Source organism: Podarcis pityusensis (genome assembly GCF_964106645.2).
Source record: "Podarcis pityusensis genome assembly, chromosome: 10".
NCBI classification, from domain to species: Eukaryota; Metazoa; Chordata; class Lepidosauria; order Squamata; family Lacertidae; genus Podarcis; species Podarcis pityusensis.
This window is the reverse complement of record NC_138035.1, coordinates 4,939,574-5,079,590: the sequence shown is the minus strand read 5'-3', so window position 1 is coordinate 5,079,590 and position 140,017 is coordinate 4,939,574. Positions and strand designations below refer to the sequence as shown.

Sequence of the window (140,017 nt, the reverse complement as noted above, 5' to 3'; positions counted from 1 at the left end):
GAGGGGGCGAGCCCACTTTGTAACCACCCAGGAATGGCCCTGCAGGGGAGATGGCTAGTGTGCCCACAGAGAGGCCTCTGAGTGCCCACTCTGGCATGCGTGCCATAGGTTGGCCACCACTTAGCTAGACTGAGCTTGGAGCAACTAGGCTGGTGTGGAAGGAATTTTGTTGTTGCTGGAGTGCCTCTTTTCCTCCGACTGAAGTGCTCTCAAACCCTGAATCTTAGGAGGGTATGTTTGATAATAATTATAATTTATTGTTTGTACCCCGCCCATCTGGCTGGGTTTCCCCAGCCACTCTGGGCGGCTTCCAACAAAGATTAAGAATACACTGGTACCTCGGGTTACATATGCTTCAGGTTACATACGCTTCTGGTTACATACTCCGCTAACCCAGAAATATTGCTTCAGGTTAAGAACTTTGCTTCAGGATGACAACAGAAAACATGCTCCGGCAGCGGGGCAGCAGCAGGAGGCCCCATTAGCTAAAGTGGTGCTTCAGGTTCAGAACAATTTCAGGTTAAGAACAGACCTCCGGAATGAATTAAGTACTTAACCCGAGGTACCACTGTACATTAAAATGTATTGATGGCTGGTTGGGGATCCCTACAGAAGTAGCAAAGGCCGGACTCAGAGCTTGCAGGGCAGCAGCTGAAGAAGGAGCAAAAAGGGTTTTCTTGTGTGTGTGTTTCTTTGTGGCTGATTAGCTGCTCTCCCTGTGCAAAGGTCAGAGGGGGCAGGGTTTCTGTTGAGGCAGGTGATTAGCTGTGGGAGGAGCTTATCAGAGCTTGCAGGGCAGCGGCGCACGCCTAGCGGCGCACGCAGTTTGATCCATCTTTTAGATTTAGGGGAGCTAGTCTCAAACGTTTGTTGGGGGAGACCTAGGTTTTTTGGGGGGGGGAGTTATTTGTGCTGTCTTCACACTTTTTATGATGGAGGACCGCTGTAGCCACCCCCAATGACACGTTCTCAAGATGGAGGGGGAGGGAACAGCTGCAGTCGCCTGCGGTTCCTGCGCAATGTTTGCCATCTTGCCAAAGGTTGCAGGCAGCTTTACCTGTAGCAATTGCATGTTGATTGCCCTCTTAGAAGACAAAGTCCAGCAACTGGAGGAACATGTAGCTACGCACCAAAGAATTAGAGAGCTGGAGCTCTTCTTGGAAGCAACAGAGCACACCGTCTCCACCAAGGAGGAGACAGGGGACTCCCCTGAGAAGGAGGCTAGTTCACCAACACAGGAGCCAGATATATGGAGAAACGTGACTCAAAGAAGTAGGAGGCCCAGGGTTCGCTCTGATTGTTTAGAAACACACAATCGCTTTGAAGTCCTCTCCCCTAGCATGGAAGACGAAGAGCAGACTCCATTTGAGGATCTCTCCCTCATTACATTCGATCAGGTATATGAAGACGAGCAGCAAAGTCAGTCCTCAGGGAATGTGCAGGCAACCTTGGAACAGACAGCTCACGGAAGAACCCCGACCAAACCTAAGAGGAGGCGTGTAGTGGTGATAGGGGATTCCCTACTGAGGGGAACAGAAGCAGTGATCTGTGGGCCTGACAAGATGTCTCAGGAAGTGTGCTGTCTCCCTGGGGCTAAGATCCAAGATGTAACTAAACGACTGCAAGGAATCATAAAACCCACTGACAAATACCCCTTCCTCTTGGTTCATGTGGGAACCAATGACACTGCAAGCAATAGCCTCCAGAAGATCAAAAGAGACTACGAGGCTCTGGGCAGGAAATTGAAGCAATTAAATGCACAAATTGTCATCTCATCTGTCCTCCCAGTTGAACGATGTGGCCCAGGGAGAGAGGGAAAAATAGTGGAAGTGAACAGCTGGCTTCGCAAATGGTGTAAACTGGAACGGTTTGGATTCTTAGATCACAGACTGCAGTTTCTTGAAGATGGACTTCTGGCAAGTGATGGGCTGCACCTCACAACGGTTGGGAGGAATGTTTTTGCCAAAAATCTCAGAAACCTCATCAGGAGGGCTTTAAACTGACTAATGTGGGGGAGGGAGACAGTGCTCCTGAAGGTAGGAGTCTATCAATTGATGAAGATGATCATCCAAATGTCATAGACCAAATGGAGCAAACAGCACGCAGACCTAGTGGTGGGAGGACAAAATCCTTAAATAAGAGACAGGGGGGAATGATTAATGGACTTCAATGTCTGTACACTAATGTGCAAAGCATGGGAAATAAACAAGATGAGCTTGAGCTCTTGGTACAGCAAACTAAATATGACATAATAGGCATCACTGAAACCTGGTGGGATAAATCCCACGATTGGAATGTAATAATGGAGGGATACAATCTATTTCAGAGAAACAGACCAGACAAGAAAGGAGGAGGAGTGGCGTTATATGTCAGGGATGTGTATACCTGTGAAGAGATCCAAGATTTAGAACCTCAAAGCCAAAGTGAGAGCATTTGGGTCAAAATTAAGGGAGAGAAGAATAACAGTGACCTCATTGTGGGAGTTTACTATAGATCCCCAAGCTAAACTGAGGACATAGATGATGCCTTCCTGGAACAGATGGCCAAGCATGCAAAAGGAAGGGCGATAGTAGTAATGGGGGACTTCAATTACCCGGATATTTGTTGGATGTCAAACTCAGCCAAGAGCATAAGGTCAAACAGATTCCTCACTGGCCTTGCAGACAACTTCATTGTCCAGAAAGTGGGAGAAGCAACAAGAGCAACAGCCATTTTAGATCTGGTCCTAACCAATGTTGATGACCTAGTTAGTGGGGTAGAAGTGGAAGGATCATTAGGCGCGAGTGATCATGCTCTTCTAAAGTTTATTATACAGAGGAAAGGAGCAGCCAAGCATACTAGGACTCAATTTCTTGACTTTAAGAAAGCCGACTACATAAAACTTAGGGAAGTGCTGGGTGAGATCCCATGGACAGTAATACTAAAAGGAAAGGGAGTTCATGATGGCTGGAAGTTTGTTAAGAGGGAGATAGTAAAAGCACAACTTCAGGCAATACCAATGAGACGGAAACATGGAAGGTGCCTAAAGAAGCCAAGGTGGCTATCTAAAGAACTTTTAACTGAGTTAAGATTAAAAAAGGATGTGTACAAAAAATGGAAAAGGGGGGAAACCACCAAAGAGGAATTCAAACAAATAGCCAGCACGTGTAGACATAAAGTCAGAAAAGCTAAAGCACAGAATGAACTCAGGCTTCCTAGAGAGGTTAAAAGCAAGAAAAAAGGCTTCTATGGGTATGTTCGTAGCAAAAGGAAGAACAAAGAAACAGTGGGGTCACTCAGAGGAGAAGATGGTGAAATGCAAACAGGGGACACAGAAAGGGCTGAACTCCTCAATGCCTTCTTTGCCTCAGTCTTCTCCGATAAAGAAAACAATGCCCGACCTGAAGAATTTGGAGCAAATGATTCAGCAGAGGAAACACAGCCCAGAATAACTAAGGAGATAGTACAAGAATACTTGGCTAGTTTAGATGTATTCAAGTCTCCAGGGCCAGATGAACTGCATCCAAGAGTATTAAAAGAACTGGCAGATGTGATCTCAGAACCACTGGCAGTCATCTTTGAGAATTCCTGGAGAACAGGCAAAGTCCCGGCAGACTGGAGGAGGGCAAATGTCATCCCTATTTTCAAAAAGGGGAAAAGAGAGGACCCAAATAATTACCGCCCAGTCAGTCTGACATCAATACCAGGGAAGATTCTGGAGCAGATCATTAAGCAAACAGTCTGTGAGCACCTAGAAAGGAATGCTGTGATCACCAATAGTCAGCATGGATTTCTGAAAAATAAGTCATGTCAGACTAACCTGATCTCGTTTTTTGACAGAATTACAAGCCTGGTAGATGAAGGAAACGCAGTGGATGTAGCCTACCTTGATTTCAGCAAGGCATTTGACAAGGTGCCCCATGATATTCTTGTAGAGATGCTGGTAAAATGTGGTCTTGACTATGCTGCCACTCAGTGGATTTGTAACTGGCTGACTGACCGAACCCAAAGGGTGCTCATCAATGGTTCCTCTTCATCCTGGAGAAGAGTGACTAGTGGGGTGCCACAGGGTTCTGTCTTGGGCCCGGTCTTATTCAACATCTTTATCAACGACTTGGATGATGGACTCAAGGGCATCCTGATCAAATTTGCAGATGACACCAAACTGGGAGGGGTGGCTAACACCCCAGAGGACAGGATCACACTTCAAAACGACCTTGACAGATTAGAGAACTGGGCCAAAACAAACAAGATGAATTTTAACAGGGAGAAATGTAAAGTATTGCACTTGGGCAAAAAAATGAGAGGCACAAATACAAGATGGGTGACACCTGGCTTGAGAGCAGTACATGTGAAAAGGATCTAGGAGTCTTGGTTGACCACAAACTTGACATGAGCCAACAGTGTGACGCGGCAGCTAAAAAAGCCAATGCAATTCTGGGCTGCATCAATAGGAGTATAGCATCTAGATCAAGGGAAGTAATAGTGCCACTGTATTCTGCTCTGGTCAGACCTCACCTGGAGTACTGTGTCCAGTTCTGGGCACTTCAGTTCAAGAAGGACACTGACAAACTGGAACGTGTCCAGAGGAGGGCAACCAAAATGATCAAAGGCCTGGAAACGATGCCTTATGAGGAATGGCTAAGGGAGCTGGGCATGTTTAGCCTGGAGAAGAGGAGGTTAAGGGGTGATATGATAGCCATGTTCAAATATATAAAAGGATGTCACATAGAGGAGGGAGAAAGGTTCTTTTCTGCTGCTCCAGAGAAGCGGACACGGAGCAATGGATCCAAACTACAAGAAAGAAGATTCCACCTAAACATTAGGAAGAACTCCCTGACAGTAAGAGCTGTTTGACAGTGGAATTTGCTGCCAAGGAGTGTGGTGGAGTCTCCTTCTTTGGAGGTCTTTAAGCAGAGGCTTGACAACCATATGTCAGGAGTGCTCTGATGGTGTTTCCTGCTTGGCAGGGGGTTGGACTCGATGGCCCTTGTGGTCTCTGCCAACTCTATGATTCTATGATTCTATGATTCTATGATTCTATGATTCTATGATTCTATGATTCTATGATTCTATGATTCTATGATTCTATGATTCTATACAACGCCTTCCCCAGATAAATGGAATTAAAGAAAAGTTCAGCTGTAATCTGCCTGGAGCCCCTGTCAGGGAAAAAGGCAGAATTAATTTTAAGATGTATTTTAATTAATTGATGTCTGTTTTTATGCAATTTGTGTTGTTTTTATGATGTTAGTTGCTCTGAGCCCGGCCTTGGCCGGGGAGGGCAGGCTACAAATAAAAATTTACTATTATTACCACAACAACAGCAATGAAAATGCTCAGGAACATATCAAAGAGCAAATCCTATTGAACTCAGTCAGACTTACTTCTGAGTAAGAATGCTCAGGACTGCAGTGTAAGGCTGGCCAGTCTTTACCCAGTTACCTGGGAGTAAGCTCCATTGAACATAGTGGGACTTACTTCTGAGTAGATAGTGTAAGACTCCCTGTACAATTGAACAGTCCCTGCATTTTTGCTAAGAAATGTCTGGCTGTGGAAGCATTGCAATATAAGAATTTAAAATGGATTGCTTACATTCTCTTCAGAATTATAGGAAGGGCTTTTTATGACAGCTTCAGAACGTCCTTCATTTGGTGGAGGTATTTTCTTTTCAGTAGAAATGGGACTCTGTTTTTGCACCCACACACCACTTTGTTTCTGTTGATCTTTTTCCAGCTCTGATTTTATGTTCTCCACATTTCCACGTCAGTCTGCATTATTTTTAAGTCCTCGTGAAAATTTGTTGATATTTTGGTGTGAATTTCTCCCAAAGAACACATTCCCCCCCCCTGTGCAATTTTGCCTAATATACTCCCCCCCGTAAACCAATTTTCCCTGATAGAAAGAATAATATACACATTTTTTTTTGCATACTTTACCCCAGTGTTTGCATTTCTGCCCATATCGTGCGGCTGGAGTATCGCATTCCAAAACTCAGACAACTCTGGATTTTGAAGGACGGCTGTGTTTTGGTTTGTGGGTTGTTTAGGAAAGTGCAAATGAGTGTGATGTAGTAGTCAGAATGCCTGGCCAGGACTTGAGAGAGACCCGAGTTCAAATCCCACACTCGCCCATGAAGCTCACTGCCTCTCAACCTAACCTACCTCTGAGGGTTGTTGCAGGGATCAAATGAGAACTCTGCACACCACCTTTAGCTTGGTGGAGAAAAAGGTGGGATATAAATGTGGTAAACAAACAAACCAACCAGGTAGGTTCATCTTTAATTTCAAACTGAACAGAGTCTCTCCGCTCCCCTAGCTGCAGGGGACTGAAACAGCTTGCTATCTTGAAAAGTACAGCCATCAATCGATTCCATCTGCCAAGTCCCATTTCTCTGTCTTCTTGGTACCTAGCTCACTGCTCAACCATGACAGCATGGAAATGTACATTATCCGACTTTGATTTGGTGTTGAAACACAGCGGTCGCTTCCAACATTGGCACCAGAGGCAAACAAGAGCACCCACCTTCACCTCGAACCCGTGCAAGAAAGATTGAGTTCCCTAAGGAAGGGAAGTTGTCATCATTTCTAACAGACACAGGGATGTTGAGTACACTGCAAAATGGGGGGGGGGGGAGGGAATGGGGATATTTTCCAAAGCTATCCCACTGATGATGACTCAGATGTAGAATCTGACGTTGACAGTGACATGGAGAATACTGAGGTGAGTTCCACTGATACACTGTAGGGCATGTGCCTGATACGCAGATCAGAAGGAGCTATGAAGGGTGAGAGACTCACCAGGTATGCGCACAAGTATGCTAACACAGCTGTTGCAGATTTAGCTGCGGCTAGTAGCTTGACGCAGGTCTTGGAACCCAAAGTCTTGAAAGAGGTACAAGGTTTGTCCTCAAAGGACGGGAAACCATGCCCAAAGGCTGTAAGGGTAGACACTGCTTCCTCAGAGAGGAACAGAGCTAGAGCTCTAGTCCCATGGAAGGAGGGTAACCAGAAGTGCAAGATGGTAAGGCCCAAGGCTAGTCCTGTTGCAGGTAGTTCCAAGGGTGGAACGGGTGATACAGGGGTATACTATGTGCATGACATCTGTGGGAGGGGAATCAGAGCTTACAGGGATAACAGCTCAGAGTCCAGTGACAACAGAGACCATGGCAACAGAAACCAGCTGCGACCAGAGCAACGTGCTGAACTGGGTGATTGACAGTGGAGCTTCACATCACCTGGTGCCATCTGGTGGTTTGCTGCAGAACTGCAAGGCTTTGAAAACTGGACACACTGTTTCTCTTGCAGATGGATACAAACGTGAACTAATCATGTCTGGCTCTCTGTATTGTTCTTTGTTACAGGAGGATATTCAAGCTTACGTCGTTCCAGAGATGACTTGTTGTCTGTTTTCTGTTCCTGCTCTGGTTGCTGACGGTTTCAGAGTGTGTTTTGAAAATAACATGTGCTATTTTCACATGTTAGCCAGTCTGGGCGGGGCCAAGTTCATTCTTTTGCTAGTAGATGATTTTTTACAAAATGGCTGGGTTTTCATACTTAAGCACAAGGGAGAAGCTGCAGCTCTGGTGAAAGACTGGATAACTGCGGTTGAGTTACAGTTCTTACTGCGTGTTAAGATCTTTCAGTCAGATCACGGTGGAGAGTTCACCGGGTCTGCGCTGCAGAGCATCTTCCACCAGAAAGGGATACGTCACAGGCTGACTGTTCCGAATTCTCCCCAGGAGAATGGAATTGCGGAATGCTGGAACAGAACGCTGCAGGAGGCAGTTGAGGTGCAGCTTTTTTTATATATATATAATTTTTTATTAAAGTTTTAAACAACAAAAGAAAAAAAAACAACACACACAAAAAACAGTACAAAACTCAACAATAAAAAACACAAAACATAACAATTAAAAACAAACTCTCTTTTCCATTTCCAATTTTAAAATACTTATTTTCTGGACTTCCTCATACCTCCCTCTTTTGTATTCCAATCCACATTATTTGTCCAGCAGTTTCTTTTCCACTTTTTTAATCCCAATTTTTAACTTAATAAAATGTTAAAATATATACCTTCAACTTTTTTAAACCTAATCCTTGATCTTAATATCATATAACTTTAAAATTTTCCCTTTTAATATCAAATTTCCATTTCTTTAAACATCTTTAATCTTGATCTTTAATCTTAATCTATCCTTTAATCTTAATCTATCTTGAGGTGCAGCTTTTTGTTGCAGGTTTGCCTCAGCAGTTTTGGGGAGAAGCATGGAAATCCGCAACATTAACTCTTAACCGCTATTATTGTTCTGTTGTAGGGGACACACCCTATTTTCTGCTGCACGGGAAGAAGCCAAGGTGCATTTCTTCTGTGTATTTGGCTGTGAGCCTTGGGTCCTTGTGCCAAAGGCCAAGCACAGAAAAGGTGGACCTAGGATGATCTTCTGTGGGTATAAGGCAGGAACCAATGGGGGGAGGTTTGCCTATCCAGAAGGCAATCAGTTCAGGGTTATAGTCAGCAGGAGTGCTGAGTTCTGTGAGCAGAGTGGGTGGAAATGCATACATGGGAATCCTGATGTTCTTTCAGAGAGGCTGCTTGCCTCTGCTGATGAGGGAGAGCTAGAAACTGATCCTGCTGCTGACGCGCAGAGTCCAGACCCAGAGCAGGAACAGCCAAGGGCATCTCCTAAAGTTGTCAAGTTAGAGGAAAAGAGTGCACCTTCCTCACCCACAAGTCCAGTTGAGAAGGTCAGGAGGCACAGAAAGTCAGAGGGGGAGTTCTCTGAAGCCAAGGACACTCTAGCTGGCCCTAGTGGGTTAGAGGGGGTACCTGAAGTTGTGCTGAGGTGTTCAACTTGTGCCACTAAGGGTAAACCACCCTACAGGTTTGAGGTCACTAGTGTGTAGGTTGGTGTAGCTCACTGTGAACCTGAGAGTTATGTGGAAGTTCTGAAATTGCCTGAAGCAGAACCCAGGAAATGGCAAGAGGCAATGCGGAAGGAGATGAACTCAATGGAGTCTCTAGGTGAATTCTCCATCACGACACTGCCAGCAGGTAAACAGGCTGTGAGCAGCTGTTGGGTTTACCATTTTAAACCCACAGCAACTGGAGAACTACAGTACAAGGCTAGGCTGGTAGCCAGAGGCTGCATTACACCGAGGTGTATGCTCCTACTTCCCGGAGTGAAACAGCGCATGCTCTTAGCCATTGCTGCACAGAGAGGTCATCAAGTGCATCACTTTGATGTGGATGTAGCCTACTTGAACTCAGACCTCAAGGAGGATCTGTACATGCTTCCTCCTCCAGGGTTTGAGGCCAATAGGCCAGATGCAATGTGGAAACTTCACAAGTCCATTTACGGACTGAAACAGGTGGCCAAGAACTGCAACTTGTGTCTGAATGAAGCCTTAGAGAGTTTAGGTTTCAAGAGGAGACTTGCTGACAGCTGCCTGTACCTGAAAGGGTCAGGAGAGTCACAAGAACTGGTCTTGAACTTTGTGGATGATATAGTTTATGTGGCAAGGACAGAGAAGCAGGTTCAAGGCTTTGCCACAAGGCTTGGAAAAGGGTTGCAACTCAAGAACCTAGGTTCAGTGAAAGTTCACCTAGGAGTCCAGATAGAGAGGTCTGAAGACGGAAGCTTCTTGCTCAGTCAAAAAGGCAAGATTGAGCAGTTGCTTGAGAAGTTCAGAATGTCTGAATGTGCAGGGGTCAGAACACCCATGGAGACAAGCTACGTGGAAAACAGTCAGCAAGTAGAATGCGCTGAGTTCAAAAATGCTGAGATCTTTCAGTCAGCTCTGGGTAGTCTGTTGTATCTGTCCCAGTGGAGCAGACCTGACATAGCTTTTGCTACGAATCCGCTCAGCATGGAAGCTAAAAACCCAAGTGTGCAGGCCTGCAATGGTATCAAGAGGGTGCTGCGTTACCTACAGGATACCAAGGATTTCTGTCTCAAGCTGTCAGCTAAGGGTGAAGCCAAGCTGATGTGCTGGACAGATAGCGATTGGGCAAATCTGGACGACAGGAAGTCCATGACTGGGATGGTAATAAAGTTTGGGGACTCTTTAGTTGGGTGGAAGTCCCGGAACCAAAGTCTCATTGTGCTTTCCTCTACTGAAGCTGTATTCAGCGCACTGTCTGAGCTTTGCCGGGAAGTGGAATTCTATGTCTGTTTGGTTCAAGAACTCTGCGGGGATCGTTGTTTGCCAGTCACTGTGTGAGAGGACAATCACCCCTGCTTGAAGTTGGCAGAGACTGGGCAGTTTAAGGCCAGAACCATACACCTAGACATCCGTTTTATCTAGTTAGGCTTGGTGCAGCTGCAGTACTGTCTAAGCCAGAAGAATTTGGCAGTTGAGTTTACTAAACCTTTGAATTTCCAGAGGCACAGTGAATTCATAGTCCCACTTTATTCTGGCTTGGTCGGATAACACCTGGAATACTGTGTACAGTTCTGGGCACCATGCGCTGCCAAATACAGCAGTTCTTTCCAAGGATATCAGGACAAAAGGAATGAGGAGGTAGAAGGGGAACCAAAACAGTTTTATTAACAAATAAACAGCAGGCATACAAAGCATAAGATAAGACATACCGGACAGGGGCTACCCAATCTCCCCTTCAGCTGCCCGGAGTCCCAGGTAGAGCAGCAGGAGAAAGACCCCGACCGTCGGTCTCCCAGCATCAGGTCCTTTGATCTGGGCAGAAGCTCACCGGGCCCCTCCCACCTATGGCTTTTATAGCCTGCCTTGATGTAATCAAGTGCACGACATTACTCATGATTAATGCAGAGCGGCTGAGAGTCTCCCACTACCTACAGCCGGCATCCAGCCAGCACTTGCAACACAGAAGAACCCAATAAACTCCCGACAGGTGTGTGAAACACAAGAATCCAGCAGACCTCAAACTGGGGATGTTAAAGGGAAAGGGACATGCCACCTAACTCCTCGAAATACAATTGTCTTCCGCATTTCCACTACATACCACAATTTAAGAAGGATGTTGACAAGCTGGATCGTGTTCACCGGAGAATGACCAGGATGATCAGGGGCCTGGAAATGGTTATGAAGAACAGTTAAGGCAGTGATGGCCAAACTCAGCCCTCCAGATGTTTTGGGACTACAACTCCCATCGCCCCTAGCTAACAGGATCATTGGTCAGGGATGATGGGAATTGTAGTCCCAAAACAGCTGGAGAGCCAAGTTTGGCCATCACTGCGTTGAGGGAACTGGGCATGTTTAGCCTGGAGAAGAGGAGAGCCATAGGAGAAATCTGAAGAGCTGTCACAAGGAAGATGGAGCAAGCTTGTTTTCTCCTGTTCTGGAGGGCAGCACTCGGATTCAAATTGCAAGAAAGAAAATTCCGAATAAACATCAGGAAGAACTTTCTGACAGTAAGAGCTGCTCAGCAGTGGAACTGTCTCCCTCTGGAGGTGGTGGGCTCTCCTCCTTCCTTGGAGGTTTTTAAGCAGAGGTTGCATGGCCATCTGTCATGGATGCTCTAGTTGAGATTCCTGCATTGTGGGGGGTTGTACTAGATGACCCCTGGGGTCCCTTCCAACACTACAATTTTATGATTCTATGTTTCTATACTTGGTGGGTAGGGCTGCTTGTTTCTATGCATCATCTTCATGATTACTTAGGGTTTTCCCATTATTTCTGTGCATCCACTAGTAGTAGCAGGACTGTTTATAGTCAAATTAAAAACATAAGAAGAGTATGCAGGATCAGGCCAATGGCCCATCTAGTCCAAGGTTACCAGACGTCCCCGTTTCCCGGAGACAGTCCCTGGATTTACAAATCAGTCCCCATACAAAATCCATTGAAGTCCCCGGATTCATTGAAAAAAATCTGGTAACCTTAATCTACCCCAGCATCCTGTTCTCAGAGGGGCCAACCAGATGTCCCAGTGGGAAGCCCGTGAGCAGGATCCGAGCACAAGAGGCCTCTCCCCTCCTGTCGTTTCTACCAGCTGGGATTCAGAAACATTAATGCCCCTGGCTGTTGAGCCTGAGCACAGCCATCCTGGCTGCTAACCCTCTCCTCCGCGAATCTGTCTCATCCCCTTTTAAAGCCAACTAAGTTGGTGACCTTCATGGCCTCCGGTGTTATACCATTGGGGGAGTGGTGCAGGAAAAACAACTTACTCCTTAACTTAAAGAAAACAAAATAGATTATTGTGGTCTTTAGGAAATGTAAATTGAATATTCAGCCACTCATTATTGAGGGGAAGTGTGTGGAACAGGTCTCGGTGTTTCGATTTCTGGGAATGGAGTTGAGAGATGATCTAACCTGGGGAGAAAACAGTGAAGACCTGATGAAGAGAGCACAGCGGAGGTTATATTTTCTGAGCATCCTCCTGGAAAACAATCTCTCAAAGGACCTGTTGATGACATTTTACCATTGTACTGTTGAGAGTGTATTAACTTATGGTCAGTGTGTGTGGTTTGGGAGCTGCACGGTCAGGCAAAAAACAATGCTGTCCAGGGTTGTGAAGACTGCGGAGAGAATAACTGGGTGCCCTCTTCCCACCTTGGATCAAATCTACACTTCCAGGTGTCATAAGAAAGCTGCAGGGATAGCGCAGGAAAGTGCACACCCTGGAAATGATCTCTTTCAGCTTCTGCGTTCTGGAAAAAGGTCCAGGGTTATAAAGACTTGGACTAGACGCCTGAGAAACAATTTCTATCCAAATGCGATTTTGGTTTTAAACACAGTGTAAGGTAGTCTCTATGGGAGTATATTGCATTTAAAAATGGGGCATCAGAGTTTTTAGGGGGCTAACCAGGTTGGGATAGTTGGGATAGCAGGCTTGTTGGTTTTTGAATGTCTTATGTAGATTTTTTCAATTTCGTTGTTCTGCATGGGACAATGACAATAAAGATTATTGCACTGTATTGTATCATAATATAAGCCTCACTTCCCCCCCAAATTCTGAACATGAAAAGTTAAAGTGCGGCTTATATTCGCGACCTTACTGTATGAAGCCAGGAGCACGGGGTAAACAGCACCAGGAGCGTGGCAAAACGGTGCCCACCCTGTGCATAGGCCGCCGTCTGGAAAGGGAGAGAGTGAGGAAGGGGAAAGGCCGCCAGCAACGCAGCCCGGCTCCCCCCCCCCGCACCCAGTATGCAGCCAGGAACAGCGAGGAAGAGAGCGACTAATATTCAGGTATATTTTTTTTCTCCCCACCCCCTCCAATTTTAAAGGTGCAGCTTATATTCAGGTGCGGCTTATATTCGGGCCAATACGTATGTGTTTTGTTTGTGGTGGTGTAATTTCTCTCCACCCCAAAAATGTTACGAGTCCTCTGGTATCCCCATGGACGTTTTGAAGGAGACAGAGGCAGATGTGCAGGAGGATCTCTTTATTGATGTCTCGATACAGAGAAGAGCAAGTCTGGCTCATGAGCGATCTCAAAAGCTGCGACGGCTGGGCAGGCAGGTGAACATGGGCAACGCGGAAGACAAGGACCTACAACTTGGTCCCGTTCTCCAAAGCGCTGAAATTGCCGAAGCCCATTCCTACAGCGGGATTTTGCAGATGTAGTAATTCTCAGCACTGCAATAATTATCATTCCAGTTCATCAAGTCTAGAAAGATGAGGAAGAAGAAACATCAGTTGGAGGAAGCAGTGTTTCTGAACAACAGCTGCTGGAAGCCAGAGGAAGAGAGAGGACTCAGAGTCCTATTTGTGGTTTGAAATTACAATTGCTCTAGGAAACATTTTTTTAAAGGGAGCCTAGTATTACTCATGCTAGCCAGTTTCATCCAGTATAGGGCTAGAGCTACATGCACACTGGTTTGTAAGGAGAAGGGCCTTCTCGGTGGTGGCGCCCGCCCTGTGGAACACCCTCCCATCAGATGTCAAGGAAATAAACAACTATCTGACATTTAGAAGAATGCAGGCTTCCTCAACCTTGGCCCTCCAGACATTTTGGAATACAATTCCCATCATCCCTGACCACTGGTCCTGCTAGCTAGGGATCATGGGAGTTGTAGGCCAAAAACAACTGGAGGGCTGAGGTTGAGGGAGTCTGTTTTAATGTATTTTTAGTCTTTTGTTGGAAGCTGCCCAGAGTGTCTGGGGAAACCCAGCCAGATGAGCAGGGTATAAATAATAAATTATGATTATGATTATTAGCCCTGTTTCAGCTCTTAAAAAGGGGGCGGGTGTAGCTTTGGAGACAAGCAACAGTGATTTCAGGAAGGAGTTCTGACGGGAGGAGATTCCTATATCCCCAGATCTCTGCACCGTACAATAATTATGGCACTATCTTCTTTTGAAATACCTCAACTGTGGGGGCTACTAAACTCCCCCCCCGCCCCGAACTCTGGAAAACCGTGGTAAAGAGTGGATAGAGAGAGAGGATTTCAATTTAGCTGCGAGTAGGTGTGACTTCCAGGATAGTTTTGGAATTAAAACCCAAGCTCAGGTACTTATAATAGCATTGTTGTTCAATAGGTTTACAGTGGTACCTACGGTTAGGAACTTAATTCGTTCTGGAGGTCCATTCTTATCCTGAAACTGTTCTTAACATGAGGTGCCATTAGCGAAAGTGCACCTCCCGCTGCGTGCAGGCCTCCAGTGCGCGATTTCCGCTCACACCCTGGGGCAAAGTTTGCATACGGGAGCAAATACTTCCGGGTTAGCGCAGCTCGTAATCCAACGCATGCGCTACCAGAAGCGTTCATATCTAGAGGTATTTGTGAGGTTTTCTCCTCTTCCCCAAAATCACCACTTTAGGTTTAGAATGATTGACTGTCAACTGCTCTTTTGTGCAAAAGACATTCAACTTCCCCAAAAGTCTCCACATCCCAATTAAGGTAGCAGAAATCAAAACAGTACCGTCGGCATACAAAAGAACTGTGAGTTTGACATCCTCAACAGAAACAGGAAAATATTCTAGACCTCTTAGTTCTTGAACAATATCATTTATATCAAAATTGGGCGGACAGGGTGCTAGGAGACATCCCTGTCGGACTCCCCTGTCCTTGTGGATTTGACTAGATAGGCCATTGGCATGACCCATTCGCCTCTTCTTATGTACTGAACTTTTCCTCCATAGGGTCGCTGCTTCTATGCTAGTAGCCAAGAACCTTTCACTTATCTTTAAGGAAACTTTAATCTTTGTTTCATACAAACCTCATGGTGTCCCTTCCAGTGGTGTCCAAACTTTTTTCAAAGAGGGCCAGATTTGATGAAGTGAAGGGCCGTGAGGGCCGACCAAAGGGCCAACCAAAGGTACTGACCTTTTTTTAAAGTTTTTTTTAAAGATTGATGTTGTTGAGTTTTCTTAGAGTTGAAATTCTTGAGCACTTTTTAGGATGGAAGTTGTTGAGGTGTTTTTTAGATTTTACACCAGGAAACAAACCGCCACAGCGGCCAGATTAAACTGACCAGTGGGCTGAATTAGGCCCCCAAAACGGACTTTGGACATGCCTGTGAGTTGTTCTAGAGGAGAGAGAAAACATCTTGGAAACCCTGGTTGCCATATATCTGGGAAACCCAGGACATGTCCTCTTTTGGGGGGGAAACATGCCCATCCGGGCAGATTTTCCCATTTTAAAGGAAATGGTTTTGTTTTGTTTGTTTGTTTCTTGGGGGGCGGGTTAGAGATTTTTGGGGGGGCCACACACATGCTTGGGAGGGCCCTGTGCCCCAGAAGTGGAAGCGCCACAGCAGAGTGAGGCTGTTGCAGCAAAGATCAGGTAGGAGCTGGGGTTCTTCCTCTGCTTGGGTCACCAGCAGCTTGGGCTTGGGCTGACTTGCACGCCGCCGCCTCTGCCAGCCCAAGCTGGCTGTTTTGGTGAAAGGCAGCCTGGGGGTGGGGGTGGGCTTGAATACTTTTCACCCAGTGACAGGAGAAAGGGTGAAGATTCCCCACCCCACAGAGGACAATATACTGCTGTCCTGCACTGATGTACAACCCTGTCAAATGTTGGGTCATGGAGGGGTGAGGTGAAGTGAGAATCTCATCCTCAGGTCTGAGCCAATTCCCCACCTCTGACCAAAGGGCCCCATATAATAATAATAATAATAATAATAATAATACAGTGGTACCTTGGTTTAAGAACAGTACGGTTTAAGAACGATTCCGTTTACAAACTCCGCAAAACAGGAAATAGTGTCTTGGTTTGAGAACTTTACCTCGGTCTGAGAACGGAATCCAAATGGTGGAAGGGCATCGGTGGTGGGAGGCCTCGTTAGGGAAAACATGCCTTGGTTTAAGAACGGGTTTGGTTGAAGAATGGACTTCTGGAACGGATTACGTTCATAAACCGAGGTACCACTGTAATATATTTATATGCCACTCATCTGACTGGGTTGCCCCAGCCATTCTGGGTGGCTTCCAACAAATTAAACCCATTAAGCACAATCTTTACAACCTGTGAAACCCCCCTCCTCACCTACACCATACATCTCGACACAGTGTTGGTTATTTTTGCAGTTGGAGGGTTGTCCAGGTCCCCAAGGCACGTAGCCGAACGAGGCAATATCGGTCCATTTCCACTGTACATTCTGTAAAGGTAAAGGTAAAGGGACCCCTGACCATTAGGTTCAGTCATGGCTGACTCTGGGGTTGTGGCGCTCATCTCACTTTACTGGCCAAGGGAGGCGGCGTACAGCTTCCGGGTCATGTGGCCAGCATGACTAAGCTGCTTCTGGCGAACCAGAGCAGAGCATGGAAACGACGTTTACCTTCCTGCCGGAGCAGTACCTATTTATCTACTTCCACTTTGACATGCTTTTGAACTGCTAGGTTGGCAGGAGCTGGGACCGAGCAACGGGAGCTCACCACGTCACGGGGATTCGAACCGCTGACCTTCTGATTGGCAAGTCCTAGGCTCTGTGGTTTAACCCACAGCACCACAGCAATAAGAGTTGGGGTCTTGACTGAGGAAGGGATGTCCCAACGTGAGGTCAGTCTCCCTTCTGCAGTAAGCGGCTCATGAAAATACAGTGTCTGGTTTTCAGCTGGAGGGATGGGAATAAATCCCAAGGAAGATGAGGCGGTTGGACCTCTCAGACTTGTACTGCTTGGGGGAGATCTAGCCAGGATCAGCTGTTCTCCATCACCCTTCCTACGCCCCTGCCCCCACCCTTCAGCTCTTCTCCCCAGTGTGATTTTACAGCAAGGCTGTCAATGAATTGATTTTCAGCTGGTGGGATCAAATCCCAAGGACTTGTACTGCTTGGGGGAAATCTAGCCAGGATCAACTGTTCTCCATCACCCAGCACAAGAAATGCACCTGCTACATCCCTCTACTCTACAGAAGTGTTAAAGGAAGAAAAGACGGTATGTCCTCCTTTCCAACTGGATAGTCAAATACAGTGGAACCTTGGGTTACATACGCTTCAGGTTACAGACTCCGCTAACCCAGAAATAGTACCTCGGGTTAAGAACTCTGCTTCAGGTTGAGAACAGAAATCGGGCTCCTGCGGGCGGCAGCAGCAGGAGGCACCATTAGCTAAAGTGGTGCTTCAGGTTAAGAACGGACCTCCAGTACGAATTAAGTGCTTAACCTGAGGTACCACTGTATTGCTCCAAGGCTAAGGGGCATATCAACTTTGCTGATTTAAAACCTTATTAAAGTAACATTGTGAGAGTTCTAAATGGGACCTGTGTTGCATCCCATTTGTTTGTTTTTGTTTTTGTTTCAAACATTGCAAATTGTGGACAAAATGGACTGTTTCAAGAGGTGGCAGAGAGATATTTCTAGATTTGTCTGGCAGGGCAAGAAGCCCAGAATAAAATTTAAAATACTAACAGATGCAAAGGAACGAGTTGGATTTGCCCTGCCAGACCTTAAACTTTATTATGAATCAGCAGCTTTTTGCTGGTTGAAAGAATGGCTGCTTCTTGAAAACACTGACATTTTGGATCTAGAAGGTTTTAACAATGTATTTGGATGGCATGCATATCTGTGGTATGATAAGGTCAAAGCGCATAAAGCATTTAAAAATCATATTGTTAGGAAAGCTTTGTTTAATGTTTGGATAAGATATAAGGACTTATTGGAAAATAAAACCCCAAGGTGGCTGTCACCGATGGAAGCGAAAGCCCTGAAAAGGCTCAATATGGAGGTCAAATGGCCGAAATATTGGGAAATTTTAGAACAAGATGGAGATAGATTGAAACTGCAGAGTTTTGAAAAACTAAAAAATAAAGTGCGAGACTGGCTTCATTATTATCAGATAATGGAGGCATACAATTTGGACAAGAAAATTGGCTTCCAGGTGGAAAAATCAAAATTAGAAACAGAACTGTTAGAACCCAAAACTAAGAATTTGTCAAGAATGTATAACTTGCTGCTGAAATGGAATACTCAGGATGAAACGGTGAAATCTGCTATGATTAAATGGGCACAAGATGTTGGACATAATATTATGTTTGCTGACTGGGAACAGTTACGGACCACAGGTATGAAGTTTACGGCATGTAATGCCCTAAGAGAGAATATTATGAAAATGATATACAGGTGGTACATAACCCCAGTCAAGCTTGCAAAAATCTACCATTTGCCCGATAATAAATGTTGGAAATGTAAAGAAACTGAAGGTACATTCTTTCACCTTTGGTGGACGTGCCCAAGGATTAAGGTTTTCTGGGAGATGATTTATAATGAATTAAAAAAGGTATTTAAATATACCTTCTTGAAGAAACCAGAGGCCTTTCTCCTGGGCATAGTCGACCAAACGGTGTTAAAGAAGGACAGAACTTTCTTTATGTATGCTACAACAGCAGCAAGAATACTTATTGCAAAGTATTGGAAGACACAAGATCTACCCACACTGGAGGAATGGCAGATGAAAATGATGGACTATATGGAATTGGCGGAAATGACTGGCAGAATCCGAGACCAGGGAGAAGAGTCGGTGGAAGAAGATTGGAAGAAATTTAAAGACTACTTACAGAAATATTGTAAAATTAATGAATGTTAGAATGATGACGGATTGAAGTTAAGCAGTTTCTAGTGGTAATGGTATAAAAGAATATGGAAAAATTGGTTTTTAATATCTAAAAATTTAATGTTATAATATATCAGGATTAAAGATCAGGATTAAAAAGGAGGGAAAGGAATCGCTGGACTAATAAATTGAATTGGAATACAAAAGAGGGAGGTATGAGGAGGTCTGGGAAACAAGTAAATGTAAGAGAAGTGATGAAAAGATGGAATTGTTTTTAATTGGTTTTTCTTTTTTGTATTTTGTATTTTGTATTTTTATTGTTAATTTCTTTTTAATGTAATCTTTTCCTTTTGAAATTTTAACAAATATCATTTTAAAAAAAACACCTAAATGGGACCTGTGTTGCATCCTGGGGATGCAGGCAGATAGCTACTCTTTGAATTAAGAGCTTCACCAGAGCCCCAGATCCTCCCTTACAGAGATGGGAAGACTAGACCATTTCATTACAGAGGGGGCAGGTTTAGTTGTTGTCTGAGGACTATTCCTGCCTCTGGGTCTGGTCCTGACCGGATGGATACTAGAATCAGCAAGGGATACCCACGTGACCTGAAGGTGCTGCTGTGCAATGCCACGTCAATGATTCATAAGACCACTGCCATCCATGACTTGATCATGGATGGAGGACTTGACCTGGCATGTGTAACACAGACTTGGTTGGATGAAGCAGATGGGCCTGTCCTTGCAGCTGCTTGTCCACTAGGTTTCTCTTACGCACAGCAACCCAGGTCATGTGGGCAGGGAGGAGGTTTTGCAGTGATTTTTAGGAAGTCATTAGTTTGCACCAGGCGTCCTATTGGGAAGACCCAGTTTTCCGAGTGCATGTTCTGGAAGTTGGGCAATAGGGGCAGTACAGGATTCCTTTTGGTGTACCGACCTCCCCGCTGCACCAAGGATTCCCTGCCCGAGCTGCTTCAAGTCATGGTGGATGTTCTCCTGGAGACACCTAGTTTGGTTGTCCTAGGGGATTTTAACATCCATGCCGACGCGACCTTACAAGGGGCCGCTCGGGACTTCGTGGAAAGCATGGCCTCCATGGGGCTGTCCCTGAATAAGTCTGGCCCAACCCATAGCCGCGGACATGCCTTGGACCTGGTGTTTACCTCTATGGATGTTGGTGATCTGACACTAAGTAAAAGCGAAACGAAAGAAGTGCCATGGTCAGATCACTTCCTGGTGCAACTGGACTTCTCTGTGACCCATCCCCTCTGCAGGGAGGTGGGACCAATTTGGATGGTCCGCCCCCGCCACTTAATGGATCCAAATGGTTTCCAGAGAGTGGTAGGGGATGCTTTATCCCATGTTGATGGCCTTTCAGCTGATTCCCTGGTGGCCCACTGGAATGTGGAGTTAACCAGGGCTATTGACTGTTTGGCTCCGAAGCGCCTTCTCCGATTGCATGGAGCCCGGACAGCCCCGTGGTTTTCCACGGATCTGAGGGCAATGAAACAATCGTTGAGACGGCTAGAGCGCCAGTGGTGGATAACTCATTCCGAATCTGACCGGACACAGGTTAGAGCTCAACGTCGAGCCTACCAAGTGGCGATAGCGACGGCGAAGAAGAATTTCTTCACCGCCTCTATTGCATCTGCAGAAAACAGCAGCAGGAGACTTTTTCAGGTGGTTCACAATTTAGTGGAACCACCTGCAACATCGGGGCCCAGTACGGGCCACATGTTCTCCTGCAATGATTTTGCAAAGATTCGGGAAGAAGTAGACTCCACCGTGGGAGCAGGGCCGGGGCGGGAGAGTGCTAGAGTTTTGTCTAGTCAAGTTGAGTGGGATCAATTCCAATCTGTTACCTCCGAGGATGTGGACAGGCTGCTTGGACGAGTGAAACCAATCACCTGTCTCCTGGATCCTTGCCCATCCTGGCTTATAAAAGCTAGCCGGGAAGGACTGGGCGATGGGCTTCGTGGGGTGGTGAATGCTTCCCTCCGTGAGGGAGCCTTCCCAGACCCGCTGAAAGAGGCAGTTATTAAACAGCTTCTTAAAAAACCATCTTTAGATGCGGCCACGATGGCCAACTATCACCCAGTCTCAAATCTTCCATTCTTGGGCAAGGTGATTGAGCGAGTGGTTGCTGAACAACTCCAGGCACGCCTGGAAGAAGCGGACCATTTGGATCCCTTCCAGTCGGGATTCAGGCCTCATCATGGGACTGAAACTGCCTTGGTCGCACTGGTTGATGATCTCCGGCGGGCTAGGGACAAAGGTGAGAGCTGTTTCCTAGTTCTGCTGGATCTCTCAGCGGCGTTTGATACCATCGACCATAACATCCTTCTGGACCGTCTTGAGGGGCTGGGAGCTGGGGGCACTGTCATACAGTGGTTCCGCTCCTTCCCCCTGGTTCATGTTCAGAAAGTGGTGGTGGGGGATGAGTGTTCAGACCCCTGGGCTCTCACTTGTGGGGTGCCTCAGGGTTCTGTCCTCTCCCCCATGCGTTTCAACATTTACATGCAGCTGCTGGGAGAGATCATCAGGAGGTTTGGGCTGGGTGTTCATCAGTATGTGGATGATACCCAGCTGTACCTCTCTTTCAAATCAGAACCAGTGAAGGCAGTGAAGGTCCTGTGTGAGTGTCTGGAGGCGGTTGGAGGATGGATGGCGGCTAACAGATTGAGGTTGAATCCTGACAAGACAGAAGTACTGTTTTTGGGGGACAGGAGGTGGGCAGGTGTGGAGGATTCCCTGGTCCTTAATGGGGTAACTGTGCCCCTGAAGGACCAGGTGCGCAGCCTGGGAGTCATTTTGGACTCACAACTGTCCATGGAGGCACAGGTTAAATCTGTGTCCAGGGCAGCTGTTTACCAGCTCCATCTGGTACGTAGGCTGAGACCCTATCTGCCTGCGGACTGTCTTGCCAGAGTGGTACATGCTCCGGTTATCTCCTGCTTGGACTACTGCAATGCACTCTACGTGGGGCTACCTTTGAAAGTGACTCGGAAACTACAACTAATCCAGAATGCAGCAGCTAGACTGGTGACTGGGGGCGGCCGCCGAGACAATATAACACCGGTCTTGAAAGACCTACATTGGCTCCCAGTACGTTTCCGAGCACAATTCAAAGTGTTGGTGCTGACCTTTAAAGCCCTAAATGGCCTCAGTCCAGTATACCTGAAGGAGCGTCTCCACCCCCATCGTTCTGCCCGGACGCTGAGGTCCAGCACCGAGGGCCTTCTGGCGGTTCCCTCATTGCGAGAAGCAAAGCTACAGGGAACCAGGCAGAGGGCCTTCTCGGTAGTGGCACCCGCCCTGTGGAACGCCCTTCCAGCAGATGTCAAAGCGATAAACAACTACCTGACATTCAGAAGACATCTTAAGGCAGCCCTGTTCAGGGAAGTTTTTAACGTGTGATATTTTACTGTATTTTTGGTTTCTATGGAAGCCGCCCAGAGTGGCTGGGGAGGCCCAGCCAGATGGGCGGGGTATAAATAATAAATTATTATTATTATTATATTAATATCCCTTCCCTGCAGGGAGCTCTCGTCTTCTGAACTGCTCCTCTGTGCCCTTGCCGGCTGCTGTTCCTACTGAGAGGCAAATGAAAAAGAGAGTTTGCCCCCTTTACTTACCTTCCCGCCCCGTTTCTTTCTGAACAGTCCAATCCAGATGGGGCCTTTGATGTCATATGCCGCTGTTATCGCAGAGGCTATACGTCTGTGCTCTTCCTCGCTAAGGATGGAGGCCAGGTGGCTTTTTTGCCCAAACGTTTGGCAGTCCGCCTGGGAGAGAAAAAGAATAAGGGGTTTTGCCCTGGAGGTGAGGGCAGAGAACCCTGGGAAATGTAGTTTGTTAAGAGTGCTGATGTCACGGAGCTCCAATTCCCAGCATCCTTATCAAACCACAGTTCCCAGGATTATCTAGAATTGTCAATATGAAGGAGTGTTTTAAATGTGGTGCGGATGTGAGCCTTATCTTCCGATTCAGAAGGAAAATAATCAACTGGTTTCTACTCTTCATTGAGAAACCAGTTTTATATATTCCTTTTGTTATGTTGGGTGTAGTGAAGGGTTAACCCTCTGTGTCCCGAGACTGAGAGGAGGCGCTTACAAGGGAAGTAAGCCAGGACGTGACGAAAGCAGCTTGGAATGCTGTGCACTGAGTGAAAATTGAAAGCAGTTTGTTGCATCACTGCAAGCAGAGGGAGAAGATGCAGCTTGAATCAGATGGAAGTTGGAGTTTGTAAATACGCTACTTTTGTGCCAATAAAGAGATATTAGGACAGAAGAAACGTTTGGGACTCTTTTACTGCTCTTTCAACACACGCTGCTGTGTAACTCTGCTAATTGCTTCACGATCTACAGAGGCTCCCAGGGGAAGCGTCGCTGGGCGCCGAATAATAAAGCAATAAATCTTTCAAACAGGTTATGGACGGTCAACGCGAAGCATGTAAGAAAGGGCTTTGAAGCTTTATTTGCTGAACGTCAGTTTGATCGACTGCCAAGACTTCAAAGGGCAGATCGGAGGAGGCTGACGGAGAGGGAGCTGAGAGCCACGTTGTCCGGAGTGCCCGGTTTGGCTGCAGAGTGAGTATTATCAGCTGCTCTTGCAAAAGGCCAACAGAAGGGAAGGGAGGCAATGGCTCAGCCCCATGGACATGGCTTTGAGTTTAAACTACCATGTCAGAAACTGGATAGCCAAAATTGGCTGCAGTGGAGCTTTCAAGTGGAGCTGTTGCTGGTGGGGGAGCAGCTTTGGGACGTAGTACAGCCCCCACAGAATGCAGCTGGGAAAGCAGAAGCTGAAAGGGCTGCAGAGCAAAGTGAAGTTGAGAAGCGTGTGCTTGCTTTTTTGGCAGAGAATGTGGATGCTCATCTAGTGCCAGTAGTCCTGGGTGCAAGAAGGCCAGAGGCTGCTTGGCTAGCACTCCGAGAGGCTTGTGGAGCTGGGGTGGGAAGCAAGGGCCGAGACGTGGCTGCCCCAAGGAAAGAGAGGCAAGATGGCGCCGGCCACATTCTTGAGAGCCGATACACAGCTGGGAGGAGCTGGGAGCCCCCACAGGGGGGGCGAAGGGACTGTTGCTGTTGCTGGCAATGCCGCTGGTGTTTTTGCTGAGCCTAGGAGCTGTATGGATGCTGCAACGTGTCTGTGTGAGAAGCCAGGAGAGAGGCCAAGTGTTGAGAGCCCTTTACCCACCAGAGGGGGTGCAGGAAAATGTCCTGGGAGCCTCGTGAGTAGTGGGGGGGCAGTGAGCAGTGAAAGCTCAGAGACGCCTCTTTCTCCAAAAGCTGCCAAGAGTTGTTTACGCCAAGAGCTGAAGCCTAGCCGTGCTGGAGGCTTCAAGGCCGGCCACCTGCAGCAAGTAGAGATAAGAGCTGTGGAGTTGTGTGGGAACACTGAGACAAGTCTGGTCTCCAAGTCAACTGAGAGAGTTGCATCTACGGAAGCTGTGAAGGTCATGGGCAAGTCTGCCGGGGGGAGTCTGTTACCATGACAACCAGAGAGAACATCTGCAGAAGCCCCAAGGAGGGGGGTAGCGAGGAGATTGTTGCCCTGGCGACCCAGGAATGTCAACAGACAGACTTTCTTACTGTCATCATCGACTCTGGTGCGACAAATACGCTAGTGCCATCTAGTGGTCCTTTAAGAAATTGCAGGGCAGTAAAAACTGATAAATTTGTAACGATCGCGGATGGAAGCAGAAAAAGACTAACAGAGACAGGCTTTTTCTTCTGTCCCTTTCTTAAGCATGAAGTCAAAGCTTTTGTGGCACCCGGTTTAACTAACTGTTTATTAAGTGTGCATGATCTACTTGCTGATGGTTTTCATGTGTCTTTTGCAGGTACCAAATGTGAATTTTCCAAGGATGGGAAACACGTGTACACAGTACAGTCTAAAGGCAATTTGTTTGCTGTAAATGTGCCTTTTTCTACAGGAGAGGATGACACCGAAGATGCGAAGGGGCAATGTGTGAATGTGGCGCCCCACCATGGTTGTTCGCATATTTGGCACAGACGCTTCACCCATTTGAATTGGGGATATCTTCAGAAAGCAACAGAGCTGACACAAGGGTGCAAATTTAATGTTTGTGACAAATTTTTAGATTGCAATGCATGTAAACAGGCGAAAATTGTGACATGCTCCTATCCAAAGTCAGAGAGGCAGACCACACAACCCTTTGAGTTAATTCATGCAGATTTGTGTGGACCCATGTCAGTTGAGTCACTGGGAGGATCAAAGTATTCTCTGCTTCTGGTTGATGATTTTTCGAGGTCTGCTTGGACCTTCCCTCTGAAAAAGAAAGGGGAGGCGGCTAAAATGATCAGGGATTGGATCACCGCAGTTGAGGTAACCTTTTCCACCAAAGTTCGTGGCTTTCAAAGTGACAGAGGTTCTGAATTCACTGGTTCTGCTTTACAGGATTTCTTTAGGGAGAAGGGGATTACCCACAGATTGCCCGCTCCTTACTCTCCGCAACAGAATGGAGTCGCAGAGAGAAAGAACAGGACGGTGGAGGAAGCTGTGTCTGCGATCCTGTGGGACGCAGGGCTACCTCAGAAATATTGGTCTGAAGCCTGGAGATTTGTGGTTCATACGCAGAATAGAGTGCACAACTCAAGTGTAGGAAATACGCCGTATTTCTTACTGCATGGAAAGAAGCCTAAGGTACACTACCTTCGTGTGTTTGGTTGTGAGGCTTGGGTGCTTATTCCAAAGGCTCTACGCAAGAAAGGTGAGCCAAGATCTAAAAGAATGATCTTTGTAGGGTATGAGCCTGGCTCAAAGGCCTGGCGGTTTGCGTACCCAAGTGGAAACCAGTCTGGGTTGGTTATCAGCAATAGCGCTGAATTCTGTGAGCAAGCCGGGTGGAGACGTCTGCATGCTAATCCAGACGTGATTCCACAGCCGTTCTATGACTCAGACATTGAGGAGGAAGAGGAACTTGTTGCTGGGGACCACGGTCCAGAGCAACAGGATCCACCACAGGGACAGAGTCCAAGGCAGGGACAGCTCAGGATCCCTCAGAGGGGAGAACCTAGATCACCTCCTCAGGCAAGTGTCAAGTTTGAGCCAAAGAGTGAGCCTTCTTCACCTGCTGGACCAGCTGTAAGGCCCAAGAGGTGCAGCAGGTCAGAGGGGGAAGACACTGAAGTTGAGGATGATTTAGCTGGACCCAGTGAAGCAGCAGGGTCACCAAGATTCACACTGAGGAGATCAGCAAGGACAAGGAGGCCTCCTGATCGGTACGACGCTTCAGGCGTCTGGGTAGGTTCAGCCAGATGTGAACCTGAATCCTTCGAGGATATTCAGAGTTTACCTGAGGAAGAAGCCGGTAAGTGGCACAGGGCAATGGACAAAGAGATGAAGTCCATGAAAGATCTAGGTGTGTTCTCACTCACAGAGTTGCCACCGGGCATGCAGGCTGTGAGTTGCAGGTGGGTTTACCGCTTGAAACCCATTAACACTGGAGAGCCACAGTATAAAGCTAGGTTAGTTGTTCGAGGATTCCCTCAGAGAAAGGGAATACACTTCACGGAGGTGTATTCGCCAACGTCACGAGTGGAGACTCTGAGAACGCTTTTAGCTTGTGCAGCACAGAGAGGCTGGAAGGTAAACCACTTTGATGTGGATGTTGCCTACCTTAACTCAGATCTCCAGGAGGAGCTGTACATGATTCCTCCTCCAGGGTTTGAGAACTTGAGACAGGGTGTTGTGTGGAGATTGCACAAATCCATCTATGGATTAGGTCAATCTGCTAGAAACTGGAACATGTGCCTGAATGAAGCCTTAGAAGAATTAGGTTTCAGAAGAAGCATTGCTGATAGTTGCTTTTATTTGAGAGGATCAGGGGCAACACAAGAGTATTTGCAGATTTGGGTTGATGATTTGTTGTTCTTCTCAGAGACAGATGAACAGGCAGAGAAGTTTGGCAAAGAGCTAGGTAAACGGTTCAAGCTTAAGCAGCTTGGTGCTGTCAAAACCTACGTAGGTGTCAATGTTGAGCGTGCACAGGATGGAAGCTTCTTGCTCAGCCAGAGAGGTAAAATTGAGCAACTGCTTCAGAAATTCAGGATGAGTGATTGTGCAGGAGTGAGAAGTCCTATGGAGACTAGTTTTGTGAAGGACAGCCAGCAAGTAGAACGCGCTGCGTTCGAAAATACTGAAGTGTTTCAGTCAGCCCTAGGGAGTTTGTTGTATTTGTCCCAGTGGAGCAGACCTGATATAGCGTTTGCTGTCAGTCTGCTCAGCAGGGAAGCTTCAAACCCTAGTGTGCAAGCCTGGAATGGCATCAAGAGAGTTCTGAGGTATTTGCAGGAAAACAAAGACTTTTGTCTTAGGTTACCAGCACAAGGAGAAGTCAAAGTGACTTGTTTTGTGGACCCGGATTGGGCTAATCTTGAGGATCGCAAGTCTGTGTCTGGCCTAGTGGTGAAGTTTGGGAACTCAGTAGTTGGATGGAGGTCCAAGAAGCAAAGTCTTATAGCGCTCTCATCCACTGAGGCTGAGTTTAGTGCTCTTTCAGAGGTATGCAGAGAAGTAGAGTTCTATGCTTGCTTAGTGCAGGAACTCTGTGAAGTGGATTGTCAACTGATACGTGTTTTCGAGGACAATCAACCATGCCTGCGTTTGGCAGAGTCAGGTCAGTTCAAGGCTGGAACTAAACACCTAGACATTCGCTTTCGGAATGTGTGTCAGAGTGTTCAGGAGGGATTAGTTGCGCTGACGTATTGTCCCTCTGCCAAGAACCTAGCTGATGGGTTCACGAAGCCACTCTCCTTCCAAAGACATGGGGAGTTTTGCGAAGGTCTGGATTTGGGACGACCAAGGGTCGATTCTCCCCTCAGGCGCGAGACAAGAGGGGGTGTTGGGTGTAGTGAAGGGTTAACCTTCTGTGTCCTGAGACTGAGAGGAGGCGCTTACAAGGGAAGTAAGCCAGGACGTGACGAAAGCAGCTTGGAATGCTGTGTACTGCCACCCTGTGGTGGTTGTGCGAGCCTATTAGAAAATTTTGGGAATCTATTTGCAGTGAACTAAAAAAAATCTTTAAATATACCTTTATAAAAAGACCCGAAGCCTTTTTGCTGGGGATAATTGGAGAGGAAATCAAGAAGGAAGATCAAACACTCTTTCAGTACGCGACAGTGGCCGCTAGAACTCTAATAGCGCAGAATTGGAAGACATCAAGAATCCCAACCATAAACGAATGGCAATCGAAACTACTCGACTATCTAGAATTGGCAAAAATGACACAGAAAATAAGAAATCAAAAAGACACAAAGTTTAATAAAGATTGGAATAAATTCATGGCATACATGGAAGCAGAGGTAAAAAAAACTAAAAAACACAGTAGGTGTGATATAACACTTGTGATGTAAAGATTTATTTATTTTTTGAGGAAAAGAAACTGCAGATAGAAAAAATTTATAACACATTCCGAAACCGAGATGAAGGGAAGTCAGTCAGTGTTGTGTGCTATGTAGTTAATGTAGTTAATTTGTTGTTGTCTTATGTCAGGAGTATATATATATTATATATATATATATATATATATATATATATATATATATATATATTCTTTATTTAGTTTTTTTTGGTGTGAATGTGTTGTGTTTGTCTTCTTTGTTTGTATGGTGTTATAAAATAAATAAATAAATAAATAAATAAATAAATAAATAAATAAATAATAAAAAAAGGAATGCTGTGTACTGAGTGAAAATTGAAAGCAGTTTGTTGCGTCGCTGCAAGCAGAGGGAGAAGATGCAGCTTGAATCAGATGGAAGTTGGAGTTTGTAAATACGCTACTTTTGTGCCAATAAAGAGATATTAGGACAGAAGAAACGTTTGGGACTCTTTTACTGCTCTTTCGACACACGCCGCTGTGTAACTCTGCTAATTGCTTTACGATCTACAGAGGCTCCCAGGGGAAGCATGGCTGGGCGCCGAACAATAAAGCAATAAATCTACCGAACATGTTATGTACTGAGTTGAATAGGATTCAGAATGCAGCAGTCTGATTGGTTCTAGAACAATAGGGTTCAGAATGCAGCAGTCTGATTGGTCCTAGAACAATAGGATTCAGAATGCAGCAGTCTGACTGGTTCTAGAACAATAGGATCTAGAATGCAGCAATCTGATTGGTCCACAGGAGCCACCCAATCCAGCTCCAGGTGGAAGTGAATCCGCAACCTGATTGCCCTACAGGAGAATCCCAGAATTAGCCAATCATGTGGGGCCCAGTGTGTAAATAATGTATATAAAGCAGACATTTCGGGGGAACTCCCATTCCTCACTACTATGAGCCGAATAAAGAGCATGAAATCCACACTCGACTCTGAGTATCTTTCACCTTTATAGCAGCAGCAGCATCTTCCTTTCATTTTTTTTTTAACCTGCCATGTGACATATGCAGGGATAACTTTGTATTCCAAGACTATGCTTCATTTGCTGTGAGTTGCTTGCCAGGGAGTAGAGGAAGGGTGGGTGGGAAACATGGTGTCTGGAGGAATTTGCTACACAGGGCTTCCAAGAATCTTTCCTTACCTCCGCATCATTCCAATTCCGTGCAGTTTGCCTATATGAATAGCAATGCCTCTGAAAGTTGATCCAGTTCTGGGGGCAGCTAAGTGCTTCCGTGCCTGTCGGAGGAGAGGGAACACAATGTCAAGGTTGTGGAGGAGGTGGCTGGGTCAGAATCCGGACTATTTGCAGGAAGTGGAGAGGGGCCTCACCCAGGACCTAGGGGTGAGACCTGAAAGGCTGTGTGGCCGGCACAATCTCAAGGATGCTGAGGACCTGTGGGAATGGGGATCTAATATCTGCTGTGATTGAGAAGCAAGGATTTGAGCAAAATGGCACTTAGGGAAGAAGATGCAGGAGAGAGGTTGATACAACACCCACGGGAGGTAAGCTGGGTGAGGGGGAAGATAAAAGAGCTTTTCCCATATTGTCCAGAAATGAAAATAAAGAGGGCATAGAATTTCTCTCTATTCCCAACCCCTCTGAAATTCAGTTAAGGATCTCTCCAAACAAATGGACAATAGGTTAAAGATAAGTTTGGTTCCTCCTTTGATGAACTAAGAACAAATTTTTCAATTTAAGTCCTATGAGCTTAGGACAATAAAGCTTACATCAGTATGTTACATTGGTCACAAAAAAATATAATGCCCCTGTTTCGTCCTCTGATTGATGTTTCAAATCTATATTACTAGGATTTGCCACATGAGCCATGCCTTTTCTCCTAAGGATTGCTATCTGCTTGGCTTCTCCCAGTCCAGGTTTGTGGAGCCCAGTTGGGATGTACCTTGCAGAAAGGAGCAGGCAATCAGGAAGCCCCAAATGGAGAGGTGGAAGAAAGTGATGCGTCCCATTGGCATCTGAGGAGAGAGAAGAAAAGAAGAAGAGACTCCTGAGATCTGTGAAATGGGATTGTGCATTTTATAGAATCCTCTGTTGATAGAAAGGTTACGGGTGGCAGGCCAAAAGAAGAAAACACCTAATGGAGTTAATGGACAACAGGTCTTTAGCAGACAAAAGGCAGTCCTTGTTCACACAACTCGTCATGAAAACCCTCTACTTCAAGATATAAGGAAGGCTACTGGCACTGTGGGTTAAACCACAGAGCCTAGGACTTGCTGATCAGAAGGTTGGCGGTTCGAATCCCCGCAACGTGGTGAGCTCCCGTTGCTCGGTCCCTGCTCATGCCAACCTAGCAGTTCAAAAGCAAGTCAAAGTGCAAGTAGATAAATAGGTGGGAAGGAAACTGTGTTTCTGTGCGCTGCTCTGGTTCGCCAGAAGCGGCTTAGTCATGCTGGCCACATGACCTGCAAGCTGTACGCCGGCTCCCTCAGCCAATAAAGCGAGATGAGCACCGCAACCCCGGAGTCGGCCATGACAGGACCTAATGGTCAGGGGTCCCTTTACCTTTACTTACTAACTGAGGAGCAGCTCCCCAGCTGTGAGAGATGGGATGGCAGCTGTTGGGAAGACCACCTGCTTATTATTAAGGCATGGAGAAAGTGGACAGGGACAGCTTTTTCTCATCACATTGGAACTCGTGGGCATTAAATGGATCTGAATGTTGGAAGAGTCAGGACAGGGAAAAGAAAGAACTTTCTCATGCAGTTCATCATTAAACTATGGAATTCGCTCCTCCAATAGGATTAGACAAATTCACAGAGGCCAAGGCTTTTGATGGCTATTTACTCTGATGTTCTACCTCCCCTGTCTAATGCCACAGTATGGCATTGAATACCGGTTGCCAGAAACAGCAGGAGGGAATGTGCTGAATAAATTCAGTTTAGGATTTTATTTTATTTTCAATTTTTTTTATTAATTTTCCAAAAATTTAAAACAAACAAACAAATACACACACATCATATTTATAATTAAACCAATCTTTGTAACATTATTAAGTGACTTCCTCAGATCCCCTTGGCTGAATTTCATTATATATCATTTTAACAGATTTCCAAAATCAATTTTCTCAAAAAATTAACTTGATCACTTAACATCTTCCACTCTTTCTAAATTAGCTTTAAACATCTTGAATCCTATCCTTACATATTTAAATCCTAAGCCTATCTAATATTTGCAAGCTTTTCCAATTAAGTTATCTTAACCTATTTAGCTAAATAGTCTTTAAATTTCATCCATTCTCAGTTTAGAATTTATTGCACTCCACTACACTTGCTTAGAAAGGGACTGTCTACAACAACACACTGTTGGAGGATGTATTAAGGAAAATGCTTCTTTGAAACATATGTTTACATCATGGGCAACACTCACACATTTTTGGAGAAAAAAACTAAGATGTATAAATACTAGTTGGGGGGAGGGAAATAACATTATCAGATGATGATATTATTTTAAACTATATGCCAACTATATGGGGTTTGACAAAGGGTCACCGCAAATGGATTCTACATGCCCTTATTTCTGCTAAAAGGCTGATTTTAATTCCTTGAAAAGATAATACCATGCCCCCTTTGATTAATGGATAGAAGATATGTCAGTTCTAGCAACATATGAATGGATTGCTTTTAGCTGCAGATTTTGTATGGATAAATAAAACCATATGTGAAATCTATTAATAAAGCATATAATGTCTTGATAATAATTTTACATTTATTGGATTAATTGTATTCCTTATATACATATATACTCTATTGTATTGTTTCCAGAATACGGGTTGGTGCCTCCGGTAATGGCGGAATTCCTCTGATCGGGAGGAATTTGCCCCGTGGGAATTTGGGTCTGGCTGCCACGGTGAAGGCGGAGACCCGTAAAAAATCACAGGAGGGAGAAGCCTGTGAGCGTGGGATTCGGCGGGCAGCCTTTGCGCCTCCCCTACTCGCGGGGAACCCGGTTTCGGGGGTCTGGAGCGACGTGGGGTGAGCGGCGCGGTGCTTCGAATCGTCTGTTTCTTCCAAGGAGCGAAGCCGCATAGCTGTTGTCGGAGAGCGCTGACTTTTTCCTGTGGACAATTTGACTTCAAAGTAATTACTCGTGAGTTGAGCTGAAGCGGGAGAATTGGATTTTTAAACGTTTAATTTGGTACTGTAACGGGGAGGCTTAATACAGGAAGTCCGCCTTCCCCCTTTTGTAAATAGACTGAAGCAATGAGGCTGCAAGCCTCATTGGAAAGCCTTTTGTAAAAGACTAAATTTCCATCTGTAAAGAACATTAAACCCCCCCTTGGAGGCAGGAGAAGGGGGGGGAGTTGTGGACTGAGTATGCCTGCAGGAGAGAGAGAAGAGAGCTAAAATACCGCCGCTCTGACCCTGGAAACGGGCTGCTAGCAGGACTGACGTCTTTTGGAATGTTCATTGACAGTGTTCAGAACGTTCATTGACAGCTAGCTAAACAAGAGAAATACATTGTTTGTACTGTCTCCGGCTGCTTTTAAAAAGGAGTAAAGTAACTGAAAATTGAAACTAACTTTGGATTGTTTGAACTGTGTTTAAAAGAGGACATTATTGATTAATACAAAATAACATAAATAGAAACTGTTTCCCCCTAGTGGAAGCCTTTGAAACTGGTTGCTTTACAAGAGTTGGGCTAGGGGAATTTCCAGCTGCAAGATAAAAAACTGTGAGACTCTGGGACTGACCTTGAATCTTTTAAGTGTTATGGCAAATGGAAAGGAAAAAACAGATCAGCCAACTGCTGAAAAAACATTAAGGTCTGGGAGGACTTGGCAGCAACCCAGGAGAGGCTCAACACCAGGCCTCCCTGCTTCCTCTGCTGCTGCTTCTGCATCAGTACAATCAAAACCAAGAGGAATGTCGACAGAAGAGGTTTTAGTGGCTGCATTAGGTAAGATAAACGATTCATTGGAACAGCTTAATAAGAAAGTGGATGTTGCAACGGAAAGTATAAACAATCTGGGACAAAAGGTGAATACCAATACAGAAACTATCCAGAAATTGATACAGGAATCTACTCTGATACGGCAGACTGCGGAGGAAGCCAGGGAGAAAGCCGTTGCTGCTGAATGTAAAGTAACACAACTGGAGAGAGAGAGAGTCGCAGCCCTACAGAGGCAACTTAATGAAGTTGACGCTTGCTATGACTGAACTTAAAGAAAAACAGATGAATCTGAGGATTAGAGCTCTACCTGAATTGGAGAAGGAAAGCTTAATAGACTTTCTCACACAGGAATTTGCTGACTTTTGGGACTTGGACTTGGGCCAAGAAGAGTTTAGAATTGTGAGGGCCTTCAGACTTGGAAGAGGAGGGAAAAAAGAGAAGAATAGAATAAGAGACTGCTTGATCACCCTTCGAACTAAAGAAGAGAGAGATAGAATCTTGGGTTGGCACTACAAGAGGAACCTAGAAGTACAACAGTCAAGAGTGGAAATTTTTAAAGACGTCCCGAAATATCTTTTGGATCTTAGGCCCAACTACGGAGATATTGTTGCCCTGCTGAGAAGGAATAAAATCATCTTTAGGTGGGAGTTTCCCCAAGGTCTATCTTTCAGTTTCAAAGGAAGGAAAATAAAAATAAGATCAGTAGAAGATAGAGCGAAGCTTTTGTACAAATACGAAGAAGATCTGCAGAAGGGACTTGGAAAAGAGCCAAGAGCATCGGATAGAAGATCACCAGATAGAGGACTAGAGCAGAGAGCATCGGATAGAAGATCACCAAACAGGGGAATATTGGATATATCAGCATTATCCTTTGGATTGGATCTCCCAGTAAACGTGTCACCATTACTACCAACAGAAGAAGAGCAAGCATTGGGTGCAGTTGGAGGAACATCAGCGTAACTACATGATGGCGTTGCAGGTTTCGAGCTGGAATGTGAATGGATTAAACTCCCCAGAAAAAAGGCGGAGAGTCTTTCATTTATTGAAAAAAGAACATTTGGACTTGATTTGTTTACAAGAAACACATGTGATAAGGCTACACAGGAAGATACTGAGTAATAAAAGATTGGGCCAAGAATTTATCTCATCAGATAAAGTAAAAAAAAGAGGAGTGGTCCTTTATGCAAAGGAGAGCCTATCACCGAAATTCATATTCAAAGATGACCAAGGAAGATTTGTTGCAATTGAAATTCAGTCACAAGGAGAGAAATTCTTGATTGTAGGTATTTATGCACCAAATGAAGGAAAATCAGAATTCTTTAAGAAGCTACATGAGACTCTGATGGATTACCTAGACTATAATATGATCTTGATGGGAGATATGAATGGAGTGGTGTCTACAAATATGGACAAGGCACAGAGACAGGTAGTCACCAAAGATGGTAGACTACCAAAAATCTTTTTTGACATGACTGAAAATATGGACTTAGTTGACATTTGGAGAATGAAGAACCCACTGGGAAGAGAGGGAACTTTCTTCTCTGAGGCTAAAATGACATGGACAAGAATTGACCAAATCTGGGTAACCAGGGGATTGGCTCCGAAGATCAGCAAAGTGGAGATTTGCCCCAAAACTTGTTCTGACCATAATGCGGTGAAGATGGAAATGAAATTGACGCCAATTGGTTCCTTTAGATGGAGGATGACCGATACTTTGTTCAAGAATGAAGAGGTGACCAAGAAGGCCCAAAAAACTCTAAGAGACTATTTCGAGATAAACATGAATACTACAGTGGAAAAAAGAGTAATTTGGGACGCAAGCAAAGCGGTTATGAGAGGATTCCTAATACAACAGAATGCAGTTAAGAAGAGAACTCAGAATGAAAAAAAGGATAAAATCCTGGGGAAGATAAAGGAAGGAGAGAAGAAACTCAGAACAAAACCAAAGTCACAGGAGATTCTGAAAGAGATAAAGTTACCGTATTTTTCGCTCTATAGGACGCACTTTTTTCCCTTCAAAAATGAAGGGAAAATGTGTGTGCGTCCTATGGAGCGAAGACGCCATAGCCCCGCGACCCTCTCCCGGCTGGAGAGGTGACGGGCGGCTATGGCAAGAGCCTCAATAGCCGCCCGTCACCTCTCCAGCCGGGAGATGGTCGTGGGGGGCTGCTTTAGCCCTGCGCGCGCTCTCCCGGCTGGAGAGGTGACGGGCGGCTATGGCAGGAGCTTCTATAGCCGCCCGTCACCTCTCCAGCCGGGAGAGCGCGCGCGGGCACCCCGCGACCCTCTCCCGGCTGGAGAGGTGACGGGCGACTATTGAGGCTCTTGCCATAGCTGCCCGTCACCTCTCCAGCCGGGAGAGGGTCGCAGGGCTGCTGGAGAGGTGATGGGCGGCTATAGAAGCTCCTGCCATAGCCGCCCGTCACCTCTCCAGCCGGGAGAGGGTCGCGGGGGGCTGCTTTAGCCCTGCGCGCGCTCTCCCGGCTGGAGAGGTGACGGGCGGCTATGGCAGGAGCTTCTATAGCCGCCCGTCACCTCTCCAGCCGGGAGAGCGCGCGCGGCCCCCCCCGCGACCCTCTCCCGGCTGGAGAGGTGACGCGCGGCTATTGAGGCTCTTGCCATAGCCGCCCGTCACCTCTCCAGCCGGGAGAGGGTCGCGGGGCTGCTGGAGAGGTGATGGGCGGCTATAGAAGCTTCTGCCATAGCCGCCCGTCACCTCTCCAGCCGGGAGAGGGTCGTGGGGGGCTGCTTTAGCCCCGCGCACGCTCTCCCGGCGGGAGAGGTGACGGGCGGCTATGGCAAGAGCCTCAATAGCCGCCCGTCACCTCTCCAGCCAGGAGAGGGTCGCGGGGGGCTGCTTTAGCCCCGAGCGCGCTCTCCCGGCTGGAGAGGTGACGGGCGGCTATGGCAGGAGCTTCTATAGCCGCCCGTCACCTCTCCAGCCGGGAGAGCGCGCGCAGGGCACCCCGCGACCCTCTCCCGGCTGGAGAGGTGACGCGCGGCTATTGAGGCTCTTGCCATAGCCGCCCGTCACCTCTCCAGCCAGGAGAGCGCGCGCGGGGCTGCTGGAGAGGTGACCGGCGGCTATAGAAGCTCCTGCCATAGCCGCCCGTCACCTCTCCAGCCGGGAGAGCGCGCGTGGGGCTGCTGGAGAGGTGACGGGCGGCTATAGAAGCTCCTGCCATAGCCGCCCGTCACCTCTCCAGCCGGGAGAGGGTCGCGGGGGGCTGCTTTAGCCCCGCGCGCGCTCTCCCGGCTGGAGAGGTGACGGGCGGCTATGGCAAGAGCCTCAATAGCCGCCCGTCACCTCTCCAGCCAGGAGAGGGTCACAGGGGGCTGCTTTAGCCCCGCGCGCGCTCTCCCGGCTGGAGAGGTGACGGGCGGCTATGGCAGGAGCCTCTCTGCTGCGCCTTTCCGCTGCTCCCTGACCTGCTCTTTGGGGCTGGTGGTGGGCTTCCCCCCGCCAGCCCCAAAGAGTAGGTCGAAATGAACCTGAAGCCTGGAGAGCGAGAGGGGTCAGTGCACACCGCCCCCTCTCGCTCTCCAGGCTTCCAAGGTAGCCGCCTGAACGCACCTTAAACGGCACCTTGTTTTAGAGCGGGAAAACAAGAGGGGGAAAGTTCTCCCCCTCTCTACGCAGCGCCTCCTGCCACTTCGCTGAAGGGGCGCTGGGCAGAGAGGGGGAGAAATTTTTTTTCTTGTTCTCCCCCCTCTAAAACAAAGTGCGTCCTATTGTCCGGTGCGTCCTATGGTGCGAAAAATACGGTATATCAAGTACAATATATGAAGCTGATGAATCAGGAAATAGAATGGAAGATTAAACAGATGAGGCAAAAGACATTTGAATCGGCAAATAAGTGTGGAAAATTGTTGGCCTGGCAAATGAAAAAAAGACAAAAACTCAATACTATTACGAATTTGGAAGTGGAAGGAAAGAATATACAGAACCCAGTGGAGATCAGGAAGTGTTTCCAGAGGTATTTCAAACAACTTTATACACAGGAGAAGCAGAAAGAAATGGACATTGATTGATTTTTGAAAATAAATGGACTACACAAAATCTCTCAGGAAAAACAGCTAATGTTGAATTACAAAATAATGGATCAGGAGGTGGAAGGGGCCATCCAGAACATGAAATTAGGTAAATCTCCAGGACCAGATGGTTTGACTTCAAGATATTACAGATCCTTGAAAGAATGGTTAATACAACCATTGAAGGAAGTCTGCAATGAAATATTGGAAGGGAGAAAGGCACCAGAGTCGTGGAAGGAAGCTTACATTACACTTATACCGAAAACAGAGACTGAAAAGACACAGCTCAAGAACTACTGCCCCATATCGCTGCTTAATGTGGATTACAATTTTTTTGCAGATATTTTGGCTAAAAGATTAAAAAAGGTGTTAGTAGAAGAAATTCATAAAGACCAAGCGGGCTTTCTCCCGGGCAGACATTTGTCTGACAACATGAGGAATATAATTAATATTCTAGAAAAACTTCAAGTGAATATCAATACTAAGGCAGTCTTGATATTTGTGGATGCAGAGAAAGCCTTTGACAACATTTCTTGGAGCTTTATGAAGAAGAATCTACAGGGGATGGGGGTAGGTCAAGGTTTTGAAAATGGTATGGGTGCAATTTATTCAGAACAAAAGGCAAAATTAATTGTGAACAATGTAGTGACAGAAGAGTTTAAGATTGAGAAAGGGACACGACAAAGTTGCCCAATTTCTCCATTGCTCTTTATATCGGTCCTTGAGGTTTTGTTAAATATGATCAGAAAGGACCAAGAGGTTAAAGGTATACAAGTGGGAGCTAAACAGTACAAACTGAAAGCATTTGCTGATGACTTAGTATTGACTTTACAGGAGCCAGAATCTAGTACTAAAAGGGTATTGGAACTGATTCAAGAATTCGGACAGGTAGCAGGTTTTAAGTTGAACAAGATGAAAACTAAGGTTTCAGAGAAAAACTTAACTGTGAATGAGAGAGAGAAGTTTCAGGAGGAGACAGGACTAACATTGGTTCAGAAAGTGAAATATTTAGGGGTTAACATGACTGCTAAAAATGTGAATTTATTTAAGGATAATTATGAAAAACGTTGGATTGAAGTGAAAAAGGATTTAGAAATATGGACAAATTTGAAGTTATCATTGTTAGGCCGAATTGCTGTGATAAAAATGAATGTGCTGCCAAGGATGTTGTTTTTGTTTCAAACATTGCAAATTTCAGTGTCTTACGGGGGGGAACGTCTTTAATAATTAGTTAACTTAAGTTGACATACAAAATGAAAAAGGCGGTGGGAACGCCAGCAGAAAAGAGGCCATCTAGACAAGAAGACGGGAAGGAGGGAAAAGAGATCAAGGACTACGATAGTTTGATGGCTGAAATAAGGAAAGAATTTAAACATAATGAGCAATATATAGAGAAAAAGCTATTGGAAGTGCAGGATACATTAGATAAGAGATTAGAGGGGGTGGTGGGAGAACTGACAGGAAAAGTCAAAGACCTATCGGTAAGAGCCAAAGTACTTGAGGATTCTATGAAAAGGGTGCAAAACGATACAAAAGATAGTAAGAAGGATTTGGACAGAATTAAAATAGAAGTTAAGGAGATAGGTAAGGTACAGGAAGGATTGCTGGACAGTATGGCTATGATTCAGATGAGACAGAACCAACTAAATTTAAAATTTAGAGGGATCCCAGAGGACCCAAACGAGAATATAAGATCTAAAATGGTGAAAGAGTTGGCAATTTGGTTAGATAGGAAGGAGGAAGAGATAAGCTTCTCCCTAGCAAATATATTTCGGATAAAAACAAAATCGGCTAAAGCTACGGGGAAAAAATTGCCAGGAGATGTAATAGCCATGTTTAACTCGTTGGATATGAGGAACGAAGTATTGAAACAGAATTATAGTAAAAGGTTATATATTGAAGGAAACCCAATTATTGTATTTAAAGAGATCCCTTCAAGATTTCTTCGAAGGAGGGATGTGTATAAAAAATTAACTAACCAACTGAAGAAAAATGGGATCCTATATAGATGGGAGTTTCCGGAAGGAATTTCATTTTACTTTAAGGATAAAAGATTCAAACTGTCCAGCCCCTTAGAACTTGAAAAATTTGCAAGAAGATACGAGAAGGAACTTGGAAGGGTTGCGGGGTGGGGGGAGGGAGGGGAGCGGCCGGGGGAGGGGGGCGGGGGCGGGGGGAGTGAAGAGGAAGAGAGAGAGATAAACTTAACAGAAGCGAGGGAAGAGGAAGAGAAAGAAGACAAAGAACAGCAGCTTTAAGCCAGATTTGATAATTTACTAATTGTACATAATAGATGGCTTTAAAAATACTGTCTTGGAACGTGAACGGACTTAACAATAAAAATAAAAGGAACCAGATTACACATATTTTATTAAAAAAGAACCTTGACATAATCTGTCTACAAGAGACTCATGTAATAAGAAAACATAAGAGAATTCTGAATAATAAGAAACTAGGGTTGGATTTTGTGGCATCGGATAAGGTTAAGAAAAGAGGTGTGGTACTATATATAAAGGAAAAATTCAACCCAAAAATACTGTATAAAGATGAGCAAGGGAGAATGATAGTAGTACAGATTGTATTCCAAGGAATAAAAATAATTGTCGCCGGAATATACGCACCTAACGATAAAAAATCGGCTTTCTTCTTAGAATTAGGTAATAAGTTACTAGAATGGATCGATCAAAAAATGATATTGATGGGCGATTTTAACGGAGTGGTGTCACCAAATTTGGATAGGTCAACAAAAAAGCAAGAGACAAAGGAAGGCAAGCTACCTCGAACGTTTTTTGATTTGGTTGATAATATGGGACTAATTGACGCCTGGAGATTTAAAAACCCCACTATAAAACAATATACCTTTTTCTCAAACCCAAATCAGAGTTTGGGGAGAATAGATAATATTTGGATCTCGAAGGAGCTGACACAGAACTTAGCTAAATCTGAAATACTCCCACAAACTATATCTGACCATAATCCGGTATTTATGGAGATAAAGGGTAAAGATACTAGAGTATTTAGATGGAGAATGAATGAAGGTATATTTAATAATCAAAAGATAGTAAGTGAGGCGAAAGAAACAATCGAAGAATACTTCAAGTGGAACTTACACAAAGAAACAGCAATAGAAACGGTCTGGGATGCAGGAAAAGCCGTTATGAGGGGCTTCCTAATTCAGAAAAACAGCCATTTAAGAAAAGAAAAAGAGGGAAAAAAAGAAGAGATTCTAACACAGCTTATGGAGCATGAAAGACAACTAGCTACTAAACCAGGGGACGAGACAATAAAGCAAAATTTAAAAATATTACAAGCCCAATTTTCTATGATAGTTAACCAGGAAATTGAGTGGAAAATTAAAATGATGAAACAAAAGAACTTTGAATCAGCTAATAAAATAGGAAAATTCTTGGCGTGGCAAATAAGAGAAAGGAAAAAACAAAATACGATCTGCAAGATAAGGGATGGAGAAAGGATAGTGGAAGAGCCAAAAGAAATAAAAAGGATATTTCAGACGTATTATAAGGAATTGTATAAAAGAGGAAAGGAAATAGATTATGAAATAGACCGATACCTGGAAGATCACCATTTACAACAGATTTCCATAGAAGAGAAAGAGTTATTAGACCAGAGGATTACAGAAGATGAGATAAGGAAGGCAATAAAAAAGATGAAAATTGGGAAAGCGCCGGGGCCGGATGGCCTACCAGCCAAGTACTATAAAACATTAAGTGAGCAATTATGCCCAATTCTATGTGAAGTGATGAATAATATTTTAAAAGAGGGAAGGATTCCGAATACCTGGAAGGAAGCATATATTACTTTAATACCTAAAAAAGATATGGATGCCTTAGAGGTGAAGAACTATAGGCCGATTTCGTTATTAAATAACGATTATAAACTGTTTGCGGATATAATGGCAGAAAGACTAAAAAGGGTATTAAAAAATAGAATTCATAAAGATCAAACGGGCTTCCTACCAGGAAGACAACTAAAGGATAACGTAAGAAATGTGATAGATATTATTGAATACCTGGAAACTAGAATAGATAAACAGGCGGCCTTGATATTTATCGATGCGGAGAAGGCATTTGATAATGTCTCTTGGCGCTTTCTGATGGAAAATTTGAAAAGGATGGGGATGGGAGAAAGATTCAGAAAAGGTATAGAGGCTATCTATCATGAGCAAAAGGCAAAACTTATAATAAATAATACTACATCAGAATTTTTTGATATTTCTAAAGGGACGAGGCAAGGCTGCCCTCTGTCCCCCCTATTATTTATCTTAGTATTGGAAGTACTTACTAAGAGGCTGAGGGATACAGCAGAGGTTAAAGGAGTCAGGGTAGGAACTAAGGAACACAAAATTAAAGCTTTTGCGGATGACATTGCTCTAACATTAGAAGATCCAAAGCACAGTGTAAAAGAAGCCCTACAAAAAATTGAAGAGTTTGGTGCTGTGGCAGGCTTTAAGGTCAATAAGAATAAGACTAAAATACTGACTAAAAATGTATCTAAAGAAGATATAGTAGACCTAGAACAAAAAAACGGAATTATGACAGCAAAGAAGGTGAAGTACCTTGGAGTCTGGATTACAGCTAAGAACATCAATCTATATAAGGATAACTATGAGGTCACCTGGAAGAACATTAAGAAAGACTTAGAAATCTGGGAGAGAATGAGATTATCTTTTTTGGGGAGGATAGCGGTTATTAAAATGAACGTTTTGCCTAGAATGTTATTTTTATTTCAAACCATCCTGGTACTTAAAGGTTTAAAGCAATGTAAAGAATGGCAAAGAGCCTTGGTGAGATACATCTGGCAGGGAAAAAGACCGCGAATAAAAATGAAAATACTGGTAGATAAAAAAGAAAGAGGGGGTTTCTCCCTTCCGGACTTATGTTTATACTATGAGGCGGCGTATTTATCGTGGTTGAAAGACTGGATAACGCTAGAAAACAGAGACATCTTGAATCTTGAAGGCTTCGATAACAGGTACGGGTGGCACTCGTACCTGTGGTATGAAAAGGTGAAAGTACATAGAGGCTTTTTAAACCATATTTTTAGAGGGCCAATATTCCAAGTATGGGAAAGAAATAAAAACCTATTGGAAAGGAAGACACCCTGGTGGATCTCACCAACAGAGGTGTTAACGGTCAAAAAAGTGAATATGGAAGGGAAGAATCCTACCTATGAAGAACTGACTAGGAAAACGGATCAAGGTATAAAACTTAGACCCTATGAAGAGATTAAAAACTCATTTACTGGGTGGCTGCAATACCACCAAGTAAATGACCTGTTAAAAGAAGATAAAAAGAAAATAGGATTCGAAGATAAAAAATCCAAATTCAATGTGGAAGTTGTTGAAGGAAAGAACAAAATACTGTCTAGAATATGCGATATTTTATTGGAGTGGTATACAAAGGATGAGGAGGTGAAGGAGGTTATGACTAAGTGGGCAATAGACATCGGCTATAACATCGATTTTGAGAGATGGCTAGAATTATGGAATATTAACATGAAGTTCACGGCATGTATGGCATTAAGGGAAAATATGTGGAAAATGATATTTAGGTGGTACCTCACACCAGTGAAACTGGCTAAGATCTATAGGTTAAAGCACAAAAGATGTTGGAAATGTGGAGAAGTAGATGGTGACTTCTACCATATGTGGTGGTTATGCAGCAAAGTGAAAGGCTTTTGGGAATCGATTTATAACGAGCTTAAATTTTTTTTTAAATACACGTTTCCCAAAAAACCCGAAGCCTTTGTGCTAGGAATGACAGGTAAAGAAATTAAAAAAAAGATAAGGTACTATTTTTATATGCCACAACAGCCGCAAGAATCATGTTAGCACAAAATTGGAAAACGGACGCCATACCTAATATAAGTGATTGGCAGATTAAATTAACAAATTATGCCGAGCTCGCTAGAATAACAGGAAGAATAAGAGATCAAGATGAACAGAAATTTCATGATAACTGGATTAAATATTGGATATATATTGGGACTAAACTTTAAACGACACTGGCGGGATTGGAATAACTCTAACAGTAAAAGGTTATTATGTAAAAGAGATAAAATACGTGAATATAAAATCTATTTGATACTTACCAAAGGAGTGGAAGGAAGTTCAAGGCTTGGCAGAGCCTAAAATAAATGTATTTATGATTTATGGAATGAATATATTATGTGTAATTTAAGTATTGGACTTTGTATAAGTTTATATGTATATATGTATATTACCAATAAAAATTTATCAGTCAAAAAAAAAAATAAAGGTATACAAGTGGGAGCTAAACAGTACAAACTGAAAGCATTTGCTGATGACTTAGTATTGACTTTACAGGAGCCAGAATCTAGTACTAAAAGGGTATTGGAACTGATTCAAGAATTCGGACAGGTAGCAGGTTTTAAGTTGAACAAGATGAAAACTAAGGTTTCAGAGAAAAACTTAACTGTGAATGAGAGAGAGAAGTTTCAGGAGGAGACAGGACTAACATTGGTTCAGAAAGTGAAATATTTAGGGGTTAACATGACTGCTAAAAATGTGAATTTATTTAAGGATAATTATGAAAAACGTTGGATTGAAGTGAAAAAGGATTTAGAAATATGGACAAATTTGAAGTTATCATTGTTAGGCCGAATTGCTGTGATAAAAATGAATGTGCTGCCAAGGATGTTGTTTTTGTTTCAAACATTGCAAATTTTGGATAAGATGGACTGTTTCAAGAAGTGGCAGAAAGATATTTTCAGATTTGTTTGGCAGGGCAAGAAGCCTCGAATAAAATTTAAGATACTAACTGATGCCAAAGAAAGAGGTGGATTTGCCCTGCCAGACCTTAAACTTTATTATGAATCAGCTGCTTTTTGCTGGCTGAGAGAATGGCTGCTTCTTGAAAGCACTGACGTGTTGGATCTAGAAGGTTTCAATAATGTATTCGGTTGGCATGCATACTTGTGGTACGATAAGGTAAAAGCACATAAAGCGTTTAAAAATCATATTGTTAGAAAAGCATTTTTAATGTCTGGATAAGATATAAGGATTTGTTAGAAAAGAAAACCCCAAGATGGTGGTCACCAATGGAAGCTAAGGCACAGAAAAAACTCAATATGGAGGCCAAATGGCCAAAATATTGGGAAATTCTGGAACAAGATGGAGACAGATTAAAATTGCAGAGCTTTGAAAAATTGAAAAACAGAGTGCGAGATTGGCTCCATTATTATCAAATAATGGAGGCATACAATCTGGACAAAAAAGTTGGTTTCCAGGTGGAAAAACATAACATAATGATGGCTGACTGGGAACAGTTATGGACCACAGGTATGAAATTCACGGCATGTAATGTCCTAAGAGAAAATTTAATGAAAATGATTTATAGGTGGTACATGACACCAGTCAAGCTTGCAAAAAATTATCATTTGCCCGACAATAAATGTTGGAAATGTAATGAGACTGAAGGTACATTCTTTCACCTTTGGTGGACATGCCCAAAGATTAAGACATTCTGGGAGATGATCTATAACGAAATGAAAAAGGTATTTAAATATACCTTTCTGAAGAAACCAGAGGCCTTTCTCCTGGGCATGATTGGCCAATTGGTGTCAAAGAACGATAGAACTTTTTTTATGTATGCAACAACAGCAGCAAGAATACTCATCGCGAAGTATTGGAAGATACAAGATTTACCCACCCGGGAAGAATGGCAGATGAAGTTGATGGACTATATGGAATTGGCGGAAATGACTGGCAGAATCCGAGACCAGGGAGAAGGGTCGGTGGAAGAAGACTGGAAAAGGTTTAAAGACTATTTACAGAAATACTGTAAAATTAATGAATGTAAAATTAATGAATGTTAGAAAAATGTTGGAATGAAGTTATATGGCTTTAGTAGAAATGTTAAGTATAAATAGATTAATAGAGTATTAAAGGGAAAAATAAGGTTAGAATGTGTTAAGATAATTAAAGGATAGAAAGCAGAGGAAGATGGAAAGGAATTGCTGAAACAATTAACAGAAGTGGAATACAAAAAGGGAGGTGTGAGGAGGTCATTGAAATAAGTGAATGAAAGATAAGATATTGAAACTTTTTGATGTGTTTTAAACTGTTTTTGTTTTGTTTTGTTAGTTTAACGTGTTAGTGTTATGTACTGTTTTTGTATTGTATTGTATTGTTTATTTTTTTGTAGTGTTTAAATTGTTGGAAAAGTAATAAATATTATTTAAAAATAAATAAATAAAACCATATGTGAAATCCATTAATAAAGCATATGATGTCTTGATAATAATTTTAAATTTATTGGATTAATTGTATTCCTTATATACATATATACTCTATTGTATTGTTTATGGTTATTTTATCTCCCCCCTTTCACATTATTCATGTTTCCTTTTTTATATTATTTTTTCACTGAACGCTTATAATAGAATGTAAATATTAAAAATTGTATACATTTATTCTCATTATCATATCACATTCTCCCCTGCTCTGAGATTGAAAATATTCAGTTAATAGAAGGTTAGAAAGGAATCAAAAGGAACAAATGATGATGATGATGATGATATAAAGTAAATTATGAAGAATTACAGACAAACAACAGGCCAAGGCATCACATTCCTACCCTGCTGAGGGGCTTTCCGAAGGCATCTAAGTGGCTGTTGCTGGCTATTTCTATGAACGTTACTCACCTTGTGGCCTATTAGACTCTCTTTGTTTGGCAGGTCTGGAGAGATGGGAAGCTGGTCTCTTCTGCAACTGCTATTATACAGTCCTGAAGCTTCCTTAGGCGAACTGGTCGGAGTGGTGTGTGCATGTGGCCCCGTCATCAGGAAGAACTACTGAACCCAAAAGCACATCTCGGCCATTTGGGAGTTTCATGGCTGAGCAGTGATCCATAAGGAATCACAGCAGTAAAACGATCAGGAAACTCTCTCCTTCAGTACAACAGCGGGAGATTATTGAGTCGAGTAGCACATCACAGCAAACGTGGCGCCACTGCTCCCATCATCCTTGACCATTGGTCTTGCTGGTTGGGACTGATGGGAGTTTGTAGCCCACCAACATGCAGAGGGCACCACCTTGGCTTGGTGTGATGAAAAGTGGTCTTTCCAGGAGAGCGGCTCTGCTGTTCTGCTAGGGAATTCAGAACCCTGGACAGCTCCCAGTGGACTCTTCCAGCACAGCTCGGTTTGGGGAGGTGCAGCAAAATGCTAACAGTCTTTTAAAACAGGCTGGCAGGCCTTGACCTTCTGCTGGTCTCCCTCTTCTGGGACAGCTGTTCACAGTGTTTGAAGTTCTGGTTGTCTGTTTGGCAATCTTCCTCTCCAAGATGGTGTAACTGATTCCCCCCCCCCCATTTAACCCCCACAACAACCCTGTGAGGTAGGCTAGGCTGAGAGATTATTATCATCCGTATTTTTCCGTCTATAAGACGCCCCCATGTATAAGACGCCCCCTATTCTGGGGGACTCCAAATTAAGAAAACAGCCCTCAGCACTACCAGTGTATAAGACGAGCCCCAATTTTAAACCTATTTTTTTGGTTAAAAAACCACCCTATTTTTATACAAGGAAAAATACGGTATTTATTACATTTGTAGGTTGTCCTATACCCGCAGGTCTCAGGGTGTTTACAACGTAAAATCACAATATAAAAACACAAAAGACAAAACAAAAACAACCCAATACACCCCCCCTTCAACAGTGACCAAGGTTGAAGGCCGAATGGGGATTCAAACCCTGGTCTCTCCCAGGTGCTTGTTCGACACTCTAACCACTACACTGCACTGCCTCCCTGTCCCCACCATGAGTGTTTGGCTCCCAACAGCTCCATATTTGCCCCCCTTCCTCGCCTTCCACCCTTCTTCCTCTCTGGCGATCCGTCGTAGCCGAGTAAGATGGTCTTCCGTGAATATGGTCTTAACAGTGAGTCTGTAAGTGACTGTGGAGGCCAATTCTGGACCCACACGTCCTTCCACAGTGGGGACAGAGGTTGCTGGGCAGGAGTTGAACACGGCGAGGGTTTGCCAAGCATGCTTTCCTCTTAGCACGTTTCTCCCTTGAATCCTGAGTTTGAGTGTCTTCAAAGCCCACGACACCTTTGATAAAGGCTGTTCTCCAATCGGAGCGCTCGCAGGCCAGTTTTTCCCACTTGTCGGTGTTTATACTACTTTTTGGGGATGCGGGTGGCACTGTGGGTTAAACCACAGAGCCTAGGACTTGCCGATCAGAAGGTCGGCGGTTTGAATCCCCGCGACGGGGTGAGCTCCCGTTGCTCGGTCCCTGCTCCTGCCATCCTAGCAGTTTGAACGCATGTCAAAATGCAAGTAGATAAATAGGGACTGCTCTGGCAGGAATGTAAACGGCGTTTCCGTGCGCTGCTCTGGTTCACCACAAGCGGCTTAGTCATGCTGGCCACATGACCCGGAAGCTGTACGCCGGCTCCCTTGGCCAATAAAGCGAGATGAGCGCCGCAACCCTTGAGTCGGTCATGACTGGACCTTACGGTCAGGGGTCCCTTTACCTTTATACTACTTTTTAATATATAGATTTGCCTTGAGAGAGTCTTTGAAGCTCTTTTTGTTGACCTCCAACATTACGCTTACCATTTTAAAGTTTAGAATAGAGTAGTTCCTTTGGAAGACGATAATCAGGCACCCGCACAACGAAGTTGATGTTGAAGAAACATTGCTTTGACACTGGTGATTGCTTCTTCCAGTACACTGGTATGAATGAATGAATGAACTTTATTACGGTCTCAGACCAGGATTAAGTACACTGGTATTAGTTTGCCTGTCTTCCCGAGTGATGTGTAAAATTTTTCGGAGACACATTCCACCCATGGCCGAAGCCCAGGGAGATGTGGCGAACATGCCTAAAAAGCATTGCTCTTCATGATACTCATGCTAACAGTAGAATCATAGAACTGTAGACTAGGGCCATCTAGTACAACCCCCCACAATGCAGGAATTGTTCGCCCAACGTGGGGCTCGAATCCCCAACCCTGGGATTAAGAGCTTTACCCACAGAGCTATGTGGAATGCTCCTAGGTGGTGGAAGACCAGCTTGCTTGGGCCTTGGCAGTGTGGAAAGGGCTGCCAAGGGCACCTCCTTAAGTGGTGTGATTGCGGCTTCATTCGCATCAGAGTCCTCCTCGGTCCAACAGTGAAACTCAGGGGCGTGAGGCATCATGGGTATTTTGATTTCTCCTTCCCTTTGGCATATTTAGAAGACCTCATGTAGTTTAGGGCTGGGTACCTCATGGTGCTGTCTCTGCTTTTTTTAAAAAAGCAGAGACATCACCTTGCCAACAAAGGTCCGTATAGTTAAAGTTATGGTTTTCCCCGTAGTGATGTATGGAAGTGAGAGCTGGACCATAAAGAAGGCTGATTGCCGAAGAATGGATGCTTTTGAATTCTGGTGCTGGAGGAGACTCTTGAGAGTCCCATGGACTGCAAGAAGATCAAACCTATCCATTCTTAAGGAAATCAGCCCTGAGTGCTCACTGGAAGGACAGACCGTGAAGCTGAGACTCCAATACTTTGGCCACCTCATGAGAAGAGAAGACTCCCTGGAAAAGACCCTGATGTTGGGAAAGATGGAGGGCACAAGGAGAAGGGGATGACAGAGGACAAGATGGTTGGACAGTGTTCTCGAAGCTACCTGCATGAGTTTGACTAAACTGCGGGAGGCAGTGGAAGACAGAAGTGCCTGGGCCTGGCGTGCTCTCGTCCATGGGGTCACGAAGAGTCGGGCATGACTAAACGACTAAACAACAACAACCTCGTGGTGCAAATCTCCCAGTAGTAATTTTACTCCATGTTTAAGCCATTGGACGTTTGCTCCTTTGACTGTTTTGCTCTATTAAGAGGACAAAAAGAAGTCTGCTTTCTATGTAACAGCCAGTAAGCCTCACAGTTAAGTTCTTCTCCTTAGTTTTCCCTGTAATAACTGCCTTATTGGGGGATTGAACCCCCCACACCCTGTGTAAGGACACACCTGAGGTTAATGGTATAAATATCTTCATAAGATACTAACATTACCAAGCTGATAACGTGATAAAATGTCAAAGAAAAACAAGACTGCATTCCACTAAATATCCTACTTTATAAAGGGATTTGATAAATCATATGCCCCAAGTACATTCCTTGAAACGTCTGCAACAATTTTGATTAAACTTAGTTCTGCTATCATTAAAGTAAAATAATTGTAAAGGTAAAGGGACCCCTGACCACTAGGTCCAGTCGTGACCGACTCTAGGGTTGCGACGCTCATCTCGCTTTATCGGCTGAGGGAGCCAGCGTACAGCTTCCGGGTCATGTGGCCAGCATGACTAAGCTGCTTCTGGAGAACCAGAGCAGCGCACGGAAACGCCGTTTCCCTTCCCGCTGGAGCGGTACCTATTTATCTACTTGCACTGGTGTACTTTTGAACTGCTAGGTTGGCAGGAGCAGGGACCTAGCAATGGGAGCTCACCCCATCGCGGGGATTCGAACCGCCGACCTTCTGATCGGCAAGTCCTAGGCTCTGTGTTTTAACCCACAGTGCCACCCGTGCCTCTTAAAATAATTGTAGTAACATCTTATAAAATTATATCAAAAACAAGCAGCTGCTATTAAAAGAAAAGGCATATCTGAATGGAAGTTCCAAAGGCCTATTATCAAAACCTAAATTATACAAATACTGCCTACTAACGGTATCAATTCTAATAATTGCTGTCACATTCTGAAATGTCAAAAAGATGTGCTTGGGCTCTGTGCCTTCAAATCATGTTGCCTGGCTGTACCACAGCATCATGGAGATGTTCTCTGTGCAGTTCACTGACTACCAAATGCCCCAAAACGTAAAGAATTATTGACCCAAGTTATGCTCATATCTCAGAAATGTTAATTTGAAAGGAAATTTCTTCATGATCCAAGGGGCATAAGCAAGATTTAGATTGTTTTGATTAGCATTAAGCTTCCTGAAGAAACTCACCAGGCATACATCAACTTTGGTTGCAAAAACTTGCGTGGTGCTGATAATGCGATGGTTGCAAGTTCAGTCCTTGCATGGGACAACGCCATATCCCTGCACTGCAGGGGGTTGGACTAGAATCAGCCTTTCTCAACCTGTGGGTCCCCAGATGTGGTTGAACTACAATTCCCATCACCCCTAGCTAGCAAGGCCACAGCTCAGGGATGATGGGAGTTGTAGTCCAACAACATCTGGGGACCCACAGGTTGAGAACCACTGGACTAGATGATTCTATGACTTCAGCATTAAGAAGTTGATGAGATTAGAAAAAGCTTTGTAACTTGGAGTAAATTAAAATTAACATTTCTGGGTAGGATTTCCATTATAAAGATGAATGTGCTTCCAAAATTAATCTTTTTATTTCAAATGATTCCAATACTGGGCAAAGCAGGTTGTCTCAAGATATGGCAAAGAGAAATTTCCAAATTCCTGTGGGAAGGGAAGAAACCTAGGATTAAACACCTGATCTTAATAGACATAAAAGAGAGAGGAGGCTTTTCTCTACCCGACCTAAAACTTTATTATGAGGCAGCCTGTTTCACCTGGCTAAAAGATTGGTGCACGTTGCAGGATCCGGATCTCCTGGACTTGGAAGGTTTTGACAACCGTTGGGGATGGCATGCCTACCTGATATATGGAAAAGCGAAAATTCATAAATTTTTTACTAACCATATAATAAGAAAGTCACTTTTTGCTGTATGGGAAAAATATAAAGACCTGATGGCGTCTAAAGTCCCGTGGTGGACTTCTCCAATAGAAGCCATAGCAGTAAAATGGAAAAATACTCAGGAAAGCTGGCCAACATATAAAACACTTCTAAAAAATGAAGATAATCAAATAAAATTAAAAACCTTTGTGGAAATAAGAGAACACATCTCAGACTGGTTCCAATACCATCAGTTATTTGAAAAATTTAAATCTGAAAAACAAAAGGGGTTCTCAACAGAAATTTCCCGATTCGAATCTGATCTTGTAAATTCTAAAAGAAAAACTCTTTCCAAAACTTATCGACTCCTCCTTGACTGGACAGTCAAGGAGGAGGAGGTAACAGTGGCAATGGTGAGGTGGTCCCAGGATTTTGGCCATTCAATAACCATGGCCCAATGGGAAAATTTATGGAAGATCAATTGGAAATTTACAAATTGTTACACGATTAGAGAGAACTTTCAAAAAATTCAACATCGATGGTATCTAACACCATGGAAACTTTCAAAAATGTATAAAAATGTGTCAAGTAATTGTTGGAGATGCGGAGACTCAGGAACATTCTACCATATGTGGTGGACATGTAGGAAAATGCAGGTATTCTGGGAGAGTATCCATGCAGAACTGCAAAAAATGCTAAAGATCTCTTTCAATAAAAAAACAGAGGCCTACCTCCTGAGAATAACAGATTCAGATATTCCACAAAAGAGGAAGGCTATCATTTTATATGCGACTGCGGCAGCAAGAGTTTTGATCACAGCAAAATGGAAGAGTAATGAAATCCCCTCTATACAAGATTGGATCAAAAGCTGACAGAATATGCCGAATTAGATGGTTTATCAGAAAAAATAAAGAATAAATCAAAACAGGAATTTGTTTCAAAATGGGAGGTTTTCAAAGAATATCTGAAAAATAAATATAGTAGTTTAAATTCTGTTGCAGCATTCGAGGGACTTCAGAAATAGTTGTAAGGTAGATATAAGAAATTAGATTTATTAAGAATAAGTTTAATTATGATAAAAGTGTATATTGGCAATAAGTAAAATGAATTTGAAATATGGAATAGACGGGAGATTGGGTCTTTAGTGTTAAAGTGTTAAGACCAATAGATGTTTTATTGTTTGCTAAGAAAATTATGTGTCTATGGTTATTCTTGTGTGTAATTTGGTATTTGTGTTTTTTTCTTTTTTCTTGTATCAATAAAAAACTTTATTAAAAAAAAGAAGAAGTTGATGAGCCTTCCTATTCTGCCACTCAAAGGACCATTATTTTGGGGGAAGGTACCCCGAATTAGGCCCACTCTGTTTTCACACCATGAAAAAAGAAGGGTAACATGCCCATACCTTGTGGAGCAATTTCACAAGATCAGTTAACAATGGGGGGGGGGGGAGGAAAGAGTGGATCTAACTGAGGACACCCCCCACAAATGATCCTTTGAGAAATGAAATGGAAAGGTATGTCATGTCCTTAGCCCTGAAGTAATTGAAACCAAATGCCTGGTGAATTTGTCCAGGAAGATAATGCCTAATCAAAACAATCTAAATATTGTTCATGCTCTTTGGGTCATGAAGAAATTTCCTTTCGTATTAACATTTCTGAACAATAAGCATAAGCTGGGTCAGTGGTTGTTGACATTTTAGGGCATTTGGTAGTGAATGACCTGTACGTTGGAGGCATCAGAACGATGCTGTGGTACAACCAGGCAACCTTATTTTAAGGTACATAGCCCCAGCACATCATCTCCAATGTTCAGAATGTGATGGTATCATCCACAATAGTCCTTTTGAAGGAAGGTCAGAGTGGTAACTTACAGATCACCCTAAAAGAGGAAATGTTGTTTAGTCATTTAGTCGTGTCCGACGCTTTGTGACCCCATGGACCAGAGCACGTCAGGCACTCCTGCCTTCCACTGCCTCCCGCAGTTTGGTCAAACTCATGCTGGTCTCTTCGAGAACACTGTCCAACCATCTCGTCCTCTGTCGTCCCCTTCTCCTTGTGCCCTCCATCTTTCCCAACATCAGGGTCTTTTCCAGGGAGTCCTCTCTTCTCATGAGGTGGCCAAAGTATTGGAGCCTCAGCTTCAGGATCTGTCCTTCCAGTGAGCACTCTGGAAAGAGGAAATACACCACCCCAAAAAATGAAAATGAAGACACTTGTATATGTAAGATTTGTGTTTGCTAATTTAAATGCAAATCTAGAAATGGTTACTATAATCTAACTAGAAATTAGGGATGCTGTAGAAGAAAAAGAAGAGTTTGGATTTGATATCCTGCTTTATCACTACCCAAATGAGTCTCAAAGCGGCTAACATTCTCCTTTCCCTTCCTCCCCCACAACAAACACTCTGTGAGGTGAGTGGGGCTGAGAGACTTCAAAGAAGTGTGACTGGCCCAAGGTCACCCAGCAGCTGCATGTGGAGGAGCGGAGACATGAACCCAGATTACGAGTCTGCCGCTCTTAACCAGTACAGCACACTGGAGAATTCCACAGGAAATGGAAATGCTCCCCATAGGAGCAAGCCACTGCCAAATGTTAAACAATGTGAACAGCTTTCCCAGAAGAATGAGAGCACAGGAAGGTCAAGGCTTGCCAGCCTGTTTTTAAGGCTTCAGGTGACTGTTAGCGTTTTGCTGCAACATCATCTCCCCAAGCCCAGCTATGCTGGAAGAGTCCACTGCGAGCTGTCCAGGGTTTTGATTTCCTTAGCTTAACATACCCAGCTCTGCTGGGAAGACATAATAATAATAATAATAATAATAATAATTACAACCACCACCACCCCAATTTATTATTTATACCCTGCCCATCCAGCTGGCTTTCCCCAGCTACTCTGGGTGACACCCAATAGAATATTAAAAACTTTTACAATAAAACATCAAACAATTAAAAACTTCCCTAACGTGGGGTGCCTTCAGATGTCTTCTAAAAGTCAGATAGTGGTTTATTTCCTTGACATCTGATGGGAGGGAACCACCAGAAGGCCCTCGGAGCTAGACCTCAGTGTCTGGGCTGAACAATGGGGGTGGAGATGCTCCTTCAGCTATACTGGGCTCAGGCCGTTTAGGGCTTTCAAGGTCAGCACCAACACTTTGAATTGTGCTCAGAAATGTACTGGGAGCCAATGTAGGTCTTTCAGGACCTGTGTTATGTGGTCTTGGGGGTCGCTGCCACATTCTGGATTAGTTGTAGTTTCCAGGTCACCTTCAAAGGTAGCCCCACATAGAGCGCGTTGCAGTAGTCCAAGCAGGAGACAACCAGAGCATTACATTCCACCAAAACAGGGATAACCAACATGGCAACCTCTGGATGCTGGGGGAATACAAACTCCCATTGGTTCGAACCGACAAAGCCAACAGTCAATGAAGGATGACTAGTGGCACCATGTTTTCTGTGAGATTTTGTCTAGATGAGCTACTCAACCAGCCACAGGACTCAATAGTCTCCCGCTGCTGTACCGAAGGAGAGAGTTTCCTGATCGTTCTACTGCTCCAATTCCTTATGGATCACTGCTCAGCCATGAAACTCCCACATGGCCGAGATGTGCTTTTGGGTTCAGTAGTTCTTCCTGATGACAGGGCCACATGCACACACCACTCTCCACCAGTTGCTCTATAAAACTGCAGGAGTATCTCACATCCTTCACAGAAGACCTAGACTAGCCAAACAAGTGCAGTCAAAAAGGACACCTGGTGAGTAACTTCCATAGCTAGTTTTTATGGGAATGGCCACAACCGTTTAGTTTCCTTGGAAATCCCATCAGCAGGATATGAAGAAGTGTTGTTGGCTATAGTATTTGGTATTCAGATCTAGAGGCTCTCTCTAAGTGAGAAGTTTTTTGAGATATTGGGACTCATGAAAATTAAGGGGGGAATCTTCATTATTTTATATGATTCTTATTTTTGGCATTTCTAGGTCCTGCCCCCCTTAGAGCCAAACTAGACAATATCATAAAATGCATGGCTTCGTTTCACATATCTGGGGTGTGTTGTGGTAAAATAACAGCTGTGGAGAAACCTGATTGGGAGTTACTCCTTTGTCACTGTGCTGTGTTCTTAAGAACCATCCCCTCACCCCTGAAGCCTCTATTTGCTGCAGAAGGAACATTAATCTTGCCTTCCCACCATATTCCAGAAGATGACTGAGGTTTCCCAGCTGCTCTTTAGTTTTAATTCAATATTTATTAGATGTCACAGATTCCCTCTTGAGGGCTTAGGGTGGGTGGGCAGTCTTCTGAACATTGTGGGATAGGGTAGGAAAGGAAAGGATGAAGAACAGCCAAGCTGAAAACTTCATCAAGTTAATGATGTTGGGTCCCAAGCCAGAATCTTCTCTGCACCCCAGTTCACACTGCTTAGGAGCCCCTCTCCCAACTGAGCCACAGGGGAACCACCAGAGATGCTCCATCAGAGTATCTTAGTGATCGAGGTGCAGCATAAGGAATCGTAGTCCTCTTTTTAGAAGAATGGCAGAGGTTGCATGAGAGCATCTGTTCTACTAACCAGAACTTCCTCTTCTTTGATTTTCCCTCCTCAGCTGAAGATGAGTCATATCACTTTCTTCCATCTCTCCATTTTGGGCTTCCTGGCTACCTGCTTCTTTCTGCAAGGTACATCCCAGCTGGGCTCCTCCATCTCTGGCTGAGAAAGGCCAAGCAAACTATAGTAGTTCTCGGGAGGAATGGCATGGCTTGATGCCTAGCCAAGTGGGGTTTCTGCCGCGCTTGAGTCAATGTGCACGTACAGGGGGCACAGAGAGAAGAAGAGTCCCTTTTAACTTTCCATCAGGGAAGCGGGGCATTCGTGATAAGAATAATAACAATAATATTTTTTTATTTATATCCCGCCCTCCCCAGCCCAAGCCGGGCTCAGAGTGGCTAAACAATAACAGTACTAACAATTACTAACAATAAAAGTAACACAATTTACATAAAATCACAATCAATTGATTGAAATGCATTCTAAAACCAATTCAAAATCAAATTAATGGCAACCAGAGTTCTATGAGGATCACCAAAGGAGGCGGTCAGACTGTGCCTTGGCCAAAGGCCTGGTGGAACAGCTCCATCTTGCAGGTCCTGCGGAAAGATGTCAAGTCCCACAGGGCCCTGGTCTCTTGGGACAGAGCGTTCCACCAAGTCGGGGCCACGGCCGAAAAAGCCCTGGCTCTGGTTGAGGCCAGCCTAACCTCCCCGTGGCCCGGGATCTCCAAGATGTTTTTGTTTGAAGACCGTAAGGTCCTCCGTGGAACATACCTGGAGAGGCGGTCCCATAGGTATGAGGGTCCTAGGCTGTATAGGGCTTTAAAGGTTAAAACCAGCACCTTAAACCTCCTCCAGGAGAAAATCATGCTAAGCATGATGGTCGGCAGTGCTGGAGATAGTTTGGAAGGGCTGTCCAGCGCAGCCAAAGAAAGAACATAAAAAGGGCTCGCTGGTTCAGGTCAATGGTCCATCTAGTCTAGCATCCTTTTCTCATAGTGGCCGAACAAAAGCCAGCAAGCAGAAGACGAGCACAAGAGCTCTGTCCCCTCCTGTGGTTCCTACCAAGTTTGATTCGGAAGGCTGCCTCGAGCTGTGGAGACAGAGCAGAGCCATCATGGCTGGTAGATTCTCCATAAATGAGCTACATGAATATTCAAATGCAACTTTCTAGCCCGCTAGGAGTTTGGGGAGTTTGGGGGTAAGGTGGACAGAGGAAGTTTTCTGAGACTCTCACCTCAATATCTGTCTGGTGAAAATGTTGCTCGAAGACCTTTCTGATGGTAAGAACTGTTTCACAGCGGAACAGGCTTTCATTTGAGGTTCTGAAACGGAGGCTGGATGGCCACCTGTCAGGGATTATTTAGTTGTGATTCATGCATTTCAGGGGTTTGGATTAGATGACCCTTGGGTCCCATACTAAAACAACCAAAACTAAAACTAAAACTAAAACTAAAACTAAAACTAAAGCTAAAACTAAAACTAAAACTAAAACTAAAACTAAAACTAAAACTAAAACTAAAACTTTTATTATTTAAGCCCTGCCCATCTGGATCGGTTTCCCCTGCCACTCTGAGCGGCTTCCAAAAGAACGTTAAAAACGCAATGAAACATCAAACATTCAAAACTTCCCTAAACAGGTTTGCCTTCAGATGTCTTCTAAACATTGTGTAGTTCTTTATCTCCTTGACATCTGATGGGAGGGCATTCCACAGGGTGGGAACCACCAGTGAGAGAACCAGGCAGAGGGCCTTCTCGGTGGTGGCGCCCGCCCTGTGGAATGGCCTCCCATCAGATGTCAAGGAGATAAACAACTATCTGACTTTTAGAAGAGATCTGAAGGCAGACCTGTTTAGGGAAGCTTTTAATATTTGGTAAATTATTGTGTTTTCATATTTTGCTGGAAGCTGCGCAGAGTGGCTGGGCAAACCCAGCCAGATGGGTGGGGTATGAATAAATTATTATTTTTATTATTGTTGTTATTGTTACTGTTGTTATTGTTCAATAAGTGTCTTTTTGCACAAATCCTTGCTTCTCAATAGCACAGATATTAGATCCCCATTCCCACAGGTCCTCAGCATCCTTGAGATTGTGCCGGCCACACAGCCTTTCAGGTCTCACCCCTAGGTCCTGGGTGAGGCCCCTCTCCACTTCCTGCAAATAGTCCGGATTCTGACCCAGCCACCTCCTCCACAACCTTGACATTGTGTTCCCTCTCCTCCGACAGGCACGGAAGCATATAGGTGCCCCCAGGACTGGATCAACTTTCAGAGGCATTGCTATTCATTAAAGAAAATTGCGCGGAATTGGTATGATGCGGAGGTAAGGAGAGATTCTTGGAAGCCCTGTGTAGCAAATTCCTCCAGACACCATGTTTCCCACCCACCCTTCCTCTCCTCCCTGGCAAGCAACTCACAGCAAATGAAGCATAGTCTTGGAATACAAAGTTATCCCTGCATATGTCACATGGCAGGTTAAAAAAAAAATGAAAGAAAGATGATGCTGCTGCTATAAAGGTGAAAGATACTCAGAGTCGAGTGTGGATTTCATGCTCTTTAATCAGCTCATAGTAGTGAGGAATGGGAGTTCCCCCGAAATGTCTGCTTTATGTACATTATTTACACAATGGGCCCCACGTGATTGGCTAATTCCAGGATTCTCCTGTAGGGCAATCAGGTTGCAGATTCACTTCCACCTGGAGCTGGATTGGGTGGCTCCTGCGGACCAATCAGACTGCTGCATTTTGGATCCTATCATTCTAGGACCAATCAGACTGCTGCATTTTGGATCCTATCGTTCTAGGACCAATCAGACTGCTGCATTTTGGATCCTATCGTTCTAGGACCAACCAGACTGCTGCATTCTGGATCCTATTGTTCTAGGACCAATCAGACTGCTGCATTTTGGATCCTATCATTCTAGGACCAATCAGACTGCTGCATTCTGAATCCTATTGTTCTTGGACCAATCAGACTGCTGCATTCTGAATCCTATTTTTCTAGGACCAATCAGACTGCTGCATTTTGAATCCTATTCAACTCAGTACATAACAAAAGGAATATATAAAACTGGTTTCTCAATGAAGAGTAGAAACCAGTTGATTATTTTCCTCCTGAATTGGAAGATAAGGCTCACATCCGCACCACACATTTAAAACACTCCTTTACCATAGTGACAATTCTGGGTAATCCTGGGAACTGCAGTCTGATAAGGATGCTGGAAATTGGAGCTCTGTGACATCAGCACCCTTAACAAACTACATTTCCCAGGATTCTCTGCAGGCAGCCATGACTGCCTAAGCGGTTACCTCCCTACGAGAAGTGAGGTTACAGGGAAACAGGCAGGGGGCCTTCTCGGTAGTGGCACCCGCCCTGTGGAACACCCTCCCTTCAGATGTCAAAGAAATAAACAACCATCTGACTTATAGAAGACATCTGAAGGCAGCCCTGTTTAGGGAAGTTTTTAATGTTCAATGCTCTATTGTGCTTTTAATTCTGTTGTAAGCTAGATGAGCGCGGTATAAATAATATATTATTATTATTATTATTATTATTATTATTATTATTATTATTGAAGAGTGCTTTAGTGTATGTCATGAATGCCGAAGAAATACAAGCAAAAAGCACACCAAGAACTCTGGCCAATATAAGTTTCAGCAGTGGGAGAGGTCCCTACTCGCAAATCGATACTCAATTGCAACAAAAACTAATCCATTCAAAAGTATGTATTCTGACAAGGATTACAAACTCAAACAGAGATTACAAACTCAAACTCATAAGGATATGTATAACACAATAATTCATTATAGAATTAGAGATAAGACTTTATGAGTAAAGATAAGTTCATGTTAGTCCATAGTCTGATTCGATGTGAAGGTCTTAGTTTCTGTCATTGAGCAGAAGTCAGAAGTCAATTATGGACTAGAAACCAGGACAGGGCCCTGTTTCGATGTCTTCATCTTCATCAGCTAATTTTTAAGGGGTGGTGTAAGATTGAGGGTGTGTGTGTTTCTTTGTGGCTGATTAGCTGATCTCCCTGTGCAAAGGTCAGAGGGGGCAGGGTTTCTGTTGAGGCAGGTGATTAGCTGTGGGAGGAGCTTATCAGAGCTTGCAGGGCAGAGGCAGTTTGATCCATCTTTTAGATTTAAGGGGAGCTAGTCTCAAACGTTTGCTGGGGGAGACCTAGGTTTTTTTGGGGGGGGGAGTTATTTGTCCTGTCTTCACGCTTTTTATGATGGAGGACCGCTGTAGCCACCCCCAACGACACGTTCTCAAGATGGAGGGGGAGGGAACAGCTGCAGTCGCCTGCGGTTCCTGCGCAATGTTTGCCATCTTGCCAAAGGTTGCAGGCAGCTTTACCTGCTGCAATTGCATGTTGATTGCCCTCTTAGAAGACAAAGTCCAGCAACTGGAGGAACGTGTAGCTACGCTCCAAAGAATTAGAGAGCTGGAGCTCTTCTTGGAAGCAACAGAGCACACCGTCTCCACCAAGGAGGAGACAGGGGACTCCCCTGAGAAGGAGGCTAGTTCACCAACACAGGAGCTAGATATATGGAGAAATGTGACTCAAAGAAGTAGGAGGCCCAGGGTTCGCTCTGATTGTTTAGAAATACACAGTCGCTTTGAGGTCCTCTCCCCTAGCATGGAAGACGAAGAGCAGACTCCATTTGAGGATCTCTCCCTCATTACAGTCGATCAGGTATATGAAGACGAGCAGCAAAGTCAGTCCTCAGGGAATGTGCAGACGACCTTGGAACGGACAGCTCACGGAAGAACCCCAACGAAACCTAAGAGGAAGCAGTGATCTGTGGGCCTGACAAGATGTCTCAGGAAGTGTGCTGTCTCCCCGGGGCTAAGATCCAAGATGTAACTGAACGACTGCAAGGAATCATAAAACCCACTGACAAATACCCCTTCCTATTGGTTCATGTGGGAACCAATGACACTGCAAGCAATAGCCTCCAGAAGATCAAAAGAGACTACGAGGCTCTGGGCAGGAAATTGAAGCAATTAAATGCACAAATTGGCATCTCATCTGTCCTCCCAGTTGAACGACGTGGCCCAGGGAGAGAGGGAAAAATAGTGGAAGTGAACAGCTGGCTTCGCAAATGCTGTAAACAGGAACGGTTTGGATTCTTAGATCACGGACTGCAGTTTCTTGAAGATGGACTTCTGGCAAGCGATGGGCTGCACCTCACAACGGTTGGGAGGAATGTTTTTGCCAAAAATCTCAGAAACCTCATCAGGAGGGCTTTAAACTGACTAATGTGGGGGAGGGAGACAGTGCTCCTGAAGGTAGGAGTCTATCAATTGATGAAGATGATCATCCAAATGTCATAGACCAAATGGAGCAAACAGCACGCAGACCTAGTGGTGGGAGGAAAAAAATCCTTAAATAAGAGACACGGGGGAATGATTAATGTCTGTACACTAATGCGCAAAGCATGGGAAATAAACAAGATGAGCTTGAGCTCTTGGTACAGCAAACTAAATATGACATAATAGGCATCACTGAAACCTGGTGGGATAAGCCCCACGATTGGAATGTAATAATGGGGGGATACAATCTATTTCAGAGAAACAGACCAGACAAGAAAGGAGGAGGAGTGGCGTTATATGTCAGGGATGTATATACCTGTGAAGAGATCCAAGATTTAGAATCTCAAAGCCAAATTGAGAGCATTTGGGTCAAAATTAAGGGAGAGAAGAATAACAGTGACCTCATTGTGGGAGTTTACTATAGATCCCCAAGCCAAACGGAGGACATAGATGATGCCTTCCTGGAACAGATGGCCAAGCATGCAAAAGGAAGGGAGATAGTAGTAGTGGGGGACTTCAATTACCCGGATATTTGTTGGATGTCAAACTCAGCCAAGAGCATAAGGTCAAACAGATTCCTCACTGGCCTTGCAGACAACTTCATTGTCCAGAAAGTGGGAGAAGCAACAAGAGGAACAGCCGTTTTAGATCTGGTCCTAACCAATGTTGATGACCTGGTTAGTGGGGTAGAAGTGGAAGGATCATTAGGCGCGAGTGATCATGCTCTTCTGGACTTCCGGGGTGGCGCCATCGGCAGTGGCGGACTCCCTCTGAACTGGAGGGACTAGCTCCGCGGGAAACGGGTCTCTCCGCTACGGCGAAGCGGGGACCCTTTCAAAAATCACAGGCGGATGAAGCCTGTGACCATGGGACTCGGCGGGCACCTTTAGCGCCCCCCCAACTCGCTAAGGAACCCACTAACGGGCTCCAAAGTGAAGAGGGGGAAGTGGAGCGGTGCTGTGAGTCAACTGCTATTTCCGTGGAGCGAAGCCGCATAGCCGTTGCCGGAGAGCGCTGCCTTTTTCCTGGGACAATTTGGACTCTAAAATAAGCACCCGTGAGTACTTAGATTTTGAACAACTGGACATTAGATGGGGACTTGCGAGCAGAAAGGAATTGGATCTTAAAAATCTATTTCAATTTGGTACGGAACGGGAAGGTCTAAACAGGAAGTCAGCCTTCCATTCTTCTGTAGACAGAATAAAGCAAAGACAACGTAAACTAGAGCTCAGAAAATCGCTTTTAAAGGATTGGATTTCATCATTTAAAATTGTGGAACCCCACTTCAACAGCAGGAGAAGAAGGGGGATCTTTTTTGGACTGTTTAAAGTGAGTTTAAAGTAAAGCAACTTTCCTCCGTCCTGATCCTGGAGCGGGGTGTCAGGACTGACGTTTGAAGTTCATTGACCAGAGACAAACGTTTTTGACAGATAGCTAAAAGAAGAGAAACATAGTGATTCCACTGTTTCCTTTCACATTTCAAAGGAACAAATATTGACAAAGTATCTTAAAAAGGGAAACTTTGTTGCAAGATCAAATAGAAGTTTTCCCCCTAGAGGGAGACTGTGAAACTGTAACCAACTCCAGGGAGCCAGCAGCTGTTTATAGATTACAATCGTGGGAATAGGCATTTGACCTTGCAGGACAATGTATTCAGAAGCTTTGTTGTGTGCTTTCTACAAAACAAATGCCCTACTGGAATAGTTACATGAGAAGGTGAATTTGATGACGACTTCGACTAGAAATTTTGAACAGGCAGTGGGAAATTTTGAACAGACAGTGGAAAAATATGTGGAGCCCACCCAGGAATTAAATCAGGAGTGTGTCCTGACAGAACAGGCCCAACAGGAATATGAGTTTTCGGATTTGACAAATGAACTTGGAAAAAGCCAGATTTGGAAAGAAAAAGTTTGGTTTGGCTTGGAAATGGGGGGCTGGATTGACCCCCCTATGCTGGGATGTGTGGACTTTTCAAATCTGGCAATGGGCCGTGAGATGTTTGGGATGGTGGGGGCTCTTAATTTTGGAGGGTCTTTGAAACATGCTTTTAAATACCGTATGGAATTCAGTGCTGAATATGGAAAAGGGGTTGATCTGTCGAGAAGGGTTAAAAATATTGCCAAGCTGGTGTTACCACGAGCAGGAGACAAGGGAAAATACAGTTACAAATATGAAGAAGAGCTGCGGAAGGGACATGGAAGAGACTTGAGGGCCTCGGATATAAGGTTGCCAGGTTAATGGGCCAGATCAATGGGATAATAAGGACTGACAAAACCCGGAACCAGGAGGAAGGGACGTTGGATGAAGATTGGATCTGTTTGTATTTCTTTTTTCTACCATTAGAACTGTTTTATAAAATTGATGAATGTCAGAAAAATGTTGGAATGAAATTACTCGGCTTTAGTAAAGATGTTTAAAGAATTATGAAAGAATATTATGGTTATGAGAAGTTGGTAAGGATAAGATTTAAGTTTTAAGCTTTAAGGTTTATTTTCTTATAGAAAGATAAGATTAAAACTGTTTAGGGTAATGTAATGACAGAATATTATGAAATATGGAAAGGATTTGCTGGGATAATTAATAACTAGGATACAAAAAAAGAGAGGAGGAGGAGGTCAAAGAAAGAAGGTAATGACAGTTGAGGATTTGAGAATAATGAATTTGTTTTTAAATGTTCTTAAATTGTATTTTTGTTTTTTGTTTTGTGTCTTTTTTCTTATTTTTGAATTTGTATTCGTATGGTTGGAAGGGGTTTGTTTTTTCTTTTCTTTTTCTACTTTCTACTATAATTCCATTATTCTTTGTAATGGGTCATTATCAGATGGTGGATTTCCTCTTTCTCTTGCAACAGAAACCAGTGATGTGGTCGGAAAGGTGTGGTACACAGAGTGTACACTCACACAATGTTGCATGTTAAGAAGAAGAAGAAGAGTTTGGATTTGATATCCTGCCTTTCACTCCCTTTAAGGAGTCTCAAAGCGGCTAACAAAACAATAAAATACAATAACCTATTAAACATTAAAAGCTTCCCTAAATAGGGCTGCCTTCAGATGTCTTCTAAATGTTTGATAGTTATTTTTCTTTGACATCTGGTGGGAGGGCATTCAACAGGGTGGGTGCCACTACCGAGAAGGCCCTCTGCCTGGTTCCCTGCAACATGGCTTCTTGCATCGAGGGAACCGCCAGAAGGCCCGCGGCGCTGGACCTCATCGTCCAGGCAGAACGATGGAGGTGGAGACGCTCCTTCAGGTATACTGGACCGAGGCCGTTTAGGGCTTTAAAGGTCAGCACCAACACTTTGAATTGTGCTCAGAAACGTACTGGGAGCCAATGTAGGTCTTTCAAGACCAGGGTTATGTGGTCTCGGCGGCTGCCTCCAGTCACCAGTCTAGCTGCCACATTCTGGATTAATTGCAGTTTCCGGGTCACCTTCAAAGGTAGCCCCACATTGCAGTAGTCCAAGCGAGAGATAACCAGAGCATGCACCACTCTGGCGAGACAGTCCATGGCAGGGAAGGTCTCGTCCTGCGTACCAGATGGAGGTGATAAACAGCTACCCTGGACACAGAATTGACCTGCACCTCCATGGACAGCTGTGAGTCCTGAAGGACTCCCAGATGAAGTCTCATCTTTGAGACCCCACATAATCCTTCTTGGGAAATCTTGCAGGAGCCACTCGCTGCAGCTAAGCAGCTAGCCCTCATCTCCAAGGTAACCCCCCATGTTCTTTTCCTCTCACAGGCAGACTGCCAAACGTATGGGGAAAGAAGCCACCTGGCCTCCATCCTTAGCGAGGAAGAGAACAAGCATGTGGCCGCTGTTATAGCAGGAGGAAATGATCCCGGATTTCATATCTGGATTGGACTGTTCAGAAAGAAAAAGGGCGGGAAGGTAAGTAAAGGGGGCAAACTCTCTTTTTCATTTGCCTCTCAGTAGGAACAGCAGCCGGCAAGGGCACAGAGAAGCAGTCCAGAAGACGAGAGCTCCCTGCAGGGAAGGGAAGGGCAGATATTCCCATCTCTGTAAGGGAGGATCTGGGGCTCTGGTGAAGCTCTTAATTCAAAGAGTAGCCATCTGCCTGCATCCCCAGGATGCAACACAGGTCCCATTTTTAACTCTCGCAATATTACTTTAATAAGGATTTAAATCAACAAAGTTGATATGTCCTTTAGCCTTGGAGCAATACAGTGGTACCTCGGGTTAAGCATTTAATACGTTTCGGAAGTCCATTCTTAACCTGAAACTATTCTTAACCTGAAGCACCAATTTAGCTAATGGGGCCTCCTGCTGCTGCCGCACCGCCGGAGCACGATTTCTGTTCTCAACCTGAAGCAAAGTTCTTAACCCGAGGTACTATTTCTGGGTTAGCGGAGTCTGTAACCTGAAGCGTATGTAACCCGAGGTTCCACTGTATTTGACTATCCAGTTGGAAAGGAGGACATACTGTCTTTTCTTCCTTTAACACTTCTGCAGAGTAGAGGGATGTAGCAGGTGCATTTCTTGTGCTGGGTGATGGAGAACAGTTGATCCTGGCTAGATCTCCCCCAAGCAGTACAAGTCCTTGGGATTTGATCCCACCAGCTGAAAATCAATTCATTGACAGCCTTGCTGTAAAATCACACTGGGGAGAAGAGCTGAAGGGTGGGGGCAGGGGCATAGGAAGGGTGATGGAGAACAGCTGATCCTGGCTAGATCTCCCCCAAGCAGTACAAGTCTGAGAGGTCCAACCGCCTCATCTTCCTTGGGATTTGATCCCACCAGCTGAAAATCAATTCATTTTACAGCCTTGCTCTAAAATCACACTGGGGAGAAGAGCTGAAAGGTCGGGGCAGGGGCGTAGGAAGGTGGGTGCGGGGGGTACCCTGGGTGTCATCCGTGGGGGGGGGATGACAAAAAGGCACCACCGCCGCTGTTGTGCGCCATGGATCGCCCTGCCTCGCGCAGCAGATCACTCCACCGCCACCGTTGTGTGCTGTGGATTGCCGTGTGTGGCGGGTCACCCTGCTGCCATTGCATGCTGCATGCCCGGCGGATCACGCCCCCAGCTTGCACCGCTCCTGCCGAGTGCATGGCATGGTTGTCGCTCCAGGTGCCCATGCAGCTAGCTCCGCCACTGGGTCAAGGTCCTCGAATCAATGCGGCTCACTGCTGCCTCCAGAAGTCTTAAGGAATGGGTGCCCTCGCAGCACCCCTGGCCTCAAATGGAGTCCTTGCAGCTCCTCTCAAGGATGGGCAAAGTCTCAGGGAGGTATCCCAGTGTGTCTTAGGCTGAAGCTGCTTGGGGGTGATTGCTTGGTGCCACAACAAATGATCCCTTTGGACTCATGTCCCTGGGAGTCAGTTGGTAGAACAATGGGAATCTTCATCTCACGGTTGTGGGTCCGAGCCCCACGCTGGGCAAGAAATTATTGCATTGCAGGAGGTTGGGTCCCTTGCAACTCTACGATTCTAGGAATGTGCCCCCAAAGCTCCACGCCCAGTGAGGCCAAACCAGCCACGCTCCCCTAAATCCGATTCTGAATGAGGCAACTGGAAGCTCCTGTTCCTTCCTCAGCAAAGACTTTTTGCTCTCTCTACAGAACATACAGTTAAGATGGTCTGATACCGCCAATTTTGAGTACGCAGCTTGGGCAAAAGGACAGCCAGACAAGAGCGGATACTGTGTCGAGATGTTTGGGGATGGTAAGAAGGGGGCTTCATAAGCTGAAGACCTTTGCTTCTTTGTATTCTGTGAACCTTGATTCCATTCTATTGATTACTGTTATCTATATAAGGCCTTTCAGGACATACCGTATTTTTCGCTCTATAGGATGCACTTTTTCCCCTCCAAAAATGAAGGGGAAATGTATGTGCATCCTATGGAGCGAAAGCAAGCTCCCTGGCTTCAGCGATAGCAATGCGAAGCCTCCGAAGCCTGCGCTCCGGAGGCTTCGCGTTGCTTTCGCTGAAGCCAGGAGAGTCTGGTCTTTGAGGCTGGCGGTGGGGGAAAGCAGCACTTCCCCCCACCGCCAGCCCCACAAGAATTCCACAGCTGGAATTCCCCCACCTCCTAGAAAAGCCCACAGGAGCCGCACATCCTTTAAAGAGCGCGCAGCTCCTGCGGGCTTTTCGACCGAGCTTGTGGGGCTGGCGGTGGGGGGAAGTTTTACATTTATCCATGCTGGTTTCTAAACGTGGAGGGAGGGAGGCAGGTCTGACGGTTCTTCTTTGCTGTTTTCTCTAGATTTTGATGTGTGGAATGATACCGACTGCGAGAACGAGAACTATTACTTGTGCAAAATGCCACTGTAGAGATGGGCATCCTTCACTACTGAGGCTCCGACAAGCTCAGCACCTTGGAGAATGGGACCAACCTGGAGGTCTTTTTCTTCCACTGGGGCATTCGTTCACCCGCCCACATTGCATCCCCATGCCGTAGCCTTTGAGATGTCTCCATCTTGAGACTTCAATAAAGAAATTCTCCTCCGTACCCATCACTGTCTCCTTCAAACTGATCACGGGGCTAACCAACCAGGGATGTCAGAGGTCGCTGTCAGAAACACAGGCAGAAACAGCCAATGTCTGCTTTTCTCACCCCATGTCTGGAAGGGAAGCTGTAGCCTTCTTAGACTTTACCGATTGGTTGGGTGAGCGTTGCTCCCAGAGAGGGAGGAAGGAGTCAAAAGACACCGAGGTTGATTCAGAGAAAGAGTTCTTTATTTCTGCTCTCCAGAGGAGCAGGAAGGCACTTGTGTGGTCAGTTCACAGCAAGCCCACCGAAAGAGAAATTTCAAGCAGTATATATCCCCTCCAGGCACCCTCTCCTCTCTCCCCAGGAATCCAGCCACGTTGGCTTATACATGTAAGTTGACATCCATGACCATAAACAGATGTTCCTGTTCCTGTCTTCCTTATCTTGGGGTAAGAAGGTCACCAACTCTAAGAGCACTCCTGGCACCATCCCTGAGCGTGGGGGTGTGTTGCAAGGTGTGTGCATCAGTGTGTCAGGATATTTACAACCTACAAGATAAGATAAGCCCCAGCTCTGCCGTCCCGTCTCCACTTCGGAACTGACAAGGCCATCTATTAAGCGTCACGTACTGATAAAGGAGAGGGCTTTGTTTATACAGCTGGGTCCCTGTTATACATGAGCTCAAGTTAATGGATTTTAGCTAATGGATCCCTGGAGAAGGAAAAATTGGGATTTGGGGGCCCGTTTCAGACTGACTGCACAGTCAGGTTTTAAGTTTGGGAAACCTGCTCCTTCAAAGCTAATCCACCCTGGCGTACGAGTTCCCTGTTCCCTAATCTTACTTCTTTATTACACTTATAGCTCTTTCTTCCCTCCAAGGAAATCGAGGTGGTATACCTGATTCTCCTCCCCCCATAACAACCCAGTGAGGTAGGCTAGGCTGAGAGATTATTCTTCTTCTTCATTACATTTGCAGCTTGCCCTATACCCGCAGGTCTCAGGGTGTTTACCACATAAAATCACAATATAAAAACAACCCTATAACACCCCCCCAAAAAAACAGTGACCAAGGTTGCCTGGTGAGCCTCAAGACGTAATGGGGATTCGAACACTGGTCTCTCCCAGATGCTCATTTGACACTCTAACCACTATACTGCACTGCCTCCCTGTCCCTACCATGAGTGTTTGGCTCCCAATAGTTCCATGTTTGCTCGCCTTCCACCTGTCTTCTTCTTTGACGATCGTAAGATTGTCTTCCATGCACACAGTCTTAACAATGAGTCCGTAAGTGACTGTGGAGGCCAATTCTGGATCCACACGTCCTTCCACAGTGGGGACATTGGTTTCTGGGCGGGAGTTGATCACTGTGTGGATTTGCCAAGCGTGCCTTCCTCTTAGCACGTTTCTCCCTTGTGTCCTGAGTTTGAGTGTCTTCGGACTTCCAGGTTGGCGCCTCCGGTAATGGCGGAATTCCTCTGATCGGGAGGAATTTGCCTCGTGGAAATTCGGGTCTGGCCGCCACGGCGAAGGCGGAGACCCACTAAAAATCACAGGCGGGTGAAGCCTGTGAACGTGGGATTCGGCTGGCACCTTTTGCGCCTCCCCTACTCGTGGGGAAACCCGGTTTCGGGGATCCGGAGCAACGTGGGGTGAGCGGTGCGGTGCTTCAAATTGATTGCTTCTTCCACGGAGCGAAGCCGCATAGCTGTTGCCGGAGAGCGCTGACTTTTTCCTGTGGACAATTTGATCTTAAAGCAACTACCCGTGAGTAGAGCGGAGAATTGGAGTTTTAAACGTCTTAATTTGGTGTTGAAATGGGGAGGTCCAAAACAGGAAGTCCACCTTCCCCCTTTGTAAATAGATTGAAGCAATGAATGCAAGCCGAAGTCGTGGAAAGTCTATCGTAAGGGACTAAATTTCCATCGGTAAAAAATCCTAAACCCCCCTTGGTGGCAGGAGAAGAGGGGGGGAACGCTTTGGACTGAATATACCTGCAGGAGAGAGCGAACAGAGTTAAAATACCACCGCTCCGATCCTGGAAACGGGCTGCCAGTAGGACTGACGTGCCTTAGAATGCTTATTGACTGCGATTAGAACGTTCACTGACAGCTAGTTAAATAAGAGAAATACTTTGTTTCCATTGTCTCTGTCTGCGTTTAAAAAGAAGTAAAAGTAATTGAAAATTGAAACTAACTTTATTGTTTGGACTGTGTTTAAAAGGACCAATACAAATAGAAACTGTTTCCCTCTAGAGGAAGCCTTTGAAACTGTTACAAGAGTTGAGCTGGGGGAATTTCCAGCTGCAAGATAAAAAGCTGTGAGATTCTGGGACTGACCTTGAATCGGTTAAGAATGTCAACAGAAGAGGCCTTAGTGGCTGTATTAAGTAAGATAAATGACTCACTGGAACAGCTTAACAAGAAGGTGGATGTGGTAACTACCAAAATCAATAATTTGGGACAAAAAGTGAACATCAATACAGAAACTATTCAGAAATTGATACAGGAATCTACTTTGACATGGCAAACTGCGGAGAAGACCAGGGAGGAAGTTGCTGTTGTTGAACCTAAAGTAACACAATTGGAGAGAGAGAGGGTCCCAGCCTTACGGATGCAACTTGATGATCATAAGTTGATGCCTTCTATGATTGAATTTAAAGAAAATCAGATTTCGAGGACCAGAGCTCTACCCGAACTGGAGAAGGAAAGTTTGATAGATCCCCTTACACAGGAACTTGCTGATTTTTGGGACCTGGACTTGGGTCAAGAAGAGATTAAAATTGTGAGGGCCTTCAGACTTGGAGAAATTTTGAAAGACGTCCCGAAATATCTTTTGGATCTTAGTTTTAACTACCGAGATTTGGCTGCCCTGTCGAGAAGGAATAAAATCATCTCTAGGTGGGAGTTTCCCCGAGATCTACCCTTCAGTCTCAAAGGAAGGAAAATAAAAATAAGATCAGTAGAAGACAAAGTAAAGTGCATGTATAAATATGAAGAAGACTTGCAGAAGGGACTTGGAAAAGACTTAAGAGCCTCGGACAGAAGATTACCAGGTTGATGGACTATATGGAATTGACTGGCAGAATCCGAGTCCAGGGAGAAGAGACGGTGGAAGAAGATTGGAAAAAGTTTAAAGACTATTTATGGAAATATTGTAAAATTAATGAGTGTTAGAAAAATGTTGGAATGAAACTATACGGCTTTAGTAGAAATGTTAGAAGGAATTAAGTACAAGTAGATTATTGGAGTATTAAAGGGAAAATAAGGTTAAAATATGTTAAGATAACTATATGACAGAAAATAGAGGAAGATGGAAAGGAATTGCTGAAACAATTAATAGAAGTGGAATACAAAAAGGGAGGTGTGAGGAGGTCGTTGAAACAAGTGAATGTAAGATACGATATTGAAATGGTTTGATGTGTGTTTTAAATTGTGTTTGTTATGTCTTGCATAGTTTATTGTGTTAGTGATGTGTTGTGTATTGTGTATACATTGTATTGTATTGTTTTTTCCCCTCTTTTTTTCTCTTTTTTCTTCCCTTTCCCTTCCTTTTTTTTCCTTTTTGTAATCTTTAAAAGTAATAAATATTATTTAAAAAAGAAAAGAGTTTGAGTGTCTTCAAAGCCCATGACACCTTTGGCAAAGGCTGTTCTCCAACTGGAGCGCTCGCAGGCCAGTGATTCCCAGTTGGTGGTGTTCATCTACATTTTTAAAAGATTTGCCTTGAGAGAGTCTTTGAACCTCCTTTGTTGACAACCAGCATTACACTTTCCATTTTAAGTTCGGAATAGAGCAGTTGCTTTGGAAGACAATCATCAGGCATCCACACAACATGACCAGTCCAACGAAGCTGATGTTGAAGAATCAGTGCTTCAACGCTGGTGATCTTTACTTCTTCCAGTACACTGCAAGTACCCAGATGCCTCCTCACATGCCCCACAAATGGGTTTTGCTTTGCTTCCCTGCCCTGTGCTAGACTTGTCCTTTGGTCCCTCTGGGCAAGTCCAGGCCCCTCAACTTTGGCCAGACTGCACTTGCCATGCTGCTGAGCAAGGCGGTCCAAACAAAAACAATATCTTATTACGCAGATGCAATAGTTGTGGGAATGCTTAGGGATGCGGGGGAGGATATATTGTCTAAGATATCCTACCCCAATTTGTCTTTACAAGTTCAACAAAATCAGCAGAGCTAACATTCCCCTTTTTTTAAACACACGCACAGCAGATAGCTTCCTCAGACTCGTTAGAGTCTCTGTAAATATTTCCTGGTATTTTCCCTGTTTAATCCCTCCTAAAATAAGACGCTACACAGTATCCTGTAAAGTATAAAAGTTACTCACAAGTAATCATCTGTTCACACAAAGGTTCCCAGAAGGCAGACTTAAAAGGTTAGAACATAGTTTAAATGTGGTGACTATCTCCTTATGGGAGAAAGCCTCCCCTTTTCTTCTCTTGGCCTGGAGCCAAGGGTGCATCTTAGTAGTGCTGTTGTTAAGATGGCATCAATAGAGGCAAGAGAGACAAGAATGGTCGCCAGCCTGTGGTTCTGGTTCTTTCTACTTCAGGAGAGGCCACGCTCATCTCAAGCTACACGCAGGAAGTTTTGTCTTAGTCCTTGAAAGCAGGAAGTTCCGGCTGGAGGACTGAAATAACCTTCATGTATACTCTAGCCATGTTGTGTTTGACTGCACCTGATTCTTACATCCCACATACCCCTTCTCAGACAAACGCAGTGGATGTCCTTGATTTCAGCAGTGGATGACCTTGATTTCAGCAAGGCATTTGACAAGGTGCCTCATGATATTCTTGTAAAGAAGCTGGTAAAATGTGGTCTTGACTATGCTACCACTCAGTGGATTTGTAACTGGCTGACTGACCGAACCCAAAGGGTGCTCATCAATGGTTCCTCTTCATCCTGGAGAAGAGTGACTAGTGGGGTGCCACAGGGTTCTGTCTTGGGCCCGGTCTTATTCAACATCTTTATCAACGACTTGGATGATGGACTCAAGGGCATCCTGATCAAATTTGCAGATGACACCAAATTGGGAGGGGTGGCTAACACCCCAGAGGACAGGATCACACTTCAAAACGACCTTGACAGATTAGAGAACTGGGCCAAAACAAACAAGATGAATTTGAACAGGGGGAAATGTAAAGTATTGCACTTGGGCAAAAAAAATGAGAGGCACAAATACAAGATGGGGGACACCTGGCTTGAGAGCAGTACATGTGAAAAGGATCTAGGAGACTTGGTTGACCACAAACTTGACATGAGCCAACAGTGTGACGCGGCAGCTAAAAAAGCCAATGCAATTCTGGGCTGCATCAATAGGAGTATAGCATCTAGATCAAGGGAAGTAATAGTGCCACTGTATTCTGCTCTGGTCAGACCTCACCTGGAGTACTGTGTCCAGTTCTGGGCACCACAGTTCAAGAAGGACACTGACAAACTGGAACGTGTCCAGAGGAGGGCAACCAAAATGGTCAAAGGCCTGGAAACGATGCCTTATGAGGAACGGCTAAGAGAGCTGGGCATGTTTAGCCTGGAGAAGAGGAGGTTAAGGGGTGATATGATAGCCATGTTCAAATATATAAAAGGATGTCACATAGAGGAGGGAGAAAGGTTGTTTTCTGCTGCTCCAGAGAAGCGGACACGGACCAATGGATCCAAACTACAAGAAAGAAGATTCCACCTAAACATTAGGAAGAACTTCCTGGCAGTAAGAGCTGTTCGACAGTGGAATTTGCAGCCAAGGAGTGTGGTGGAGTCTCCTTCTTTGGAGGTCTTTAAGCAGAGGCTTGACAACCATATGTCAGGAGTGCTCTGATGGTGTTTCCTGCTTGGCAGGGGGTTGGACTCGATGGCCCTTGTGGTCTCTTCCAACTCTATGATTCTATGATTCTATGATTCTATGAAATACAACATACAAAAATGTAGATAACTTCAATCAACCACCCAGAGTCCCAGTTTGATACGTAGGTTCTGGAAACTCTCTCTTGGTAAGGGTTTTGTCAGGATGTCAGCAGTCATCTCGTCGGTGCAGCAATAAGATAATTCCACAAGTCCATCCTGGATCATCTGGCATATATAATGTTACCTGACTCCAATATGTTTCATTCTGGCTAGAAATTGCTCACTCTGCGTCAGCTTTATGCAACTCTGATTGTCCTCTAGCAAGTTGACAGGTTCTTTTCTCATCAACCCAAAGTCCTTGATGAGTTGATCAAACCAGGCGATTTTTCTGCACACTTCCACTGCTGCAGAGTGCAACAGGCTCAGTGGTAATGTTTGTAACAAATTTCTTTACTGGTTCCTTCCTATCATATGGATCCAATTCAGGATGTGCACCATATACAATCCTTAAGCAAGGTATAAAGGTAAAGGGACCCCTGACCATTAGGTCTAGTCGTGGCCGACTCGGGTTGCGGCGCTCAACTCGCTTTATTGGCCGAGGGAGCCGGCATACAGCTTCCAGGTCATGTGGCCAGCAGGACTAAGCTGCTTCTGGCGAAACCAGAGCAGCACACGGAAACACCATTTACCTTCCCTCTGGAGCGGTACCTATTTATCTACTTGCACTTTGACGTGCTTTCGAACTGCTAGGTTGGCAGGAGCAGGGACCGAACAATGGGAGCTCACCCCGTCATGGGGATTCGAACCGCCGACCTTCTGATCGGCAAGCCCTAGGCTCTGCGGTTTAACCCACAGCGCCACCTGCATCCCTCCGCGTCATGTTTTAATATTGGGTTAAAAAGGTAAAGGACCCCTGACTGTTAGGTCTAGTTGCGGACGACTCTGGGGTTGCGGCACTCATCTCGCTTTACTTGCCGAGGGAGCCAGCACTTGTCCGCAGACAGTTTTTCCAGGTCATGTGGCCAGCATGACTAAGCCGCTTCTGGCAAAACCAGAGCAGCGCACGGAAACGCCATTTACTTTCCCACCGGAGCAGTACCTATCTATCTACTTGCACTTTGACGTGCTTTCGAACTGCTAGGTTGGCAAGAGCAGGGACCACAGCACCACCTGCATCCCACACAACACATTTAAAAGGCCATAAATTAGACCAAGGCCTGGGAGAAGAGGAATGCTCTTGCCTGGTGCCTGGCACAGCCATTGTGATTAATCTTGAATTGTTTTGTAGACAGATGAAACAGGCTATTGGGAGACATTAATGAGTATGAAAATGGGTCAGTCGTAATAACGAAAGACATCGGAATTTTAAATATATATAATCGCCCGCATGAGATTATGATGAGGCTCAGTGGTTTAGACCACAGCGCCACTCGCGTCCCTAATAATGGGTTATGAACCTTAAAAGTAGGACGTCCTGAGTCCATATAGTTACCAAAACCATTCCTTAACCTTTCCTTAACGTTTTAAATCAGGAGTGTATAGGGAAGCTTCCCGTCAAGCAGAAACACACTGAGACTCAGCCTGACACGCCAGAACTTTTGTAAGCCAGTATTAGCAGCAGCGCCATCACTAGATTCAAGGAGGCAGAGACAAAACCGGAGTCACATATGTGCTTGAAAGAGATTTTATTCGTCGGTGTGTCACACACAGGCCAGGCAGGAAAGAGGCGAAGGTGCTGGAACATAGCAAGGACAATGGCTTGGGCCCCCATGGAAGGAAAGGACTCGAAGCCAACCCTGTTATTCAACGTGTGGGGCTCATGGAAGCTGTTTGGAAAGCCATGGCAAACTGCTGCACTCAGTACAATGGAAATCGGCACAGAAAGGGAAACTTTTCCTCACACTTATTATCATTCCATAGAGCAAGGTCTGGAAGAAATCAGAAAGAAATGTCACCAGGTTTTCCCTACTGAAACAGTGCTATTTATCACAGCTGGTAAAGTGATACAGATGGAATCATGTGGTTCACACATGAGAGCACATAGCGTTTTCAAGAAAAACCTTTAAAAAGGAACTTTCCAAATTCTTTAAACATTGCAGGTTTCTTTTTTCTTTTTTAGTCTTTTAAAAAGGTAAAGGGACCCCTGACCATTAGGGCCAGTTGTGACTGACTCTGGGGTTGCGTTGCTCATCTCGCTTTATTGGCCGAGGGAGCCGGCATACAGCTTCCGGGTCATGTGGCCAGCATGACTAAGCCTCTTCTGGCAAACCAGAGCAGCGCATGGAAACACCGTTTACCTTCCCACTGGAGCGGGACCTATTTATCTACTTGCACTTTGACGTGCTTTTGAGCTGCTAGGTTGGCAGGAGCAGGGACTGAGCAACGGGCGCTCACTCTGTTGCGGGGATTCCAACCACCGACCTTCTGATCGGCAAGTCCTAGGCCCTGCGGTTTAACCCACAGTGCCACCCACATCCCTTTTAGAGGTGCATTAAAATCTGGGTGTGGGTGTGTGCATGTACTATTGAAGTATCGAGCATTTAATTGCCCTGCTTGTACCTCTAATTTCGGCTCTGCTGGAGGAGAGGACTATGGGCAAGATCAGCTGTGCCAGATGACAGGGACTGATGAAGACTCCCCTTTATTCTTGAACTGAAAATTGATATATGCCACCCAGAGCACAGGGCAGAGAAAACTTTGAAGGATGAGCTCTGCTCTTTGGCAACAGCTTTTCTTAAAAACAAACAAATAAACAAACAAAACAAAAAACCATTGGTGGTGCAATTGCCAAATGATGGGGGCGGGGGAAAATCTAATATCTGATCCCTTTGATTTTCAATCTAAAATCAATAGTGGCAATCAATCTGGTATACATGCTATATCACAGGCACATCCAATGGGTAGATTGTGATCTACCAGTAGATCACAGGACACCTGTGGTAGATCACAGGCTCCCCACAAAGAAGCTCAACAACTTTGGATCCCCTACTTTGGTTCAACATTTTAGCTCTGTACCCCCAACTTTGATGACCTGAACCTCTGAACCCCCCCCCCCCAAATGGGGTAGATCACTGGCAGTCTGTAACTCTCTGAGTAGATCACAGTTTCTTGGGAGTTGGCCACCCCTGCTATATCAGAATTTGGGATCTCTGCAATATTAGTAATACAGCAAAGTTTGCCAAAGAGAAAAGGTGTGCTGCACACACAAAGCTTCATTTCAAAGCGGGTGGCGCTGTGGTCTAAACCACTGAGCCTCTTGGCCTTGCTGATCAGAAGGTCAGCGGTTCGAATCCCCGTGATGGGGTGAGCTCCCGTTGCTCTGTTCCAGCTCCTGCCAACCTAGCAGTTCGAAAGCTCGTCAAAGTGTAAGTAGATAAATAGGTACCACTCGGGCGGGAAGGTAAACAGTGTTTCCATGCGCTGCTCTGGTTTCGGTGTTCTGTTGCACCAGAAGCGGCTTAGTCATGCTGGCCACATGACCCAGAAAACTGTCTGTGTACAAACGCCAGCTCCCTTGGCCAGTAAAGCGAGATGAGCGCCACAACCCCATAGTCATGTTTGACTGGACTTCATCATCCAGGGGTCCTTTACCTTACAAGCATGGGAAAAGGAAGTCCTCACTGGTGCCAGATATGAGTAAGTAAGATTTCTCATATGGCAGACAGGTTCTGAGACTGTGTCCTGGTTCAAATAAAGCTCTTCTTGCAACTGAGGACTCAGCTAGACTGGTAAAAAAAAAAAGTGATTTATATGTGTTGTATGTGCAATATAACACCCTGCCATCAGATTGCGATGTGGAGTCCTGTTTGTCTCTACCTGCTTTCCCTGTTTAAATTTATGCTTTAAACTGAAATGCTTCTTCGACGTGTCTAGATCCAGCCTGACAAGCCCTGTGTGACTGCTAATCTGTTTTGTGGACTACACAACCAGTCCTACTCTGCCCTGAAAACTTAGGGTTGCCACACCTCTTTTTGTCAGCTGGCTGGCTCTGAGATGGGACTCTCCTGCTGCAATTCAAAATCCCAGTTTTCAAATGCAGCTACCCAAGAACATTCTGAATTATGCGGGGAAGCTTGTGCTTGCTATACAGTGCATATCTGCAAAGGGTTGCCTTAATAGGGAGGGCAGGAAAGAAGAATTGGAAGACTGAAATTAAGAAGAAATGTTCTCTGAACCCCACCAAGGTGGTCAAATCTCCTTACTTTCAGCATGCAGCGCTACACAGTGCTCTTTTTCCCGAGCGTGCGGTTCCCCAACTGCCCAAGGCATGTAGTCAGCTGACGCAAAATCTGCCCACCTCCACCTTGGGAACTGCAGAGATAGCAAAAGGGTCAGTGTCTTTTTGAAAAAGCAGCACCGTCCAATTCTACCTCCTCATCCCTGACTCAGACTCTTTCATTGGCTCTGCCCAAGTAAAAGACAAGACAAAACCCATATGGACTTCCAAAGTATGTAAGGATTTGCTGAGTTACAATAGTCAGTTTTGGGGGAAATATTAGGCGGGCAATGGTCTCACCAACATGGAATGGAGACAGTGTGGGGTGTAACATAAGCATAACAGCCTCGGCCCAGTATACCTGAAGGAGCGTCTCCACCCGCATCGTTCAGCATCAGGTCCAGCTCTGAGGGCCTTCTGGTGGTTCCCTACCTGTGAGAAGTGAGGTTACCAGGAACCAGGTAGAGGGCCTTCTCAGTGGTGGTGCCCGCCCTGTGGAATGCCCTCCCATCAGATGTCAAGGAGATAAACAGCTATCTGACTTTTAGAAGACATCTGAAGAAAGCCCTGTTTAGGGAAATTTTTAATGACTGGTGTTTTATTGTGTTTTTAATCTTTTGTTGGAAGCCTCCCAGAGTGGCTGGGGAAACCCAGCCAGATGGGCAGGGTATAAATAACAACAACAACAACAATAAATAAAAATTAAAAATAATATAATAATAAATTATTATTATTATTATTATTATTATTATTATTATTATTATTAGTCAAGTACAACACTTCCTGTTTGCCCAGAGTGGACACACAGGAGGGTGTTATTCCACAGCCAGGAGGACTTCATGTCACATCCTCAGTGTGACCAGGTAGGTGGGCATGACCCCGGAAGACCCCATAAAAGGGCCAGTCACACAGCCACCTCCCTTCTCTTGATGCTATGTTCTCTTGATACTGATGTATTTTGCTGTCTGCTGGCCCTTAGCCACCAGGACACGGGCTCATTCCCATACAGGATGAACTCTAACCCTCTTCTGTAACTCTGAGCCAGGCTTCCTCAACCTTGGCCCTCCAGATGTTTTTGGCCTACAACTCCCATGATCCCTAGCTAGCAGGACCAGTGGTCAGGAATGATGGGAGCTGTAGTCTCAAAACATCTGGAGGGCCGAGGTTGAGGAAGCCTGCTCTAAGCTAAAACCTGTCTTCAGGGATCCAACCGTGAACTGGATGTGAGTTAAATTCTTAATAATTTTAAAAGAAGACTTTTGTGTCTTTATTCTTTTTAGGAGGGATAAAAGGGGGCTTTTGCGGGAGGTGGGGGAAAGGGACAGAGTGTGCAGGGAAAATATCTAATTTACCTTAAAAACCATTGTAAACAATTAAAATTATTAGTAGGATTGGAATAACACTTGTAGTTTACTGTTAAATTTTGGGTGTCATGGAGATGGCATAGATCTGGATTAATAGACGAGATGCAGGAGGAAAAGGTTAATATAAGGACCCACAAAGGGGAGGAGGGAAGTTCAGGAGACTCTCCGGAAACTCTCTTTCTTTGTTGGCTGTTTGATAACCGTTTGCAAATTGGTAAAATCTGAAAAACTAAATAATTTGTTTGTTTTAAAGCAGAAAAATGAAACAAGATGCCAAATGTAAAGGAAGCCAGGACCTCTGTCCCTCTAACATTCATACCAAAGAGGGGATAGTGGCAGGAGCACCATTAGCGGAGGAAGGGGGTGTGGGGGTGCGGCCTGCCCTGGGTTTCATCCCTGAGGGTGGGGGGTGACATCGCTGTGCCGCTCTCCCTGGGACGCTCGCCACAGCAGCGCTCCCCAGGAGGCTTGCTGGCGGTGGCGCACGCCCGGGAGGCTCGCCACTGTTGCACACTCAGGAGGCTCGCCACCACCAGCGCAGCCCCCACGCGCCGTGCCGTCCCTATGGGTGGTTTGCCCCGCCCCTGAGCGCACCGCCCCAGGATAGTAGCAAAAATTGCAGGCTGCCTCTACTCACCTTGCCACCTTTCATCCTGCGCATCCCAATCCAGACCTGATGCTTACGTTGAACGCGCTTAGCTAGTTCTTTGGCCACAACGGCCATTTCTTCATGATTGGCAATGGTGGCAAGATGCACCCCTGGGCTGTAGGCTTGGCATTTGGCCTGAGAGAGAACGAGGAAAAGGAGTCGGTTAGCCCAACGAACAGACGGTCGCCTCGTGAATACCACAAAGTTCTTCTTATTCCTTCTGTGCATCTGAACAAACAATCACTTCTGAGGGATAACAGGAGAGGTCACACAAACCCCTGCCAAGTTTCCCTGAACCGGCATTTTACCGTAAAAGAGCAATGGAGCAGGGAGAGAAGTGGAGCAGGGAAAGGAAGTAAATTGTGGCACCAGCTAGTTTTGGTGAGGATTATTGTCATTTATTGCTACTTAGCAACATCCCTTCTCATTTCCTGAACCCTTCCGCTATATTTTCTGGCTAGCAGCTACCATAGGTAAAGGTAAAGGGACCCCTGACCATTAGGTCCAGTCATGGCCGACTCTGGGGTTGCGGCACTCATCTCGCTTTACTGGCTGAGGGAGCCAGCGTACAGCTTCCGGGTCATGTGGCCAGAATGACTAAGCCGCTTCCGGCGAACCAGAGCAGCGCACGGAAACGCCGTTTACCTTCCCGCCTGAGCGGTACCTCTACTTGCACTTTGATGCAAGTAGAGCGGTACCTCTACTTGCACTTTGATGTGCTTTCGAACTGCTAGGTTGGCAGGAGCAGGGACCGAGCAACGGGAGCTCACCCCGTTGCGGGGATTTGAACCGCCGACCTTCTGATCGGCAAGCCCAAGGCTCTGAGGTTTAACCCACAGCACCACCCGTGTCCTTAGCAGCTACCATAGTCCCATATAAATAAACCTTAATAAAAAGCCCTCTCTCTGTGTGTGTAATCAATAATGAATACCAATATGAAGTGCTTCCCCCCCCCTTCTAAAAAACTATTTAGGAGTACTCTCATTTTGACTCAAGAAAACCACCATTTTATAGTTCGAATTGGGGAAAATAAATACAGGCAATGGACAAAAGTGCAAAGATTCACAAAATGTGGGGGAAACACACTGCCAATATGACAATATGCCCTTACCATATGGACAAACCATTGTTTTCTTCAATTACTACTGCACAATTCGACTACTACTCCCTCCCTTTGATCCTGGGGTACATTTGCTTGGCCAAGGTTTTTACCAAAGGAAAAGGGGTTCACCTGTTGCAGGATCTCATGGCTTCCAAGAGTGTGGTTTTGATTGTAGCTTAAAGATCATCAGAGAAATAAGTTTTGGCATGCAATGCAAGTTGGGCAGCAAAGACAGGGGCTTAGGGATTTGGTGTGGAGAAGTTCCAAGATTCATGCCTTACCTCTGCTCTGTTCCAAGATTCTGGGTTCTTGTTGTATTTATAGCAAAATCGGGAAAAGGAGAACCAGTCTTCGGGGCAGGGGCCTCCTGAGCCTTTCACTGGAGAAGGAAAGGAGGGTCAGAGGGGAAGCAGGGTTTGTTTCCCAACAAAGCCACTTCCGCCCTTCGAAGGAGGTGGAGTTGTGGGCTTCACAGCCCAGCCCCGTGAGATTGGGGAGATTCCCGGCCGCGTCATCCTCTAGCCAGCAAATTGGCTGGCTCTGGGGGCATGGTCTGCCCTATTTAAGGCAGGACGCGGCCAGGGATCTCCCTCTTTCCCGCCTGCCAGCAGTTCCTGTTTTTTCCACCCTCCCGCCCTATAAGGTTTTCATGTTGTTAGCCGCCCTGAGCCTGGCTTTGGCTGGGGAGGGCGGGATATAAATAAAATTTATTATTATTATTATTATTATTCCTTGACCTTGCTATGGACCTTGGTTGGTCGCCATTGAGGGGCCTGGTAGGAATTTTTCCACTTGGAAAATTGACACCAGCCACTTGGTTTTTGCCTACCTCATAGCAAATCGTCACAACTTTCTGGGTATTGGTGGTTAGGCATTGGTATTGTTCTGTAGATGGAAGAGGGGAGGAAGTGCCATCACCTGTCCCACATACTGAAGGGTAGTCTGATAAAGGATTCCGGGGGGCGTGGCCCTGTCCGAAGCCTGGGGAGGTGAGGGCCTAAGGCACGCCCCCTAACGGTGACCCCAGGGGAGTTCCTGGTTGATGTGCATCAGCAGGACTCCCCCTACTGGTGGTTAACCCTTCCCAGACTTCAAGCGGACAGGCTGAAGCCGGATATAGTCGGTTAGGACCAATGCCTAAGCCAATACCGCTCATCACCTGTAACCAATAAAGTTGTGGCCTTATTTACCCATTAACTTTAATAATTGTGTCATGAGTCATTATTTCCACTGTGGGGGCGGGAACTCGCCACGCAATTAAAGCCATAGCCTTGCTGCATTTCATCCAATAAAGACTGAACAGGAGACCCCTCTTGATATCTAGCACAGCATATTTTATGTTCCAACATCTCCCATTAAAACGTCCTGTATAAATTTAGCAGACAATGACAAACCTAGACAGCATCTTAAAAAGTAGAGACATCATCTTGCCAACAAAGGTCCGTATAGTAAAAGCTATGGTTTTCCCAGTAGTGATGTATGGAAGTGAGAGCTGGACCATAAAGAAGGCTGATTGCAGAAGAATTGATGCTTTTGAATTCTGGTGCTGGAGGGGACTCTTGAGAGTCCCATGGACTGCAAGAAGATCAAACCTCTCCATTCTTCAGGAAATCAGCCCTGAGTGCTCCCTGGAAGGACAGATCCTGAAGCTGAGGCTCCAAGACTTTGGCCACCTCATGAGAAGAGAAGACTCCCTGGAAAAGACCCTGATGTTGGGAAAGATGGAGGGCACAAGCAGAAGGGGACGACAGAGGATGAGATGGTGGGACAGTGTTCTCAAAGCTACAAACATGAGTCTGACCAAACTGCGGGAGGCAGTGGAAGACAGAAGTGCCTGACGTGCTCTGGTCCAGGGGGGTCACAAAGAGTCGGACATGACTAAACAACTAAACAACAACAAAATTTAGCAGACTAACCTTGGCCACCTTTTGAGCCGTCTTCAACTTTACTTATTTTGTCCATCAACACATTGTTATTCCTTTGCAATCCCGTTATTTCTTTACGAAAGGCTGCGGAAATTTTTTCCAGCTGGGAGAGTCTTAATTCTACCTTCGCAATGCGATCGATAATGTCCTTCATGGAGCTTTGAGGTGGAGCAGCATATATTTCATCATTTGATCTCCAAGCCCTCTCTGTAAGAATAAGCAAAACATTGGGCTCTTCGGAAGGGCTCATTTCGCCAACAGCTGGCATCTACAAGCTCTTTCAGGCACACAGGGCAAAGAACGGAGGAGAAATTTGATTCAGTTGTTATTATTAAATTTAATTTATTACAGCCGTACCTTGGAAGTCGAGCGGAATCCGTTCCGGAAGTGCGCTTGACTTCCAAAACGTTCAGAAACCAAAGCGCGGCTTCTGATTGGCTGCAGGAAGCTCACTTCTGGGTTTGTGGTGTTCGGGAGCCAAAACGTCTGAGTACCCAATAATGGGGAGCCACCACTGAAAAGACCCATTGTTCTTGTGTTTCCACCTTCCAAACCTTCCATGGAAGGGGCACATGAAGAAGGGCCTTGGAGGGTGACAACAACTATTGTAGCTGCCTGAAACTGGAGCTAGGGACAGAGATGGACTTCCATGATCGCAAAAGCAGGAATGATAGCTGGAGGGGACCAGAGATGGATTTCTACGGCTGCAAAACGTAATAGTCTAACATTCGTGTAGTTGCCATGCTTGGCCAAAGCAGATAGTTGAGCTGGTTAATTATAAGCTAAAAATGAAGCTAGTTGACTCTTGAGGTCAACACTTTCCTGTTTTGTCAAAGGAAGGGAGATATAATGAGGAACGACAAAACTTGACTTGGCTGGTTCTACCAGCTAGTTTCAGAAGGGAAAGTTTGAACTGGTAGCTATGGAAATATATATTCTCCTCCTCCTCCTCCTCCTCCTCCTGTATACCACCTTATACCCGCAGGTCTCAGGGTGCTTCGCAACATAAAATAACAATATAGAAATACAAAATATAAGCAAAACGAACCCAAGCCCTCATGGTTGGCCTGTCCCAGGCAGAATATATCTTCGTGGAAGATGATCAGGAGCCTCAAAAGAGAAAGTCCGAACTTATGTGATAGAGGCCCCATATGTACCTAGAGAGCAAGGGGAAAGGGTTGGTAGAAAAGTTCATGTGCTCATGCAACTATATTCAGCCGCATTGCTGAGGGTAGCCATTTTCTTTGACTTAAGCAGGAAGAACTGCTGTAAAAATCCTACCACATCCTTGTAAGGTACTACAATACGAAGCCAGCTACCTCCATTCCAAATGAATACCACCAACATTAATTAGTCGTGCATATGATGTGCTGAATGTGTCCGTGGCATTGCTTAATAAACAACTAGGTAGGGAGCCCCAATCCATGCTTCAAAGAGACTACCGTATTTTTCGCTCTATAACACGCACCTGACCATAACACGCACGTAGTTTTTAGAGGAGGAAAACAAGAAAAAAAATATTCTAAACGAAACAGTGGAGTGGGTGTATGATTTTTGTGGTTCATGCTGTGGCCACAGACATGTGATCTGACAGTTAGTTTGGGGTAGCCCAATGCAAAAATCCTGAGGATCCATGTGGATCCATGCTTTGTAACCAGGTTTTTGCGCCATTGCGGCTCCATGAAACAGTGGGCGCGTGTGTTTTTTGGTGCAGGCTGTAGCCATGGACATGCTAGGTGATCTGATGGTGAATTTGGGGTGACCCAGTGCAAAAATCCTGAGGATCCATGTGGATCCGTGCTTTGTAACCACGTTTTAAGTGGGGAGGGAAGGAAAAGCACTCAAGGGACAAGGAGCACGTGTGGGGTGTGTGGAGAAGGATGCTGCTAATAATGCAGGAGAGGCTCCTCTCCAGCTTTGCTCCTTTAGAACAAGCAGGCTCTGCATCTCTCCCTCCTCCCTGGCAAGGAAACCACGATAGTAACCACTCTGAGACAAATCAAGAAAAATTGCGACCAACACTCTCCCCCAACAAGCGCAGTGAGGTCAAAACACACACACACACGCAGAGAGAGAACTGGCCCTAAAGTCGCAGGGCGCTGGAAGTCGCAGGGGCGCTGGGGGAGTGAACGGGAAGCAAGAGAAGGAGAACGATCTCTCTCACACAGAGACACACACAGAGTGTCAATTCTAAAGTTGCAGGGGCGCTGGGAGAGCGCAGGGGCGCAGGGAGAGTGAACGGGAAGCAAGAGAAGGAGAAGGAGCCCTCACACACAGAGAGACACAGAGAGTGTCAATTCTAAAGTCGCAGGGGCGCTGGGAGAGTGAAGGGGAAGCAGGAGGAGGAGAACGATAGCTCAAGCACACACACACACACACACACACACACACACACACACAGCCCCTACAGTGGCTAATCCAAAATCGGACAGCAAAAAACTGCAGGCAGGGACAGAGAGCAGGGGTTGTTTTAAAGCAGCCAACTCCTGCTCTGCTTCTCTCCCTCCTCCACGGCTCCGCTAACTGACAGGAGCCGCTTACACCCGCTTTGCTGTTTCAAAGCGAGCCACGGACTGCTCACGACTGCAGCAGATTCCCCTGCTGTAGGCATTCTGTAGGTATTCGCTCCATAACACGCACAGACATTTCCCCTTACTTTCTAGGAGGAAAAATCTGCGTGTTATGGAGCGAAATTTACGGTATATAGTGGAACCTCTACTCACGACCACAATCCGTTCCGGAGGCCCGTCCTTAGGGCGAAACGGGACACTGGGAGAGACGCCGTTGTGCGCTTGCACGAACGGCAATCGCCGCTCCTGCGCATGCGCAAACGGCGAGTGGCGACAAACCTGCCGGTTACTTCCGGGTTTGCCGCGGTCGCAACCTGGAACATCCGCGAGCAGAGGCGGTTTTAAGTAGAAGTTCTACTGTACAATGATCTACTGGCAGTGATTTACCTGAACAGATAAGAGCATCCATCTAGCTCAGCACCCTGTTCTCACAGTAGTCAACCTATGGGAAACAGGATGCAGAATTTGAGCATAAGAGCACTTCCCCCTCCTGGGGTTGTTTATAATTGCTCAATTACACATTTGGAGCGTAGGAGCCAACTCCAAGGGGCCCTGGGAGCTTCGACCTCCACAATGAAATATTTGAGAGGGCCAGGCCCCCCCTAAAGTTGATGGGCATTCCCATTCAAATGGTGTGTGAGCATTGCATCATGTGATCAATTATGCAGGGCAGGGCATATCTACGCCCCCACCATATTTTATTCAAGTTGGCACCCCTGAAATGGAGAAACCTGTATATATATTGGTGAAGGGTTTGACACTGGGAAATTCCATGGAAGCACGCTGAAGCTCTCTCCGAGCTCTAACAGATTGATAACTAACTGCTGGTGTTCTCTGCTAACAGTCAAGTGAGTGTTTAACCTTAGATCATGTGAAGGGATTCAGTTGCAAATCTCCTGTTAGTCTTTCTCTGGACGCCACAAAAAACATAAGAACGTGATCCTGGTGCCTCTCCATGGAGCTGCATAGTCTTAGGCTGGATGCAGGCTATGGGAGAGACAGAGCTTTGATTTTGGCTCTGATCGTAATTCTATATTTAAGAAGAACTTATGCTTGAATATGCATATGTTTTATACCACTTTTTGGAGGTATCATTGCTGTTTTGAAGAAGTTCCAAAGGGCAGGCGTGCTTGGGCTTGAGAGGCTGTTGTTGTGAGGATATATGCAGCTTCATGGAGGAAAGGCGGGGTTTTAAAAAAGCAATAAATAAAAACATAATCCTCCGCCACACACACTTTTGCCAGTCAGTTGCTCTCTACAGCTCTCCATTTGCTCTGCTATGGCTCTTAGCCCACCAACACATAACAACACCAACAGGAGGATTAGGAGGTCCAAGCACCGGAGAGGCTGATTTTTAAAAAATATATCTTTAGTTTAGACAGGCTACTAAGAGATTGTGAACAATGAGCAGAGAGGGTATAAAGAGATTTATTCTTCCTCTCTTACAAAGGGGTTGGTTTTCTAGGACCAAAGCAAGCACACCTTCAAGCACCCCACAATCATCCTATGGAACTCACCGCCACAATATGTGATCTTGGCCTTTGGGTTAGGCAGGTTTTTTAAAATGATGGCTCAGAGAGAGAAAATTTGTCTCCCAACAAGTATTAGCCATGACTTGGTAGAAACGCCGAGAAACAATAAAAATATCACTACTACTAATGATTATCTTCTTGTGCCTGGCAAACAGCCGTGTCGTGCTTATGATAACATTCTATTCTCTTGTTAACTATGCTGTTTTAAATGTGCATTTTATATTTGACTTCACTTAGCAATGCTTTCTTTTGAAATGTTAAAGAATTCTTTGTGTGTTAACTTTGTTTTGTGTTAAATAAGTGTTCTGTAGTTGACCTCCTTTATTTTGAAATCTTTAAGGTAATAGTTTATTGTCCTGTTAACTATCTTGCTTTGACAGTATACTTTATATTTGACTTTCTTCAGAAATGCTTGATTCTGGATTGTTTTATTAATGCTTAATATGCTGTAAACTGTTTTGAGGTTTTTCTTAAAAACATAAAGCAGTATAGAAATGAATAATAATAATAATAATAATAATAATAACAACAACAACAACAATAATAATAATACAACAACCAATTTATTAACCACCTTCTAAAGCAGCGTATTAAGTAGCAACCCCCCTTTTCTTCCTCTGTGACTTCTGCTGTGCCGTCTAAATGCCCTGCCTTACTTCTACATCCATGCATGATATTTCTAACCCAATCTTCACCAACCAAGCACCTGGGAGGAATTGCAATCGAATAACTACAGCTTTTTAATAAATCTATTATATAACATTGAAACTGATATAGTAAAACTTAACACTCCTGCACTGCAGGGGGTTGGATCAAACGATGTTTTCCAACCCCCCGATTCTTTAAATCCATGATTGTTGGCAAGCAAACCCTGCAAATTTCAAACCCAGCCACAGTTTATTTCGTCCTCCCGACGGAGACCCATCCATTTCCCTTCCAACTTCTCATGTGCATTTGCCTCCACTGAGAGCCTCTGAAAGATTAGCAAAGCCAAAGAGAACTACTTACCTCTTTGTCTCACTGCCTTTCCCCAATTAACTTGTCCAGGGCAAGGGAAACTTTTGTTCCTTCTGCACAGGTTTCTGTATACAGAGACTGTCAGGGGGAGGCATGTGCTGGCAATGCAGTCATCAGTCACAACCTATTAGAACAACAGTTTATTTTTCCAGGTGAACAGTGACCTGTGAACCAGTAACTCCCAATGAACTGGTGTAGGGTGCATGGAGAATATAATATTAAAAGCTGAAGTTCTGGACAGGACAGACATAAACGATTGGGACATTTCTTTCAATTCTGATCACTGGTCCACTGAGCTTTTCTTTGGCTCCCAGCATCCTGCACTTCCTGAAGGGTGATGGCTGTTTCCATCAAACCATTGTTTTATTTTTGCCTTCATTTACAAATTAGTTTTTCAAATGATAGATGCTGCAAAGCCCCTGAAGTTTTCCTTCATCTCCAGCTTAATTGTGAACACTCATGAGTTGACCCAGTTTCTTCTTGGGCTTCCCAGAGTGTTTAGGAGGAAACATCCCTTCTTCTGGGGTCAGCAATAGTCATACCTTGTGTTGCGTAACCTCCAGGTTACGGAATCTTCGGGTTACGGCTGCGGCAAACCTGGAAGTGGGTTTGCCACTCGCGCATGCGCAGAAACGCTCTGCAGCTCAGCGCATGTGAGCAGAAGTGATCCTCTGGTTACAGAATTTTTGGGATACGGCAGGGCCTCCGGAACGGATCCCGTTCATAACCTGAGGTACCACTGTGCTCACCTTTCTAAATGTTCCTAGAATGTGCCATTTTCTTCATTTTAATCCATGGGTAGGCAAAGTAAGGCCAGGGGGCCAGATTCGGCCCAATCGCCTTCTAAATCCGGCCCACGGACGGTCAGGGAATCAGCATGTTTTAACATGAGTAGAATGTGTGCTTTTATTTAAAATGCATCTCTGGGTTATTTGTGGGGCATAGGAATTCCTTCTTTTTTTTCTTACAAATATAGTCCGACCCCCACACTGTCTGAGGGACAGCGGACCGGCCCCCTGCTGAAAAAGTTTGCTGACCCTTGTTTTAATCTCTACACTCTTCTACAAACATTTTTAGAAACATTTCCTCACCAAGAAAGCTCACCAATACAGTGTTCAGAGCTAGTGAACAGAAAACCCCAAATTCCAACAGAGATCTGAAAGAGTCTTTCTTATAGGATGGCGCAATGACCTTATGACCCTCAGAATACATTGTGAGATCTATGCTATAGAACAGTGTTCACTTTGTGTTGAGTTATGATGTTCCCTAAAATTGTCAGCCTTATCCATCACATCAGATGCTCATGATTCAGAAATGTTTGGCTAGAAGGAAATGTCTCCATGATCCAAAGGACATTCCGTACTTTTCCGTGTATAAGACGAGGGTATTTTCTTATGAAATAATGTCAAAAATGGGGGGTCATTTTATAAAAGGACAGTGCAGAGTGGGGATGGGGGAATTGGTTGCTGCCGCAAGCAGGAGTTTTTCTGCGGCAATTGGGCGGGTGATTGGTGGCTGCGGCAAAGGCTGCTGTCAATTGGCTGTTGCAGCGGCAATTGGGCGGCGGCTGGCAGCAAGCGGACAGACTATTGGCGGGTTTGGTGATGCGTGCAGTTGCCATCGTCAGTCTTGCGGGTGTGTGTTTTTTTGCAATCCCCCCCCCCCGAAAGCTCAACAACTCTGGGCAATCTCTCCCCATTTTCTTAATTTTGTGTCCCCAAAATAGGGGGTGTCATACATGGGGTGGTGGTTTATAGATGGTAAGCAGTTATTAGATTTTTAGATAAGGTGATTAATTCCCCGAAGAAGAAGAAACCTGCAACTAATCCATTTATATTAGTATATTACTTTGGTTTGAATGAACCTAAAGACATTCCCGCATAATGTATGGGAATATGTACGGGAATATGTATGGGAATATATCTGAGGGTGCGACAGGTGTCAGAGGGCCAAAGGGGAAAGAACTGCACCAGCAGGGTTACTGGAATCCTTACCGACACCAGGGAGGCCCTGGGGGTGGTGTCCATTGATTTTATGACAGATCTGCCCAAGTCAAGGGGAAAGACAGCGGTGATGGTTGTGGTCGATCTACTGACCAAAATGTGTTACTTTGTGGCCTGCTCCCATGTGGTGTCAGCCGAGGAGACAGCCAAGCTGTTTGTGGATCACATTTTTAGGCTGCATGGAACTCCATTAAGGGTCATCTCTGATCGCGGAAGACAGTTTACCTTGCGGTTCTGGCGTAAACTCATGAGCCTGCTGCAGGTAGAGGTGAGCTTCTCAATGGCTAGGCACTCAGAAACCAACGGGCAGGCCGAGAGAGCGAACGGCATATTGCAGCAGTACCTACGCTGCGACGTCAGTGAGAGGCAGAATGATTGGGTGGGTGGAGAAATTGGCGCTAGCTGAGTTTGCGTATAACAACGCTGAACATGTGTCCATGGGGATGAGCCCCTTTATGGCCAACTATGGGCCTTCCCAGGGCGTGGAGAGGAGGAATGGAGTGTGCCAGCTGCAGAGCAATTTGCAGAAGCTATGGAGGGACTCTCAGATTGCTATTGTGCCTGTCAGGTGGTTGCTTGAGAGCGAACAGGCAAGATCCCTCACTGGTCTTTTCAAAAGCTTTATGATTGGTGTGAAGCATTTACATTGCAGAAAGCCTCAATTCCATGTCTTGCTCAGTCACTAGCAGAATCTGAGAGTGGACGGTCCTTAAACTTTCCCCAGCAGAGTAGTTTCTTGACCCCCATCTGACGCCTCCCCTCTCTGCACGAAAACCTACTGCGCAGGGAAGGCTTGGGTAAAGGGGGACCTCCCTCCTCCCCGCTTTGCTCAGGCACGGTGCCTTGGCTCTTCCTTGCATCCTCCGAGCCCTGCAGCTCTTCCCCACTAGAGGTGGGGCCTCCCTCCTCCACTGAGGTAGTGCTGTTTCCCACAATCTTTGGGGGCTCTCTGTAATCCAGCTACCCTTCCACCTCTTGCCTCTGAGCTGATGGCAGTTCCCTGACACAGACTGATGCAGAAGCACAGGGCAACAGGACATTTACAAGTGGGGCAGGACTTTTGTATCCTCTGTACACTGTGTCCAGACTTCCACCCAGGAAGTTTGACCCCCAGAAGCACAATCCATTGTCTCTCAAGACAGAGGAATGCCAACAACCAACAACAATTTTTTTAAATGTTCCCCTTGGGGCAGAAAAGCAATTTCTCCACGACACTCAGGTGGAGATGCCAGAACTTCTGTAAACCAAAGATGCTATGAATGGACGAAAGGAGAGGAGACAGAGAAACTCCAAGCCCTTGTGCTGATTTGAGAGAAAGTTTATTAGTATCAGAGGCCAGAGAAAGGAAGATCTGACCCACAGGCAGCCTATGGGGAAGGGGCATTGGAAGGCAGAATTCAGCCCCATATTCCTCAAAGGTCACTGAGCGTGTTGAAGCCTCGATAAACGGCTGCCCTCAGTACCTGGAATATCTGCAGAGATAGGAAAGGGCAGTTTCACAGTCACGGTTATTCCACTGCAGGTAATCTAGAGGGGAAAAGAGAGAAAAGGTGTCAGGTGTCTCTGTCCTTTCATGGCTTCTTCCCGCTGAAAGAAAATCTTAATTCAGACCTGGCAAAATGATCCCGATAAATTAAATTGGATGGCAGTTTCCACTCCACACATTTGACCAAGCGATTTTTGTTTTCATTGTAATTGACAGAATCTAGGACAATTCTGGACTGCAGCGATTTATGTAGGAAATGGTTCAGTTTGGTTTTGTATTTTTTGTTAATGTTTTATTTATTTCAGCCAAACATAACTGTGCATGAGTGTGAGTTTGTGTATGAATGGGTTAAGATCATAGAGGTGTGCTCCTGGGTTCACTAGGTCATGCCCCCTCTTCTCTGATGAGGGAGTAAGTGAAGTCTTCACTCCTTGTCCCCCCCCCCCTTTGCACCATGGTCAAGAAAGACATGCCTACATGGGCTCCAAGCTTAGAGCACATGGTTGAAGCTACCATTTTGCATTTACTACCCAAGAATATTCTGCCTGTGTTTTCCTTGCTGCTGCTTGGATAAACCAAGGCAGGTTGGGGCACCTCCAAGAGACTCTCTCTCCCTATCTATCTATCAATCATCTATCTATCTATAATCTATCATCTATCATCTATCTATCTATCATCTCTCTCTCTCTCTACCATCTATCTATCTCTATCTATCATCTATCTATATCATCTATCTATATCATCTATATATATCTATCTATCATCTATCTATCTATCATCTATCTATCTATCATCTATCTATCATCTATCTATCTATCTATCTATCATCTATCATTTATCATCATCTATCTATATCATCTCTATCTATCTATCTATCTATCTATCATCTATCTATCATCTATCTATCATCTATCTATCTATCATCTATCATTTATCATCATCTATCTATATCATCTATCTATATCTATCTATCTATCTATCTATCTATCTATCTATCTATCTATCATCTATCTATCATCTATCATTTATCATCATCTATCTACATCATCTATATTTATCTATCTATCTATCATCTATCTATCTATCTATCTATCATCTATCATTAATCATCATCTATCTATATCATCTCTATCTATCTATCTATCTATCTATCTATCATCTATCTATCTATATCTATCTATCTATCTATCTATCTATCATCTATCATCTATCATCTATCTATCATCTATCTATCATCTATCTATCTATCTATCTATCTATCATCTATCTATCTATCTATCATCTATCATTTATCATCATCTATATCATCTATCTATATCTATCTATCTATCTATCTATCTATCTATCTATCATCTATCATTTATCATCATCTATCTATATCATCTATATCTATCTATCTATCTATCATCTATCTATCTATCTATCTATCTATCTATCTATCTATCATCTATCTATCATCTATCTATCTATCTATCAATCATCTATCTATCTATCTATCTATCATCTAGCATCTATCTATCTATCATCTATCTATCTATCTATCTATCTATCATCTATCTATCTATCATCTATCTATCATCTATCATCTATCTATCAATCATCTATCTATATCATCTCTCTATCTATCTAATTTCAGATCGAAGTTTTACAATCACATATCCAACATACAGCATAAAGACAAAGAACCTCCTGAACTTCCCTCCCCCCCCCCCTTTGTGGGTCCTTTTATGAACCATTTTCTCCTGCATCTTTTATAATAATCCAACTCCAAATGTTTTACCTCTCCATTGTATCCCAAATTTGCCATTAAACTACAAGTGTTCTTCCAATCCTACTAAAGATTTTAGCTGTTTACAATGGTTTATTAAGATAAATTATAAATTTCCCCCATTCCTTATTAGAATTTTGGTCTTCCTGATTTCTGATTCTTCCGGTCATTTTGCCATTTTGGCATAATCCATCCACTGAAATCTGCCACTCTTCATCCACGCAGTTGCGGTTTTATACATAAATTGTCTTTCCTGCTCCATTGAGACCCAAGAGACTTTCTCGAAGAAGAAGAAGAAGAAGAAGAAGAAGAAGAAGAGGAGTTTGGATTTGATATCCCGCCTTTCACTCCCTTTACGGAGTCTCAAAGCGGCTAACATTTTCCTTTCCCTTCCTCCCCCACAACAAACACTCTGTGAGGTGAGTGGGGCTGAGAGACTTCAAAGAAGTGTGACTGGCCCAAGTTCACCCAGCAGCTGCATGTGGAGGAGCGGAGACGCGAACCCGGTTCGCCAGATTACGAGGCTACCACTCTTAACCACTACACCACACTGAATAGGCAGGTCACTGGTTCGTGAAAGCCTCCCTTCTGCTGACATGGCCAACTGACCTGCTGGTTTGCTCAGGTAGGAGGTGGCTAGGGACAAGTTCTTCTTCTCTACGCACTCACCCTTGGACTGCTTTCAACCAGGCCACGAGTGGCACACAGTATAGAAGAAGCTGACTGCTGGCACTCCCAAAGGCATATTGTGATACACCCCCCCCCTCTCACCATTAGTTTTTAGTTCGGCACACTTCTCAACGCCACCTGTCCCACTGGGCTCCCCGGGTGCCCATGCAGTGTATGGGAGTGGAGACATGTCAACCCACTGCCACTTGGAGATCTGTAGAGACGGAAAAAGAGACAGGAAATTAAGAGTTAGTTAAATAATTGAGATTTAGAACCTTAAGATAAGTTAAGAAATTTTATTTTAATTGGAATACGGTGTTTTAATAATGATGTTAGAAAACTGCTGCATTTAAATACAAGGAAATTCAGATGGGAGGGATCAGAGGAAGTCCTAATGTTTATGATGTTAGAAGTTTAAATAACCAATTAATTTGTATTGCTTAGGTGTTTGTTGACATGTACTTCCCCCCTCTTTTTCCTATTTACTTTTTTGTTAAGTTTGTGGTTTTGTTTCTTTCTTTTTTGTCATAGTACGTGTTATATTTGTAAGAAACTTAATTAAAACTATTTTAGAAAAAAGAAAAAAGAAAAAGAGACAGGGGCCTTCACATATATTCCTTCACTCCCTGAAGGAATATATGAAAAAATAGGGTTCCGAAACTGGAATATTAATAGATAACGTGTAAAATGCACAGGGGTAAGCAAGGAAATAATAAAAGAATCAGCTGAACAATGATTAAATTATAACAACAAAACAAGATGGAAGAAGGAGAGAGAGAGAGAGAGAGAGAGAGAGAGATCAAACATGGGTGAAGGGGAACAAGGGGTATAGGGGAATTTGAAATATTATTTATAATATAAAAGCTTTAATATAATATTTCTTTAATATACAGCTTTAATATAAAATGGGGAAAGGAGTACGACAAGGCTGTATATTGTCTCCCTGCTTAATTAACTTATATGCAGAATGCATCATGCAAAAGGCTTGGCTGGATGAATCCCAAGCTGGAATTAAGATTGCCGGAAGAAATATCAACAACCTCAGATATGCAGATGATAAAAGCTTGATGGCAGAAAGTGAGGAGGAATTAAAAAACCTTTTAATGAGGGTGAAAGAGGAGAATGCAAAATATGGTCTGAAGCTCAATATCAAAAAAATGAAGATCATGGTCACTGGGCCCATCACCTCCTGGCAAATAGAAGGGGAAGAAATGGAGGCAGTGAGAGATTTTACTTTCTTGGGCTCCATGATCACTGCAGATGGTGACAGCAGTCACGAAATTAAAAGACGCCTGCTTCTTGGGAGAAAAGCAATGACAAACCTAGACAGCATCCTAAAAAGCAGAGACATCACTTTACCAACAAAGGTCCGTATAGTTCAAGCTATGGTTTTCCCAGTAGTGATGTATGGAAGTGAGAGCTGGACCATAAAGAAGGCTGATCACCGAAGAATTGATGCTTTTGAATTCTGGTGCTGAAGGAGACTCTTGAGAGTCCCATGGACTGCAAGAAGATCAAACCTCTCCATTCTGAAGGAAATCAGCCCTGAGTGCTCACTGGAAGGACATATTGTGAAGCTGAGGCTCCAATACTTTGGCCACCTCATGAGAAGAGAAGACTCCCTGGAAAAGACCCTGATGTTGGGAAAGATGGAGGGCACAAGGAGAAGGGGATGACAGAGGACGAGATGGTGGGACAGTGTTCTCAAAGAGACCAACATGAGTCTGACCAAACTCCTCATTGCTGCCAAAGCCTCCTTTACCAGGCATGGGTGGCAGTGCCTGCGAAGCAGCAGGACGGGTTTCAGCAAGCTCTCGCGAGATTTTGACAAGATCACACGTGATCTTGCCAGTAGCAGGCGCTGCTGCCAGCACCTTTTCTCTTTTGTTGACAGAGGTGGTGTGGGGTGACCGTGGCGGTGCCACCTCTTGGGGTTCTGCCATGACTGCTTCACCCCACCTCAGGGAAGGGCCGGTCCTGTAAGAGAGGCTTCTCTCCATTTAGTTGAAGAAGTGATGGGGATACTGTTCTCCACACTGCATGGCAGTGAATTTTCAAATATTTGAAAATTTCTGGCACAATGGCCTCTTCTTCTAACGTAGGGCACACTTTCTTGGTTCAACGGCATCTTCCTAAGCTTTCGATCTGCAGTTTCCTCGGCCACAGAATATGGAGAGGAAGAAGAAACAAAACAAAACAAAACTAGAAGCTTCCTGTACACACCTCACTCGCCTTGTGGGCAAACAGCCCAATCCAGACTGCAGAATTTTTTTCTTGATTGAAACGAATATAGGCTGCTATTGTCTTCATCTCGTGGTCATCAAGGATGGAAGCCAGATGTGCTCCTTGCTTCTGTGTTTGGCAATCTGCCTGAGAGAGACAAAGAGTTAAGGTTTTCACCCTCTTTGACTCCATCCCACCCCAGGGGGATGAATTTCAGTGGCCAGCTTGGGTTGGCAGGATCAGCCCCACAAAGTATCTAGGGTTAGGGTTAGGGCTCCAGGTGAGCTCAAACATTCTTGAGCATAAAGATCGCAAAATTAGAAACGGCATCTTTACTTACGTCTACTTTGTGTGATACAGACTCTTTTTTTTTTTAAATAGTATTTATTAATTTTCCAACTGTTTAAACACAACAAAACAGAAAAACAAAAAAAGCAAAAAAAACAACAACATAAGACTAACAAAACAAGATACAAACCATTTAAAACAGAAAACAAATTCGGACTTCCGGGTTGGCGCCTCCAGCAATGGCGGAGCTCCTCCGTTCGGGAGGAACTTGCTCCGTGAAAAACAGGGTCTGACCGCCACGGGGAAGGTGGAGACCCATTGAAATCACAAGCTTGTGAACCTGGGATTCGGCTGGCACCTTTTGCGCCTCCCCTACTCGCGGGGAAACCCTGTTTTGGGGATCCGGAGCGACGTGGGGTGAGTGGCACGGTGCTTTGAATCGACTGCTTCTTTCACGGAGTGAAGCCACATTGCTGTTGCCGGAGAGCGCTGACTTTTTCCTGTGGACAATTGGATTTTAAACAACTACCCATGAGTAGAACGGAAAATTGGATTTCTAAATACCTTAATTTGGCACTGAAGCAGGAAGGTCATAAACAGGAAGTCCGCCTTCCGTTTTTGTAAATAGACTGAAGCGAAGACGTTACAAGTTAAAGTCTTTGAAAGCTTTTGGCAAAGGATTAAATTTCCATCGGTTTAAAATACAAACCCCCCCTTGGAAGCAGGAGAAGAGGGGGAAATTTTGGACCTAGTGAGCCTGCAGGAGAGAGTGAAAAATCAAATTACCACTGCTCTGAACCTGGGAACGGGCTGCCAGATGACGTTTGGAGAGAGTGCATTGACAGAACGGATTTGACAGCTATCTAAATAAGAGTAAGATACTGTTTCCATTGTCCTCCTCTGCATTTAAAAAAGAGGAAAAGTAACTGAAAATTGAAACTATCTTTAATGCTTGAGTTGTACCTGAAAGAACTGATACAAGTGGAGACTGTTTCCCTCTAGAGGGAGCTTTTGAAACTGTTACAGGAGTGTAACTGGGGGATTTCCAGCTGCAGATAAGGATTCTGAGAACCAGAGATTGACCTTGGACCATTTAAAAATGTTGACAGGAGAGGCCATTGTGACTGTTTTATGTAAGATAAGCTGTTCGCTGGGACAGCTTCACAAGAAGATGGATGACATGACTTTTAAAGTTGATAATTTGGAACAGAAAGTGACTAATTTGAGTCAAAAAGCGAACACCAACACAGAAATAATTCAGGACTTGGTACAGGAATCCATTTTGGCAGGACAAATGGTGGAGGAGAAGGAGGAGAAGGAGAAAGCTGCTGTTGTTGAACATAAAGCAATTCAAGCGGGATCCGTGGCTTTACAGAAGCAAATTGAGGACTATAAGTTGAGGTGTTTTATGATTGAATCTAGGAAAAGTCAGACTTTGAGGAATGGACTAAAGAAGGAAAGTTGGAAAGATCCCTCTATGCAGGGATTAACTGACTTTTGGGACATGGACTCGGGCCTGGAGGAGATTGAAGTTTTGGGGGCCTTTGGATTTGGAGGAATCTTGAAATATGCCCTGAAATACTTCATGGACTGTAGCTTCAACTATGGAAATTTGGCTGATCTGTTCAGAAGGAAGAAAAGGATTGACAGGTTGGAGTTTCCCCGAGATTTGATCTTTAGCATTAAAGAAAATGAAGAAGACCTGCAGAAGGGACTTGGAAAAAAGTTAAGAGCCTCAGACATAAGATCACCAGGTTGATGGACTTTATGGAGTTGACGGAAAGGACTGGCAGAATCCCAAACCAGGGAGAGGAGATGGTGGAAGAAGATTGGAAAATTTAAAGTTTATATATAGACATATGGTAAAACTAATGAGTGATAGAAAAATGGTGGAATGATTTTTTATGGGCTTTGCAGAAATGTTATAAGGAGTTAAGCATATATAAGTATTTTAGTTTTAATGGAAAATAAGGTTAAAAAATACGTTATTTACAATATGATAGAAAATGGAGAAAGATGGAAAGGATTTGCTGAAACAATTAATAGAAGTGGAATACAAAAAGGGAGCTGAGAGGAGGTCGAGGAAACAAGGGAATGAAAGATAGAGTACGGAAAAGGGATGATGTATGTTTTTAAATTGTTTTTGTTTTGTTTTATTTTATTTAAGGTTAAGGTTAGGGAGTGGGGTTTGTTTAGTTTAGTTTAATGTGTTTAGTTTTGAGTTTAGGTTGTGTTTTGCATTGTCTATATACTGTACTGTATTGTGTTTTTTTTCTTTATTGCTTTCCTCCTTTGTCTTTTTTTCTGTTTTTCTCTTCCCTTTTGTAATCTATAAAAGTAATAAATATTATTTTATAAAGCAGAAAACAATTTCAATATCTTAACTTTCGTTCCCTTATTTCCACGACCTCCTCACACCTCCCTTTTTGTATTCCACTTCTGTTAATTGTTTCAGCAATTCCTTTCCATCTTCCTCTGTTTTCTATCCTATAATTATCTTAACATATTCTAACCTTATTTTTCCCTTTAATACTCTATTAATCTATTTATACTTAATTCCTTATAGCATTTCTACTAAAGCCATATAACTTCATTCCAACATTTTTCTAACATTCATTATTTTTACAGTATTTCTATACATAGTCTTAAACTTTTTCCAGTCTTCTTCCACCAACTCTTCTCCCTGGTCTCGGATTTCTGCCAGTAGTTTCCGCCAATTCCATATAGTCCATCAACTTCATCTGCCATTCTTCCCGAATAGTTAAATCTTGTGTCTTCCAGTACTTCACAATGAGTATTCTTGCTGCTATTGTTGCATACGTGAAAAAAGTTCTATCCTTCTTAACACCAATTGGCCGACCATGCCCAGGAGAAAGGCCTCTGGTTTCTTCAAGAGGGTGTATTTAAATACCTTTTTCATTTCATTATGAATCATCTCCCAAAGTGTCTTAATCCTTGGGCATGTCCACCAAAGGTGAACTCTAATCCTCAAATTCGTCTGTTTTTCTTTAAGTTCAGTCGTAGCAAGCGTCAACTTATGTTCATCAAATTGCCTCTGGAGGGCTGGGGCTCTCTTTCTCTTTCTCTCCAGTTGTGTTACTTTACATTCAACAACAACAGCTTTTTCCCTGGCTTCCTCCGCAGTTTGCCGTATCAAAGTAGGTTCCTGTATCAATTTCTGGGTGGTTTCTGTATTGGTATTGTTTATACTTTCTGTAATTAAGTTAATTTTAATAGTTGAAACATCCACTTTCGCATTTATCGTGTCCATTTTCCTGTTAAGCTGATCCAATGAGTCATTTATCTTATATAATGCAGCCACTAAAGCCTCTTCTGTCGACATTCCTCTTGGTTTTAAATATACTGGTACAAAGGCTGCAACAGAAGGAGCAGGGAAGCCTGATGATGGACCTCTCCTGGATTGTTGCCAAGTCCTCCCAGACCTTAATGTTTTGTCATCAGTTGACTGGCCTGTTTTTCCTCTTCCATTTACCATAACACTTAAAAGATTCAAGGTCAGTCCCAGAGTCTCACGGTTTTTAACTTGCAGCTGGAAATTTCCCTAGCCCAGCTCTTGTAACGCAACCGGTTTCAAAAGCTTCCACTAGGGGGAAACAGTTTCTATTTGTAATAGTCAATAGTATCCTCTTTTAAACAATCCAATATTAGTTTCAAATTAGTTTCAATTTTTAGTTACTTTTCCTCCTTTTTAAAGCAGCCGGAGACAGTAGAAACAATGTATTTCTCTTGTTTAGCTAGCTGTCAATGAACGTTCTAAATGCTGTCAATGAACATTCCAAAAGATGTCAGTCCTACTAGCAGCCCGTTTCCAGGGTCAGAGCGGCGGTGTTTTAAATCTCTTCGCTCTCTCCCGCAGGCATACTCAATCCACAACTTCCCCCTCTCTTCTCCTGCCTCCAAGAGGGGGTTTAATGTTCTTTACCGATGGAAATTTAATCTTTTACGAAAGACTTTCCAGGACTCCAGCTCGTAACTTCATTGCCTCAGTCTATTTACAAAAGGGGAAGGCGGACTTCCTGTTTTGAACCTCCCCGTTACGATACCAAATTAAACATTTAGAAATCCAATTATTCCGCTTCAGCTCTACTCATGGGTAATTACTTTAAAGTCCAATTGTCCATAGGAAAAGGTCAGCGCTCTCTGGCAACAGCTATGCGGCTTTGCTCCGTGGAAGAAGCAGACGATTCGATGCAATGCGCCGCTCACCCCACGTCGCTCCGGAGCCCCAAAAACCGGGGTTCCCCATGAGTGAGGGAGGCGCAAAAGGTGCCCGCCGAATCCCACGCTCACAGGCTTCTCCCGCCTGTGATTTTAACGGGTCTCCGCCTTCACTGTGGCAGCCAGACCCAGATTTTCACGGAGCAGATTCCTCCCGGTCAGAGGAATTCCGCCATTACCGGAGGCACCTCCCCGGAAGTCCTAGACTCTTGTGCCTCTATGGAATCAGCACTGAATTTTATTTGATAACAAATCAGATAGAAAGAACAAGAGATCGCTTTGCCAGTTAGTGGTTTGAGTTTTTAAATAGACCTTCTCTTCCCACCACCACGCTGTGTACGACACATAAATGCGTACCTTCCTTTTATAATTTTGAGTGCACTGGGTCATGATTACTCCTTGAGAAGATTATTAGGAAAATACTTTGAGAATTTTCTTAGTAGTTGAACAGACTGCAATATTCCAAGAATAGCTTCTTACCTCTGCATCATTCCAAGATAGGGGATTCTCAAATAATGCATAGCAACTTCCACCAAAGAACATCCATTTCTCTGGGCAGGGACTTGCTTCTGCGCCTGCTAGAGGAGAGAAAATCTTGGTGAGGGGGTGTAGCAAAGTCATGCCCTTAACTGTAATTTAAATACAATCAACGAATTTCAACTACACTTAGAATCATAGGATCATAGAACTGTAGAACTGGAAGGGGCCCAATAGTTCAACACTTTGCAAAGCAGGAATCACAACTGAAGAACATCAACCAAACTCTGTTTAAAACTTCCAATGAAGGAAAGTCCACCAGCTTCTGAGGGAATCCATTCCTCTGTCGAATGCAGAGTTGTCATACAACCTGAATTTCCTGGACATATCTGGAACACTGCAGTTGGTAGCAGTGTCCAGGCAAAAATTGTCAAAATTTCGGGGGGAAATTTGGACGTTTGGCAACCCATGTTGGCAGTGTCGTTTTCATCAGCTTTCCATAAAAATAGCTCAAAAATGTCAATTATCTATGTGATTTTGCCCAAAGCTTTCCATAAAAATAGCTCAAAAATGTAAATTATCTATGTGATTTTGCAAAATATGCTCAGCAACTTGGGGCAAACAGCAACAACAACAGCTCAACAACTTTCTGTCTGGATTTTCACTGTTTGAAATATGGCAACCCTACTCGAACAGCTCTTGCTGTCCGAAAGTTAACCCTGATGTTTAGTTGGAATCTCCTGTCATTGGTTTGAGTCCCACCCTCTGGAACGGCAGAAGACAAGTGTGCTCCATCTTCCTTGTGTCAGTTCTTTAGATAGTTGAAGATGGTTATATTTAAACATTTATACTGAGTTATTTGTGTTGAATTGCTTGCTTGAGTGAATGATTAATTACAAAGTAGAAAATACAATCCTATACAAGCTGAGTTCAATAGGTTTACCCCCTTAAACTGCAATCCTGTAACACCTAATTCACCTATGGGCTTATCCACATTGGAACAAAATATGGACCCCACCACAGTGTTGGCCCAAATCTTTTCCGTTTCACATAGTGGTGTTGATGGTGTTCTTATCTGGATTTTCCAAGAATCGACCTCTCCTCACTGCATTTAAAAGGGGAAGGTCCAGGACAGCACTGGGGTGAGGAAAACATCATGTGGACATCTCTACATCAATGGTGAGACCTCCACATTTTCCTCCAGTGTGGACATGTCATGTATATAAAATATAACTTCTTGTGGGGAAGAGTAGGTCAGAATTCAGATACAGATTTGCTCAACGCTGTGTGCGGAGTTCTTTGTGTGACATCACACAGGGTGTGATGACTATAATGCAGCGGCTATAGATACAGGCAAAGACTAATTTGGGAAGAGGAGTCAAGAAGCACCTGAAGGAGGTGGTAGGCATGAGGACAATTGGACTCTGTCATGCTTGATCCCCAGTAGATTGTACTCAGGACATGTTCTACTGGTCCTGGATAGTCATTGATAGTCTGTTCCTCCATGAGAAAAGTGATTTGGGGAAAACAAAGCCAGAAGGACTTCTTTGTTACGGGAAGACCTTGTGTCTGTGGTGTGTCTGGGAGAGAAGTGTTTTTACTATTACCTGCCACCTGATCCTCATTTTAACTGGAGATATTGTGGGTCCAGCGTAGGACCTTTACCATGCATAGTCTATGCTCCACCACTAAGTGATGGCTCCACCACTGCATACCAGCAGGAAGGAACCCCCGCTGCACCTCAGTGCCAAGCCATCCTGTTTCATCTTGGCTTGCCTCATCTGAAAGAGAAATTGAGGAGTCCAGCTTGGATGTACCTTGCAGGAGAAAGGTGATGACCAGGAGTTCAGAAAGGAAGGAAGCGACTGGCCCCATCTGTACTTGCAGAGAGAAGAAGAAGATGATAAAGGAATACATAGAGACACTCACTCTCCAGTAGACTAAGTTTCCTATCTTTTATCCAATTCCCCACCCTATAAGAAAATACTTATTTTCCTGGGAGTTGACATGACTCTGTTGTAGTCAAGTTTATTACTCTTTATTTATTGGCTTTATATGCCACTTTCTTTCCTCTGAGGAGCTCCAGACGCTGTTCATAGTTCTTCATCTCCCCATTTCACCCTCATAACAAACCTGAGAGGTTGGTTAGGCAGAGAAGGAGGAACTGGCCCGAGATCACCCAATGAGCTTCCAGGCTGAGTGGGGATTCAAAAACCCTGGTCTCACAGGTCCAAGTCCAACCACTTTGCCAAGCTGGCTCTCTCAAGCTGGGATATCAGGGCTCAGGTGGACCTTAAGGTATCCTCATTGTCCCAAAATATTTTAGCTTCCTCCCCACCTCCCTTTTTCCTCTGAAAATGTTTTTCTTTCATTTTTACCTAAAGTGGTTTCCCGTTTGGATTTTCCTGGATCCTATTCCCTGGATACTAGATTGATCACTAGCAAAAAAAAAAAAAAAAATCACTAGCTTCTGAGACTCCAGGATCCTGATTCCTGGAATGTCTCTCTGGGTTGGCAGTGGGGATCATGTAGTAAGCTTAAACTAGAGGGCTGGTGAAATTTAGGTGGTTGAAATATAGGATTCAAAGAATTATAGAGTTCTAGAGTTGCAATGGGACTCCAAGGGTTGTCTAGCTAGCTCAACTCCCTGCGAAACAGAAACCACAGCTAAATATTTCCTGACAGATCCAATCTGTTTAGGGAAGTTTTTAATGTCTGATGTTTCATTGTATTTTTCATACCTTGTTGGAAACTGCCCAGAGTGGCTGGGGAAACCCAGCCAGATGGGTGGGCTGTAAATCATCATCATCATCATCATCATCATCATCTCTGTTTAAAAACCTCCAGTGGAGGAGAATCTACCTTTCAACTGTATATGCAGCACTGGATCCGAGCTGAAACAAAGCTGGAAAAAAGGCTTCAAACATATTCGCCTAATACAGTACATCTCTCCCTCTCTCTCTCTCTCTCTCTCTCTCTCTCTCTCTCTCTCCCTCCCCTAGATTAAAAAAATCTAATTGATGGTCCAGAGAAGTTTGCTTTTCCAATGACAGTTTGGTATTTTCCTTTTCTCATTTGAAAAGAATGTGTTTTATTAACTCTTAATTTCTTTGCCATGAAATATAACATCAATGTTTGAGATTTAATGTTTGTGACTGTGTTGAATGCACCTGCTCCCCAGCTGAAACACCTCCCTAGCTTTGAAATTTGCCAACTTTTGGCTTCATCTCTGCAATGGCACTGTGATCTAAACCCCTGAGCCTCTTGGGCTTGCCAATCAGAAGGTTGGCGGTTCGAATCCCCGTGACGGAGTGAGCTCCCGTTGCTCTGTCCCAGCTCCTGCCAACCTAGCAGTTCGAAAGCACACCAGTTCAAGTAGATAAATAGGTACTGCTGTGGCGGGAAAGTAAACGGCGTTCCTGTGCGCTCCGGTTTCCGTCACAGTGTACCATTGCACCAGAAGCGGTTTAGTCCTGCTGGCCACATGACCCAGAACGCTGTCTGTGGACAAACATTGGCTCCCTCGGCCTGAAAGCGAGATGAGCACCGCAACCCCATAGTCACCTTTGACTGGACTTAACCGTCCAGGGGTCCTTTACCTTTTTTTGAAAAAAACCCCTTTAGTTCCACTTCAAAACTGCTGTGAGAATCTGGTGCCACTGAACACCACTCCAAGGACTGGGCAAAAAAATAGCAATCTAGGAAAGCTACTCACTTTTCTGTCTGTCGTTCTCTGCTTCAGTTGCTGAAAATCATGGCAACTTTAACTTCTCCTGTTTGTGATCGTTTCAGAGGATTTATAGATAATATTGTGGAGGGTATGGGGGTGTCATATTCATTATGAGTTTGTAATAATCGGACAGATGCACTCAACCCAAAAGCACACCCAGACCACTTTCCTTTGAAAGCTCTATGGATGAGCAGCCGTCCAGGCAGCAGAAATTGCAGGAAATATAATATTAAAAAATAATGGAGAAACAATTGGACCAGGGTCTGGGAGAGCCCATGTTTCAAATCCCCACTCAGCCATGAAGCTCAGTGGGTGACTTTGGGCCAGTAATTGTCCATGAAATGAATCTGAATCAAGACCGGCCACTGAGGTTTTAGGCAGCTGCTTAGAGGCAACACTGGGTTGAATGAAGGCCAAAGACTGGAACTGAATCTAGAGAAGGCTGCAAACCCTACTCTGCATTGTGTCAAAATTCTCATTTATTGACGTGTGTTTATCTGATTCAGGAAGTCAGCAATCCATTTTTGCTATCTGTACTGGCGTTATGTACCATCTATACATCATTTTCATATAATTTTCTTTCGAAAGAGAGCAATCTGTAAATTTTAAGTCTGTTTTCCACAGTTTTTCCCAGTCTTCAAATTGTATGTTATGGCCTATATCTTGTGCCCATTTGATCATGACCTATTTCACCTCTCATCTTTTGTTTCCCATTCTAGAAGAATACTATATGTACCCTTCAGCAACTTCACCTTCCCTTCTATGACTTCCTTTTGAAATCTAGAAGTGGTGTAACTAAATTCTTTCTTCTTGTCTTCTTTATACATTTCATGTAGCTGCCTATAATGTAGCCAACTCTGAAAATGGTCTTTTATTACCTCATATTCTTTTAAATTCATTTTTCCTTCTTGATCTTTTAATAAATCACTGTATGTAAGCCACTTCCCTTTCTTGCCAAGTGGTTTGAGCAATAAAGCTTCAATTGGTGAGAGCCATCAAAGTGTCTTTGGTTCTGTCAAATCTTTATATCTCTCCCAAACCCTCATAAGGTAAAGGTAAAGGGACCCCTGACCATTACGTCCAGTCGTGGCCGACTCTGGGGTGGCGGTGCTCATCTTGCTTTATTGGCCGAGGGAGCCGGTGTACAGCTTCCGGGTCATGTGGCCAGCATGACTAAGCCGCTTCTGGCGAACCAGAGCAGCACACGGAAACGCCATTTACCTTCCCGTCGGAGCGGTACCTATTTATCTACTTGCACTTTTGTGCTTTCGAACTGCTAGGTTGGCAGGAGCGGGGACTGAGCAACGGGAGCTCACCCTGTCGCGGGGATTCGAACCGCTGATCTTCTGATCGGCAAGTCCTAGGCTCTGTGGTTTAACCCAAAGCTCCACCCGCATCCCAAACCCTCATTAATGATTTCCTAATTATATGATTGTAGAATCCTTTATGCACTTTTCCTTTCCCATACCATAAATATGCATGCCATCCAAAACTGTTATTGTGACCTTCTAAGTCCAATGCTTCTTCCTTTTCCAGTTTTATCCAGTCCCTGATCCATACAGCAATCCAATTCATTTATTTTCATACAGTTGTTTTATATTGAGAGTGCACCTGAGAAACTAAACTTGTGGGTTATTTTGGGTGGCCTACTTGTCTGAGGCCTATGAGTGTCTTAGAGTATTAATGGAGATATGTATGTTTTGAGTGTGAGTAAAACCAGATGGTATGTGACTCTGAAGATAAAGAGATTGTTTGAGTCTGAAGATAAAGAAAGAGGGACTGTTGATCCAGCTAATGGAGTGTACAAAACAGTATGGATAAGCAGGATGTACCAGATGTTTGGATGAGTTGAGGACATGTTGAGACAAATAACTGTTCACAAAGGACATGCTGAGACAAAGAACTATTCACAAAGATAATATGAGGAATCAGCGTGACGAAAGCTATGCTAAGACTTATACACAGTGAAACTATATAAAGGCTGAAAAATCCCTGGCACAGCGCATTGCTATCCTACTGAACAGGAGGCCGTATGAAGACTCTTAAAAGAGATTGATCACCTCTTTTAGTGAGTCTGCCCATCTGGTGAGCATGAATGAGAGGAGCGGATGAGTTCTTATTAGTTTGTTGTTGTTGTTGTTTAGTCGTGTCCGACTCTTCATGACCCCATGGACCAGAGCACGCCAGGCACTCCTGTCTTCCACTGCCTCCCGCAGTTTGGTCAAACTCATGCTGGTGGCTTTGAGAACACTATCCAGCCATCTCGTCCTCTGTCGTCCCCTTCTCCTTGCGCCCTCCATCTTTCCCAACATCAGGGTCTTTTCCAGGGAGTCTTCTCTTCTCATGAGGTGGCCAAAGTATTGGAGCCTCAGCTTCACAATCTGTCCTTCCAGTGAGCACTCAGGGCTGATTTCCTTCAGAATGGAGAGGTTTGATCTTCTTGCAGTCCATGGGACTCTCAAGAGTCTCCTCCAGCACCGGGACTTCCGGTTGAGCGCGATCCCATCACAAGCGGGGATTTTTCCCAGTGAAGAATCCCGGGTTTTTTTGGAGGATTTAGGGATGCCACAGGGCGCAGTGGCCCCCAGAAATAGTACCTGGAGGGTGTCCAGATACTCAGGTTCCCACAGAAGCCGAAAACGCAGGCCACCCGGCTGCCAGGTAACTCCCAGTAGGAGCGAAGAGTGCGGCGGGGGGGAGAAGCGGGCTGAAGGGAAGCCATAGCTACCTCCGGAAAACGAAGCCCCGAGCTTGCAGGGGAAGCGCTTAATTCTCGAACGCAAGGAATTCGACCCCAAATTGATTTTAAAAAGTGGATTGCAACATCAAGAAGGATTCGGATACGAAATAAATAAATACAGAGGTCAGCCGTCATCTGCAATCAGCTTAGACGCATCATACAAGCAAAGCTGGAGAAAGGGAAGTGAGTTGCCGCTAGCGACTATTGTCCCCCCCGCCATTTGACTGACAAAAAAATAACTTTTAAAGAGGATACTGAATAACTTAAGGAGGAACAAAGTTAAAAGGGGGGACAGAGGGACTAAAATTGGAATTTGAAGGTCCTCTTTGTAACTGTGAGAGAAAAGAGAAGGGAAAACGTTTCCAGTTTCACTTTTTAAAAAACTGTGCAACGGAAGAAGAGCTTCCGACTCCATTGTTTCTTTTTACGGACGGAGACAATCGTGAAAAGGATCTTTTTCGATTTATTTTAGGTATTTCTGCATATCCTTTTGGGGGGGGGTTATTATTTAGATGGACTTATTTCATTTTTTTCATTGGCCACTGCTACCTTTGGGGTTTTTTTCTCTTAGAAAAACTCTAAGTAAAGTTTGACTTATAGACTCCTTGCTTAATTTTGTTGAGTCTGGGCCCCCGGTGGTCAGAAGAGAAATTACAACTTGTTTTTCTCACTTGTTTTTCCTGTTCTCTTTGGTTTGGTGTATTTTTTTTTACCCTTCAGAAGGGGTTGGGCTTTTCTGTTTGTTTTTTTCCTTTTCCTCATTACCAGGCTTTTGCGGAGTATTTGCTTGGATCTTCTTCATTTGGATATAAGTGTAAGGATTATATTACCCTTTATTTGGATATAAACATTTGGATATTATTTTTTATGTGGAGACCACTTTTTAAATTTTTAAATCTTCTTTGGTATAATTAAGAGGCTAAAGTGGATTATAAAACTAAATTGGATTATAAATCTAAACTGGATTACAATTTGAATTACAACCTGATTATAAAGGTTTCGAAAGGAATAGCCTAATTGGTGGCAGAAGATTCTAAACTTTAAACTTTGATTTTTAGAAGTAGAATAAACCTTTTTTTGGCGGCACAGCTGGAACAAAACTGGATTAAAAATTTGATTATAAATGGAGTACTAAGATTTCAAAAGGAATAGCCTAATTGGTGGCAAGAAGAACATATTCATTTGGTTTGGATTTTAAGTTTTCACTTTTTCTAAGTTTAAGGATCCGACTGGGCCGAAGATAATTGGACATTAAAGTGAAGATTTGAAATTAGAATTAATAAAGGACTAAATTACAAATTTAAAAAGATATTGAATACCAAACTTGAAGTTAATTGGATATATTTATACCTTCGGCAAGGTTTATATAAGGTTGTGTAGTAAGTGGTGGTGAGAACTTATTTTCATAAATTCAATTTGGATTATTATGTGAGAAGTGTTTAAAGCATATTTGTGGAAATGTCTCATCAACCGAAGAAAGGAGGAGGGGGGAACACCAGCAGATAGAAGAGGATCAAAACAAGAATCAGACTTCAAGGGAGAAATATTAAAAATGTTTGCAGAAATCAGGCAAAGTGAAAAGAACTTAGAAGAAAAATTAGAACAAGTGGATACGAGAATTGGAAAAATGGATAAAAAATTTGATGAGACAGTAAACGAGCTGAACGGTCAAATTAAAGAGGTATCTAGAAGAACACAATCCCTAGAGGAAGGGATGAAGAAGACAAGAACTGAAATGAAGGAAGCGAAGCGTGAGGAAGAGAAAATCAAAGTAGGACTATCAGAAATCAGCAAGTCACAGGAGGAGATATGGGATGCAATTGCCATGAATGAATTGAGGCAGAGGGAAGGGAACCTCAGGCTGAGAGCTGTGTCTGAGGTTCAAGGAGAGAACATTAGAGAGAAATTAATAACAGAGATAGCACAATGGTTAGAGTTACAAAATGAAGAGGTTGCGAGAACAGTGCAAAATGGATTTAGGATGAGAGTAAGAACAACAAAGTCAAGGAAAGTTCCAGGAGATTGCCTAATTACTTTTAAAGATAGAGAAATGAGAAATTTGATACTTCAAAAAAATAAAGAAAAAAGACTAAATATCGATGGGAACTATATAATCATCTTTAAAGACATCCCAATTAGATTGTTGAAACGAAGAGACCCATATAAACCACTGGTGCAAATTCTTAAGAAGAACAAGATTGAATTTAAATGGGAATTCCCACAGGGGATTTCCTTTTTTTATAAAAGCAAGAAGCACAGACTTACTAGCCCTGAGGAAGTGGGTAAATTCCAGAGAAGATACAAGGAATTAACAGAAGAAGAGGAAGAAGTAAAAGGAGCAGTTGGAGGAGTAGATCCCCTGGGGGGAAGCATTTGGAAGAGAAGAAGGAGGAAAACGGGGAAAAGATGGACGAGGAACAAGAAGAAGAAGAAGAACAAGAAGTTGACAGATTATAAAAATAATAATTTAAATTAATTTATTTAGGAGTTCACTATGGCGCTGAAATTATGGAATTGGAATATTAATGGAATGAATGACAGGAAAAAATGAAATAAAATCAAACAATATTTAAAAAGGAAAAATTTGGATATTATTTGTTTGCAAGAGACACATGTGGCAAGAAAACACAGGAAAATGTTGATTAATAAAAGATTAGGAAATGAATTCATATCTTCTGACAAAGGGAAAAAGAGAGGGGTTGTATTATATGTAAGAAACAAAATTGAAGCCCAGCAAATTTTTAAGGATGAAGAAGGAAGAATTATTGCTGTCCAGATCAAATGGCAAGGCAAAAAATTAATAATTGTCGGGATCTATGCACCTAATGGAAATAAGACTGATTTTTACAAAAATTTGGAAGAAAGACTGTTTGAATACATGGATCAAAAAATTATAGTAATGGGAGACATGAATAGAGTAGTTTCAATGGAAATGGACAGGTTAAGAGATAAAGAAGTAAGCAAAGAAGGAAAACTACCTAAGACTTTCTTTTCGATGACGAAGAATTGTAATTTAATTGATATTTGGAGACTCAGACATCCACTAGAGAAACAGTTTACATTTTATTCGGAACCAAATCAGTCAATGTCAGGAATAGATCAAATTTGTGACTCAAACGAACTAACTCCAAGAATTCTGCAAATTGAAATCCAGCCAAGAGTGATCTCAGATCACAGTCCAATAAAATTGGAGATTAAAGGCTATGAAGAAAAAACATTTAGATGGAGAATTAATGACTACCTCTTAGATGACCAAAAATTTTTACAGGATGCACAAAAGAAGCTGATGGAATATTTTGTGGACAATTGTAATAAAGGTACGAAGATGAGTACAGTTTGGGATGCAAGTAAGGCGGTAATGAGAGGATTCTTCATTCAACAGAATGCAACCAGAAATAAGCACAGAGAGAAGGGCAAGAAGGAAATCTTAAAACAAATAGTGGACAATGAACAAAAATTAATCAAGAAACCTAACAACTCAAAAATAAAACAAAATATCAAAGTTTTGCAAACGCAATTTGCAATGATAATAAACAAAGAGGTGGAATGGAACATTAAAAAGTTAAGACAAAGAAACTTTGAGTTTGCTAATAAATCAGGCAAATGGCTTGCGTGGCAAATTAAGAAAAGAAAGGAACAAAACACAATCAGTAAAATTATTGTGGATGGAGAAGAGATAGAAAACCCGAAAGGCATCAGAAAAGGATTCTTGGACTTTTATAGTCATTTGTACAGAAATAGAGAAAAGAATAATATGAGGAAAATAGATATTTAAAAGAAAAAAAGGTGCAAAAGATCCCGACAGAAAAGAAAGATAGACTGAACGCCCCAGTTGAGAATGAGGAAATAATAGAGGTCATAAAAGAATTTTAAAAAGGAAAGGCTCCGGGACCAGATGGATTTACGTCAAGTTATTATAAAGAATTGAGGCATACCCTGACAGCGCCACTGAAAGAAGTAATGAATAACATCTTGAAGGAAAAAGATATTCCAGAAACTTGGAAAGATGCCTTTATTTCACTAATTCCTAAGCAAGATTCCGATTTAACACAAGTAAAGAACTACAGGCCGATTTCATTGTTGAACACAGACTTTAAATTTTTTTCAGGAATATTAGCAAAAAGAATGAAAAAGGTTTTGCAAGAAATTATTCATGAAGATCAAGCAGGCTTTCTTCCAAGCAGACAGATGAAGGATAATGTTAGAAATATAATTAATACTTTGGAGTATCTGACTACCAGGAATGAGAAACAAGCCATATTGATGTTTGTGGATGCAGAAAAGGCCTTTGATAATATATCATGGGAATTCATGCTGAAAAATTTAGAGTATATGGAGGTGGGGAATGATTTTTATAATGGAATAAGGGCGATTTATACAGAACAGAGAGCAAAATTGATTGTGAACAATGTAATTACGGAAGAAGTAAAGATATCGAAAGGTACAAGGCAGGGATGTCCTCTTTCGCCATTGCTATTTATAACTGTCCTGGAAGTCCTTTTGAGCTCAATTAGACAAAATGAATTAATAAAAGGGGTGACAGTAGGTCAGAATGAATATAAAGTTAAAGCCTTTGCAGACATTCTGGTAATAACGATAGAAGATCCGTTAAAAAGTTTAAATGAGGTGTTGGGGGAGATTGAGCAATCTGGTAAAGTGCCTGGGTTTATATTAAATAAGAAAAAAACTAAGGTAATTGTAAAAAATATGGATCATAGTGTAATAGAAACAATGCAACAAAAAACAGGGATCAAAGTGGCGAAGAAAGTAAAATATTTGGGAATATGGTTAACATCCAAAAATATTGATTTATTTCAAAACAATTATATACCGGTATGGAATGGAATTAAAAAAGATCTGGAGTTGTGGGGAAATATGAAACTCTCCTTTTGGGGTAGAATTTCAACGATCAAGATGAGTGTACTTCCAAAGATGTTATTTTTATTTCAAATGATTCCAATAATTAAAGGGACAACAATTTTTAAAGATTGGCAAAGAGTAATTTCAAGATATATCTGGCAGGGTAAAAAGCCAAGAATACAATTTAAGTTATTAACAGATGCGAAGGAAAGAGGAGGCTTTGCCCTGCCAGACTTGAAATTATACTACGAAGTGTCTTGTCTCTGTTGGTTAAAGGAATGGATAAAATAAAAAAACAATAAATTGTTAGATTTAGAAGGATTTGATAACAGATTTGGATGGCACGCGTATTTATGGTTGGAGAAGATGAAAAGTCATAAAGGTTTTGAGAACCATATCTTCCGGAGATCTTTAATAGAAATATGGGATAGGTATAAAAACCTATTAGAACCAAAAGTTCCACACTGGTTGTCTCCATTAGAGGTTATGAGTGTTAAGAAAATTAATATGAGAGGGAATTGGATCACATATGGTGAATTAATAATTAAAGAAGGAGGAAAATGGAAAATGAAGCCATATGAACAAGTAAAAAATATGTGTTTGGTTGGTTGCATTATTTTCAGGTAAATGAAATATTCAAAAAAGATTTTAAAGAGAGTGGATATGCAGAAAAGGAATTGAAATTTCAAATAGAGATAATAAATAATGATTATAAGATATTGTCAAAAATGTACAAAATGTTGTTGAAATGGCATACGATGGATGAGGAAGTAAAGTCAGTAATAATAATAATAATAATAATAATAATAATAATAATAAATTTTATTTATATCCCGCCCTCCCCAGCCGAAGCCGGGCTCAGGGCAGCTAACAACAATCAAATAATCAAACAATCAAATAATCCAACATTCTAAAAACATTTCATTATAAAAATTAATTAAAATCAAATTAATGGCAACCGTTGAGCAAAATTCTGTGCAGGTTGCCAGAGGAGGGAATCAGGCTGGGCCCTGACCAAAGGCCTGGTGGAACAGCTCTGTCTTGCAGGCCTTGCGGAAAGATGTCAGGTCCTGCAGGGCCCTAGTCTCTTGTGACAGAGCGTTCCACCAGATTGGAGCCGCAGCCGAGAAAGCCCTGGCTCTAGTTGAGGCCAGCCTCAATGATATGCTGGGCCAGAGACTTTGGATATAATATACAATTGGAGGATTGGGAACAAGTATGGAATGAAAATATAAAATTTACAGCATGTACTGCGTTAAAGGAGAATATCATGAAAATGGTATATAGATGGTATATTACACCAGTTAAGTTAGCAAAAATGTTCAAAACATGTAATAAGTGTTGGAAATGTAAAGAAAAAGAAGGATCATTTTATCATATGTGGTGGGAATGTAAGAAGGTGAAGGGTTTCTGGGAGATGAGATATAATGAATTGTAAAAGATGTTGAAATATACATTTGTAAAGAAACCAGAAGCCTTTCTGTTAGGAATAACGGGAAGTGAAATAAACAGAAGGGACTACAAACTTTTCCAATATGCAGTTACGGCGGCGAGAATATCAATGGCCCAGAAATGGAAACAGGAAGAACTACCGACCCTGGAAGAATGGAGAATGAAACTTATGGACTATGCAGAGTTGGACAAACTAACTGGGAAGATTAGATATCAACGGGATCACAAGTTCATCGAGGACTGGGGAAAATTTACTGAATATGTGAAAAGTATATGTGAAGAACAAACAACGCTAGTGGGATTTAAAGAAGTTTTGTGAGAGTTAGAGGAGTATTGTTAAAAAGGAACTGGATAGTAAGGGTATACTAAAAGGCAATATTAAATTTAAAGAATGCGTAAAGTATGTAAAAATATGGATGATTTGCAGAGAAGCTGATGGAAGTCTAAAAAGCTGAAATTTGTGAAAAAAAGTGATATAATGAATTCGTATAATGGAAAATGCAATAAAAATTATTATGTAAAAAAAAAAAAAGAGTCTCCTCCAGCACCAGAATTCAAAAGCACCAATTGTTCGGCGATCAGCCTTCTTTGTGGTCCAGCTCTCACTTCCATACATCACTACTGAGGAAACCAGAGCTTTAACTATAGGGACCTTTGTTGGCAAGGTGATGTCTCTGCTTTTTAAGATGCTGTCTAGGTTTGTCATCGCTTTTCTCCCAAGAAGCAGGCATCTTTTAATTTCGTGACGGCTGTCACCTTCTACTATTTCTAAGAAGGTTTGCGTCATTTTGTTTTTTTCTTGAAAAGGCTCTAATCTGAAAGAATCACCTGCCACCAGTCGTGTGACCCTTGTATTACAGTGTTGCATCAATAACTCCTGTTAGGCACACAAAATCTCCCAAACCATCACCCCATCTTGTACTCCTTGTTCAAAAATATTATTTCTCCATCCTCCAGAGGATTCGGCTAATAACTTCCTGGAAACGTTAACTAACGGCACACAACTAAACCACTTTGCTTTGAATGAGATAGCCATCTCCACAAATCTGAAGCACAAATTACATGGAAGATGGAGCAAGCTTCCTTTCTGCTGCTCTGCAGTGGAGGACCTGAACCAGTAGACTCAGATGATAAGAAAGGAGATTCTGACTCACCATTAGGAAGAACTTTCTGGCGGTAAGAGCTGTTTGGCAAAGAAACAGACTCCCTGGTGGACTCTGGTTCCTTTGAGCTTTTTAAAGAGAGCTTGGATGGCCACCTCTCATGAATGCTTCAGCTGTGATTTCTGTGTTGCAAGGGTTTGGACTAGAGGACTATTGGAGAACTTTCTTATTCCACAATTCTACTATTCCATCAGTATCCATGTTCACCCTGCTTTCCTCAGATCCCTTTTGCTTGTCAGATGCACTCTTGGGGAGCCTGTACTTTGCATTGGGGCATTTGGCTTTAAGAAAAAGATGGAAAGTTTCGGTGGTGGAACCGAAAAAAAGACTGAGGACCTTGGGTCCACTTCTACAGTCTATTTTGTGCTGAGCAGTAAGAAGCTTTAACACAACCTTTCTGTCACCACCACCATTTACCATTCACCATTGGTGAATATGCTGGTTCTTCCAATAGCCTCAGAAGATTACCATGAACGTTATCTGCATTACTAAAATCAGAAATATTTCCATTAAACCTAATAGGCAGATTGTGGTGTTTTTTAAGGGTATTGCCGAGACAGTCTGTATTGCTGCAGGCCGCTAGTTTATTAAATGTGTGTTTCTTTGGCTTATTCCGAGAAACTGGTCACCTGACCGTGAAGTTGTTTTATGCCTTCTGGTACATGGAGAAATTTCCTTATGGAATAAAGTATCTGAGCAATGAGCAAAAGATTGCAGATAACCATGACTATTGCAATGATGTCCGTCCACCTGATGGAATCCTGGGTTGGGTTCTGAGTCGCTTCGGTGCATGTTCAGGAAATATAATGGAAGGCGGAAAATGTTATCTACATGCATACATGCTCCACCAGAACCTCTGTTTTTTAATGCAAATTTGTTTGTGCTTCTTGTCATGTCCATTCCTTTCGGAGATCAAATAGCGCAGAGATACTTCACATCTTGCATAAAAGTAATAGATGTTTTAGTTACTCTGGCAAGCTAAGCGGAGGCAGGCCCACAGAGACGAGTAAATAACTCTCACAAGTTGCTCCGAAGGGAACCAAGTCCACAAAGGTAACTCTGGGTCAATGGTTCCTAAAGTGGGCAGCAGCACCCTTGTGGTGGGCAGTGGGGGGGTTCAAAGAGGAACGAGGGGTGCAGGGGGGCGCGCGCTGAAGCCTAGTGAATTCAAACCAGACAATGGGAAACTTGCATGACTTCATGAAGCCCATCCATTGCATTAATGGATTGCATCGATCCCCGGCATTGAATGTGTTGGCCTAGTGTGGGGCTCCGAGGTGAGCTTGGCTGTCTGGCTGGTGTACCGGCCACCTAGCTCACCAGCAGCCACCCTGTCAGGCCTGCTGGAGGCGGTGGCCGGCTGGGCCTTGGAGTTCCCTAACCTATTGGTATTGGGGGACTTCAACATCCATGCTGATGCCACTCCCTCCTCACAGGCTCTGGACCTGGTGTCTTCCATGGCAACACTAGGGCTCTCCCAGTTTGTTTCGGGTCCCACACATCAAGCAGGCCACATGCTGGATCTGATCTTTGGCATCAGTATAGATATGATTATGTCTCCTTCGATGAAGGTGCCATGGTCTGATCACTTCGCTCTGAAAGCCAGGATTGATTTTCCACCCCCACCCTGCTTAGGTGGTGAGCCAATTTGGGCTCGCCCGCAGAGGCTGATGGACCCTGATAGATTCCGTCAGGCCTTGCGGGACCTTGCTCCCCCTGGCGACTCATTGACTGAGCTTGTTGAGGGCTGGAATATCCAGCTCCTAGCAGCCATCGATGAGATCGCACCTAGGCGCCCTCTGCGACCCCGCAGAAACCGGGCTCCCTGGTTTACCGAGGAGCTCCGGAAAATGAAGCGGGACCTCAGACGGCTAGAGCGAGTATGGCGGGGTGCCCGTGACGGAGCCTCAAGAACATCTTATAGGGTTTTTATGAAAACCTACGAGATGGCAGTGAAGGTCGCTAAGAAGTCCTACTTCTCGGCCTCCATTGCCTCCGCTAGCTCTCGCCCGGCGCAATTATTTAGTATAATTAGGTCTTTAACGTCCCTTGAAGGGCAGCCAAATTTAAATAACAATTTGACACACAGCTGTGAGGCATTTGCGAGCTTTTTTGCGGAGAAGGTCCTGTTGCTCCGCCATGACCTCCCTGCCAATTTGGATACAATAAAGGAACTGGAGGCCCCTCGACTGTCCTCGGGTCCAGTATTGGACCACTTTGACCAGATATCCCCAGCCGATGTGGACAGACTCCTCCGAGCTGGAAAGCCCACCACCTGTCCTCTTGACCCGTGCCCGTCTTGGCTGATTAGAGCGTGTCCAGACGAGGTGTGGGCCCCCCTGGGTGATATCATCAATTTGTCCCTTGGCACCGGGCTATTCCCAGGGGAACTGAAGGAGGCAGTGGTGCGCCCGCTCTTAAAGAAAACATCATTAGATCCCTTAGATCTTTCCAATTACCGCCCAGTTTCGAATCTTCCATTCCTGGGTAAGCTGATTGAGAGAGCGGTTGCTGAACAGCTTGGTAGGTTTCTTGATGAAACATTGGCTCTGGATCCATTCCAGTCCGGCTTCCGCGCTGGTCATGGGACCGAGACAGCTCTGGTTGCCCTAACAGATGATCTCCACAGGCAGCTGGATCGAGGCAGGTCGGGGCTGCTGATTCTTCTAGATCTGTCAGCAGCTTTCGACATGGTCGATCACGAACTCCTGGACCACCGCCTTGCCGACGTGGGGATCCAGGGCACAGTCCTGTTGGCTATTTGCAGTATGGTAGCGCTGCAGAGAGCTTGCTGGGGAGACCATGCATTAAAAAGGGACTCAAAAATAACTTAAACAAGGTTTTAATTACAAAAACAAAAACTCCTTATACACTAAATACATCAACAACAAACCAGACCCAACCACCAACCCATCCCCCAGGGTAATGGGAGAGCTAGGTGCTGCTCCTTATATACTACACCCAATTGCCAACACAGCTTAATCAATACAACTCAGCAGCACTTGCTATGTTTCACAGCTGTAAAGCTGGGTCTCGTTATCTTGCTCTGGCCCTTGCTCTGGCCCCTTAAAGACATACACATCGGGTGGAACAATGATGAACCTTTACATTTAAAGTAACCATTCAACAAGTCCTTCAATGGCTGCGCTCGTTTCTCTCTGGTCGGGGACAGAGGGTGGCGCTTGGGGGGAATTGTCATCACGCCACTCCTTGGTGTGTGGAGTGCCTCAGGGTGCGATTCTCTCCCCGATGCTTTTTAACATCTTTATGTGCCCCCTCGCCCAGCTTGTCCGGAGTTTTGGGCTGGGTTGCCATCAGTATGCCGATGACACCCAACTCTATCTGTTGATGGATGGCCATCCTGACTCGGCCCCAGACACACTGACCAGATGTCTGGAAGCTGTGGCTAGATGGTTACGTGGGAGCCGGTTGAAGTTAAATCCTTCGAAGACAGAGGTCCTCTGGCTGGGATGGGACGATATGGGATTGAGGGGGCAACTCCCATCTCTTGCGGGGGTGCAATTAATGCCAGCATCGTCCGTTAAGAGTTTGGGTGTAATCTTCGATACCTCCCTCTCTATGGAGGCGCAGATTACAGCTATAAGAAAGGCGGCATTTTTTCATCTCCGCCAAGCTAAGCAGTTGGCTCCTTATCTCTCTCGCCCTGACCTAGCCACTGTGATCCACGCGACGGTCACCTCCAGACTGGATTATTGTAACTCGCTCTACGTGGGGCTGCCCTTGAGACTGACCCAGAAACTCCAGCGGGCGCAGAATGCCGCGGCGAGACTCCTTATGGGGTCTTCGCTGCGTGATCACATTCATCTGGTACTATACCAACTGCACTGGCTCCCGGTGGAGTACAGGATCAGGTTTAAGGTGCTGGTTTTAACCTTTAAAGCCCTATACGGCCTAGGACCCTCGTACCTACGGGACCGCCTCTCCTGGTATGTCCCACAGAGGAACTTACGGTCTGCAAATAAAAACATCCTGAAGATCCCAGGCCACAGAGAGGTTAGGCTGGCCTCATCTAGAGCCAGGGCTTTCTTGGCTGCAGCTCCGATCTGGTGGAACGCTCTGTCACAAGAGACTAGGGCCCTGCGGGACCTGACATCTTTCCGCAGGGCCTGCAAGACAGAGCTGTTCCACCAGGCCTTTGGTCAGGGCGCAGCCTGACCCCCTCCTCTGGCAATCTGCACAGAATTTTGCTTAATGGTTGCCACCAATTTGATTTTAATTAATTTTTATAATGAAATGTTTTTGGAACGTTGGATTATTTTGATTGTTGTTAGCCGCCCTGAGCCCAGCTTCGGCTGGGGAGGGCGGGATATAAATAAAATGTATTATTATTATTATTATTATTATTAAGAATCGACAGAATGGAGAAGTTGTTTTGAATATGGGATCTCTCTGGTCTTTCGGCAGTATTCTTTTACAGCTTCCATAATAATAATAATAATAATAATAATAATAATAATAATAATAATTTATTACTTATTTATTTATTACTTAGAGGAAAAAACCTACCAAACTTTTAGAAGACATCTGAAGACAGCACTGTTTAGGGAAGCTTTTAATGTTTAATAGGTTATTGTATTTTGGTGTTCTGTTGGAAGTCACCCAGAGTGGCTGGGGAAACCCAGCCAGATGGGCGGGGTATAAATAATAAGTTATTATTATTATTATTATTATTATTATTATTATTATTATACCCCGGCCATCGGGCTGGGTTTCCCCAGCCACTCCAGGCAGCTTCCAACAAAAGATTTAAAATACATTAAAACATCAGTCATTAAAATCTTCCCCAAGCAGGGCTGCCTTCAGATGTCTTCTAAACGTCAGATAGTTGTTTATCTCCTTAACATCTGATGAGAGGGCGTTCCACAGGGCAGGTGCCACCACCAAGAAGGCCCTCTGCCTGGTTCCCTTTAACCTCACTTCTCGCAGGTAGGGAACCGCCAGAAGACCCTCGGAGCTGGACCTCAGGGCTGAATGATGGGGGTGGAGACGCTCCTTCAGGTATACTGGGCCGAGGCCGTTTCGGGCTTTCAAGGTCAGCACCAACACTGAATTGTGCTCAGAAACGTACTGGGAGCTAATGCTGGTCTTTCAAGAATGGTGTTTTGTGGTCTCGGCAGCCGCTTCCATTCACCACTCTAGCTGCTACATTTAAAGCAGAACATGAATGCCTAAAGCTTTTGCTGATGCAGATGCTTTTGGGTTCAGAAGTGGGAAACCAGAGCTTTAACTATAGGGACCTTTGTTGGCAAGGTGATGTCTCTGCTTTTTAAGATGCTGTCTAGGTTTGTCATCGCTTTTCTCCCAAGAAGCAGGCGTCTTTTAATTTTGTGACTGCTGTCACCTTCTACTATTTCTAAGAAGGTTTGCGTCATTTTGTTTTTTTCTTGAAAAGGCTCTAATCTGAAAGAATCACCTGCCACCAGTCGTGTGACCCTTGTATTACAGTGTTGCATCAATAACTCCTGTTAGGCACACAAAATCTCCCAAACCATCACCCCATCTTGTACTCCTTGTTCAAAAATATTATTTCTCCATCCTCCAGAGGATTCGGCTAATAACTTCCCGGAAACGTTAACTAACAGCACACAACTAAACCACTTTGCTTTGAATAAGATAGCCATCTCCACAAATCTGAAGCACAAATTACATGGAAGATGGAGCAAGCTTCCTTTCTGCTGCTCTGCAGTGGAGGACCTGAACCAGTAGACTCAGATGATAAGAAAGGAGATTCTGACTCAACTTTAGGAAGAACTTTCTGGCGGTAAGAGCTGTTTGGCAAAGGAACAGACTCCCTGGTGGACTCTGGTTCCTTTGAGCTTTTTAAAGAGAGCTTGGATGGCCACCTCTCATGAATGCTTCAGTTGTGATTTCTGTATTGCAAGGGTTTGGACTAGAGGACTATTGGAGAACTTTCTTATTCCACAATTCTACTATTCCATCAGTATCCATCTTCACCCTGCTTTCCTCAGATCCCTTTTGCTTGTCAGATGCACTCTTGGGGAGCCTGTACTTTGCATTGGGGCATTTGGCTTTAAGAAAAAGATGGAAAGTTTCGGTGGTGGAACCGAAAAAAAGACTGAGGACCTTGGGTCCACTTCTACAGTCTACCGTATTTTTCGCCCTATAGGACGCACTTTTTCCCCTCCAAAAATGAAGGGGAAATGTGTGTGCGTCCTACGGGGCGAATGCAGGCTTTCACTGAAGCCTGGAGAGCGAGAGGGGTCAGTGCGCACCAGGCTTCAGGAAGCTCTCCGCAAGCCTTGGGAGCCCGCGTGAGTTCCCGTCAGGCTCCCTAGGCTGCTTGCGGATAGCAGCCTGCATCTTGAAGCCCGGGATGCGCTGCACAGCGCGCCCCGGGCTTCGGTTCCCCGACCTGGTTTGGAGGCTGGCGGCGGGGAGAAGCACGCTTCTCCCTGCCGCCAGCCCCACAAGCTCGGGGGACAGCAGGGAGGCACAGCGCGCCAACCCGCTGTTCCCCGACCTGGTTTGGGCTTCAGGCAGATATCCGCCTGGGGGGAAAATATTTTTTTTCCTTTATTCCCCCCCCCCCAAAAAAAATCTAGGTGCGTCCTATGGGTCGGTGCACCTTATGGAGCGAAAAATACGGTATTTTGTGCTGAGCATTAAGAAGCTTTAACACAACCTTTCTGTCACCACCACCATTTACCACCATTGGTGAATATGCTGGTTCCAGTGTGATGTAGTGGTTAAGAGCGGTAGTCTCGTAATCTGGGGAACCGGGTTCGAGTCTCCACTCCTCCACATGCAGCTGCTGGGTGACCTTGGGCCAGTCACACTTCTTTGAAGTCTCTCAGCCCCACTCACCTCACAGAGTGTTTGTTGTGGGGGAGGAAGGGAAAGGAGAATGTTAGCCACTTGGAGACTCCTTAAAGGGAGTGAAAGGCGGGATATCAAATCCAAACTCCTCTTCTTCTTCTTCTTCTTCTTCTTCTTCTTCTTCTTCTTCTTCTTCTTCCAATAGCCTCAGAAGATTACCGTGAACGTTATCTGCATTACTAAAATCAGAAATATTTCCATTAAACCTAATAGGCAGGTTGTGGTGTTTTTTAAGGCTATTGCCAAGACAGTCTGTATTGCTGCAGGCCGCTAGTTTATTAAATGTGTGTTTCTTTGGCTTATTCCGAGAAACTGGTCACCTGACCGTGAAGTTGTTTTATGCCTTCTGGTACATGGAGAAATTTCCTTATGGAATAAAGTATCTGAGCAATGAGCAAAAGATTGCAGATAACCATGACTATTGCAATGATGTCCGTCCACCTGATGTAATCCTGGGTTGGGTTCTGAGTCGCTTCGGTGCATGTTCAGGAAATATAATGGAAGGCGGAAAATGTTATCTACATGCATACATGCTCCACCAGAACCTCTGTTTTTTAATGCAAATTTGTTTGTGCTTCTTGTCATGTCCATTCCTTTCGGATATCAAATAGCGCAGAGATACTACACATCTTGCATAAAAGTAATAGATGTTTTAGTCACTCTGGCAAGCTAAGCGGAGAAAGGCCCACAGAGACGAGTAAATAACTCTCACAAGTTGCTCCGAAGGGAACCAAGTCCACAAAGGTAACTCTGGGTCAATGGTTCCCCACAAGTGGGCAGCAGCACCCATTGTGGTGGGCAGTGGGATTACCTTGAGGGGGTTCAAAGAGGAACGAGGGGTGCAGGGGGGGGCGCGCTGAAGCCTAGTGAATTCAAACCAGACAATGGGAAACTTGCATCACTTCATGAAGCCCTTCCATTGCATTGAGAATCTCAATCTCTTAAAAAAAGAAAAGAAAAGAATCGACTGAATGGAAAAGTTATTTTGAATATGCGTTGTCTCTGCTCTTTTGGCAGTATTCTTTTACAGCTTCCTTCCATAATAATAATAATAATAATAATTTATTATGTATTTATTTATTACTTAGAGAAAAATAACTACCAAACTTTTAGAAGACATATGAAGGCAGCCCTGTTTAGGGAAGCTTTTAATGTTTAATAGGTTATTGTATTTTGGTGTTCTGTTGGGAGCCAGCCAGATGGGCGGGGTATACATAATAAATTATTATTATTATTATTATTATTATTATTATTATTATTATTATACCCCACCGATCGGGCTGGGTTTCCCCAGCCCCTCCAGGCAGCTTCCAACAAAAGGTTAAGAATACATTAAAACATCAGTCATTCAAAACTTCCCCAAGCAGGGCTGGCTTCAGATATCTTCTAAACGTCAGATAGTTGTTTATCTCCTTAACATCTGATGAGAGGGTGTTCCAAGGGGCAGGTGCCACCACCAAGAAGGCCCTCTGCCTGGTTCCCTGTAAACTCACTTCTCGCAGGGAGAGAACCGCCAGAATACCCTCGGAGCTGGACCTCAGGGCTGAATGATGGGGGTGGAGATGCTCCTTCAGGTATACTGGGCCGAGGCTGTTTCGGGCTTTCAAGGTCAGCACCAACACTTTGAATTGTGCTCAGAAACGTACTGGAAGCTAATGCTGGTCTTTCAAGACTGGTGTTTTGTGGTCTCGGCAGCCGCTTCCATTCACCACTCTAGCTGCCACATTTAAAGCAGAACATGAATGCCTAAAGCTTTTGCTGATGCAGATGCTTTTGGGTTCCGAAGTGGGAAACCAGAGCTTTAACTATAGGGACCTTTGTTGGCAAGGTGATGTCTCTGCTTTTTAAGATGCTGTCTAGGTTTGTCATCGCTTTTCTCCCAAGAAGCAGGCGTCTTTTAATTTGGTGACTGCCGTCACCTTCTACTATTTCTAAGAAGGTTTGCGTCATTTTGTTTTTTTCTTGAAAAAGCTCTAATCTGAAAGAATCACCTGCCACCAGTCGTGTGACCCTTGTATTACAGTGTTGCATCAATAACTCCTGTTAGGCACACAAAATCTCCCAAACCATCACCCCATCTTGTACTCCTTGTTCAAAAATATTATTTCTCCATCCTCCAGAGGATTCTGCTAATAACAAGGGTCTGGAATAACAAGGGTCGGTGCGCACCAGGCTTCAGCAAGCTCGCTCTCCAGGCTTCAGGAAGCTCTCCGCAAGCCTTGGGAGCCCGCGGGAGTTCCCGTCAGGCTCCCTAGGCTGCTTGCGGATAGCAGCCTGCATCTTGAAGCCCGGGACACGCTGCACAGCGCGCCCCGGGCTTCGGTTCCCCGACCTGGTTTGGAGGCTGGCGGTGGGGAGAAGCGCGCTTCTCCCAGCCACCAGCCCCACAAGCTCGGGGGACAGCGGGATGGCAGTGGTCCGCCTCCCCACTGTCCCCCGAGCTTGTGGGACAGTGGGGAGGCACAGCTCGGGGGTCAGCGGGGAGCCACAGCGCGCCAACCCGCTGTTCCCCGACCTGGTTTGGGCTTCAGGCAGATATCCTCCCGGGGGTGGGGGAAACTAGGTGCGCCCTATGGAGTGAAAAATACGGTATTTTGTGCTGAGCAGTAAGAATCTTTCACACAACCTTTCTGTTACCACCACCATTTACCACCATTGGTGAATATGCTGGTTCTTCCAATAGCCTCAGAAGATTACTATGAACGTTATCTGCATTACTAAAATCAGAAATATTTCCATTAAACCTAATAGGCAGGTTGTGGTGTTTTTTAAGGCTACTGCCAAGACAGTCTATCTTGTTGCAGGCTGCTAGTTTATTAAATGTGCGTTTCTTTGGCTTATTCCAAGAAACTGGTCACCTGACCGTGAAGTTGTTTTATGCCTTCTGGTACATGGAGAAATTTCCTTATGGAATAAAGTATCTGAGCAATGAGCAAAAGATTGCAGATAACCATGACTATTGCAATGATGTCCGTCCACCTGATGGAATCCTGGGTTGTGTTCTGAGTCGCTTCGGTGCATGTTCAGGAAATATAATGGAAGGCGGAAAATGTTATCTACATACATACATGCTCCACCAGAACCTCTGTTTTTTAATGCAAATTTGTTTGAGCTTCTTGTCATGTCCATTCCTTTCTGCAATCAAATAGCGCAGAGATACTTCACATCTTGCATAAAGGTAACAGATGTTTTAGTCACTCTGGCAAGCTAATCGGAGGCAGGCCCACAGAGATGAGTAAGTAACTCTCACAAGTTGCTCCGAAGGGAACCAAGTCCACAAAGGTAACTCTGGGTCAATGGTTCCCAAAGTGGGCAGCAGCACCCATTGTGGTGGGCAGTGGGATTACCTTGAGGGGGTTCAAAGAGGAACGAGGTGTGCAGGGGGGCGCTGAAGCCTAGTGAATTCAAACTAGACAATGGGAAACTTGCATGACTTCATGAAGCCCATCCATTGCATTAAGAATCGACTGAACGGAGAAGTTGTTTTGAATATGGGATCTCTCTGGTCTTTCGGCAGTATTCTTTTACAGTTTCAATAATAATAGTAATTATTATTATTATTATTATTATTATTATTATTTATTACTTATTTATTTATTACTTAGAGGAAAAAACCTAACAAACTTTTAGAAGACATATGAAGGCAGCCCTGTTTAGGGAAGCTTTTAATGTTTAATAGGTTATTGTATTTTGGTGTTCTGTTGAGAGCCAGCCAGATGGGCGGGGTATACATAATAAATTATTATTATTATTATTATTATTATTATTATTATTATACCCCGCCCATCTGGCTGGGTTTCCCCAGCCACTCTGGGCAGCTTCCAACAAAAGATTAAAAATACCGTAATACATCAAACATTAAAAGCTTCCCTAAACAGGGCTGCCTTCCAATGTCTTCTAAGTGTCAGATAGTTGTTTATCTCCTTAACATCTCATGGGAGGGCGTTCCACAGGGCGGGCGCCACCATCAAGAAGGCCTTCTGCCTGGTTCCCTGTAACCTCACTTCTCGCAGGGAGGGAACCGCCAGAAGACCCTCGGAGCTGGACCTCAGGGCTGAATGATGGGGGTGGAGTCGCTCCTTCAGGTATACTGGGCCGAGGCCGTTTCGGGCTTTCAAGGTCAGCACCAACACTTTGAATTGTGCTCAGAAACGTACTGGGAGCTAATGCTGGTCTTTCAAGACTGGTGTCATATGGTCTCAGCGGCCGCTCCCAGTAACCAGTCTAGCTGCCACATTTAAAGCAGAACATGAATGCCTAAAGCTTTTGCTGATGCAGATACCTTTGGGTTCAGAAGTGGGAAATTGTTCCATGGAGTCATCTGCCTATCTCCCTTTTCATTTTGTTCTTTCCTGGCAGGTAAAGATGGGACCAGGTGCTTACTTCCATCTTCCCCTTCTGAGCTTCCTGGTCATCTCCTTTCTTCAAGGTACATCCTGGATGGGCTCCTATGGTGTTGGCCCCCAGCTTGAGGACTCCTTCATGCTTGCATCACCGATGACACTAACTGGTAGCTTAGTATGACATGAACAAGCCTTGTCTTCACCAAGGCCAACTATCCAGACTGGTCCTACATGGGCCAGAAAAAAGCCAGGGAAGTCCCCAAATAGGAATTCTATCACAGGAGGGGAAAGGAAAAGGAAGAGGGGGAGGGAATCAAATTGATTCCAAGCCAAAGGCCAGGCAGAACAACTCTGTCTTACAGGTTCTGCGGAAAGAAATCAGATCCTGCAAGGGCCTGGTCTCACGAGAGAGAGCGTTCCACCAGGCCAGAGCCAGTGTTGAGAAGACCCAGGCTCTGGTTGAGGCTAATCTAACTTCCTTAGGGCCCGGGACCTCTAGGGTGTTGCTATATATGGACCTTAAGGTCCTCCATGGGGCATAACGGGAGAGGTGGTCCCATAGGTACGAGGGTCCTAGGCCATAATAGAAGAAGTTCCCTTTTCATGCAGCACATATTTAAACTATAGAACTTACTCCTTCAGGAAGCAGCAATGGCCACCAATTTGGGTGGCTTTAAAAGAGGATTGGGCCAGTTCATGGAGGAGAAGAGCAATGGCTGCTAGCAATGAGGCCTAAGCCTCCACAGTTGGTGGAAGCAATGCTTCTGAATACCACTTGCTGGAAACTGCAGGAGGGGAGAAGCCTCCTGTGCTTGAATCCTGCTTTGAGGTTTCCCACAGGCATGTGGTTGGCTACTGTGAGAGCAGGAGGTGTCAGAACCGGGGATGAAAAGCCAGCTGGCTCGGACCCAGCTGGAGCGTCTCCCCTCTCAGCCTTGCCGCTGCGGAGATCCATCAGTCATCCTCCTCTGACGTGTGTCTGCGACTCAAGCTGCAGTGCACACATTACTCAGCGGTGTAAATTGCACAACAGATCAGGCCCAAGGCGTGGATACGGTACTAAACTACGCATTTATTATACATAAATCAGGACAAAGAAAATGTGGCTTCTCTCCTTGCCGTTCTTCTCGGAGAGAGAAAACAAAAGCAATACGGAGCGGAAGTTCCGCTCACGCCAACAATCTATGCTGGAATGTAAACAGACATGTGACATGTAACAATCCACATATCTGCAGCAAAGGGTGGAATGGAATTCCCAACAGGAGGATGGACTAGTTCGGTGGCCTAATCCAGCAGGCTCTTCTTAATAGGAAAATGTGGGACATTCACTAGAGAAATTTGGGGTGGGTTATGTTTGGAAAAGTTCTGTAGTCACCACTAGAGTCTTTGAGTTCAACGTTTTGCTGGTGAAAGTCCATCAGCCTCCAGCCAAAAAACTTCCCCTCTTTCCCCCTCAGCTGTTGGCTTCAGCCTTCACTGGTCTTCCATTAAAGGCAACCTTCCATTAAAGGTCTACTGCCCCCTATTTATGCCCTGAGTGGATTTCCCCACCTGCAGGAAACGGTTGTATTTCTGTATTCTGATCCACGAAGCCAAGCTCTCTTGACCACAGCTCATGTTTTCCCTCTTCTCTAGCCAGCTCAGCAGGTTCTTCCTGCCCCACTGGCTGGATGTTCTTTGAGAAAAGCTGCTACGGACTCTTCAACCAGGTTCCCCTGAAGTTTACAGAGGCAGAGGTAAGGAGCAGGCCTGGGCCAAACCAGGGGGCGTAGTCTGAGAATGCTTATTCCCCCTCTTTTTCTGCAATAATCTAGCAAGCTTTAAACGGTGAGCGTTTTCCACATGTACCCATGGTAGGCTGGCCACGAGGGCAAGGTGGGGCAGAGCCCTACCAGTATAGTTTGGCAATACTTCAAGGCTCATCAAGACTTCTGCTGTTCTGCAGCAGCCCTGACCTTATGCCCTGAATTGAATCTTATCAGGTCTTGTGGAAAATCCAAAGGAATTTTGCTTAACCAAGTTTCAGTTCTGCAGGTGTCCTAGGTACTAAGTCAGAACTCTGCCCACTACTTCACACTTGATTTGTTTGACTGCTCTATCCTAATAGCATGTCAATAATAATAATAATAATAATAATAATTGTACCTTGCCCATCTGGCTGGGTTGCAACATATGTATAGCTTCCAACATACCGTATTTTTCACTCAATAGGACGCACTTTTTCCCCTCCAAAAATGAAGGGGAAATGTGTGTGCATCCTATGGAGCGAATGCAGGCTCCTTGGCTTCAGCGATAGCAACGTGAACCCTGGAGAGCGAGAGGGGTTGGTGCGCACCGACCCCTCTCGCTCTCCAGGCTTCAGGGATAGCCGCCTGAAACCTTTGGAGCGCAGCGGGAACTCGCGCCGCACTCCGAAGGCTTCGGGTTCCTTTTGCTGAAGCCGGGAGAGCTGTGCAGCGTCCCTTCAGCGAAGCGGGAGGAGAAATGGAAGGGGCTCAGTTTCTCCTGCCGCTTCGCTGAAGGGGTGCTGAGCAGAGAGGGGGAGAATCCCCCCCCCCCGTTTTCCCCCTCCTATGGTCCGGTGCATCCTATGGTCTTGTGCGTCCTATGGTCCGGTGCATCCTATAGAGCGAAAAATACGGTATATAAAAGCATAATAAACATTAAGTGTTCAAAAACTTCCTTCAGATGTTTTCTAAAAGTTGTGTATTTCTTTATCTCCTTGAAATCTGCTGGGAGGGCGTTCCACAGCACGGGCGCCACCACCAAGAAGGCCCTCTGCTTGGTTCCCTGTAATCTCACTTCTTGCAGTGAGGGAACCACCAGAAGGCCTTCAGAGCTGGATTTCAGGGTCTGGGCTGGGCAATGGGGGTGGAGATGCTCCTTCAGGTATACAGGGCTGAAGCTGTTTAGGGCTCCTCATCCATGTGGTGTGACATCATCAGCACATCAAACATTTCTCTCCCTTCCACCTGCAGCAGCCAATGGTGTGGCAGGGAGGGGGTGGGGAAGACATGGCATGATGACATCACTCCGGTCAAGGATAAGTCAAGCTGCCAGTTACAAGGCAGGAGGGAGCTGTAAATTAGGGTTCCCCTGTGCCAGTTTTCCTGCCTTCTGCTTACACCCTTCCTCTTGGGGAGCAAGAATGCTGGTTTGGAGAAGAAAAAGATAAATGTCTCCTCTTACTGCTCAGAGTTGCACAATGACTGAGAAGCCTGCTGAGATGTTCAACCCAATTCAAGTGGCATCTCCTGCTCTCTAAAGTGAAACCTTTTGTCCGTGATCTCTCCCAGAAGCAGTGCCAATCTTCTGGGGGAAATGGCCACCTGGCCTCCATCATGAATGGTCAAGAAATGTCTGTAGTGGCTGCATATGTCAAAGACCTCTATAAAGCTGGGAAACCTGTCTGGATTGGACTGCACTCCTACGACCTTCAGAAGGTCAGTAGAAGCAACCTTGGCTTCTCCTTTCTATCAGTATTCTGAGTGCGGGAACTGCAGTCTATCTAAGGTCTATATTGCTTGTTTTATGTTGCCATGGCTGTTGGCTAGTGCGAATAAAGTTTACCTTATCTAAGGTGTAACTGTAGAGCAGGAAGATGGTATTGTGCCCACCTGCTTCTCCTAAGAAGAATCTGCTGGATCTGGTCAATGGCCCAATTAGTCTAGCATCCATCTAGCCCAGATGCCTGGGAGAAACGTGTTAGCAGGATTCAAGCACAAGGGCCCTTTCCCTTCCTGTGGTTTCCAGCAACTGGGATCCAGAAGCTTTGCTGCCTCCAACAGTGGAGGCAGAACATAGCCATCCTGGCTAGGAGAAGCCCTCTCCTCCAGAATTGAGGAGCCTCACTTTTCTCCAGAAGCACCTCCTCACTGCCTGAGCAGGACCCTCCACCACCAATGGGCAATGTGTTAAGTTTAGGGGAGGAGAGAGTTGTTGCTTATTCCTCGGCAAAGAGTCCCACCTCTTTGATCTTTCTACAGGGCAAAGCATGGAAATGGACCGATTGCTCCGTAGTCTCCTATCACAACTGGGCACCTGGGCAGCCCTCACAAGCCAATGAGGATGAGCTGTGTGTTGAGCTGATGGCAGGAGGTGAGTTGGAGGCGTCACAATTTGCATCCAGGAGCAGGTGCTTTAAGGCAGGGGTCAGCAAACCTTTTCAGCAGGGGGCCGGTCCACTGTTCCTCAGACCTTGTGGGGAGCCAGACTATATTTTGGGGAAGAAGAAAGAAAGAACAAATTCCTATGCCCCACAAATAACCCAAAGACGTATTTTAAATAAAAAGGACACATTCTACTCATGTAAAAACACACTGATTCCCAGACTGTCTTCAGGCCGGATTTAGAAGGCGATTGGGCCGGATCCAGCCCCCGGGCCTTAGTTTGCCTACCCATGCTTTAAGGTATATTGAGGTGAGAATGATCCATTGTTTGGAGGAATAAAATGGTTATTGGCAGACCTCTAAGAAGCCATGATCCCTATGTTATGTTATAAGGTCTTATATATAAAAAAATAAAAGTTCATAAATGTACAAGGCGAACACATACATAAGTATATAAACCACATGTCTGAAACAGTGCAGGAGAACAATCTTGGAGCCATTTTGACTCTCCCAAATTCACCTCAAATATTTCTCTGCAAGGAGGAAGGAAATGGGTTAGGGTTAGGGTTAGGGTTAGGGTTAGGGTTAGGGTTAGGGTTAGGGTTAGGGTTAGGGTTAGGGTTTTCCAATTGTCTTTGGACTGTAGGGGCTTACATCTTCCTGTAAATATACTCTGGCAAGTATCTGTTAAGCTGAGCACACTATCAATATGTGTAAGAGATTTACCATCTCCAAGGAATGGCCAGGCTACCCAGAAAAGGCAATCAGATAATAAGGCATGATCAGGCAGACAGGAGAGAAGCAACACACTCAAATTTCTGCTGGTGATGTTTGTATGATGTTTTGGGGGGTGGTCTCTGGCTACAGGGTGGGCAATTTCCGAAGTCTATATAAGGGCTTGTGCACCATTGTTCTGGGTTCCTCTCCTCCCTTCCTGAGTGGAATGAGTGGGGGACCCTGTTGCAACAGCTTTAATAAACATCAGGCTTACTAGCTGCTTTGCTTCTCAATATTCTCTGGTTGGCCTCTGTTATTTTCTCCTACCGATAGAGAACCTACATAGGGACTTTACATGGGCTCTAGGATACCCCATAAGGGGAAAGGAGCAGGTTTTCTACCTTATAACACCTACCACACACTTACAACTAAAGATGGACACATCACTCCATGGAGGTTAGATGCGAGGATCTTCAATAATAGCCAAACAGTAAATAAGATATGTGTCAGAAACGTCCCCTCCCAGAGCCACAGCGAGGACTCTGAGGAGGAGGAGTGGCAGGCCAGGGAAAATAGAGGCTTGCTTCAAGCCCCTCCAATCCAGGAATACAGGCTAGAAATTCCCAAGATTAGGCCAGGTGGAGACAGGCCAGGCTTCAGAGGAATTGCAGCTTTTAGACATCACTCAGAGGAGGGTAGAGATTACCGTATTTTTTGCTCTATAGGAAGCACTTTTCCTCCTCCAAAAATGAAGGGGAAATGTGTGTGTGTCCTATGGAGCGAATGCAGGCTTTCGCTGAAGCCTGGAGAGTGAGGGGGGTCTGTGCGCACCGACCCCTCTTGCTCTCCAGGCTTCGGGAAGCTATCCGCCGGGCTCTGCAGGCTTGCGGATAGCTGTCTGCAGCCCGAAGCCCAGGGAGTGTGGCGCCGTGCACCCTGGGCTTCGGGCAGCTATCCACAAGCCTTCGGAGCCCGGCAGGAATTCCCACCGGGCAGAAGGCTTGTGGATAGCGGCAAGCTCCGGGAGCGAAGACGAGGTTGCATGCAACCTCACCCCAGTTCACGGACTCGTTCTGGGGGCTGGGGTCGGGGGAAGCTCGGGCTTCCCCCATCCCCAGCCCGGCAAGCTCAGGGAGCGATGGCGAGGTAGAGCGCAACCTCACCGGCACTCCCGGACCCGTTCTGGGGAAGCTCGGGCTCCCCCCGCCCCAGCCCCGCAGCTAAAAAGGAAGCCAAGACAGTGAGCGGGATCCATTCCCCTCACTGTCTTGGCTTCTGCCAAAGCCATGCACAGCCTCTGGGGGCTGGGGAAAAAAAATAATTCCCCCCTTTATTTCCCCCCCAAAAAACTAGGTGCACCCTATTGTCCGGTGCGCCCTATAGAGCGAAAAATACGGTAATTCAGAGAAGGAGGGACAGGCTGTTCCCAAGTCCCCATGGGCTAGCAGAAGGGGCAGAGTTGTAAGGTTGTAAGGTGCAGGCTGGAAATTTCCAAGATAGCATAGGTCAGATGGAGAAAGGCCAGGCTTCAGAGGAACTGCAGCTTTTAGACATCACTCAGAGGAGGGTAGAGACTAATTCAGGAAAGTAGGGACATGCTGTTCCCAAGTCCCCATGGGCTAGCAGAAGGGGCAGAGTCCAGGCTTAGCATCAGGCCAACAGGAGGTAAGTCGGCCTATGGAGTATGTCCTGTTGGCGAAAAGGCTTTCCTTCAGTTGGCTCAACGTCTTCACCAGAGGACTAGAGCTGGGGAGCTCGGAATGTAACTACTGTGTAAATACTAATAAATCTAATCGCAATTAAACCGTCAGCTTGCCGCGTTCTTGGCAGGGGGGAGAGACGTCTGGAATCCTGACAATAGGGAAAAAATTATTAGACATAAGGCAAATTCATGAGAAAGGGCAAAGTACTCGAGCAATAATATGGGATACAATGAAAGCAGTGATGAGGGGAATTATTATTAGGGAATCCAGTAAATTGAGGGGGTGGGGGTGGGGACAAAAAGAAGAAATGAAAAAGTTAGTGGAAGAAATTAGGACACTGGAAAACCAATGTATTAATGATAAAGATAAAAGTTTTTTTGTCCTTTTTTTTCTTTCTTCAAGTATATAAACTTTGTATACATGCTGAAAATTATAGTATAATAAGCCTTGTGATGTAATATGATAATGTTTACCGATGCAACATAAGAACTTTAATAAATAAATAAAACTGCAAAAATAATAATATGAGTTTCATCATCATCATCCGCCCATCTGGCTGGGTTTCCAGCTGAAAGTTCAACAGACAGACCATTCATATATGTGCAGACTACTCTGTAAATTATGAACTGAGAAGGGGCAATAGAAAAGTTTCATGTAAATAAAAAACCTCTTTTCTTCCAGATTATTTAAAATGGAAAGCTGCGCCATGTACAGGGAAGCATCCCTTCCTGTGCAGAGCTCCTTTGGAGAAGAAAGGTTAAATCAGGATTCCAACATGTCCAGAATCATGGAGAGATGGAAATGTCCCAGAGGAGAGGTCCTTCCTTCCCAACAGCACAAGTCACCCAGTGTCCTGGCCCCCCATAGTGCCTGAGGTTAAATGTCGTCTGTTCTGGGCTGCGTTGATACCAATAAACTCTCTCTTCTGAGTACACGTGGCGCTTTTGAGTTTGTCAACTTCAATCTTCTTGCTGTGATTCCTGAATCGCAGGCGGTGGGACTAACAGGAGGATCACATGACGGAGTCCCGTAGAAAGCATCGACACACATCCGAAAGACATGTGCACGATATACAGCACACTAGCAGAGTCAGCGAAAGCAAATTTGTGCAGGAATTGTGGCATCAAGCATTTCATTATTTACAGCAAAGAAAACGAAAGAAACATGGCAGGCTGTGTGAGCGGCTTCTCACACATCCTCTCTAGCCCTTAGCTGAACAGAGAACAAAGGGATAAGAAATGAAATCACCCGATCACGTGACCCCCTGCAATTGTGGCAGTGGAAAATACTAACATCCTCCCCCTTTTCCTTTGCAACTATTGCAGTGGCATCTAACACATATGCAACATATGGTCAAACACATTTAGTTGTTCCTCGTTAGCAACCTTCGACAAAAGGTCAGCAGGAATTTCTTTTCCTGGATTGTTGTTGTTTAGTTGTTTAGTCCTGCCCATGGAGCAGAGCATACCAGGCACTCCTGTCTTTCAGTGCCCCCTGCAGTTGGGTCAAACTCATGCTGGTAGCTTCAAGAACACTGTCCAACCATCTCATCCTCTGTCCTTCTCCTTGTGCCCTCCATCTTTCCCAACATCAGGGTCTGTTCCAGGGAGTCTTCTCTTCTCATGAGGTGGCCAAAGTCTTGGAGCCTCAGCTTCAGGATCTGTCCTTCCAGTGAGCACTCAGGGCTGATTTCCTTCAGAATGGGTCAGTTGGATCTTCTTGCAGTCCATGGGACTCTCAAGAGTCTCCTCCAGCACCAGAATTCAAAAGCATCAATTCTTCTGTGATCAGCCTTCTTTATGGTCCAGCTCTCACTTCCATACATCACTACTGGGAAAACCACATTTATCAATCCTCGTTTGATACAGCCTCTTGCATGAAATAACTTGATTTGCAAGTATTTGGTTCTTTGCTTACAACCTTCAGAATTTAGCAAAGCTAAGCAAGATTTGTTGTCCTGGTAAACCTGTACAGGACAAGAGACATTCAATCTCATGGCACTTTTGAGTTTGTCACCTTCAGTCTTCTAACTGTGATTCCTACATTGCAGGGGGTAAGACTAGATGACTCTTGGGGTCCCTTCCAACCCTACAATTCCATGCTTCCATGTTCCTCGTAGAGCTTCCACCATCTGAAGGAATGGGTTGAACTCCAATAAGGCTACACATCACTTCTGGTTTACAGAAATGTATGGTCATCCTGGCATTTTGGCCTGAGTTAAAGGTAAAAGGAGCCCTGACCATTAGGTCCAGTCATGACCAACTCTGGGGTTGCAGCGTCATCTCACTTTATTGGCCGAGGGAGCCAGCGTACAGCTTCCGGGTCATGTGGTCAGCATGACTAAGCCGCTTCTGGCGAACCAGAGCAGCACACAGAAATGCTGTTTACCTTCCCACCAGAGTGGTACCTATGTATCTACTTGCACTTTGACATGCTTTCCTGGGTTGGCAGGAAAAGGGACCAAGCAACGGGAGCTCACCCCGTCACAGGGATTAGAACCACCAACCTTCTGATCGGCAAGCCCTAGGCTGTGTGGTTTAACCCACAGCGCCACCCGCGTCCCTCTCAGCCTGAGTTACTCTCTTTTTAAAAAATAATAATAAAATGGATTTGTTTTTGGAAAGGACAGGGGTATTTTATTTCCGATATGATAGCAAATAATGGTCAGTTGCACTGGTCAACTTTTGCACTGTATTCCTTTTTGGGCAGACGATCTCAGATAACTCATGCCATAATCTCCAACTGTCCCAAAAATGCCGGGACCGTCATGAAAATGCCACAACTCCTTACTTTGTCATGCAGAGTCCCGAATTCTCTAGGAGCCAAAGGAAAGTGGTGGCGGATTCGGGTCCCAGTGCTCTCTCCCAGCTTGGAGGGAGAGGGGGCAGAGAGGCGCAAACAACAGCTGGGCGGCGAGACGGGGGTGGGAGGGGAGATAACAAACCAAAAACAGGGTGCCTTAAAGCAGCTGCAGCATCCTCGGCCAAACCAAAGTAGCAGGGAATGGGCTTCCTCAGAAGCAAGCCCCGTTAATCTCTATGGGGCTGGATCACAGGTAATGGCTGAAATTGTATGAGGCACAGGCACACATCCCAAGTTGCCAGTGATGTGATCTGTGGCCCTATGGCTACTCAGAAGTAAATAATAATAATAATAATAATAATAATAATAATAATAATAATTTATTTATTTATACCCCACCCATCTGGCTGGGTTTCCCCAGCCACTCTGGGTAGCTCCCAACAGAATATTAAAAACACGATAAAACATCAAACTTTAAAAACTTCCCTGAACGGGGAAGTTCAGATGTCTTCAGATGTCTTCAGATGTCTTCTAAAAGTCAGATAGTTGTTTATTTCCCTGCCATCTGATGGAAGGGCGTTCCACAGGGCGGGTGCCACCACCAAGAAGGCCCTCTGCCCTGGTTCGCTGCAACCTCACTTTTCGCAGGGAGGGAACCGCAAGAAGGTCCTTGGATCTGGACCTCAGTGTCTGGGCTGAACGACAGGGGTGGAGACGCTCCTCCAGGAATACTGGGCCGAGGCCGTTTAGGGCTTTCAAGGTCAGCACCAACACTTTGAATTGTGCTCGGAAACATACTAGGAGCCAGTGTAGGTCTTTCAAGACCGGTGTTATATGGTCTCTGTGGCTGCTCCCAGTCCCCAGTCTAGCTGCCCCATTCTGGATTACTTGTAGCTTCTGGGTCACCTTTAAAGGTAGCCCCATGTAGAGCGTGTTGCAGTAGTCCTAGCAGGAGATAACCAGAGCATGCACCACTCTGGTGAGACAGTCTGTAGGTCTGGAGGGTCTCATCCTGCATACCACATGGAGCTGGTAGACCGCTGCCCTGGACGCAAAATTAACCTGTGCCTCCATGGACAGCTGTGAGTCTAAAATGACTCCCAGACTGTGCACCTGGTCCTTCAGGGGCACAGTTACCCCATTCAGGACCAGGAAGTCCTCCACACCCACCCGCTCCCTATCCCCCCAAAACAGTACTTCTGTCTTGTCAGGATTCAACCTCAATCTGTTATCCGCTATCCATCCTCTGGGCCAATCACCCCCCTGGGACACTCGCCCCGGCCTGCAGGCAGCTAGCCCTGCCCCTGGGTGCCCGAGCAGCTAGCTCCACCTCTGCTTCCAAGTCCGCTTTCCTATGATTCTCATCATTGGCTCCAGCGCCACCTAGTGTCAGGCTCCCTGCCTTCTGCCCTCCCAGTCCCAATAGACACTGGGCACTTGTCTGGGGAATGCACTCGGAAGACAAAAAAATTATTGAGGAGTTAGTGATCTGACATGGTTACCCTTCCTGCCTCTGTTCCTGCCCTCTCCCTTGCTCTTGTGAAGTTTTTTGATGGTGTGAGAACAGTCTTTAATGTCCTGAGAACGTTGGGAGGAGGTGAAGCCCCCCTGCCGGTTGCCTTAATCAGTTGTGGAAGATAATGCTGGGTAGCTTCTTTGAAGTTGGACTTTGTTTTGAGAAAGTGAGGCATTGGGAGGGGGTGGCTACTGGAGGATCTGCACATAGCCAGCCTTGAAAGATACACAGGTTATCTATAAAATCGGATAGTTTGGGCAGAGTTTCTTTGAAGCTTCTGAATGGACTGATCGACCGAAGGACTACTTGGAGGAGTCACTTCACTGCTTCTTGAGGACTTCTAAGTGGGAGATTGAAGTGCTTGCTTGATACATATACATCGCTTGCTGCCTTAGAATAAAATCTTTAACCTTCTCACTCACTTGTGTATTCTGTATTGCTTCTGAATCTCATTTTAAAAGAACCACCTTGCATTTGGCAAGACAGCACCACAGTGACAAGCAGTGCAATGGATGAGCATCACCCTGGGAAAACCTCCTTCTGCTTCACCCTCAAGAAAGAAGGGCATTTTCGCTGGCCAGGTTTAATTCAAACCCATCAAACCTCCTTTGGGGAAGGTTCTCAGGCAGGGTGGAAGGAGAAAGAACTTGCCCGTGTGAAGACCACCTGGTGGAAACCCTTACACATATGGTTCTCAATTGTAAACTATATGCTGATCTCCGCCAGCAATTTCTAGATCAACTCTGTATCCCCAAATGGAAACCAGAGTTGGAGGTCATACATTTACTATTACTGGGGAATGATCAGGAGCTCACCAAGTTAGTGGCTAAATATCTCTATTTGGTTTTTTGTCGTCGAAATACACTGCAGACCAAGAGATGTGACAATAGACTGCTCTGCCTCCTTACTTTTAGCAAATGTTTTGTGCCACTGGGGAAGTGGTAATTCTGTATTGATTTGTTTTTGATGTTTGTATGTGATGCCAATAAAATGATTGATGATGATGATACAAGCAGTGCCAGATTTACATATAAGCTAAACAGCCTATAGTTTAGGGCCCCACTGTCTTGTGCGCCCCACCAAAAAAAGTCAAGTAAAAAAACCTGGATGTATATTTCCAAAACAGAAGATAAAAAACAACAACAAATAAAATAAAACCTACATACAGCAACAGTGTTTTGTGTTGTGTAGGCTCCTATGATGTAAGTCATGGGCCCTGCCTGCTAGCCTGCTCCCTAAAATATCACTGGTTTGCTCCTTTCTATATACAGTGGTACCTCCAGTTGTTGTTGTTGTTGTTTAGTCGTTTAGTCGTGTCCGACTCTTCGTGACCCCATGGTACCTCCAGTTACAAACTTAATTTGTTCCAGAGGGCCATTCTTAACCTGAAACTGTTCTTAACCAGAGGCGTGCTTTTGCTAATGGTGCCGGCGGCACACGATTTCTGTTCTCTCTCTTTAAATATATATATATATATTGATAATTTCAGGATTACAAGAAAAATAAAAAATAAAAAGCAACACTACAATACAAGAAAAATAAAAAAATAAAAAAGAGAAAAGCACAAAATATAAAAACCAATACGCCAATACAGCAAAAGAGAGTAAAAAAGAAGAAAAAAGAGGAAAAAAACCCAAATTGCATATCCATAATTTCCATTTGCTTGTTTCCTTGACCTCCTCACACCTCCCTCTTTGTATTCTAGTTTAGTAATTATTTCAGCAAATTCTTTCCATCTTTCTCAATTTTTGTTATAAAATTTATCTTAACAATTTAACCTAATAGTTAACTCAACAAGTCCTTTCCATCTTTCCCCATATTCTGTTATTCAAATTACCTTAATTTATTTAACCTTATCTTACCCCTAAGTACCTTAAGACTCAAATCTTAGTTTTCAAATATACATAGCTCCTGATATCATTTCTGCTAGAGTCGTATAGTTTCATTCCCACATTTTCCCTAATATTCATTAAGCTGATTCTAAAATAAAAAATTTCCATTATATATTCTCTTCCAATCATCATCCAGCATCTCTTCTTCCTGGTCTCAGGTCGTGTCAGTCCTTACTGTCCATTCCATCTAGTCCATCAACCTGGAAGCCTTATGTCCGAGGCCCTTAAGTCTCTTCCATGTCCCTTCTGCAATTCTTCTTCATCTTGTTTGTGCTTGCCCTTTTCCTTGTCTTTTGTTGGTCTCTGTCTTAGTTTCTTTCCTTTCTCATTGAGGAATAGGTCTCTGGGGGATTCCAACCCAAAATTATCTCCATCACCCTTCATCCAGCTCGCCCATTCCCCACAGTCCCACTCCCCACAGTCCTCAATATAATCCAAAATGTATTTAAAATCAAATTTCAAGATCTCTCCAAAGCTAGGAACCTCCTCATCTCCAGACTCCCCTTGGCCCACTCCAACTTCAATCTTCAATAACAGCGGCTTATGCTCCTGTAGGGCCTCGGGTCTCTCCATTTGTACTATTTGAGGTGCAGCCGCATCCTCCTCCATTGTCATCTGCACTTGCCCAGTCAGTACAGATTCATAGGTTGGTTCCTGAATGATTTCTGTATCAGTGTTCCCTGTTTGTCCACAGTTATTAACCACAACGGTCAAATACATTTTCTCATTCATCAAGTCCATCTTCTCATGCATCTGTTCCAGCAAAGCATTTGTCTTGCTTAAAGCAAGCACCCAGACTTCCTCCCAGCTCATCTTTGTTCAAGGTCAGAAAAGACTGTTCCCACGGTCTTAATCTCACAGATGTTAGGTCTCAAATATACTACAGCAACAATTTAGCAAGCTCCCTCTAGGGGAGACAATCTATTTGTATCCATTATTTTTTTTGAAGACAAAGGAAAGTTACTTTCATTTTTCAGATATTTCAGATGTTTTTCAGGTATTTTGTTTCTTTAAAATGCAAAAGGCAACATTAGAATCAACTTGTTTCTCTTCATTAGCTATCTGTCAAAGTATTACGTTCACAGTCAATGAACCTCTCCAACAGTTTCTGTCTCTGACACCCCGTTCCCAGGTTAGAGATGGTGGAAACTTATCCTTCTTCACTCCCTCTCCTGCTAGGGTTAAACAGAGTCCCCCCCCCTTTCTCCTGCTTCCAAGGGGGGTTTCAGTGATTCTGAATGAAGGAAATTTAGTCTTTTTTGACAGCTCCCGGCTTTAGCTTGCAAAGTTTTTGCTTTAGTCTATATACAAAAAGCGGAAGGCGGACTTCCTGTTTGCACCTTCCCGCTTCGATACCAAATTAAACAATTTCTTGATCCAATTTTCCGTTTCTACTCACGGGTACTTGTTTTAAGTCCAATTGTCCACAGGAAAAAGTCAGCGCTCTCTGGCAATGGCTGTGCGGCTTCACTCCTTGAAAGTAGCAGTCAGTTCGTAGCACCACGCTTCTCACCCCACTTCGCTCCGGAGCCCCTAGATGGGATTCCCCGTGAGTAGG

General features: G+C 44.6%; 5 protein-coding genes across 13 annotated transcripts; 2 read left to right on the top strand and 3 right to left on the bottom strand.

Annotated features, from left to right (window-relative positions):
• Positions 1–13,449: 13,449 nt before the first annotated feature.
• On the bottom strand, positions 13,450–24,350 carry LOC308457788 (C-type lectin BpLec-like; the record flags this gene model as incomplete). The annotated part of the gene is made up of 4 exons (XM_080971960.1): positions 13,450–13,569; positions 16,388–16,499; positions 22,523–22,672; positions 24,087–24,350. 4 exons carry the CDS (start codon positions 24,348–24,350, stop codon positions 13,502–13,504), a joined length of 594 nt encoding a protein of 197 aa, XP_080828086.1. The 3' UTR covers positions 13,450–13,501.
• Positions 24,351–54,598: 30,248 nt separating this feature from the next.
• Positions 54,599–67,139, top strand: LOC308486458 (C-type lectin lectoxin-Lei1-like). The gene is made up of 6 exons (XM_081023332.1): positions 54,599–54,637; positions 55,482–55,554; positions 57,653–57,747; positions 64,485–64,634; positions 66,323–66,425; positions 66,967–67,139. Exons 2-6 carry the CDS (start codon positions 55,488–55,490, stop codon positions 67,032–67,034), a joined length of 483 nt encoding a protein of 160 aa, XP_080879458.1. The 5' UTR covers positions 54,599–54,637; positions 55,482–55,487; the 3' UTR covers positions 67,035–67,139.
• A 7,627-nt stretch (positions 67,140–74,766) lies between these two features.
• Positions 74,767–88,592, bottom strand: LOC308486430 (snaclec subunit B-like). The gene is made up of 7 exons (XM_081023274.1): positions 88,513–88,592; positions 87,413–87,545; positions 83,351–83,459; positions 82,294–82,509; positions 80,659–80,756; positions 79,264–79,410; positions 74,767–74,974 (listed from the first exon to the last, which is right to left on the bottom strand). Exons 3-7 carry the CDS (start codon positions 83,451–83,453, stop codon positions 74,864–74,866), a joined length of 675 nt encoding a protein of 224 aa, XP_080879400.1. The 5' UTR covers positions 83,454–83,459; positions 87,413–87,545; positions 88,513–88,592; the 3' UTR covers positions 74,767–74,863.
• Positions 88,593–90,727: 2,135 nt separating this feature from the next.
• On the bottom strand, positions 90,728–125,785 carry LOC308486456 (C-type lectin-like). 7 transcript variants are annotated; one of them, XM_081023323.1, is made up of 6 exons: positions 125,713–125,785; positions 102,392–102,451; positions 100,578–100,675; positions 95,571–95,717; positions 93,450–93,561; positions 90,728–90,951 (listed from the first exon to the last, which is right to left on the bottom strand). In XM_081023323.1, the coding sequence occupies exons 2-6, from the start codon at positions 102,447–102,449 to the stop codon at positions 90,881–90,883; spliced, it is 486 nt and encodes a 161-aa protein (XP_080879449.1). In that variant the 5' UTR covers positions 102,450–102,451; positions 125,713–125,785; the 3' UTR covers positions 90,728–90,880. The 7 variants fall into 7 exon arrangements, with proteins under 7 accessions (XP_080879449.1, XP_080879452.1, XP_080879451.1 ...); XM_081023326.1 differs by having other exon boundaries at positions 100,578–100,672; positions 125,713–125,722; XM_081023325.1 differs by lacking the exon at positions 125,713–125,785 and adding an exon at positions 124,725–124,832 and having other exon boundaries at positions 100,578–100,672; positions 102,392–102,449.
• On the top strand, positions 98,846–133,181 carry LOC308486451 (C-type lectin-like). 3 transcript variants are annotated; one of them, XM_081023313.1, is made up of 6 exons: positions 98,846–99,016; positions 125,737–125,806; positions 127,356–127,456; positions 129,017–129,163; positions 129,707–129,818; positions 132,931–133,181. In XM_081023313.1, the coding sequence occupies exons 2-6, from the start codon at positions 125,743–125,745 to the stop codon at positions 133,008–133,010; spliced, it is 504 nt and encodes a 167-aa protein (XP_080879439.1). In that variant the 5' UTR covers positions 98,846–99,016; positions 125,737–125,742; the 3' UTR covers positions 133,011–133,181. The 3 variants fall into 3 exon arrangements, with proteins under 3 accessions (XP_080879439.1, XP_080879440.1, XP_080879441.1); XM_081023314.1 differs by lacking the exons at positions 98,846–99,016; positions 125,737–125,806 and adding an exon at positions 126,953–127,063; XM_081023315.1 differs by lacking the exons at positions 98,846–99,016; positions 125,737–125,806 and adding an exon at positions 126,971–127,036.
• Positions 133,182–140,017: the final 6,836 nt, after the last annotated feature.

Bases quoted from the DNA above. Each gene is read 5' to 3' on its own strand.
- LOC308486458 (XM_081023332.1), top strand. From the start codon at position 55,488: ATGAGTCATATCACTTTCTTCCATCTCTCCATTTTGGGCTTCCTGGCT. The intron at 55,555-57,652 runs GTACATCCCAGC...CTCCTCCGACAG, and splicing joins TACCTGCTTCTTTCTGCAAG to GCACGGAAGCATATAGGTGC. The intron at 64,635-66,322 runs GTAAGTAAAGGG...CTCTCTCTACAG, and splicing joins GAAAGAAAAAGGGCGGGAAG to AACATACAGTTAAGATGGTC.
- LOC308486430 (XM_081023274.1), bottom strand. From the start codon at position 83,453: ATGGGGCCTCTATCACATAAGTTCGGACTTTCTCTTTTGAGGCTCCTG. The intron at 82,510-83,350 runs GTTCGTTTTGCT...TTATTCTTACAG, and splicing joins GGCCAACCATGAGGGCTTGG to AGAGGGCTTGGAGATCAAAT. The intron at 74,975-79,263 runs GTGAGTAGAGGC...GATTTCTTCCAG, and splicing joins GCAGGATGAAAGGTGGCAAG to ACCTTGCTCTATGGAATGAT.
- LOC308486456 (XM_081023323.1), bottom strand. From the start codon at position 102,449: ATGGGGCCAGTCGCTTCCTTCCTTTCTGAACTCCTGGTCATCACCTTT. The intron at 93,562-95,570 runs GTGTGTACAGGA...CCGTCTCTACAG, and splicing joins TTGCCCACAAGGCGAGTGAG to ATCTCCAAGTGGCAGTGGGT. The intron at 90,952-93,449 runs GTGAGAGGGGGG...TTTCCCCTCTAG, and splicing joins TGCCGAACTAAAAACTAATG to ATTACCTGCAGTGGAATAAC.
- LOC308486451 (XM_081023313.1), top strand. From the start codon at position 125,743: ATGGGACCAGGTGCTTACTTCCATCTTCCCCTTCTGAGCTTCCTGGTC. The intron at 125,807-127,355 runs GTACATCCTGGA...CCTCTTCTCTAG, and splicing joins GGTCATCTCCTTTCTTCAAG to CCAGCTCAGCAGGTTCTTCC. The intron at 129,819-132,930 runs GTGAGTTGGAGG...CTTTTCTTCCAG, and splicing joins TGTTGAGCTGATGGCAGGAG to ATTATTTAAAATGGAAAGCT.